At 42.8% G+C, this 144,179-nt stretch overlaps 3 protein-coding genes and 1 long non-coding RNA gene across 8 annotated transcripts; 3 read left to right on the top strand and 1 right to left on the bottom strand.

Moving 5' to 3' along the window:
- Positions 1-728: 728 nt before the first annotated feature.
- On the top strand, positions 729-20,983 carry b3gnt2b (UDP-GlcNAc:betaGal beta-1,3-N-acetylglucosaminyltransferase 2b). Of its 2 annotated transcripts, none has more exons than XM_086122281.1 (3): positions 729-974; positions 10,352-10,494; positions 16,043-20,983. In XM_086122281.1, exon 3 carries the CDS (start codon positions 16,058-16,060, stop codon positions 17,246-17,248), a length of 1,191 nt encoding a protein of 396 aa, XP_085978407.1. In that variant the 5' UTR covers positions 729-974; positions 10,352-10,494; positions 16,043-16,057; the 3' UTR covers positions 17,249-20,983. The 2 variants fall into 2 exon arrangements, with proteins under 2 accessions (XP_085978407.1, XP_085978406.1); XM_086122280.1 differs by having other exon boundaries at positions 729-996.
- Positions 20,984-23,952: 2,969 nt separating this feature from the next.
- Positions 23,953-129,335, top strand: ehbp1 (EH domain binding protein 1). 4 transcript variants are annotated; one of them, XM_086121883.1, is made up of 26 exons: positions 23,953-24,321; positions 25,451-25,901; positions 31,195-31,252; positions 31,417-31,512; positions 32,238-32,291; positions 49,570-49,751; positions 51,207-51,346; positions 52,169-52,291; positions 53,549-53,689; positions 54,054-54,309; positions 56,317-56,557; positions 72,547-72,725; positions 72,899-72,947; positions 78,383-79,081; positions 81,083-81,124; positions 81,442-81,591; positions 94,624-94,774; positions 97,214-97,429; positions 98,736-98,905; positions 101,920-102,058; positions 102,127-102,227; positions 103,832-103,955; positions 119,246-119,345; positions 119,933-120,006; positions 127,361-127,475; positions 128,587-129,335. In XM_086121883.1, the coding sequence occupies exons 2-26, from the start codon at positions 25,798-25,800 to the stop codon at positions 128,675-128,677; spliced, it is 3,795 nt and encodes a 1,264-aa protein (XP_085978009.1). In that variant the 5' UTR covers positions 23,953-24,321; positions 25,451-25,797; the 3' UTR covers positions 128,678-129,335. The 4 variants fall into 4 exon arrangements, with proteins under 4 accessions (XP_085978009.1, XP_085978010.1, XP_085978011.1 ...); XM_086121884.1 differs by lacking the exon at positions 52,169-52,291 and having other exon boundaries at positions 23,954-24,321; XM_086121885.1 differs by lacking the exon at positions 97,214-97,429 and having other exon boundaries at positions 23,954-24,321.
- On the bottom strand, positions 125,931-130,292 carry LOC147199037 (uncharacterized). The gene is made up of 2 exons (XR_015102026.1): positions 130,169-130,292; positions 125,931-127,455 (listed from the first exon to the last, which is right to left on the bottom strand). It is a non-coding gene; the product is annotated as an uncharacterized LOC147199037 (long non-coding RNA).
- A 1,325-nt stretch (positions 130,293-131,617) lies between these two features.
- On the top strand, positions 131,618-140,532 carry otx1 (orthodenticle homeobox 1). Its single transcript, XM_086122718.1, has 4 exons — positions 131,618-131,873; positions 134,693-134,893; positions 136,144-136,295; positions 139,604-140,532. Exons 2-4 carry the CDS (start codon positions 134,797-134,799, stop codon positions 140,378-140,380), a joined length of 1,026 nt encoding a protein of 341 aa, XP_085978844.1. The 5' UTR covers positions 131,618-131,873; positions 134,693-134,796; the 3' UTR covers positions 140,381-140,532.
- The last annotated feature ends 3,647 nt before the right edge of the window (positions 140,533-144,179 follow it).

Genomic DNA, 144,179 nt, shown 5'->3' with positions numbered 1-144,179 from the left:
CTGTCAGTATTCAAAAGCGAATAATGGATAGCTGCAACTGAACTGCAACTATCTGTTACTCCAGTTTGAGGTCTCTACAGTTTGATTTTGATGAGTCATAATGGATAGTTTCAATGGAACTGCAACTTTCTGTAACTCCAGTTTGACGTCTCTACAATTTGATTTTGATGAGTCATAATTCCAGTTCCAGGTGCCAAAACTTCATTTCACCTCGTTAAAACTTCATTTAATACAACTATGACTAAAATAGCTGATTTTGCACATTTCCTGTTTAAATATATGGACGAAAAGTGAAGAGCACCTCCCAATGACTCATAGCATCTTTTGTTCCTCACGCGACCACACACACATTTGACAACGCAGTCAGTTGTCGCGTGCCCTCATAAAAGAGACATTGCTCGTTTGTCATTATATTGCCAATTTGCATGTTTTATCACACATGCACTGCAGATGCTGACGCTCAACAGTCTGACTAATGTATTTAATGAATATTTGTGACATAATTACTAAAATGTTCATTGTGGATCGGTAGAATGTAATTGCGGGTATCTGAAATGTTCTGTTTGACGAGGCATAATTGAATTACAGATATTCGCAACACATATGCCGTCTCTTAAATGACCCGCCACAGAAGGGGGATTTACGGCATTTCCATTCACGTCATCGTGGCCGCGCCCCTGACCACGCCCATTCACGTCCCCGATCTCAAATCCGCCGAGCTTGGGGTGAGTCAGAAGGTTTGTTGAAGTAAGCAAGCAAGCAAGCAGCAGTCGTCTGCCTCGTCGCCACGCTGCCGCGGACTTATTCAACTTTCACGACTCTTTCCCCACTCCGGTTTTATTCTACCTTTTTTTGGGTTGTGTTTTTTTGGCAAGGAGCCCGAAGCGAGCAAGTGAGCGTTGAAGCCCCCGACCTCGAGGAGTTTGTGTTGGGCACCGGGGGAAAGCAGCAGCGTGAGGCAGCGCCCACGAAAAGTAAGCTAACCTACTGGGCAAGGTAATTGTCTCATACCTTCAACTACGTACCTTTTACGCACTTTTGGTTCCCAACAAACGACCGGTGGAGCGAGGAACCGAAAGTAGAAACGGCAGGAAGCATTTTTAAAAGTCCAACGTACTTACTAATAAAATGGGAACCTGGAAGATTGGTCAACAAATGTACCGGGAAAAAAAGTCTACAACGACTCAATGGAGTCACGGGGGAAACGGCGTGACCTAACGGATGATGTTTTCATATCGTTATAGTATTCCGATCGATGCATGGCAAAACAAGTCTCACTTTCACTTGAAGACAGCTGTTGATCAGCGGCTGATATCAAATAAATGAAGTAGAAAACTGTCAAAACGTTCTTAGTTTAACAAGTGGATAAAGTATCAATATCCAGATGATACGATAATGGAAAATATAGTGATGGGTGCCGGAGAAGTTTATTATTATTATTATTATTTTGTCAGAAATAAAAATAATCGTTTTGGGAAACAGTGTGTGGTATCGGCCACAGAAAATCTGGTAAAAAAACCCCCTTCAAATTAGAGTAAAACACTATTGATTATTTCTCAATATGTCTCCTTGACATTTAAATTTTGTCTAATATTCGAGGAAACCTTTCACATGGATTGGCAAACAAGTTAACATTAACAATACACTTATAACATGTATCGGCTAGAATTCTGAGGCGTTTTGCAAGTCGATGTCAAAATTACTCTAATATTTCAAACAGTGCCACTTGCCCTAAAAATCAGGTTTACAGTAGGGTAAATAGCGCAAATGGGACAATACCTTTGACGTGTAAAATACTCAGCCGTCCTGGAATAAAAAAAAGTTTAAATACATTTGTGATGCAAACGGATGGGATAAAATTGATAATGTGATGTATTGTCATATTACATACATGGCCGATATAACTGACCCTATTCAGAATAGACTTGAACTTGTTTTTTTCTGCATATTTTTTTTTCCTCTGGAGCATTGACACCTACACGGTGGGTGTGCAAAGTACAAGCCAAGTCAAGTATAACTTTATTGTCAAATGTGCTTTATGTGCAACATACAGCACAGATGACATTTCATAAAACAAGAGGAGCCGCTGCGGGTGTCCGTGCCGCCATCAAAAGAAAAGTTAACATAAAATGACAAATAATATAACACAACACATAAGACACAGACAATTAACCACTTTCCTCCATACTCTTTGTTGTCTGAAGCAGTGATAAGATGAAAGAGGAGCGAATCAATGTGTCCTTTTCACCAGTGGAACAAAGACGTCATGCTGCAATGTGCACATGTCTGCTACAAGCTAAGCTTGAAAGCAACAAGAAGCTGTAACATCCATTAACGAAAAAGAGAGATTGCCTCTCTTCTCCTGTCCCATGTAAATCCGCTTCAATTCCAAGCTGCGACTCCCAGCTCCACATACGCATTGGCGCTCTGCGCTGACGCTCCTTTCTTCTCATCATCGGCTCCTCAAGCCATGCATCCATCCAGCTGCAGACTGCTCATCAGTACCAACTTTTCCGCTGAACAAAGCGGGGTTGTGAAAATGCTGCCTATTTCAGGCACAAGACACAAGCGGCCCGGGGCTGTCCAGCAACGACAGTCAAATGGCGCCGACATTCCTCCCAATCAAAATCAGTGCTATTACACGCGTGCCGCCGAAAAGGCGCAACCACCAAGCACACATTCTTCTTCTTTGACGAATGTTGTGGCCAAAAATGCTGAAAACAGTCCACATCAGGTCCACACGACATAACAACAACACCATGTGACAAAGCAAAAGACAAAAACAACAAAAAACAAAAAGACCGCAAGGCTCTTGAAGAGCACTTGCTGACGGCTGCCTACTCGGGCGCCATCTTGGAAAAAAGGGGGGGAAATCATTATTTGTTAGCGGACACACTTCATGTCTGTTGGTGATAAGCAGTGTCCATTTTTAGCATTCCTACTGCAGCCGCATGTGACTCCATTAAATATTTTTTAAATCACATGAACAGTATGACACACTCGATCGCATCAGCAAGGCCACATTTGAAGAGGGGTGTGTGGAAAAAGCCATTTAGAGTAGCCATGAACCGCTTTCAACATCTTGATAATATTGGCACCACCACCCCCGTCTTTAACTTCAACTCAAAACCTGTGCTCTTCTCAAATCTAAAGTGACGCTCTGCCCCCATCTACAGGAAGCTGTTAGCCATTTCAGACCCGAAGCCCGAATTTCACAGGCAAGCTGTGTGAGACCACATCTCCGCATTGGGAAAAACGCACTTGACGAATATATTCATTGGTGGCAGTAAACATATGACTTCCGGTTGATAAGTGTCGCGGGGCAACGGCAGGCGGGTTTGCTGTTGCTTTAATTAAAGTGTCAAAACAATCCCAACTACAGTGCTAAATAGGCAAGTGAACTCCACCTTGAGAAATCACGTGATGTTTACCGAAATCTCTGCATGTCATAGGGCTATGAAACAGGTGTTCTGATTAACGTGGTCGAGTATGTAAGACGGGAGATCGAATTAGATCACATCACATGTCAACAGTTGACCAGAGATCTTCAGGCGGAATGATTTCCATTGGAATGACAAAAAAAGTGTCCAAGTAAACCCGGTTAGTTAATGATCAAATTAATTGACAACTGTTTGGATCACTGATTCATAGTTTGAGCCATTATCTTAATTATCCAAATCCTACTGTTCAGCCTCTCAGAAGTTAAGATTCTCAGATTTAAGTCTTCATCTACATCGTTACTTAGAATTAAAAGTCTTCATCCACGGAAATCCAAACACTACTGAGAGGGCCTGGTGCAAGAGACATGGAAGAGAGCCGACACTCCGGCTGGCAGAAAGTTCGACGTACTGACATCGGTGTCACGGAGTAATCCAAGTTTAAATACTGCTCGACATTAAGTGTACGTGACATAAAAAAAGGACCAAAGTATAGAAGAGGCACAGCAACTGCATTGCAACTGAAACTTTGAGGAACAAACAGTCACGAGTGCTATTTCCTTTAAAAAAAAAAAGACTTTTTTTCATATCAATGGGAAAAGAATATTTGATATGAATATTAGGAGCTACGAGAATTGTCAGCGGAAAAATTAAACTTGTGTCACAAGGCACCACCATTTTACCGTACATACGTCATCGTTTTCACCCTCTGAAGGACATGCTGCTCGTTAGATCCTTGTCCATTTTCCTCTTTAATAGTGTAAAGGACCCCCCCCCCCCCCCCACCTTGCTCCCCCCAGCACTCACCTAATGCATGTGGCCTCATAAAGTATTCATCAGCCTAACTCCAGACACTCAGAATTAGGCCCACTTCCAGGAAGGTGCAGACAAATAAAAGCCAGTAATAAATAATTTTCAGCAGGCCGCGCCGTTCTGGTTACAGTAGCTCTCATGTGATGTCATGTGAGTTGTATGTCTGAAGTTGATATATCGGGTGCGCTAGCTTGTATTTTAAGGTCACTGGGACGGAGATTCCCATGGGGTGTTGTTAATTTTAGTGACGTCCCATCACGACTGGACTATAAACTATTCCTGATGGCACCAAAACCTGGACTCTGTCTTTTAAAAAAAAAAAAATCCACATCAAAGTAGAAATTTACATGATACAGTGAACCTCTGCAATCCGAAAACCTGCAAGTAATTAATACTACGGCTTAATGATTTTTGGAAAAAAAATATTAAACGCAGATTTGAAACCGGGCAACCGGGTGGATGTGTTTGTCATTGGTATAGTTATGTTTTCCATTTCGGTGCCTTATGTGTTTAATTTCAGCGGATTTTCACGATGCATAACAAGGGAGGCCATTCCTTAACTGAAAATGAATTAAAATGTCACGGAAGCGGTGTTTTGAAGGCTGAAAACGGAAACCTCTGAATGTAGATGGTTTTTGAAATGCTGCTTTTTGCAATTTCCGCAAGTCATCCGAGAGTTCAATATTGGCAGACATGCGCGGTATGTCGTGAGATTCTAATCTAAACTTTTGTAATGTAATACTTTACTTTTACTTCCTGCATTGTCATATTATCCCCCATGCCCCCCCCCCCAAAAAAAACTACAACATAAAAAAACAAAAAACGTGGCAAACAACACACAGGTAATGCCGTTATAAATGTGCATTAGCTGCAGTTCTGCTGACATAACCGGACTCCAGGCAGCGATGAACACCAACTAAGTGCATCCCAATTCTCTAATGCAATAAAAAGAGACGCACCCTCAAATGGACGCCCCCCGCTTGTCTTTTGTCCCTGGATCGAAAAACAAATAGATTTGTGTCCACTATATTTTCATGTTGTGACACAGCAGCTCAGGCAGGCCACCTTCAAGTTGTGCGTCATAAGAAAGTGCCGCTTGCAATCTAACTTAATGAGGGATTTGTCATTAGCAAATGGAATTAGTTCCACACGGTGTGCTGAAACTTTCTTCAGGATGGATTTTTGGGGATTGGGGGGGGGGGGGGTCACGGATGGCAAGGAAAGCCCACAGTCAGCCTTCTGTTTCTTTGAAAACAGGATATGATGCTTGTGGTCTGTATTTAGCCCAAGTTATTGATGGTGGATGGCGCTTACATTCCAAATGTCAACAGATGGAGACTTTAGAAGTGGACGTTTTATTAAGAGACTCAATAAATAGAAATGAGAAGGCGTAGTTTCAACATCATGGAATTTTTTTTTTTTGTAATTTAGCATTTCACCATAAATTTGACTCAAACACCCACGAGTACGTGGAAGTCTTTATTTTCTGGTGTAACAGGGAAATTGCATTTTTTGCAGAAGCAAAGTGCACAGTAGCAGCTCACAAGAACATGAACATTAAACCATTTAATCATCTGTGTACATAATTTACCAGTAGGCAATGAGAGCTGCAGTGTAAACGGTAACTGTACGCACATAATAAACGGTGGCTGTCTGAGTATAAAACCTGTACAAATACAGTACTTGATACACAGACGTCATTGAGTCAAAGGAGTGAGAATAGTCATCAGCAACTGTACGAGGCAATATCCAAAAGTCGTTCATAGTTTGGAGTCTTCACGACACCATTCAGCCACTTGTTCAATCTGTACCCCTTGAGTTCATTTCATCATGCGCGGACATCGCTTTGGGGTCTTTTTTTTTTAATACTTCCAAACTATGTAAAGCATGTCACCCCGCCGAGAGTCTGACATATTTGAGAAATAATGAAGTAGTGATGTGTATTTTTGGCCACGTGCCCCCCACCCCCACCAAGGCGCAACCCAAACACGTGAGCACACAAGACGAAAATAGAGTCCTGCCCAGCAAATTGACAAAATGGACAAGTGTCCGCATCCGGGCAGCGCTTCCTGTCAACTCCTCATAGATCCGCAGATAAAACTTGATTGATCTCATCTGCCATTTCCACATGAAATCTAAATCTATTATAGGCTTAGCGCTAATGTTCTCCGGTCTTCCGCCCTCCTTCCTGTTGCCGTTCCCTGAGGATGCGACTTGTTTAGCTGCTCCAGAGTTCATAAGAAAATGGTGGGGGGAGCATATTGAACTATTTGCCCAGGAACTCATCAGACTGGTTTCGCCGCTAGTCCTTCACTTGTGTACAACTTGTAAAAAAATCCTTGGACAGAAAGTCCACATCTTGGGGACACAAAAAAAAAAAAATAGGTGGCGGGGGTGGACACACATGAAACATTAGACGAAGCAATGAAGGGAAAAGCCTCCAAATACACATTAGTCAACAGATAAAAATTATGTTAAAATTTAAAATGATATCAGAAATCACAAGTATTGGGGGGGGGGAAATATTAAGGGGAAATAACAAATATTGTGCCAAAAAAACCTCACACATTAAAGATAAAAAGTTTAAAAGGTATTCGATATTGTATTGAAAAATATCCAAATATAATGGTAAAAATATTGGGGGATAACCCAAAAATATAAGAGAAAAATTAAACACTTATTAGAAACAATAAATACATGAAAAATACATAAATTAAAATAAAGCTCCAAAAATATTTCGCTCAAAATACAAAAATATTTCAAAAGAAATTGACACACTTTGAAAAAGAAAGTATTAGTAAAAAAATAGACTGGATTTTTTTTTTTTTTAAATGGACCACGAGGAAAAAATATTTCATCAAAAAATGCAAAAATATTTTGAATACACAGACAATGGAAAATATCTTGGGTGGGGGCGGGGCATGTATAGAAAAAAATGCAACTGAAAAATGAATACTAGAAAAAAGATAAAAAGCTTAGGAAAAATATATTTAAAAATACCCAAAAATAAATATAAATAAAATACAGAAATAAAAGGAAAAAAATATTGAAGTATTAGATGAAAACTACAAAAATAGAAAAAAACCCATAAACATACCATGAAAAATAAACCTTATCAAAATTTTACTGAGAGCACAAATACAGAAATTAAGAAAAAATCATTTATTACTTCACAGATAACAGCACATGCAACTCAGGAAGGACATGATATCAACACAACTTCGGTGTAGGCTCGGCGACGTGCGTGAGTCGCGTCTCTGGGTCAAACCGTGAATATTTGTGCTACGGTGTTACCCGAGAGTTTGCGTGCACGCACGTTTTCTCGTTCGGATTCCAGTAAGTGCCTCGCACCATACATAGAGATGACCCCGGCCAAGTGGAGTCACGCCGACAAGTATTTGTTGATAATGAGAAATTCCGTTCTATTTAAAAACGCGGCGGGCGGTCGTGTCGGCAGCTGACGAAACGTTCAGGCGCTGGCTTTAGCCGCGTGCTTGAGGATTGATGTTTCTATTGAATGATCCCACACATTAAAATTCACGCCAAGTGGGAATACATCACACAGTACAAGTACCTCGGCCCATAAAGTACGCTTCCGTTTATATTGGAGACACTCTGAATATTTTTCATGTGTAACGAACTACAACAAGACCACTAACTGGTTGTTTTGCTTTAAGTTTCTTTGGCTTTATGAAAGCTCTTTCTCTTGGTTGACGAAGCAAACGCAAACAGCACCTGTTCAAGTCCACCTGTGTGTGTGTGTGTGAGAGACATCAAAAGTGTGAATAGTGTCATGGACTGACGGTATTTGGTGCTCCAGCGCCACTTGTCTATTTATGGCGCTGCTGGGCCCCACATTCAGCGCCATAGCATCCTCTTCGAGGCCTTTGATCCCACTTAATACCAGTTAATTGCTAGTTGTGCGGATGCGTGCGATAAATTGACACGAAAGGCATGTATGCGGCCCGGGTTTCTTCAGCGTTGACATTCTAGGGAGCTTCTGAGAATGTTGTCAAAACTAACGTACAGTGGGACCTTGACGTACATTTGCCCCAACTTCAAAGTTGTTTTTCAGTCGCCACCGAGTATTTGTTTAATGGGCACAAGCAAATGCGCAAATACAACATGTGAAATAAATACAAGGTGCACGGATTATAGAACAGACGTGAGTTTAGTTGGTGACTGAAGTGGGGGGTTCTGCATGAACACCTTAGTTAATCAGCAACCTTGTTTCCAATCACTGGGATTGGATTGGATTTGAGAAAGCTGAATTCCAAGCCCGATAAGCTTCCTTTGGTTGAGGAGCTCACATCAGCAAATTCTTTCCCATTCTTGCTTAATGTAAAACTTCAGCTGTAAAACAGTCTGGTCTCACCATTGACAATTTTTCTACTCTTCATAATGCACCACACAGGTCTGGACTGCTGGCAGGCCAGTCTTGTACTCTCACTCTTTCACCACAAAGGTGCATCGTACTAACACGTGCAGAATGCGGTTTGGCTTTGTTTTGGCACTCATTTCAATATGTTAGCTCTAATTTCACTTTCGAAGAGGCTCGTTGGACTTAGACATATTTAATTGTTTTACTTCCTCAATTGTGGATTTAGTGCAATGCTAAAGGTTAGGGTCACTGCTGGCTAACACTGGAGCTAGCTCGGCAGACGAGGAACTCCTTGACTTAGACACCTTTTACCTACAAGGTCTCTAGACCGAGACTGGTTGCACCAGTGCGACCAGCCTTTTAGAAGGGTGGGGGAGGAAGGTTTTAGTGACTCTCTCTACCTCTATGCCAAATGTTTAATATTTGCTCAAGTACACTTTTTGTGAACACAGTCTGACTCTGTTATACTTATATATTTTTTATTTATCTAAGATATCTTATTGATTGTTCCATATTTCAATGCTAATGTTCAATATTCTTGGGGGGGGGGGGGGTTCTTTGTTCTTGCAAAGGATATACTCTAAATTGCTCCATCACAATGTTTCCCAACTTTTACTGACTCAAGGCATGAGAAAAAAATATTACGGCGCAGACTTAGCAAAACAGTTCACAAAAAGTGGATGCACAGGTTAATTATGTAACTTCTGTCACCCAATGGAAGAGCATTTGATTGTTCTTGGTCTTGCGACAGGTGGTTAGCGGAGATAATTTAACAAAAACATTTTTTAATTGGACGGGTTTTTTTTTTTTTGTCCATCAAACTAACACTGGCTAATTTCCCGCGGAAATAATCTTTCACGGCACACTTTTGTGCCATGGCTTACTAGTTGGGAGTCACTGCGCTATCATAACAGCCGCTTAAAAGAACAACATTATTATCGCTAATCATGCTAGGACAAGTGAATCGTTCAAAAAAATAAGATAGTGTGACAAGCCTCGCTGAGTGCGCTCGCTAGTGAGACACTGTAACTGCGGATGATGACATATCAATATTACCAAAAAAAAAAAAAAAAGACTGGCAGCAATTTTGTTTAAAAAAAGGAGAGAACATATTAAACTGTGGCGTTGAATGCGATGCAGTGGCAAATTTGGGTACAACTAACTTATGTGCTCATGCACCTAAGAAAAACAATTGGGCACACCATTGCAACCAGCGCAAGAAATTAGCGAAGACGAGAGCCCTGATCTATCCAGTGGCATTTAGTCAGATCACTTTTCATGAACAAGCCGTTGTGCTCGAAATTTCCTCTTACGTACTTGTAATTGTGGCACAAATCTTGTGCCTCAAGATTAGTGTTTTCTTCCTCCTGAGTGATTTGGAATAAACCTCAGTCACTGCTACTTTCGTTGCACGGATCGTGAATTGACTTGGTGCCTTCCTAGCAATAACCTGAGCAACTCTAAGACGTCGACAGTCATTACAAGGTCTGATTGTATTCAAATGATAAAGTCTTTGAAATTGGGAGTGTGCACTGTTTCATTTAATGAAGGGAGGACGCTTGTGTTGAAGCCATCATCACTGTAATCACATCAAGAGGATGATGGGGAAAGTCATTTGAGCCTTCCAGTTCTACCGCTTCCTGTCTCTTTTTTTCCGGTCGACATGCGGCTGTTGACTCTGTCGTGGTTTTTTTTTTTCTTTCTTTTTTCCCCTGCACAGGTTCGAGCTCACTTGGCAACCACCCACTTTCCCCTCCGGTCCCTCCGTTGGCTGATCTGGTCCCACAGGGCGGAGATAAGTATGGGGTAAGCGAGCCGAGCCACGACGTTGCAACGAGACGAGGGCCCCGCTCAGCAGCACAGGTAAGACAGCACAATGCATCGTTCTTTACAAAGAGCGCGTGGGCGGGGCTTGAACAGCGAGCTTTAGATGTGTACAAATCACGTGTGCGCACAGATGAATCAGTGAAATGTATTTCAATGTGGCGGAACTTCCCAGGTCTGGTATTTTTAAATTTGGAATACCATGAAGTAAAACAATACTGGAAGGAATGTACGAGGAATGTTCATTGTGAAGGTTAAATTGTGAAATTTGAAAAAGTAAGATGACAAGTTTGATCGAGGCAATATGTGGGCCGTACTCCTGATCTTCAACCATCAAAAGTAGGACTGCACAGTGTGTCCAAAAAATATCTTATCGCAATCATGGCCTATGCAATACGCATACCACAAAGACGTGCAATCATTTTCTTCCAAAACAATGCGGAAAAAGATGTACCTCTCCCATTAGGTAATAAAAATTTCATTACTTTAGGTGCATGTTAAGTATCGCATTATCGAGCGCTACAATCAACATCCACATCGTATGTTTTGCGAATATCGTGGAGCGCTCATTAAAAGGTGCTATGACCAAAGAAAAAAAGAAACGCACCACCTTCCTCCTAACCGACTGCGCACATGAAACGACAACGGTTTTACTACCACTTCTGTTTTAAAAAAAAAAATTCTCCACAACTTCTGCTAAAAACCACAAAACGGGAAGCTTACAGATCTGATGTGACAAACTGTTAATCAAAACATGGCAAGTTGTCCACATGAGTCGAGGTTGCATGTCTCTATTTGCGCGCTCGTGTGTCCATGGAGCAATTTCAAGGGGCAACATATCGTAAGTAAAGCAACTTCAACAGTTCCGCAGGCGGCTAAAATGAATCGGACGGAAAGATCGAGCCAAGATCAGACTGGACCTCATTAAGTGATTGTTGATAAACGGAAACTTAGACATATTTTTTTTCCTTATTTACAATCAATCAGTTAGTCTTTAATATGACTTCATTTGGTTTATATTGTAATGTCATATGGAGCGATTTGTATTTTTCCCCGCATTCGTAAGCATTTTTACCTTGCCAAAAAAAGAGTTTGCAGGATTGCTCGTCACCGTAATTTTGCTGTTCATTCAGCATCCCTCTTCAAATATCTTTAATCTCCTATCGGTGATTAATAAAAATTAAATGCATAATAAGGCGAGACTCGTCTATAAACCCCATAAAGTAAATTTCCAAATTGTTCATATTTACAGGTACAATAAATCCATTACCCAATTATCTAATCAAACAAAAATGTTGAATGTACTGTATATGTACACATTTTTATAAAGCTAATACCTTTATTGAATAGAAAATTCAATTAAAAAAAAAGAGTATAATAAGGTCATAAATGTGTAACATTTTTATTCCTTTAAAAAATTCAATAGATTAATTTGGATTAAATTAGTTTGGAATAAAGTGATTATTAAATTAGGCGATTTGACATTTTATATGGACATTTATTTTCGTTTTATTTCTAAGTCCGCTCACCCATACTTGATCAAATTAAACAAATAAAAGCTTCCCTCTTTCCCCTGTTGTGTCGCCGTTCTATGTAAAAGGACCCCTTCCCCCCGCCGCGCTCAACGCCCTGCCTTCAGATGTACTATCAGCGCCGTAAAAAAAAAAAAAAAAAATTGTCGGCGCCTGTGTGAAAATGATAAACCGAGCGAGGTGCTTGACAGCCACCAATGTGACTAAACTGAAAGGTGAAGTCCGAGGAGTAAACTCCCGCACCTTCTTCTAAAGCCTAAGTGCAGTTATGCAGCCGCTGACAGGTAAATTGTGTTGAGCTTGACACTGCTGGAGATTAATGAGGCATTGAGAAGCTCCGCTCTTGTCAACATGTTGTTCAGCCGTCGTTTATCGGACTGTCTCCCTGCTCAGCTCTTCAATTCCCAGGAGTCGTGTGTGTGTGTGTGTGTGTGTGCGTGTGTGCGTGTGTGCGTGTGTGCGTGTGTGCGTGTGTGTGTGCGTGTGTGCGTGTGTGCGTGTGTGTGTGTGTGTGTGTGTGTGTGTGCGTGTGTGTCGGGAACACGAAGGTAATTATCCCGCAGGGAGGAGCCGTTCTGTCAAGAAAAAGGCATGTCTTGTGTTTGTTTTAGCGAATCTGGGCACACACGGTCTGTGCCAGTTGAGCGCTTCGAGACCTGTCGAGAACCAGTCAGCCAAAACGAAGCACGCAAGTCGTGGAGTGTACACTTTGAAAGGACGAGCAGAATTAGTTGCTTAGTTTGTCGAGGGAAACGAGGGATGAGAGTCATGCCGTACATTGAGAGAAGAGAGGAATAGAAGTCATTTAGTGCAGGGGTCCCCAACCGCCGGTCCGCAGACCGGTACCGGTCCGCAGGGCATTTGGTGCCGGGCCGCACAGAAAGAACTTGCCTTAATTCCGTTTTATTTATTTCGGAATACGAAAGATGTTTTATTTTGAAAAATTACCGGATTCTCCGTTACATCCGTCTGTGTCACGCATGACTCGCGTCAAACCACGCTTCTCCGTCACGCGACCGATTACGCAAAAAACAAAACGTTGGAGATTGCAAATGATGGCGCCCTTAAAAGTATGTTCGAGACAACTGGATTAAAGTTATGGCTGAGTACTCTGAGATCGCCACAATAGCACTGTTGCTATTTCCGACATCCTACCTGTGTGAGGCGGGGGGTTTCTGCAGCAACGGCGACTAAAATTACGAAGTAGACTGGACATAAACCACACACTTGAGGTGTCATTGTCTCCTATTACCCCAAGATGGGACCGTCTAGTTGCAGAAAATCAAGCTCGGGGCTGTGGTGCGTCGTCATTTACATGCACTTTGAATTTGCGTTGCATCGTATTTTGAAGGCATTAAAACGTAATTTCCGCGTCACAAACAGGAAAATAAATAAAACACACGCACAAAGTGGTGGTGGGCGAAATCAAAACAATGTGCTACACGCCATCGAAGTCTGCGGCGGGGCTGAAAGGTACGCATTTAAGTCGTTTAAGTGTAGAAGGTGGAAACGAGGAACAAGTCGCGCCGCGTTTAAGGTGGTGAAACCAAGAGCGTGAGTCGTCATTTTAAATGTTTCACTCGTAAACTCCAGCTGGAAGCTGATGTTTTGAGTTTCTGCTCCGCTGTGTTTACACATAAATGGAGAGGGTGGGAAAAGGAAGGTAAACAAGGATTTGTCAGACTGCAATCTTGTTGCTAGGAGTCCACCGGAGAGGAAGCAGCTTGTTATCCACTTTGATCAATCAGGTGGAGTTTCCTCGATCCCCTCTCCGTGCGCCAGTCGACTCCGCGTTATCGTGTGCAAACTCCAACGCTAATATGAGCTATGTCTCGGAGCAGCTGCCACACTATTAATTTCACTTTCAGGCAAACCTCCAGGGGGAAGATGATACGACTCGACCAATCGCTGCCAAAATACACGGAAAACTACGACCGGGTACACACAAAGATTATCGGGGTGTTTTTAAAAACGAATCGGGTCAATCGAGCCGATTTTGAAGCCATTTCACCGCGTGAACGTAATGTACGCGATCATAGAAACGCCCAAACTGTTGAAGGAAGCAGCGGTGAACAAAATGTCAATACTCAGTGTCGTTTTTTTTTTTTTAAGTGGGTTCCCCAGATGTCTGGAAGCATTTTCCTAAGCAACATCCGCCATCTTGCAATGCTCCTCTTCGGAAATACTTTGCAAGCATCAGCGCTTACCCGCCAAATGGGGCTTGAGAGTTCTGGAAAATCTCAACTCATCTCAACTGAATTTATAGAGCACGTGTCAAACGACCACAGTGCTGTTCATGGAGCAAAAAGGATTAATACAACAGCAAACAATTAATTAAGACATTGGAAAGCAGAAAAACGGTCCAAAAAAAAAAAAAAGTCAAGTCTCCTGCTGAGTCAAAAGCCAAAGAATAAAAATGAGATTTAAGACGTGTTTTAAAAATGGGCAGCAGGGGGGGATGATCACTTTTCCCAGAAAAATGCTGAATCTCGTCTTTGTTCCTTTTGCAAAACATGAGCCAGAATTTGGATTCTCGTTTGTTGTGACTGACTACACGATGCGTCGTCGTCGTCGCCCCCCCCCCCCCCCCCCCCCCGCTCTGGTTACACAATAACTTTCGAACGCCATGGCTGGTGAATCTTTAAAGGCGCTTCAATTGTTTTATTGTGTTTAGTTTGGACTGCATCCAGACCATTCAGGCTTTGTGCGCACCCGTTCTGACAGAGCACAAGCAAGCACAACTTCGCGAGCACGTCGCGGTATATTGCGATGCACCTACCGTCAATGACGACATCACGTTATTGATTGATTTGCGGTGGAATTTGCTCAGACTCCAAACACAATCGGTTGGTCATGAGCGAGAGACAAAAGCAGCCATGTTCTGGTGAGCTGAAAAATGAGTCAACGTATCATTGCTTTAGTTTATTTTAATTTATTTCAGCACTTTCATGTACGGTAGTACCACTACTTGTGAAATTAATTGGCTCTGGAAGAAATTTCTTAACGAGAAAGTAGAGACGGGATTTCCATGTAAATTCCCTAATCCGTTCCAAGGCCCCCAAAATTCAGACCTAAATGTTTTCTAAAGCATAAAAATGTGTCAAAATATGTAACAAATCCATGTTACAATTACATTACTGCACAATAAATGAGAGTTGTGCATCATGTGAAAAACAAAGAATTAGAGGCAAGAATAAAAATGATGCTCATTTAACTTTTAACTGCGTCCTCATTGTTTTTTGCCCTCTTTAGTTCATGTTCTCTCTCAGAAGTGGTTTTTGCCCGGGGTTTTGTCAAGAACTGATCCAAGGACGTTTGCTTTTGTCGGCTTTTAACAATCCTTCGAAAATGTCCAAGGCAAACATCAGCATAGTGAGCAATCGCCTGACTGGTGAACACTTTTTTTGTGGGTGATTCACATTTACGTAAAACTTATCGGAGCACCTCATGTCCCGAGGGGCGAATGATGAGGACGCCGCATAGACACACATCTATCTATCTATTTATTTATCAATCGACACATATGGTAGAGGTCCCTCTTAGCCGGAATATTTTGAAAATTGTGCCCGTAAAGCCGGTTTCACTTAGCAACACAAAATTGTTAGGCAAGTGAAATATGAGTTGATCCACAAAGTCACGAACCAGCGATTCCTCAAGAGACACAGGAAGTCTGCTGATTTGTTTGTTTGGCAATTGTCCAGACGTCTGTCAAAGATGAGCGTCTGCTGGAATACAATGAAAATGCTGCCCTTGAAACCAGATTGAATCACCAGCGTGATATTTGATTATGATTCCATTTGCTGACTCACAGAAAGCACGCCTGGCACTGGACTTGATAGTCTGCTATTTTGGTTGTGAAGCCATCTTTTGAAGGTAATTTTGGCAATTATCAGCGCTCCTTCAGACGAAGCTGTCCAACTGCGACGTTTTGAAAATTCATCCCAGTTAGTCCCCGTAGAAATCTGAAAGTTTCAATAAGCCGTAGCTAAAATGACAAAGAAACCGTTTTAGGGTCTTTTTCCAATTGTGAAAATTGGTGCGTTTGGTGTGTTCAGGTGCACGACGGCATCATGGCACTGCTGCGGTTGAGACTGAAGGTTCTGTTGACTGTGACGATGGTCAACGTCTTCATCTTCATCCTGATCTCCCGACACAACGGGCGGGGCAAGGGCTTCCAGGAGAAAGTGCGGGTCCCCTCCAAGCCCTTCTGGAATAAGATGACGCCCAGCTCGGGCTACTGGAACCGTCAGCAGCAGGTTCTGGACTTCTGGAACAACCCCATCCTCGGCAATCACAGCGGCGCCGACTTGCCCGGTTGGCTCAATGAAACCCATTTGTCTTTTGAACCTTGCCAGCCGGACACCGGGGTGACCACTCAGGTGAAAGATTACAACTCTCTACCTTTGCGATTCAAGGACTTTCTGCTCTACATGCACTGCCGCTATTACCCAGTTCTGGTAGACCAACCGGACATCTGCAAGGAGCCACCCTTCCTGCTGCTAGCTGTCAAGTCCCTGGCGCCGCATTTTGACAGGCGTCAGGCCATACGCCAGTCGTGGGGGAAGGCGGGGGTGGTCGCCAACCGGACTGTCGTGACGGTCTTCCTCCTGGGCCAGACCACATCGGGGGACCACTACCCGGACCTGTCGCCGATGCTAAGCTACGAGAGCGACCAACATCGGGACATCATCCAGTGGTACTACCGGGACTCCTTCTTTAACCTGACTATCAAGGAGGTTCTCTTTCTAGACTGGATACAGACACGTTGCGCCGGTGCCAACTTCGTTTTCAAGGGAGACGATGACGTCTTTGTCAACACCTATGCAATCCTGAGCTTCCTGGATGGGCTGTCGCCGTCCAAAGCTGCAGACCTCTTCGTGGGTGACGTCATCACCAATGCCGGGCCGCACCGGGACAAGAAGGTGAAGTACTTCATCCCGGAGAGCATGTACATCGGCTCGTACCCACCTTACGCCGGCGGCGGCGGCTACCTGTACTCGGCCAGCGTCGCCGCCCGCTTGCACGATACCTCCCGCCGGGTGGCGCTCTACCCCATCGACGACGTCTACACGGGCATGTGCCTGATGAAGGCGGGGCTGGTCCCCGACAAGCACAAGGGCTTTCGAACCTTCAACATCGAGGAGAAGTACCGCTCCAACCCATGCGCCTACAAGGGCCTGATGCTGGTCCACCCACGCACGCCGCAGGAGATGATCCAGATCTGGTCCTGGCTCAATCAGTCAGATCTCAACTGCCAGTAGGAAGCGCCCAACCCCCCTCGACGTCACACCCCACCCGAAGGTTTAGACCATTACTTTGAGAAGAAGAGGGGATGACGTTTAAATGTTGGCAGCTTGTCATCATGCTCACTTGGAACTTCAGCCCGGAAACGTTTCCTCCTTTGGGAGCGCCAGTGTTTTGTTTTTTTTTTTGGTCGTGATTTTACAGTCAGAGTACTCCCACAAATGGTAGATTGATTTTTAATGCACAGTTGTAGGGTTATCCATAACCTCATGTCCTAATTACAATTCAAAGCTAAATAACATGGTTGCGGGTTAGTGCTTTCCAAACAAAAAGTACATTTTAGTTTCTCACATCAGGCCTATCTAAATCTTACCACGTGACTTTTATCAATATATTGTGTTGTCCTCAATCATTTTTACACTTGAGGGCCCTCCGTATCGACAAGGGGCACCGTGTTTTTTTTTTTTTCCGCTTTGCTGTACAAAGAGCTTCAGCCAAAAGTGTGCCTTTCTTTGGCGCACGTAATTATATGGCTGTAACTATTTATAACGCTTTAACACTGTGTCCGCTCTCCACTGGGGGGGCCTCCAAAATGCTGTATTATAGAGGAATGTATACGTGAGAAATTAAACATGGGAACATAGTCAATGTGGACCGTTAACACAATGCTGTCAGTGTCCCCTTGCGAGAAGAGTTTCTGCGAAAATATGCGTATCAGAGATAGATTTAATCACTTATCGACCGGTGCCTTTCATATGGAGTCCAGCCACTCAACAAAGCAGTGTATATAATTTCATACCACAAAAGGATGATTACATTAGTTTTCGAGCAGTGTCTGGTGTTTACTGCTATTCCCTTTCTAGTAGCTGCTGTCCTGCCTCTGGTGCTACCTCAGGAGCTGGAAAATCCTCAGGTCATTCCTTATCCTTTGACGTTGAAGTTCAGTTTCAACAAAATTGGCACTTCAGAGACAAGACTAATTTAGCAACCTTTCACACTGAGACACAGCATCCTGCAAATTTAATGGCATCCGTGTCTGGTCACACCCGAGTCCCGGCTTTTCCGCTGTCCATTTTCTTACATCTGCCATCCTCTCCTTGATCCTACCTTGAAAGCTGGAAAATCTGCAGTATTCTCATTCCATATCCTTTTGCACAGATCTTGGAAGGGATCAAAAATCAATAACATAACAGTTTCCGAAATCATAATTTAAAGTTTGATGGGAGGGAAACAATCTCAAGCTGTCAAGTGTCAGAATGTTTAACAAAACAAAAAAACCCCAAACAAAAGTCCAATTGTTGTTGATAGTTTTCTGAAAAAGTTGAAATATGACATAGGCAACTCTGAAATGTGTGGCGCAACTTTGGTATACTAGTAGGACAACTACATGTTACCTGTGAGACAAAAATGCACTAGTTGACAATTTGTGTTAAGGGTGAAGCACTAAATGTTGCCTAGTAGAATTTGATCATGTCTGTAGTATGAATCAGAAGGCACACAATTAATCTTAATTGCCCCAAATGACCTTCTGACTCACCTAAACACTGTGTACAAATCAGATGCTAACCCTCCCAAATGTTGCTAATGCTAATCCTTTCCATTTTCGATCCCTGTAGTCACGTGAATCAATTCATGGGCTTGTCTTGGTTTTCAACCCTCAATCACACTACCGGTACTTACCAGTAGAACCCCCTTTAAGCCCCACACTATACGTTAGTATGTAGTTAATTCGGAATTAGAAGGACCTGTTGGATATACATGTTAGATTTTGGGCAGATGTCAGATTTCGGAGTGGAAGTGACTTGTCACAGATGCTAGCTGTTAAATATGCAGTTTATGTACAGCACCTAATACTGCGTAATAGTCCGAAATTGTCGCGCTTCTGAGATGGAAATTCCCGTTATTGCTAGTGCTAATTATTTTGATTTCCTATGTATGCGCGACCATAAATAATGATTTAAACACCCACACCTCTTGTTTTATGTGCTCACACTACTTGGAAAGATAAACCCATTAAAGATTCCTTGTGCGTAGTTATTTCAGAATAAAAAAGATTGATCCATAATGGAATTTTGGCAATTTTTAATTAAAAAATTGCCTTAATGCTTAGTTGCTGGATACACCCGGTGTCATCTATGCGCTTTATGTATGTAGCGGTAGCACTGTGTTAAAGTCCAAGATATTAACCTTGACAAGGTGTAAATCAAGTCCCGCCATCGTGAATGCTAATCCTTCTGATTTCCAATATCTGTGCTTGTATATATCCATATGAGTTTATACACGCACATTGGTTGTTGGTGTTCACACTACTTAAAAATAAAAACGATGAGATACGCTAGCGTGTTATTTCCGAATCTGAAGAAACAGACTTTTTCGGAATTTGGCTCAAGTTACAACTTTGAATTTTAAAAAATGGCTTGTTGCTCGGTGCACCAAATGTTGCATGAAAGTCTGTAGGTAATCATCCTCGGGTGGAAACCAAATCACAACATTGCTAATGCCTTCCCATTTCTAATATATGCGCGAGTGTAATTCATGAATTCACACGCGCATATCTCGGTGCTTCTTTTTAAACACACTACTTCATGTTTTTATTGTTAAGCGCTAGAATATACGTTGGGGTGTTGTTTTGGAATTGGAAGGTTGGATTTGACATACGGAAAGGTTGAGATTTGTACTGATTTCCGATAAAACTGCCTGGTGACTTATCGCTGACTTGTTAGAGACGCTAGGTGTCGATTAGCTTGACTTGTCCTCAGTATTACCAATATGAAAAATCAAAACATTTTAAAAAGCCGTTGATTGGCTGTGTCAAAGTGGGTCACGATTAAGGCACCACCTGCTGGTCAGGTTGGTCAATCTGAGCTGCTGTAAAGATGGGTTAGCCTGTTTTTTGTTTTCATTTAGTATCACCGTATTTATTTTCTTTCCAACATAGGACAATCACGGAACGAGTTGTTGGATTTCTATTCAAAATAACGGTGAATTAAGAACACCGTTGTGATTCTTTTTGTGCGTTGAGAGGACATTGTTTCCTGTCAAGATTACTTGAAATGTTTACGTTCAGTGATCGCTGCTCCTGTCAAACGTTTTAAAAATATATATATATATTAAGGCGCTTGCTGTTTCTTAGCTTGTTTTTTTTCTTGTTTTGTGACGTAAAAACACTGGTATTCGCAATTTGTTGTGTGAGGTTGAAGATTAAGAAATTGATATTCAGTATAATGCTGCATGTTCAAAGGGTACGCTATTTGCATGAATTAAATTTCATCTTTAGGGTGAAATTCCACCTGCCTTTTTGCTAGTGTACAGAAGGAACTATTTTAAAAGGAAAGCTGCACTCAGGTTAAAGACCAATGAATTTGTTCACCAAAAGATGACAGGTGTGCTTATATGAACTAGAAATGGGATACGATATGATATTGTAATACCGACCGACGATTGTGATATTGGTGTTTTTTAGGAGGAATCAAAAGGCAAATGAGACAGTAACGATACGACTATTTGCTTTATCAATACTGTAGCGATATCAATACGATATGGACCGATATCAGTATTTTGTCCTGCCTCTAGTTCCAAAGTTATCGCAGACCAAATCTGTGCCTGATGTTTGTGGTTTGGATGTGTCAAAGATGAAATGTGTGACTGCTTTTTATCGTTTAGATTCTTCCAGTAATTGTGTCATTTGTTTTTAAATACAGTATCCTGTTCTGTGTTTTTATTGCGCCATCAATAAACTGAAGACATCGGAAGATTCTGCCCTGCTTTTTTTTTAATACTTCATTTATGACTTAAGATAAAACCTCAGATTTTTTTCTTTTCACAAAAAATAAAATAGATTTTCGATTTTGCTTATGGACAAAGAATATGACTGACATTCAAAACAAGTTTTACTTTTTTCATTTTCTTTTTTTTGTTGATCGAATTTGCCTTCTATTTTCGATTGTAATCGCCCCCCCTGCCCCATAGAAAAAAGTGAATGACATTGACATTGAACACAATGGTTTTTGCTTTGACTGGGATTTGCTTTTGATTTTAGTCCCGTTCTCCATTTATTGAAACAAATTACATTTTTGCTGGAATTTCCTTCCTTTATCCTGAAACATTTTTTGTAAATTATGAGGATAAATTAAGTTCGAATTATGAGGGAGATAAACGCCAGTTTTCAAAAACAATCACGAAAACAGTAAAAAAAAAGACAACTGAACGTGCATCGTGTAGTACTCACCTCTAGCCGACAGAGGGTAGCAACAGATACGTTGCATTGTACATTTGATCCTGCTAAGTAGATTGAAAGGATTCTTTATAAAAATGTCATCTTGTTTACTAAAGTTTTGTGAGTTAACCTCACAAAATAGAGAGTGGTGGAGGGTGGGGGGGGGAAGTAGATGTGCTGCAGCATTTGGAAGGTGTGACTCAGAAAATCCCGATCTCCATTTTTTTCCAAGCACCGCAGCAGCATACAGGAAATCTTTCAGGACGCCGTGCTCCAAATAGCCTAAAAAGTCCACCTCACTGTGGCTCTAAAGTATTGGTACAAGTTTTTTTTAACTAAATAAATGAATCTCGCTCTCGCTCTCTCTCAGGTCTCCACTAAAAGCCCATGTCTCAAATGCACGGCCGCCACTGAAACACTCAGTTGGTGCCGTTTGGTGTTTTAAAAAAATATATATAAATAAATGAATAAATAAATAAGGGTTAATTTTGAAATGCTTAACTTGTATTTTTTAGAACAAAAGTGATGCCATTTGCACATTTTCCATCTATGCTCTCATCACAATATCTAATATAAGGAATTTACAGACCCAATAGCCACAGGAAAAGAACCATCTAGCAAATGTCATCTGTCCGTGAATCCTACTGTCCCGGCGGAAACATGGAAAATTCCTATCAGGCATTTGCCGTCACCATGAGTCAGCACAAGAGGAGGATATTTTTTTCATGGCCTTATTACTCAAGCAGCACTCCGGCCTTACAGTGCAGAAGTCCAGGGTTTGATTCCGGCTCCGGCCTTCCTTGCATGTTCTCCCCCATACCTGCGTGGGTTTTCTCCGGGTACTCCGGTTTCCTCGCACATTTCCCCCCAAAAAATGTAACACTCTAAATTGCCCTATATGTGATTGTGAGCGTGGATGGTTGTCCGTCGATGTATGTCCTGTGATTGGCCGGCAACCAGTTCAGGGTGTACCCTGCCTGTTGTCCTAAAACAGCTGGGATAGCCTCCAGCACGCCCGCGACTCGTGAGGATAAACAGATTAGAATTTGGATGTGGATAACTGCCCGCCTACAAAATTTTGCATCATATGTTAGCAAATACCATCCATGGGTTAACATAAGGGACTATAATTTTAGTGTTTGAATACAACCCTGACATAAATTTGAGAGTTATTGACCCCCAAGTAATTGCTTTGTGTGACGCACATTGAGTTACTTTGTGCAAGAAATGTGCTATGTAAATAAAACTGCCTTGCCTTGCCCAATGAGGGTTTATATTTGCCTAAAGATGCCACAAGATGGTGGCAGAGCATTAATTTTCTTTGAAATATTGCTATGGTCAAAATGAAGCATGACATTTTAACACCGTTCGTAGCACCAAGATGCTATGATATGGTGCCAAAGCAAGCTTGTTTGGACTAGTCCAAACCTCAAACAATTGAACTAGCAGTTCACAATCATGATGCATTCATTGCATTCGACCACGGCCATTTATTTCTTTCTTTTTGCGCGATGAGGATAATATCCCCATTTCCTGTTTTTCAGTTCATCTCTTGGCCTGCTTCCCGCCGCCTGCCCCTCACTTACAACAAGGAAGTTTGTCGAACTGTGTGCTATCGATTTCTGTGCTCGCTAATTTATTATTGCAGACGGAGCAGGAAATGAAAGGCTCATTAGCACAGAGCTTTGATACCACAATGCCCAGGGAGACTTCCTTGTGTCTGGATTCACCCTGAGTAGTAGTCTGTATGTTAAATGCAAGTCCCCCAACTGATCACTTTACACTGGATGCACCTATCTCATCTCTATTCAGTGAACTCCTGTTTATTTGAGGGGTATACCTTCCATACCCATCCAGGTTAAAATCACATTAAAACAATTTTTTTGTTTGTTTCATCCCTCCCTATCCCTAATAGGTTAAAGGCAAGCAACTAAATTTGGACTTGCCTGTACACTGTAAAAAACATGTATACATATTAAGAAAATTAAATTTTCATAAAAAAACGGCATTATATGACTTGCGTACAAAAAATAAAAAAAAACTCAATCCCACGTCCCACGTGCATTTAGTAACTTTTAATTATTTTATACATTTAAAAACAAGACGTTCTTCTTTTTCTGAAAACAACAAGTCCCAGAGTGCCTAGGGGAGCGTCAGCACGCTGGAAATGGTAGAAAAATGCCACCGACAAGAGATTCCCGGAGGCGTTTCTTCGTCTTTCAGACATCCATCAAGGCGGCGGGGAAGATGACGGTGAATCACGCTTGATGTAAAAGATAAGCCACGCCGGAAAACGAGTTGATCATCCCACAAAATAAAAGCTTAAGGTCCCTGTTAATGTAGAAATGTCAAGGTTAACTATCATAAAATAATTAATGTGGGGTTTTATATATATTTTCATGTGGTTAAAATATATGTTAGAGTATTAACAAGACGGATATTTGAGTTAATTGACCGGATGTAATCGATTTTGATTTTATTTTGTCAAAAGAATCTGCGAATGTTAGCTAACTTTTCGGGCGGTCAAAGTACTTCCAACTATCCCCACTTTACTTTGCCGTGTTTTCATGGGGGTTTAACTAAAATTAAATTACCTACCTCAAGGGACACAAGTTCTTACGAATGCAGGCTACGAGTCCTTGTGACTTCGCCGGAGCTCGTCTGAGCTAATGTGTCAAAGGCGGCCGAGCAACGGTTTCCATTCGCGCTCTGTTATGATGCTACAAGCTAACAGGCGAGCTGGCTAGTAGTAGTTGTAGGGGCATTGATGCTACGAACGAAGACGACCATTACGCTGATGATTCTTCCCAGACAGTTCACTGGGACTTCCCGTTACAGTTACCAGACAGTCAAGGCGTCGGTTATCACGACAAGGTGAGTGTCATCCGGGCTCTGTGGTTCCGAAAGTCACGTTAGCTCGTCGAGTTAGCGGTGAACGGACCGCGGCACCGACTATTCACTGGATTCAACAGCATATTTTTAAAAAATCCAATGCCAAACCGACTACTCTGGATTCAACAGCATCGGTGCCCCGAAAAATATCCCTTTTTACAAAACGTATTCGGTTGTTTTTGTAATCTTAGTATTATAACTGCAGGGTGGCTTTTAAGCGTGCCAGACTTGAACATCCCGTTTTATTTGTTTCACAGGCTGACGTAACCGTTTAATTGTACAACATTCTTAATTATTAACAACCTGTTTCGTCAACGACTCTCTTCATTAATATGCTGTAGGTGCTGGTTTGGGACGGTTTAGATCCTTTCCATTACGGCTGCACAATATATCGACAAAATATCCTCATCGCTATAATGGCACGTGCGATGTGCGTATCACAATGATGTTTAATAAATTTTATGTGGAATCGCATCACAATATTCAACTCACATAGCGCATATCACATTTTTCCCAATATTGTTCTTTCTACTGCGCGTAACCAGAATGTTGACGTAAATTGGAACGTTCCATTAACTACTGTCATAAAGCCGTAAATAATTGAATGAAAAAAACTTCCAAGTCATCATTATAGATTGAACCTCGGCAGATAAATATATGAGGTGTTGTTTCTTGCTGTCGTAGCACTGGAACCCCAATTGTCCCAATTTGGTAAATTTCATATTTTTTCTCCAATCTATACTATTGGTCAGTCCACTAATGCGGGTGTTATTTTGATATGTTATTGACATATCTTAACCATTAAAAATAACCTGCTCTGCGTGACGATGTAAAGTTAACGTTTGAACCAAAGTGCGGTTTTTGGGGCTCCTCCACTATTGTGGATCAAGGTGTTCGGGCGCCATCTCCAGACATTCCAAGAAAGAGCACAAAGATTTGTAGAACTGTTGCGTTTTTCACTGAAGAGTTTTAGTATTGTTTGACTGAAAGATTTGCAAGCAGGTGTATGGTTATCCCCAATTCAGTGGGAATTTGACCATACAAAAAAAATGCATCTTTTTGTTCCACCGTTTCATCCAACACTCGAGTGACTTTTGCCTCTGTTTTACAGGAGCCTACTGGGATGTCACAATAGCATCAAGAGCCAGCGGATTACTCATCATGCCGCTTAGAAATTGTGGAATGTTTTCCTTCGCAAGATAATGCACGTCGCACCGCGCTTGTGCCACAGAGATCCTGAGTCTTGACATTGGGATTCCTCCCTGCGCCACCATTCTTGGATGTCTTATCTTGTATGTGTCTTCCGCTGAGACGTTAACTATGAGTCCAGTGGCCGCCTCACCGCGGTAAACATTGACGTAAAGTGGTGCAAACAGGGAAAGAAGAAAAAAAACAAAGGAGGAGCCCCCACCCTCCAGCCCCCACATCCACCGCCCCGGGGGACGGGATAGCTCCAACATGGCTTCGGTTTGGAAGCGACTACAACGTGTTGGGAAGCACGCCTCCAAATTCCAGTTTGTGGCATCCTACCAAGAGCTGATGGTGGAATGCACCAAGAAATGGTGAGTGGCGGGGGTGCACGTGGTGGCCACAGTGCTGTCTATTAAGCTCCTTGAAATGTGTGCGTGTGTGTGTTGGAATGCAGAGTTAATTTCTCTCGCCCTATTAGACACACAGAGTTTGGTGTGCAGGCTTGTCGGCGGAGTTGCGGCTTGTAAAAAGGTTTTGTTTTTCCTTTGTTGTGACCGATGCGTTTGAGGAGCGTGATCTCCTCCAGGGAAGCCACTGACAATCGGCTGTGGACATCTCGAACTATGTTGGAATTACTGTTTGGTGATCATGTCTCACTTCTAGGTCTTTTGAAATAATTTCACTGTTTTTTTGTTTTTTTTTAATGATCTCTTCCTGGATCATCATAAATGAAATGATGACTGATAACAAAGCGGTCATTATCTGTAATGTAAAATGCTATGTTTAACATACATGACATGATCTTGGTAGCTAAGTGGAAGAGCGGTGGGCATGTCTGCTGCACATTTGAGATTCCAGGTTCAAATCTCTTTCTGTCAAAAACATGCATGTTAGCTTCATTCAAGGTCAGCTGTCAAGTAATTTTATAAAATCTCAAACGAAATATTTTTTTATGTCTCAAGTAATGAAACAAAAGACTTTAAATTACATTATAGCATGAAAAAAAGAATTACTATTTTGGTCTGTCACATGCAGTGTTCAGGAACGGCAGAGGGGACGCAACAATACGCACATGCTGGTCTCGACTTGGCTACAGGGTACAAACTATGAGCTGTTGGTGATTCTTTTATGTGATCGGTCATGAAAGGCATTGGTTGCCATACACCAATAACGATGATATTGCTCAGAAGTCCCCCTGTGACATGTAGAATGTTTGCACCTGTACAGAGATATCCCGAATTACAGTCTGTAAATACAAAAGGGGCTGTAAGTGTTCCGTTCTGCCAGGAGAAATGTTGCTCTTCCAGTACGATGGGCAGAAAAAGTGCGGAGAGATTGCAGAGATCCTTGGCCCGCAGGCACGCTTTGTTAAGCAGCTCGGTCGTAGGCGGGATCGACGCAGGCCCCAGCACACCGCCTGGACCTGGGACAGATGTGTCAGGGAATGGAATGAGGAGAATGTACCGGTACATGTCTTCCGAGAGCAGAGTGAAGGCTGGGTGGGCTGAGCTTTTGCAGCCAGCGGCACACTTTGTCCCCCTCCCGCCACACACACACAACGTGAGCTCAGCTTTTTGCTGCTATTTGACTGCTTTCGCTTTATTAATCCATTATCTAAAAGGGAAAGTTTCACGGATAATGTCATGATTTATGTTCATCTGTGGCTCCATGGGTGTGTTAGTGGTTGTGTGCTCGATTCAAAGTATGTTTATTGGAGTTGCAGCAGCGTCATTCATTATTGTAGTGGCGTAAACGTGTCATTGATTGATTGATCTATTGCCCATCAACACAATACAAAGATATTGAAAGGAAAAGATAATCTAAAGTTGTCTTTGTTCAAGGGCAATTTACATGTTTGAACGGATCAGGCAAAAGCAGGAAAACTTGGCTCGCCCTATCTCTTGTTCTCTCAAAATTACTTGTATCATGTCAATACAGTAGGCGGCCCGGTGATCCAGTGGTTAGCGCGCTGACCTCACAGTGCAGAGGTACTGGGTTCAGTTCCAGCTCCAGCTGCGGCCTCCCTGTGTGGAGTTTGCATGTTCTCCCCGGGCCTGCGTGGGTTTTCTCCGGGTACTCCGGTTTCCTCCCACATTCCAAAGACATGCCTGGAAGGCTGATTGAACCCGCTAAATTGTCCCTTGGTGTGAGTGTGAGTGTGGATGGTTGTTCCTCTCTGTGTGCCCTGCGATTGGCTGGAAACCGGTTCAGGGTGTCCCCCACCTATTACCCGAAGACGGCTGGAATCACCCCCCGCGACCCTTCTGAGGATAAGTGGACCGGAAAATGGATGGATGGAAATACAGTAGTAGGTTATTCATATATAGTCATGTATCCCAAAATCAAAACAAAACAAAAAAAACAGCAGCTTTAACAAAGCACAGATGGGATGCAACCATTAGTTAGACATCACCGAAATCCACCCGCCTCTACCCCAAAAACACAACAAAATGCATTCGCATTCTCGATAAATCGAAATTACAGTTTAACCCTGCCCCTCCCAAAAGTTTTCATTGTCGACAGATGTAAACAACTGACGCCAACATAGTTCCTTGGCACAAAGTTGCCATTAGATGGCGCCAAGGATGCATTCATATTCAACGTGCTTTGGTTTGAGCACTAAAATGGTCCAAACACATGAAACAGGAACTAAACCCAAGTCGTCAAAACGTTATTGTATTGTCACATTCATGTTTTTTGTTTCTGGAAATGTCAAGTTCAGAGAAATTTTAGGATGTAATTTGTGCTTGCCTTCACAATGACTCTGCTTCTTGAGTTCTCAATAATCTATCAGGTCATGTAGCATGAATCAATGACCTCAGTGCCTTCAACGAGGTGTCACCTTACCTCCCTTCTCACCGTGTCCTCCTCTTAAATGCCCTTCTGCTTACTATTTGGGTGTTTTTGAAATAAATAATCTGATGATGTCATGTCCTGCATCCTGGCAAGTCAAAACATGGACAGAACTGTCTACTCAAAAAAGAAAACCAAAATAATCCTGAATAAATCACGAATGAGCTCAGAGTTTCATGCCATGATTTGTTTTTAAAATATAAAATACTGCTTCGGCGTAGACAGTTTTATTGCCATTTATTACATATTTAAATATAATGAGTTTAGGTAATGCGCATGGTAAAAAACAACAGCAGCGGATGTCAAATCTTCTGAAAGTGACGGCAGCGTCTGAGAGTTGAGTCAGTGTTTTGAGTGTCAGCGAGAGTGCGCGTGTCAGGCTGTGACACGTTACTTGTGTTGAGCATGCGTTCCTCATGGCGGGCAGCCATCGCGCCGCTGCCAGACTGACCGTTTCCTGCCAGCTCGTCTGATGTCACTCCCCCTGACACGTTCCCGCTTTGTAAATTTGAAGACTTCACTTCACCACAATCAATGCTGCTTGAAAAACAAAAACAAAAAACAAATCCTGCTTTTGCTGCAGCTTTTAACTTTAGTTGTTTATTAAATTAGAACCGTCTATCCTCTTAAAATGAATGCCAATTGAAACCCTTAACTAATTCCTAACCTACTTCAGCCATAACTCATCACGCTAACTGTAAACCCTAACATTTACCTCCACCCATTTCTAATCCCAACCCTGAACCACACCCACACCCCGCACCCTTACCTTCCCATACACTAACCCTTAAATTTTACCGAGGTCCTGACTTTAAACTTAGCCCATCCAACACTTTCCGAACCACTAAACGCCAATGCTACCTCATCCCAATCCTGGCCCCCACTCCTAAACCCTAACCCCACTCACTAGATCGAACGCCTTCTTAACCTCCTCACCCTGACCCATTCATAAACCCCAACACTACACCCCTATCCACAGTATCTCATATATTTAATGTAATACTACAGCGTGCGGTGGCACAGTGGGTGACTGGTTAGCACTCCAGTCTCACAGTGCAGAAAGAAGTCCAGGGTTTGATTCCGGCTCCGTGCTTGTTTCCCCCGTGCTTGTGCTGGTTTTTCTCCAGGTACTCCCGTCTGCTCCCACATTCCAAAATCATGCATGGCAGGTTAATGGAACACTATAAATCGTCTCTCGGTGTGATTGTGAGCACAAATGGTTTTTCGTCTGTGTGTGCGCTGCGATTGACTGGCAATCGGTTCAGGGTATCCCCTGGTTGCTGCCCGAAGACAGCTGGGACCGATCCCAGCATGCTCCGCGACCCTTGTGAGAATAAGCGGATTAGAAAATGGATGGATGGACTACATTTTTTTTTCTTCCTAGCATGGTCCTCCAGACAGCTTACTAGAAATGTTTGTCCTCACTATATAACGGTACCCTTACAAATGTCCCCCTAAAACATTTCATTCTCCGTTGCCATTGCAGTCAGTGTGAACTGACCTTCACCGCTCCGCGCAGGGGAGACCTGTACATCCGTCATGCCAGTTCCCACCTTGTCATGTTGTTCACACAAACGCTCCCCTTGTCTCATAAAGGTTTTTGCCAGGATGTAGAGTGACCGCTCGTGCTAAAATAAATGGGAATACATCAAAGAGTCATGATGTGGGAATAAAAATATTCAAGTAAATATATTTTCTTAAAGCCATGCACCCACTATGACATCCCAGCCGAGATGGTGCAGCCTCTCTGTATTCCTAATGTTATGTATTTGCCATATTTTTATTTTTTGTTGGGTGGGGGGGGGGATTCAGAGGTCTAAATATATTAATTGATTGTAACCACTTTTGAGACCATCATTCACATTTCTGATGTTTTCAAAATGGCCGTCATTGACGTAGTGACTCATCAGTGTTTTGTCACTCTGTCGCCGACCTCCAATGAACTTGTTTGCGAGTGAAGTACTTCCTTCCACCCACCTCACAGGAAGGTCTGGGCTGCCACAACATCCTCATGCACCCCACTGAACCCTAATATGACTATACATGTTTTCTTGTAATGCCGAATCAATATGGAACAAGTATTAAATGTTTCACAATTTCTGCATGTATCAGCAAGTCTGTTACTTTACTGCGGAGCAACAAGACAAAGACAGCCTCTCTTCATTTATTAATGCAAGCAGTGATGTGCTTGTGTATTTGTGTGTGTTTCAAAATTTCCTCTTCGTGTGTGTATTTGTGGCTTATACTAATGTCAACGTTTTCCGGCATTTTATTCAGTATCCCACATTTGTACTTTTTGCTTTTTCAACAACTACAAATTAAGCATTAATACCCCCCACCCACTCAAATAATCTTATTTCCAAATGAACATGTATCCAAATAAATGTAATTCTTACTGTTGTCTTAATAGCCCTTTAAAGACGACTGCTTAAAAAAAAGGGGGTGGGTTGGAACTTTATGCTGTGTGAAATTTTGGAATTTTTGGGGATCTCTTTGGGGAAAGGGATTAAAATTTTCCGTTTTATCGGCGTATGAAGTTCTGAATTTTGTGGGAAATACCGTATGTTGAAAAATTGGAATTTTGCGGAATTTTAAAGTGAAAAAGTCACCATTTTGTGAAATAAGTTTTAAATTTGTTGCTTATGTATGATAGTTTCAATCTTTTTAGGATCTCCGTATTGAGGTGGTGAAAATTTTTCCAACTTCTTGTGTGAGAGAATATCAAATTTTGCAGTATCTCTGTGTAATAGGGTAATCACTGTGTCTCATTTCCCTCCCCCCCAATAAACTCTATCCTGTAACGTGTTTCAGGCAACCAGACAAACTGGTGGTGGTTTGGACGCGCAGGAGTCGACGGAAATCCTCCAAGGTTTGCACTTACCTTATATACAGTATTGCACGTTTCAATCTGAACCGCTTTGGGTTATTGCTTCTGTCCGCTAGAGGGCGTTCCAACATTGCAAATAGGACATGTCACGTTTTCCCCTCAATGATGATAAATCAATGCTGACTGTTATTTCTCTTGACTTGCAGTCTCACAGCTGGCAGCCTGGCATCAAAAACCCCTACCGAGGGGTTGTGGTGTGGCCCGTACCGGAGAACATTGAAATCACAGTCACTCTCTTTAAGGTACTTTTTAAACATTGTATTTTATTGTTTTTGTATTTTTGTGTCTCAAACGTAATACATTACCCTTACTGCTTGCCTAACTTGTTTGTGAGTAATTCGGCACTGTCCTCCACCTAAGATATGAGGACAATACGGTCAAGTGGAAAGGCTTTTACAGTCTGTGGGTGCGGCAACTTGGCGTGCGTGTGTGTGTTGTCCACCCTTGTAGTTGACAGTAAGCAATTTGATTGTTGATTGTTTACAGACCACAGTCAGAAAAGAATCCACTTAAGTGTTTACTGTACATGCCCATGCTTCCATCCATTTTGTGTAGTGGTCGTATTCGTTAGAGTGGCGGACTCTATCCTAGTTGAGTTTGAGCAAGACAAGGGGCTGATAAACAAGCCTTTGTGCTCGCTTTAGATAAATCAATAAATTAGGCATTCATAATTATGGGTTTAATTGAAACATTTCTATGATTTGTGCACTTGATGGGACTTGAACATGTATTCAACGTGCTTTTGAGAGGAGCCGCACGGAGTAGGAGGTGGGTTACACCCTGGACGAATACAATGAACTTTTTGTGTTGACAGATATAAATTCACATACAGTTGTATTGTGAGAAGCTGAACACACGTTGCTAATTTGAAAAACAAGCCACAACTGCATTTTAATTGTATTATTTTGCGGAAAATTCATTTTCTTGGTAATTAATGATAATCTAATAGTCCTCTGTACCATTGCAGGACCCTCATGCTGAGGAGTTTGAGGACAAAGAATGGACGTTTGTCATTGAGAATGTGAGTCATTTTTCATGTTTTTATTAGCTGAGTTGACACTGTCTTTTTTTTCCACGTTAACCAAGCTTATTCTTAAATCATACATGTTTGAAAACTTTTTTCCCATCAGACATGCAGATACCCCCATCGTGTGGTCACAAAGTGCTATTACACGTCAATTGCTGATGCAAGATTTCAATTGCTTTGGCACACAATGAACGGAGTGTCTTGTTAAATACATTTGTTCATGATCTGAGCGTCTTCTCCTCACAAGGAGTGGTCCCCAGCCTTTTTTGTGTCACGGACCAGTTGAGACAAATACATGCTATTTATGGACCATCCATCCATCGATCCATTTTCTGATCCGCTTATCCTCATAAGGGTCGCAGAGCATGCTGGAACCTATCCCAGCCATCTTCGGCCAGTAGAGCGGGGTACACCCCGAACTGGTTGCCAGCCAGTCGCAGGTTCGTGGTCCGGGTTTTTTACATTTAAAGCGCATTCATTTCAAAAAGTGTTATACTACTGTACTACAAATGTAGAACAAAATATAATAACACTACGAAATTGACCAATCGTGAATAATAGATACGCCTTACAATGTAAACATCATATTTAAGTTATAAACTCACATATGGCATTGGCATCATTGCTCCTTGCAAATGTGACTGATCCAAAGACGATACGAGTGATTGCTGCTTTCATTTTCTATACTTTTGTGACTGAATTCTATGATAGCCCTCACTCAAGACATGTTCCCAAGAATGTCAGCGGCAGATGAAGAATGCCAGGTGAGCTGGCGCTTTGACCCCCCCGTCACTTTCTTTGTGCACATCAAACAGACAACATAAGAAAGTGCTTGGGGGGGAAAGGGGGGGTGGGCTTCTCCCGTTTGATAGAAGGCAGACATGACAAGCAGGTCAGCCGCCGTTCTTCGGTCAGAGCGTGGGAGACGGGTAAGAGGATGAGAGCAAAGAGAGGCGGTGCGACTTCTTCTGGGCTGGTCTCTGCATACCGGACTAATGACCACTTTCACGACAGTACAGAAATTAGTCGCGTACCTTCACTGTGATGGAATGCGGCCCGACGGACACATTTTATCACACTAGTTGCTTTTTTTGAAATACTTATTGAAGTGTGTGAAGCATTTATGTTACTTCTGCCAAAGATGTTTCGTTAGGATTATTTACTACTGTGGTGACTTGACCAATGACTTTAATTTGCTAGTTAATTGAGGCAACCCAATGGGCTTTTGCATTGTGTGTTAGCTGGAAGCTTGTGGACCTTCGTCAGGCAAAGTTACGCACTTTAGGTTGAACACACAACATGGAATTCTTTTTTCTTTTTTTTAAATTCTGAAGTAGACAGTAAACCTCGACTGGTAGTTGTACTGAGCCTCTTTTTTGAAGAATTATTCACTATATCGGCCGAGCAGTGGCGTCTGAAACAACCCCCCGCGTCCTGCGTCATTCCAAAAACAAGCAAACAATTTGCTTCTGGAAGAGTCTAGAGCAGTGGCTCTTAACCTGGGTTCGGTGAATCAGGCTCAGGGGTTCGACAGAGCCTCTGCCATGTAGGTTAAGACACACCCGACTCAACATGTCAAATTAGTTATGACACGCCCGCTTGGCCATCACTGGCTGGTTCATTTTGTGCACAATTAAAAAACGTATACTTCATACTAAATGTATTTACTTTTTTCAGTTTTTAATAAATGCGTTTTATTTGATATTTTTATTTTTCACTAATGAAGGGTTCGGTACCTTTTACAAGGTTAAGAACCACTGGTCGAGAGTGTTCATAGGTGTGTATGTCAATGCTCCCTGTGATTGGCTGCTAACCAGTCCAGGGTTTGTATGTATGTATGTGTACGTGGAGATAGAAATACACATTTTAAAACATGCAAAGATCAAAGTCCGGAAGCCTCTTAATTAAAAAAATACTCTTTTTCTTCTGTCTGATGCAAAAGTGAGAAGCCCAATACATTTCAAAATAATGATTTAAAAATAACTAAAACTGATTTGGAACAAAACAAGTTGTAAATACAGGTCTAACTTATCAAAGTAATCTCTGTCCGCTATAGCGAAATTATTGCTTTTGACCCTTTTCTATTCACATAAGGCCTGTTTCGAGTTCAGAAGTGAATGCTCTTTACAATTTGACCACCAGGGTGTAGTCTCCCCATATAATTCGTCTAAAATGTGGCCTGCTTTCATGAGCTGTTCTCATCACTGAGCAGTTTGTTGGTCCACTCGCTTTGTTAAAACCTTGAGATACACGTATGGGCTGTGTATTTTATTATTATTTTTATTACGTGTGCTAGAATAATTTCAAATCAACTGTCTTCACACATCTATGTATGTGATGCCATTTGAAGCCAGGTACATGTGAGAGAATATGGTGCAAGGAGAGGTGAGCTCCCCTCAACCCCTCATCAGGCGACAGAGGAGAAAAACGAAGAATTACACCATTGTGCCCCAACGCCGGAGATGATGAAATTTAAGATCCCCACGCTCTGGCTTCGTCTTAATCTGGCGGTGGGGGTGGCCCAACCTCGCGTGAGGCTAATCCCTTCCCGTTGAATTATCGGCGCCGCTAAGATTGTATTTTGTCATTGAAAACGGCAGTGTCAAACGCCGCCTTTTTTTTTCTTCCACCCCTTTGCCTATTTGTTCCTCTGCCGAGGCCAGTCGCATAATCAAGTGAGGGCGAGCTGTAGGACGACAAGTCGGAAAGGTGGCGGCCCGTATAAGTGGCGGCGCGGCAGTATCTCTAAATTGCACGCTACCCTTGCCTTTCACCCCTTTTCAAATAGGTGCAGATTATCAAAAAGGTGGGCAAATTGCGAGTCCACAAAGATTGGACGGCTCTATTTTAAGGCATTGTGCTGATGGACATGCTCAAGCATCTGCATATCAACCAAGGGAAAAAAAAAGAGCGATTGCAATCTAACTTCACTTTGTGGATGGGGATTTGCGAAGCATATATTGAAGTCGTGTCTTTTACAAGTGAGACACACTCTCCTCCTCACCCCTGAGTCATACAAACCTTTTTGAAGCACAAGAATTGACCCCTGAGACACAAACATACAAATAAAATGCATCATTTATTGCTGTCGAAATGCTGTCCTCAGATAGCGGAGAAGTCTGAAAAAGATTGATATCGCAAAATAAAATGCCCAATAGTTAGTTACACATAAGTCCTTTAAAACTGCTGCTCAAAGGTCTTTCAAAATAACAATAAGTTATAGCAATTGTTATGTTTTGATTGCTCTTTGTTGGAGTCTGCTGTATGTGAATAGAAAAGATTGTTCTCTCCTTGGAGTCTTATTTTTAATATGTAAAAATGTGCTGCCATTGTCTCAGTGTCCCTGGATGCCGGGAAAGTTCTAAATGCCAAAAGATGACACCAAAGCACTACTTTTCTGTGGAATGGAAGCTACTCCCCTCATTTCAACATACAGTAGTTCGTTGGCACCAAGATGCCACACCCAAATGGCGCCAAAGCACTACATTTCTGTTCCGAGTCGTGTGGTGACTTGGGACCACTGTCTTACAGTTCTTTATTTGAATTGAATTCTGTCTCATTGACAGAATTTTGTGCCAATGTATGTATTGCTCGTACTGTTTCCTGGCGGAATTGAACCAATAAACACACGACGACCGCCATTTTCTGTCTGCTGCTACACTCCATCTCTCTTTGCCGTCCACATCGCGTCTTGCTTCCGACTTCATTTAAGCCATTTTCAAATCACACAGTCAACACTGTTAGTGCCCACTTGGTAACACACACACACACACACACACACACACACACACACACACACACACACACTGCATTGTATCTCCTCTCCTTCGTGCCAGGGGAAGCACATTACGTAGGCCAGTGGTTTGTGAGCGCCGAGCGGACCTCTGGGAGTGGAAAACACAATTATTTCAGCCCTCCGCTATTCACGCAAAGGTGACAAAAGCTGGTATGAAGTATGAAATCCCAAAAGTTTCCTCCTTTTTGCGCTGCGCCCGACAAATCGGGATTAATTTGCACTCGAGTGCCTCGTGCGCACACCGTCTCCAAAGTTTTCACCTTTCGCGTATTTTGCCCATTTCTTAAGTAGTTTGGGGGGCTCAAATGGCCTAGTTTATTTATTTGTTTGTTTGTTTGTTTGTTTTTGTTTTTTTCCCCCTGCTCATGTGTGCTCATTTTAAATAATGCATGTGCTGGAGTTCAAAGCATATCAATAATTGCGTGTGTGTGTGTGTCTCTTAATTTAATTAATCACCCTGAGGAGAGGCAACAGATGCTCCTGATTACCCCCCTCTTGGCGGACCTGGCCCCCCTGTGCCCCTTCCCTTGCAACGACACACACACACACACACACACACACACACACACACACACTTGCACTCGTGAAATTTTGTCACACAATCATTCAAAAGTCTGCATGTTGTCCAGACTCTTATTGGCCATCAGTGTGTGTGTGTGTGTGTGTGTGTGTGTGTGTGTGTGTGTGTGTGTGTGTGTGTGTGTGTGTGTGTGTGTGTGTGTGTGGAAGAGGGGGGGGTGCTGTCTACATGGGTTGTAGTAGATGGTGGCTGTAGAGGCCGGGTGGTCCCTCCTGTCGCCCTAATAGGCTTAGCGCACCCCTAATCCACACCGCACCACCTCCGTCACATGGCCGGTCTCCTGACTGGCTGGGCCACCACGAGGTGTGCGTGCGTCGGCACAAATGTTGTTCCTGCGTTGCTGTATTTGTCTTAGTTAGTCCGGCATTGTTGTCAACACAGAAAAAAACAAAAAACACTGAAAACATTGTGGTCAAGTTCATAGACACACACATACTTTTAAAGTCTTAAATGAGCCTGTTTTTAACTCGACTGCTAACCAAAGCAGCAGCACCTATCGAGGCCTGCGAAGAGATTGCATCAAGAAAAATAAAAAAAATGGAAAATGACTCCATCAATCAGTTTGACTTACCGATTTGAGGTCCAGGCATTGACAAACAGGATACATAATATAAAACAGAACAAATACTGTAGGTGGATGTAGATAAGTCATATATGTACATTTATTCAAGTGCATCATACAAAAGAGGCAGCTCTACTAATGTCTCCAGATCTGGGACTTGCATCGTGTAGTATTAAATCATGTGTTTACATGTCTCCATACTTGTAGCACAGTGGTACCTAACCTGAAATTTTGGGCACGCAAGTAGGAAATTTTGGGACGAACATTGTAAGACGACTTGTGGGAGTAAATATTCACTCCGCTCAGTTCAGCTATTTTGCTGAAAAATGGGCTGATGTGTAAGAGTAGAAGTTTGTCAGCAACTATAAATCTGGCAGATAAACCTCTAAGCCAGGGGTGTCGAACTCATTTTAGTCGCGGGCTAATTTGGAGTTACATCTTCCCTCGGAGGGCCATTATGACAGTGAAACCACAAAATTATTACTTGTACACAACAAATTAATAGATTACTAGTTTTGAAAACAGTCAAATGAATTCTAATAGTTTGTTAAATTATTGTTCAAGTGAGTGTAAACAGGATAACAAACTTATTGCAACAATCTCAACGTGATTTATTACATATGACAATTTGACATTTCGGTACAGATTTTAGCAAGTAGACACACATGATTTGCTTTCGCGGGCCACATAAAAGGACCTGGCGGGCCAGATTTGGCCCCTGGGCCTTGAGTTTGACACTTGTACTCTAGGCCAACATTATTATTATTATTTTTTAAAACATGCTGCGAAGTGTCGACTCTTTCACTGAAAAACAGATCACGTCAAGTTTTAAGGTTGCCATTAAAAAAAAATTGTGTATATACTTTTATGTTGGTCAATTTGCAAATTAAGCGAATTAAACCAGCTTGCCCTTGACAATGAAGGGCTTTGCTTCTGCTTTAGAAAAAAAAAGTTTTCTGTCTTGTGCCTCCCCTCCCTTCTATTTTGTCTCTCTTTGTTTTGTCTGCTTTACGCTTGTAAAGCATTCTGTGTGTATGTGCACGTCCGTACGTGTGGTCTCACGTCCTTGTCTCGCCGTAAGCCAACAGCACGCTGTGAGTGTGTTGGTTGTGTGATGTTCCTTACCTTGTTGCTTTTCTTTTTTGTTTGTGTTTGTGTGTGTGTGTATGTGTGTGTTTTGCTTTTCGAGTGCACCTCCCCGTCCCACCGGTCCAGGTTGTGACCTCGGCTTTCATCTTCTTAGTCTGAGGCTCCTGCATCCCGCTGCGCTCAGACTCCTGGCCAACACAGCGGCAGATGTCACCAGACACTGCGACACACACGCACACGCATCCGAGCGCGCGCACGCACAGTCTGATTTGTCTCATAAACACTCTGTTTCTCTTCCATTTATACACATCATGCGCGCTCCAAGCTTGTGCACAAACGGCATTCGATCTTAAAACACCGACAAACCCGTGAAAGTATCCATCCCACAGCAGTGGTGCGAATATAAGGAGGTCGGTAGTTTCTGTCGTAGTGCCGTGTTTTGTGTATGTTTGTGTGTGTGTGTGTGTGTCCACTCCACTATCGGTCATCTCTGTTACCCCGTGGTTGGTTTCGCCTCCTACGTTGACTTCTGGTGCCCAGTGTTGCATTCTGACTGCTGACTTTGTCCCATCAGGCGCCAAACGGACGATAGCAGCAGAGGAGTTATTGTCACCCTGTCTGTTATTTATTTTGCCTCTGCGCGTCTTAAGATGGCTGCCCGCGATGGAGACGAGCCCGTGTCGCCCGTAAAATATCGCAGCCGGCAAATCCCCATGTTTATCCACAAGCTTGACCCGCTTGGCTGGTGCGTGCATTGGTGGTGACGGTTGAGGCGAAAGAAGCCAAACAGATGAATGAGTTGTTTGGAATGTACATGTGCCATTGGATGCTTGAGTGCTGCGTAGAAAACAGGTTTTGGGGCGCCTATTGATGTTCGAGCACCACTGATGCATGCTTCTCCAGATATTCAAAATCGGTACCAGGTTTTTGGTTGTGGCAGTGGAAAAGTGTGTGTGTGTGTTTGTGCTTGAGCACTGCGTAGAAGTATAATACAGCCCTCAATGCATAAATTTGATCGGTTCCTAGTTTGTGGTGGAAAGTCATTGCACACATGCGTTCGTGCTTTAGCTACTTTGAAACCCAATTCCAATAAAGTTGGGATATAGTGTTGAACATAAATAATGATTTGAAAACCATGTTCAACCTATGTTCAATTGAATGCACTACAAACTTTGTTTTTAGAAAAAATAAAAATCATTAACTTTGAATTTTATGGCTGTGACACGCTCCAAAAAAGCTGGGACACGGTCATGTTTAACTGTCTCCCATCAACTTTTCCTTCCATAACATTCAATAAATGTTTGGGAACTGAGGATACTAATTGTTGAGGCGTTTGATTATAGGTGGAATTCTTTGCCATTCTTGCATGATGTACGGCTTTAGCTGTTCAACAGTCTCTGTATTTTACGCTTCATTATGCGCCAAACATTTGCAATGGGAGACGGGTCTGGACTGCAGGCACGCCAGTCTGGTACCCTCACTCTTTTTACTACGAAGCCACACTGTTGTAATGTGCAGGATGTGGTTTGGCATTTTCTTGCTGAAATAAACAGGGATGTCCATGAATAAGACATTGCTTGGATGGCAGCATATGTTTCTTCCAAACCAATAGCTGTGCAAAATTCTAGTTATGTGCTACTTTCTTTGACATTACCTCCCTGTGTGCATCTGCTCGAGCACCACAGAGAAGTCAGACGCAGGCGCAGCCATTGGGAGACAGAGGCGATTGTTCTGCCGAGTGGCAATGAATGAGGTCTTGTGACGTGCTCCGATGCCAGCGCTAAGCCGGCCACTGACAGTCAGCTTGCCCAGCCCCCTCTTGGGGGGGGGGGGCTGTCTCTGTTGGGGATAGAAATCTGTACACCCAGAGGTGACTGGGTCAGGAATTTGAGGTGACTGGCGCTCGAAGGCCTTTGGGTGTCGAAGAGTGGTTGTGGGGGGGGGGGGGGGGGGGACGTGGCGAAGGAAGGGCGCATTCCAGTCGTAAAAGAAATGCTTGTATTAGGCGTGCCACAAGTCATGCAAGCAACATATTCGTTAGGAACAAAGGAAACAAAACCATTTTGTTCAAAAACAGACTTTGAAAACATGCGAACACAGATGTTGAATTCAAGGCCTGGGGGCCTGGTACGGCGCACTTCAGCCCACATTTTGTGGCGACTAAAGACAATCAACTTATTTTTTTCTTCCAAACCAAATTCTTTTCATTTTTGCTGAAAATCTGAACAAAAATTGCAGCTTGTCAGTTTCACCATATCTCTTCACATAAATTCGACAACAGTCTCGAACAATAATATTCATCTATGGTTGTCACTATTCACCATGATTGCAGATTTTCAAAATCCTAATCCGTTAAAAAAACATTTTGATAATAAAGTTGTACTTGACTTGACATTCCGCCACTGTCGAGCAGCAACCTCATATGTTTAAATACGGGCAATTTCATTATTATTATGATTATTTTTACTTTCTTATTTGACAGATTGAGACAATTGGTCTATTGAACTACTGTTAGTATTGGCTCAGAAGTGTTGTAAACATTACATTTGCAATCAGTGGACGTTGGCATTTGCTTTATGAAAACAAACCATTGGTGAGTGGTTTTGATCTTTGCCGTCTTGAAATTCAGGGTTGGCGGTCTAAAAATGGCTTAAAAGCTAATAGACTTTCTTAGTGTGAAAAAACAAAACAAATCGTGTGGTTTTAAAAATGTGCTTTCATTGGCATTGGAACTTCAATTTGGAATTCAGGTTCGGTCTTCAGTTTTAACTCAGTCATGAAGTTATAATTATAGTAAACATTCATATGAAAACGGATCCAGGACATAAGTATAAAACAATTTACTGAAAACAGCGACTACAAACCATTTGAGAATCCCCGAGCTAAAGAAACACATTTGCACTGTCAATTTAGAGTCAACATTGAAGCAAGTTTTTGCAATTTTTTAAAGTCTGACTGGAAGACACTTGAAACACGTTACGGCTCTTCTTTTATGTACCACAAGCGTGTTAAGCTTTTGTCTGTACATAAACAAAACCGACGGAGCCCTTTTGTTCTTTTGGAACACAAAAAAAGTCAAAGAACAACCACGTACACACACTCACACACACACACACACACACACACGCGCACACCGAGGCGCACCGGCTCCTTATCCAATCCCTCGGCTAATTCCCCCTCGGCGGAAGGTGTTCATTGTTTCTCTTTCATTCTAATCTCTGCCTCTCCTTTTCTTAAAATCCATATTAGATTCTCTTTGACTGCTCAACAATCGGAGTCAGTGGAGCAGAGCATGGCCCCCGCTAATGCTCTTTGTCTCCGCAGATTTGTCACTTAGCATGGAGAGTACACCTTTGTCACAGAGCAGGGCCGCCGCAGAGGCAGACTCGCACTCGGGGCAATTGTTTCTTGTCACAGCCCATCTCCAAACCACCCTATTCCCTCCCCACACATACCCACACTTTACACAAATCAGCTTTGCTTTGGATTAGGGCCCTATCATACCGCCGCCACATCTCAAAAATGCTTTAAACAAACACACCCTTAAAGTGAGAAGCCAGTGGATATGCGGAGAGGCTTATTGCAGATTTACCAGGACGTTGTCATTAGATGCCGCTGTAATGAATTAGCAAAAAAAAAAAAATGTTTGAAGCCATGCTAATTGCGAGAATGAGATAAAATTGATGCGTAATCTTGAAATATCTGGATAAATAAGAATTTTATGTATAACACACACGCACACGTGTCACACGAGTGCGGGCATTGGCGATCTGCTGGCTTGATATCGGAGGTTCTGCTTCATGCAGGGGGAATAATCAATCCCAGATAGCAGTAGCTGAGGGTGTTAGCTCGGTGGCTCTAGATACAGGGTGGTTATATGTGTGGTAATGTTATTGCCGCTTTGTGCCTTGATGATGGCAAGCGATGGTGAAATGGGGGGAAAATGATGAGCAGGCACTTCATAGAACGGGAATGAACTCCCAGCTATAATCCCGTCGACCTTTCTCTCCCGTCCCCCGGTTTGCCACATCTCCCCGTCCTCTGTTCCCCCCCCCCCCCCTCATCTTTTTCTCCTTTCCCCTTCCCTTGATATCCACCTCTGTCTTTTAGCCTTCTCTCCTTCCCATTTCCTGACCACTCCTTCTCTCCTGAAGCCCCCCCGCCCCCGCCCAACGCACACCGCGCTCTCCACCCGGCAGAAGTGCCGAGCCAGGGCTTTTTTGCCGGCTGGTAATTTATTTTCCCATTAGCCCCCCGTCTGAAGAGTACGCTGCCGGTCTGAGCGCGTGTTGGGGGGCACACCAGGGGCCACCCAAAAAGAAAGACCCGGATAGCTGGAAAGAGGAGCGCACTCTGGACACGCCGATAAGACGAGGCAGGGGTGCGGCGTTCAGAGATGATGTGGCCGGGGTGGGAGACAGCAGATAGCAACTCTGGAAGCTTTTTTTTTTTTCTGTCTTGACATATGATGTACTCATTTTTCAACAAATAGATCATTTGATATCAAGTTCGGTTTACTCACCTACAGTAACAGAAATACACCAAATAATGACTCGCAAAATAGTCCCTTCCGACAACCCCGCAAAGTTTTTCTTTGTTCGCTACTCTGTGACTGACTGTGTGAAAGTGTTTGACACTGAATGATGAATTCGTCTTGCAAATTTCCCAGGTTCCCCCCAAACACGCTGGATGATTGCAGGTTAGTATTACTTAACCTGCAGTCACAAAAATATGCCAACCGCGTCAAAAAGTAGAGGCCCTGTCACACTTTTCCTCACAGCTTTTTTCCTGTGACATTTTGTGTGAAAAGTACAAACTCGGAATAAGGGCGTTGCAGATGACCCGCTAATTCCTAAATATGATAATCTGCATTTCATTTAAAAAAAAACAAAAAAAACAAGACCATCTAATTTCACATTGTTGCTCAAATATTTTCACGCTCTCTTTTTCATGACGGCATTCTGTGTGAAAAAGTCTGAGATGGTTTGTGTGAAAGGGGCTTCTCTCGTGATTCTTCTGCCCGATAAGCGCATCGTGTTGATATCTAGCTGGCATTGGGCAGCGCAGGAGACAAGTTAGTATCGCATACCTTGGTGTTTGGAGAAACAAGGTCATGAGAGAGCTCAGTGTCACTCTTTTCAGCCCCCCCCCCCTCAAAAAAAAAACACAGCTGCTGTAATCTGACATTTTTAAAGGAAGCCTAATCCTGCTCTTGTGGAGACTAATCACTCCTCCTGTGTGTCGTCCTCTCACCTTTCCTTCACTGTTTGTTTTTGCTTCTCACTTTTCTGTTGACTGACAGTATGAGGGAATGATTTTTGAGGGTTCGGATTATTTATTTGTTTGTTTTTTGGGTGGGGATGGGGTCAGCCCCGAGGCCAGTTTCTCTTTGGAAATTTACATTGAACTGTATGGTTATCATCAGTAGATCCACATGAACGTCTCAAGAAGCCAAATTTACCACTTTGTTTTGGAAAGGTCATTTTGGGGTCATTTTCAGGAATCCTTCGAAAATATACTTGTTTTTTTACGAGAACAATTGAATCCCAGAAGACTGTTTCCTTAAAGAGCATGAAATATGGTGCATGTGTTTTAATGAGTAGACCCCATGAAGTCATGCCCCAATGCTATGAAGTTTATTGCAGCCATTTGCAGGGGACATTAAGAGGCAAAGTTGTTTTACTGGAATATTTTGATAATTCAGGCCCAAAAGCCGTTTTCTTTTAGCAGTCTGAAATTTGGGAGGCGTTTCAGTCATGACTAAACTCCTCAAAAAGCCATGCCTGCAAAAACACAGTTTGCTATTTTGGATTGATGAAACAGTTTTCGGGGCCTTTTTGGCAATTTTTGGGCAGTACTTTGACCAACCTTACTTGGCAAAAAATTGCCCAAATGAGTCCCAACTGGAACAAGGTAGACCAAACAAGGTATTTTACGCAAAACGATCAAGCTTTATTTTGCCTACTGAGCACAGAGCCAAGCACCAAATGGAGGAGGATCTTTTGATGCATCACTCTGAAAATGGAGAAAAGCGAGAGCTCCTTCATCGCTGCATCAATCATAAGACCATTGTAATTGTAATTTTGGCATGCCTTTTTATGGCCATTGTTGCCTTTAATACATGCATACACACATCTGAGGCAAAAAAAAAAAGAGAAAATCCTTGGATATAATAATAGCGGATATAGATTGGTCTTAATCTGCGTGTGTACGTGGTCTATAGTTCCGCATTCATAGGTGGTATGTAAAGCTGGGGCGCTCTATCAGTTATCAGGGGAGTCGCAGAGGAATCACTCCATTGTGCTTGCGCTCAAAGAGAGATGTGAGTACGTTGGACATCTCTATTTCCAATAACTGTGACCTTGAGGGGGAGCGCAATGGCATCGTGCCCCCTCCCCAACACACCACCACCATCACCAACACAAGCAATTCCAATCTGCTGACTCCAGCCACAGGCAGCTGATTTAGGGTGTCGGGATGTGGGGGGCTAATCGGCACTCCCCCGAGGGTTATCCCGAAGACCAAATTGAGTTTATTGTTTGTTATATCTAAATGGCATGAATGCAAATGAAAGAGATGTTACATCGTTGTTATGTCTCAGTGGACGTTTCAACCTGCTTTCAAGTTTCGAGGGATGTAGCGGGGGGCGTTTAATCCACTACCACCTTGACAAACGGGACATTTTTCATAGCTTTCATGAATAGAAGTCAATTTTTAACGGAACATACCTAAATTTGTTGGAAGTGGTCTTAAAAAGTCTTGAACCATTCCGTTTTTGTTTCTAGATACAACAGAAATGGCCATAGATCAATGTGGCCCATTGCATAGTATATTTATCAATAAATAAGTGAATAAAATACAAAAATGAATACACTGGCAACTTGTTTTTCACAGACCAAACGTTTTCCTGCGCTTCCGTCAACAGTCTGAAACGCCGTGACCTCAGTTTGTCCTTTGCCAGTCGGCGCCCTGCTCAGGATTGTTTTTGTTTCCACAGCGGCGTCGAGGCTTAAGTCCGATAATAATCAGCTGGATGCGATTCATCACTTCCGGACAGCGTTGCGGCGTATCGCTTCGGCATCTTCTTCCTCAGCGATCTACTTGGCCGTGAAGCACTTTTAACTACACCGGGTGTTTTTACGGTTGTCTTCAATGAGAGACCCAAAACCTGGGTGATGATTTTCCCAGCAGGCAGTGTAACGTTGGAGCTCAAGGATCAACATGGGGCCATGTTTGTTCCTATTAGAAACAAATTGACTTTTGACTGTCTGTTAAAAAGCCATTAGATGATTGGTCTTCACAAAGACGTTCGCTCGTGTTTAGCACTCAGTCTAATTAATCCACAGCTCCAGACCAAAAGGGATCCGCTGCCCCTCCTTTTCCCACCCCCGCCCGTCCCATTGGCATTTTGGGGCAGAGGGGGTTCAGCGGGACCTCCTGGGCACTACCGCCGCCTAGACCCCTGCCCCCCACCAGGGGAGCATCTGTGGATCGATCCAGGGCCAGCTGGCATAAACCAGTCCTGCCCTTAATTTATGTATGTGCAATTTCGCTCAGTTTGAAATAATGTCCTCTTTTTGAATAAAGGGACAGAATTTAAAACGTTTTTTAAAAATTTGATTCTTTATTTTTCCCAAACAAATTAAGCAATTATTAAAATAATCAGTTGTTGCAGCCCAAGTGTAAAGCATAATGTGGGTGGGGGGGCGTAAAATTATTTCAAATAAGTAATGACTTATTTTTATATGGTCTCTCTCTCTGTCATGGATTTTCACCTGCAGGTGGGTCAGTAAAGTATTTTCCTCACTGTAATCTTCTTTTGTGCTTCATTTGCAAGGAGATGCCACCAGGGGGCAGCATGCAGCCACCACCCCTCACTCCTTTCCTCCCTCCCCGGTGTTTTTCTTTCATCATCGTCATCTTGTTGCACACTACAAGTATTGATACTTATTATTTATTCTCCAAAAGCATATTGATAGTCTTATCCTCTGCCATAAATGAAACTTACGCATTGTCGCCTCCCTTTCATCTTGCACATTGTTACTCTAATCCCCACCTTTCACCTTTTTATATTTGATTGACAAGCACCATCTGGGGGAAAAGAAGGCCATTTCCATTGTTTTGGCGCTCTGGTGCAAATCTCTCAAAATGTTTATGTCATTTGTTTTGCCGTTTCATTTGCATGTCCTTAAGTATTTCCCATTAGAACCCCTCCCTCACACCCTCGCTCTATTCGTTGCCATTGTCATCTTTAGCAAATCCCCTTCGTCTTAAGTGTTTGCCGCATTTAGCAAATTCATTCATAAAGTATCTACACGCGCTATTAGCTTAGTATAATAGCTTGGGTGTAATCTGCGGTGCGATAAGAGTTCTTTTTTTCTCTCTCCCACCCTCCCCTCCCTCTCAGCCCTCATGTTCATCTCCAGACGGGATGTTCTTTGGACACGTCGCTACGTCTCGAGCGACGAGGCTCAAATGTCAGCGTCAAAATGTCAAGTGGCCGATTTTCTTCTGTACTTTTCATTATTTTCCGCGGCAGGTGGGAAATGGAAGGCATGATGACTGTGGGTAGAGATGAAAAGATAGGCGGGAGATGTTTGAACGTAAAATTGAGGGGGAATAGTTATCGCCAATCTGGGCTTCTGATCGAAGCACTCTCAATTGATTGTTAAGGTGGACATATAATATTCCAGTGACTTTGTTTGTGTCCAAATAGTTGTCTCCTGAATGCCCGCACATGTGAAACTAAACAACCAAGTAATTTCGTGTTAGCTGGCTGTTTCTAAAAATCTGTCTGTGAGCGAGCCCTTCTGAATTTTGCCATTTTGTGATTAAAATATGAAATTTACATAATACTGCTCCCAGCCCCAGTTTCCCTGCCCAAGTCTTGACAGGTAGGCTGGATGAAGGTCCACCATTTTGAAGTGCAAATGCAAGGCCATTAGGTAAGCAGAGCGGCCATGTTAGCTCAGATTAGCATGAGCCAACGTTTTTATGAGCCTTAGCATCTGATAAATGGTAGGAGGAATGAAACAGATTTGCGCCAAAGAATCTCACACAAAGTATTTCCTACAGTCAGGTCCATAAATATTGGAACATTGACACAATCCTCTTTTTTTTTTTGTCTCTAAGCAACACCAATAATAAAAAGATGTGCTTCAATAGCAGACTTTCAGCTTTAATTTTAGGATGTTCACCTCCAAATCAGGTGAATGATGTGGAAGTTACAGAAGGCTAGTATATATACTGTATATATGCATTTTTTATCATGCAGACCACCAGGGGAGTCCCGCATGGCCGAAATGCCGTCAGACATGAAAGCTTTCTTCACATGATCACTTGCAGGAAGGCGACTTTCCTTTATGTCCTCCACAATTATTTTTTTTTTCCCCTCCATGAATGTCTGGAGTTTCCGTAACAGCCCTTCCTTGAGAGAGGCCGGTTTTTACATAATCCTTTTGAGTGAGCGGGAAGTCTGAGAGCGTCGATCCCTGCCAAATTCAATGGCAGCAAAAAAGAAAAGAGAAGAAGAATGTGCCTCTTTACTATGTTAAACAGATCTAGCCCAAGATGTAATGCTTTCTTCCTTGGATCACGTTAAAGCCCTTTGGCTGGTTGCTCACAATCTAAACATTAATTCATTGGATCCAGCTAAATGTTTCGGTTAGTTTCTACTTTGTGCTTTAACACCCGTTTGGTTGCAATCCGCCTAATGTCACGCACAATTTATCGCTTTGATTCATCACAATTGATTTTATTGATGAATTTGAGGTTGTTGTCTTTTTGACGTGCATTACTTTAACAACTAACAACTGAAGATATTTATTTATAATTTTTGTGGAAGTTGATGCTGGGGGGGAATTAATAAACAACCACAGCTGCATACAAAGTGCTGTGCATAAAGTAAAATTCTGATCTAAAACCAAAGCTAGTTAAAACAATACATTAATAACATAAAAACAGTCAACACAATAACACAGCAAAAGAATGATGAGTCACATGCTGAGTCGAAAGCCAAAGAATCAAAAATGTTTTAAGACAAGTTTTAAAGATGGACAGAGGGGCGGGCTTGCCGAATGTTTAACAGGAGGCCATTCCAAAGGGAAGGACGGGCAACGAAAAGAGAAATCTAAAAATAATCTGTCAATCTTCTACAAAGTACAATACTGTAGAATCCAATTTTTATCCCGAAAAAAATGTTAAAAACTGTTGGTGCATATCTCGAGACTGGAACCAATTAGTGGCATTTCAATTTATTTCAGTGTGGAAAGATGTTTTGAGTTAAGAGCATAGTCACGGAATGAATCAAATCATAAGTCAAGGTTCCAATGACTGCCAAAAGCGCGTTGCTGGCTTTGACGTCCGCTAGACTGGCTGAGCTGCAACTGTTTTTGTTTTCAGAATTTGGCTAGAGTGCAAAGCTGTTATATTGCTTGCCCCTTTCTGACACCCCCACAATATGCACAACATATTTCTTGTCTTTTGCCTCTTTTCACCAGCATGACCAGCCAGCATCTTTACCACTGAATTCCTCAGTCTTTGGGTGTGTGTGTGTGTGCGTGTGTGTGAATAAATCCCCCGAGGACCTTGGCGATAAGGCGCCAGATTCAGTTTTCTTCACAGAGTTAGATCTTCCCGAGATTTGTGTGTGTGTGAAGACGTCTGGGAAAATGTTACGGGATGCTATCATCGCGTTATCGAACCCCCGCGTTTGTGTATATGTATATGGGCTCTCCAATTCATGTCGTGCCAAAGCGCCGCTTTCGCTTTGTTTGTGCTTCGAGCTGACGAGAGAGGGGTCCTCCTCCAGGCTCCATTCACAGTGGCTACAAGATGGTGGTGATCTCCCACTGACAACTGTGTGCTGCTTTTCGATAGAAAAGTGCGAGCAAATAGTATATATATATATATTTTTTTATCCCTCTTCCATTTTGACCATGTTAATGTGGCAGCACTCTATGTAGCTATTTTGTGATACCGGGACAAGGGGTGTGAAGTTCAACACCAGACTTCCACTTTTCTTGTCCTGGTGTGTCAAAAGCAGTTGTCGCTGTCCCACTCAATACATGGAATTATCGAATTGCGGGTAACAACAGCCTATCTTTTAAAGGCACAGGCTGATCAACGCTGAGTCTTCCGTTCCAGCTGTGATGCACCAATTTTGAAAAGTTGTCTGTCTAAACTTGGCTGTTATACAATAGGATTGTAATTCCTGTACCATTTTTCCATGTCGTTCCTCGTACAGGAGTCTCCGTCTGGCCGACGTAAGGCCCTGGCAACGAGCAGCATCAACATGAAGCAGTACGCCAGCCCTATGCCTACACAGACGGACGTCAAACTCAAGTTCAAGCCGCTTTCCAAGAAGGTTGTGTCGGCCACGCTGCAGTTCTCCCTCTCCTGTATCTTCCTGCGGGAGGGCAAAGCCACGTGAGTCAACACCGTAGACTAGGGACGGGCAATTCATCAAGCTTAGCCATTTATTTGAGTTTATTTCAGGACGATTTTGATGTGTGGATTCAGTCATCCAGGTTGTTTTTTTTTTTTATCCGCAAAGGCTCAATGGAGGCAACTGAGTCTGACGATTTGTTGAAGATCGTTTCATATTCCAAAAGGCATGAACTGAAGAACATTTCTAAATTGTGAAGCGAGGAGTCTCCCTACTAACGTCGCTGGTGGGGCTGGTCACAATTTGGTTGTTGTTGTTGTTGTTGCTGCTTGGCAAGGCTGGTGAATGAATGACTGTTTAGCAGAACAGGTCATTCATAGAATGCAACCAATTACCATTTTATACCACTATTTTAAATAGTTCACGGTATCAAAATCACTGAAACGTTATACATGTATATAAATAAAAATAATAATGGCATTTCCATATTGCTTATGGAATGTCAGCTCCTGCTGACATTCATTCATTCATTCTCCGAACCACTTATCCTCACTAGGGTCACGGGCGCCCCGGAGGCTATCCCAGCAGTCTTTGGGCGCGAGGCAGGGTGCACCCTGAACTGCTCACCAGCCAATCGCAGGGCACACATAGACAAACAAACATTCACTGTCACAGACACACCTACGGACAATTTAGAGTCTCCACTTTACCTACCATTCATGTTTTGGGAGTGTGGGACAAAAATGCAAAACCAACCGATATATGTTTCAAATGAATACACTTAAGTTTGGCCCACACTGTCAATCACTTGCAGCCTAGCCTCTCTTCTTCGCTATCTCATATTCGTCTTTGAGAGGAGCAACTTTAATTTTAGGACACTCTCTCTCTCGTTAGTCCATTCTAATTTGATAACTTTCATTTAAAGGCACACACACACACACACACATTGGCAGGGGCCTTTGTTGTGTTGCGGACGGCGGGTCGATGGCGTGTAACCCTTGTTAACCCTTCGGGGAATGATGTCGACCACACACAAACAAACTCCATCACGGCGTTTCAAATGAAGCCCGGCACCCGGGAAGCGCCAAACACAAAGAACACAGACACACAGAGAGCGAGAGATTATGATGGCGCATTCGAGGGGGACGGCGTGAAATAATGTGCGGCGGGGGAGCAAGGACATGAAGGCCAAGATGAGACAAAAGGTTTGAAAACGTCAAGAAGTTAGGAAAGGACAGAGGTGGAGGCGGCGTTACATTAATCCTTTGAAACGGACGCCATCTTCCAGTCACATAAAAATTCAACACTGTAGTATTTCCATTTATTCATTGGTACGTCGGTGCATAATCCCCCCCCCACACTCCCCACATCTCGGCAGCGTGTTAATCTCTCAAGGTTATGTATAGCCTTGTGAGTGTTTTTTTTTTTTAAACATTACAAGCATGATATGCATTTGCATTGATGTGATCCCCCCCCCCCCCCCCCCCCCACTCCAGCGACGAGGACATGCAGAGCCTCGCCAGCCTGATGAGCATGAAGCAGGCCGACATTGGAAACCTGGATGACTTTGAGGAGGAGAACGAGGAGGACGAGGAGAACAGGGTCAACCAGGAAGAGAAGGCGGCCAAGATCACAGGTGAACAACTCGTCGCAGAATGTTTCACGTATGGCAGCAGTTGGCAAAATGGAAGAATTGCCGCATGGTGCGAACAGTCATCAGCCTCTTTTCCCCCACCAGTGCCTTCAAAAAAAATCTTCACTGTTTACAGAAGTGTCAACCATAATGTATTCACACTTTCTATTCAAATTCACACCGTGCGTACATCCATGTTATGGTGTAACGTATGTCCTCCCCTCCTTCCCGCTCAGCCTAATCCAACTTTTCTCCCGCCTCCTGTTCAGCTTCATGCTTTCTCTCTGCGCTCTTTTATTTCTGTTGTATGTGTGCGCATCGAGCGCCTACAGCCACGCTTCGCTTAGCGTGCGTCTCGCTAAGCAAAAGCCAAAACTCCCACCAACCAGTACGTACAAGCTTCCCCCGATGATGTTCTCATGAATGCAAAGGGTTCTCAAACATTTTGGGTCCAGGGGAGACATTTTTCCACCTTCATTATCCTATAAACTGTATTGAAACATTGATACAGTAAAAAAAAAAGCCCATTAAATTGTACTTCAAGTATTTCAAAATAAACAGTTTTAAAGTGTGAAATGTGAATGTGTTGTACATAAAAGTTAAACACAACTGAACTGTACTCTACAGTGGTTTCCAAATGGGGAAATTATCTTGCGGACCCCCGATGAATGGCTCTTGCACACCCCCCAGTTTGGGAGCCGCTTCATTACACTTAGCGCATCTTCGTCTAAACGTGATATATTTGCTGTTTCTTTGTGTGCTTTCCTCAACGTCTTCACTGCTCTTCTTCGTCCTTCTTTGTCGTGCGGCCCCGTTGGTCTGCAGAGATAATAAACCAGCTGAACGCCCTCAGCTGCTTACATGGCGACGATGACGATGATGACAGTTGCATCGGCGTTCCTAAGGGAGCGTGCAAGGCGGCCAATAAGCCTCTCGCTACCTCTCAAGGTCCAATTTCTCCCCAACTTTCTTCCAAATCATCGTGATTCCTTACGTGAAACCTCCAATTTATTTTACTTTGGCATATCACTATTTCTTCAACTTTTCACTTTTTTTTTTTGGTTCTTCCATGTCGTGTTGACTTTGGTGTTGTGAACATGTCAATTGAGTTTTCACTGTTACCTTTGTTTGTTTTTTTTAAATTATATTTCGTTTTTGTTTTGGTGTTCAGCTGCAGTTGGTAGTGAACCAAAACGGGAAAGCTTTGTCCAGGCAAGACTTACTAATGAATTCTAATCTATCGAGTGTCAAATGTCACCATTCTTCCAAATGTGATCATTTTCCCTCCCCTGTGTTTTGAAAGAGGAAATATAATACCCCCCCCCCCAAAGAAAAAACAAGCAAACCATCATTACCTGTACAGACAATGTTTAAATTAGATTATAACATTCCAAACTTTCATACAGCTGTAATATCTAGTTAATCTACTTTGCCCAATGAAGATGCATGACTGGCATATGCAGTAAATGGAGCGTGCAGATATGCCTTTTTTTTTGGCCAGCATCTGTGTTTGCTGTCTTCGATAGCCATTGTTTTTCAATTACACGGTACTTGGTTCCCTGATGAAAAGACAAACAGCCAGACTGCTCGCGCCTGTGGCACTTTCCGTCTTTGATGATACTTTCTACGCTCACAGAGCTAAAACTCTCGGGAGCTCAAGTTGAACTTGATCCGTAGACATTTATTTCCGGACTTGAAAACTTCTAGCTCCCACTCTTTGGTTCATAAAACTCTCTAACATGCTTCACGCACACTCTTGTCTCCCTAAAATGGGTCGCAAATGCCACCCGTCTCCTTATCAGCGAAGTCCACTTCACATAGCGACATTGCAAATACACAAAGACATGCCACTCTTTCGAGACCAGTCTCGGCATCTTCTTTTCACACCCCTGACTCGGCCCTCGTCTCCATGCAAATGAGCCACAGTGGTGAGGACGACGAAGATAAAGTGGTCAAGTGTCAGCGCCTTCGGCCTGCGTCTCCGTAGCAACTCCACGCTGCTTGTCTCCCACAGTAACCCCCCCCCCCCCCACTAATTGCACCAACGTTCCCAGAAAGGAGCTCAGTCAAGTTTAGCTGGCGCTTACTTGTGGTTCACTCCCAAGTGCAGGACTTTTCCACCTGTACGTGTCAAAATAATTTGGATGGCTCATTGTCCCACTCTTAAGTCATCTTGAATGACTGTTTTAATTTTGGCCGCCAAAGAGCTGATCAACAAGCTGAACTTCTTGGAAGACGAGGACCGCGAGACGCACCCGGCCATGCTTGCCAACCCTTTCGACGAACCCGAGGATCACCTGCCCGAAGCCAACCACCTCAACCCGTTCGGTGATCCAGATGAGGACGGTATGTGGTCCGAATTCTGTTGCGGGTATTGTACAGTGAAACTTCACTTTTCATGGGGATGAGGGACCAAGCCCCAATGCCAGTGAGAACATTTTGCGAATAACGGATACTACTCCAAAAGTTTTTTATATTATTGCTTATATTAATGTACTGGTATCTTGATTTATAGACTTTTGTTTAATTTTGATTTTTTTTTTCAGTCAACAAACTGTGATCCCCAAACTTTGTAATATCATTTCACACTAAACAATCCTCAAAACATTGTTTACCAGACATTGCATTCAAAATTAACCATGGCTCATGAATCATATGCTGCTTTACCAAGACATTATTGGCAATAAGTGACACCCTCCTCGTCAAACAGAACCTCCTGACCAGCAATCTGCGGGGCGGGTCAACGAATCTTTCTACAATGCCTCCAATCCATTCGACGAGGCCACAGAGGAGCCGCATGATGTGACGCAGAGGAACCCTTTCGAAGAGCCGGAACAAGGCAAAACCAGCCCTCATCCGGTGCCTGAGCCGCCGAAGGCTCGACCCAGGAAGGGGCTGCGACCGGTTGACATGAACAAGTACTTATATGCCCATGCTGGACAAAATGACGAGGAGGAACTTGATGAGTAAGTTATCTTGACTGATTGTTAAGTGGTTTGAAGCGACATATTTTTTATTTATTTATTTATTTTTGCTGTGTTTCGGTTTGGTTAAAAAAATCTCTCGCGTTTGTTTGGTCACGTGTAGCGTAAACTGGATCATCCGGACCATGACGCACATCAAACAAGCAGATGTAGACTTTATGCAAATGAAATCTGGTACATTTAAGTTCAATTCATGCCAGCTAAGTGTAAACAGACCTAAGATGCAACTATAGACATGGAACATACACACAGATCATTATCAAGGCCCCCCCCAAAAAATGACCAAAAGACACGGACCATAGGCATGGATTTTTTTTATTTTTATTTTTACGTACTGGCCAATAAAGATGATTTTGATTCTGACTACAGACACAGAGCAGATACAACCGAAAGACACATACCAAAGACACAAACTGTAGAAACTCACCATAGACATGGAATAAAGAAACCGCTTGAGGCCCGGGACCAAGGCATAGACCATCGTCAGAGACAAGCGATAAATGTTGTTGGTACATTATTGTCGAAGGTGCTGTCTCTTGGTGTCACATGTCCATCTGTGTGAGTGACTGGCGCTTTTTATATCATCTGGTAAGAAATTGCTTAAAATATCACATAAAAAACATGTAATCAAGCTAGGGCTGTCACAAACCAATCTTTTTAGAATCGATTATCCTATCGATTAATATATTGATTATTCGGGTAATCATCTTCAAACCCCTACCTCAACTCGGTTGTTTGATCCATGAATAAACCAACCCCTTTCCAAGGAGGACCGCTTCAATGCGTAAGTCGTTGAGTTGTGGTGCCAAATGCCTTCACAGTCTTGTGGTGAAGCGATATTGTCAAAAAGCCTGACGTGTTATTGATTGGCATGACTGTCCCCTTAAGCCTGAGGTCATTCTCTGCAGAATGGAAAGTTCAAGGGAGCCGTGTTGTGTTTTGACTGGAGCTCCTTCAGCCGCTCATGTTGCTCCACTGAGGCTTTTCTTTGCTTTGGCTTCCTCTGTCACTGCGACCGCTCCCGACCCTCTTTTGAGTCGGCCCCATCCAATTCTCCTGTTTATTTAGAGCCGCTTTGTCGCATGCTGAGTGAGTATCTCGGGGGGGCTTTCACTGCCACAAGCGTGCCTCTATATTGATAACATTCTGTGGTATGTGTGCGCGGGTGTGTGTGTCCTGTCTGTCAGTAATGCAGCTTGAGAAGTCAGGATATGAGCTGGCCCGAGTGCACCCGATTCTTCTATTAGCTCACCTGTCTTGTTCATTGTGTTGCAGCCAGTGAACACAACTGTGTTCATTTCATCAAACAACACAACCAGTAATGGATTAAAAACTCTTAATCTTTTTCAGAAAATATATTCTGTTTCCCACGCCCCCGAATTTAAAACAGTTCGCGGCTCTTTCAAAACGTTTGTGACACGATTTTCTCAAAATACGTCAAGAATCAAGAAATACAGCGCTCCTTTATATCTGTTAGCTAATCCGTTCTGAAATTAAACGGTTCTGTTTCATGCAATGACAATTATGGCTTTCATTAGTGATGACTGAGGGCAAGGCTACGGGCTTGTGACGAGGCAGGCGACTTCTGCCGCGACCATTACTATAACCACGAGCTCTACTCCTCCTCTACCACCAAGCACTCTTACTACTCCCAATTACCATTCCAACTACTCTTACCACTAATACTCCTCCTGGTACGAAACTAAGGCGCTGCAACAACGAACCATCTAATGATGACCTGCCACAGCTACTCGTGTGACTCTTAACCTCTGACCTTTGCATTAATCAGTATGCAAGAAATAGCTCCTGGTTTCAGTTGCTGACTACTGGTGTAGCGGATCATGCATATGGTGGATTCAGTTGACAGGTAGAAATAGCAACTAGGGGTTGGGATAGTAAGGAACTAGTTAATCAATCCCCAAGAATACAATACTTGCCAATCACCATAAAAGGAAAGAAAGTAATGTTGTGTTTATAATTGCCAACCAGGTCCAACCCATTCTACGAACCCAGGACGTGCCCAACGCAGAGCCCTGCTGCGCCGGACACGGGCAGCAGCCAGAAGAAGAGAGCTCCCACACCCGCTGGCTCATCGGGATCCAACTTTGGCACTGGTTCGCCTGCTCCCATGATCAGCTCCGGCCAGGATGGGGAGAAAAAAACCTTACCAGTTGGGCCCAGTCCTGTGGCGGCGGTAATCGGGAGAGAACTGGCCTCGTCATCCCCCAAGGTAAACTGTTAACAGTGTCTCTTCAAGACTTGAACTATAAGGACCCTGCACCTCTGCGCTGTGCGGCGCACGTGCTAACCAGTTGATCACCGTGCCGCCCTATGTGAATATTATTTTCATAGGGGGCTGGCTCCGATATTATAGGGAGAGATTCGTCTCAAAACGATTCACCAAAATATAGTCGGTGTTTCACATCCACAAATAAATCTTCTGGGTCAAAGCAAAGCAAGCTCTGAACGCATCCTCACACTATACTGCCGGATGTGGAGCTCCCATAACTTTGGCACTCCTTTTTCTTTTTGTGACACTCTGAGTAACCGAACGGAAATATGACAATATTTAAAAAATAAAAATAAAAAAAGGCATTCATTAAATTCATCATTAAAATACATTTTTACAGAAATTTTCCACCAATTAACTTGGCCTATCCGTCTATTTGTAATAAAACAAGTTTGCTGACCTCCATAATTATTGTCGAAATAGTTAAAAGAAAGTTATGGAAATTAACAAAACGTTCATTGGAATACTTAATATCTTGAGTTTGTGTGTATGCTTGTGTGTCCATACTCAGACGTCCTTACATTAGCTTTCTTTCTGCGCGCGCACACACACACACACACACACACACACACACACACACACACACACACACACACACACACACACACACGTGTGCGCGTATACTGAGCACCTCATTGAATGTTAGTTTATTGGAGTTGGCGGGGTTCTGATCCAGCGTGATTTTATTTATTTATTTATTTATTTATTTATTTATTTATTTATTGAAATTAGTCAAATGGAGGCTGGCTCTAATTAAATGGCTGATGGTCACACACACTCACAGCAGGAGTCAGACCACTGGTGGGGAATGATTGGCTGGGGGCTGGGAAGGGGTTCACTCTGCGTGTGTGTGTGTGTGTGTGTGTGTGTGTGTGTGTGTGTGTGTGTGTGTGTGTGTGTGTGTGTGTGTGTGTGTGTGTGTGTGTGTGCAAGGGGTTGAATAGGCCTATGTGGAGGCTTAAACACAGAGGGCTTAACTACAGCAGAGTGATCACAAGGGGGTGTTGACCCCCTATGCACATCCACTCACACATGCGATTGTACAGTTGCTTATATATATGCACACACACACACACACACACACACAGAGTGCCCTGCCACCACTGTGCACCTGGCTAGCTAACTGTTTTAGTGGCTGTCCATGTAATTATGGCACAGTGCCTTTATCATCCAGCCGCACTTGCCTGTGACTGGCGGTGGGGGCTGAGCCACTTTAATTACCCGAAGCCAGTGGCCTGTGGTGGGCCATACTTGGCCAAAAGATGCCCTTGCCTCCAGAGGGAGGGATGAAGGTAGGTGGGACTCCAGACAGTAGGAAGGATTGTGGGAGATGAAGAGCTTTTGTAAGGTTGGCGACGAAAGACTGTGCATCTTTATTGCCATCTTTATTTCCTTCACTAGGTGGCGCTGTCACTTGGAATATAATGAAACACTAGCATCGTTCTGTCTACAATGTTGGAGTGCTATCTTCATTCTGTTACTGATGTCGGAATCCAAGCATCATTTTGTCCACGATGTTGGAAGACGAGCGTCGTTCTGTCCATAAATTCAGAATACAGTTGACCCCCGCGTGAAAAGTATCCCTGTTGTCGGAATACGCACATCATTCTGAATACTACTATCTTGAATATCCGTAGAATACTGTTTTAAATTGCAAACTGGTCATATCTCTTAAGCCTTGGCCAAAAATGTCCGCTTCAAAGAAAAACATTGACTGAGTGGATTGTTGGAGATGGAGGAGAGTCGTCAAGACGGTGAAAAGAGAGAGAGGGTGTTCATACGGGCTAGTGTGAATGGGTTTCTCTTTCTTATTCTCGCTCGAGACACACAAACACACCACAGGCATGTGTTGGCGGCCAGATGACCTTTTTGAATGTATGAAGTCAGAGGGGATTAAGAGGAGACATTCTCGCTATGAGAGGCCCGAGACGAAGGCGACACATCGCATTGCGGACGTGTACAGCGTGCAGATTTTGTGTGTGTGTCTGTGTGTGTGTGTGGGGGGGGTGTAATACAGTCTAATATATGGGCCCGTGGCTCAGATGAGTTAACTTGTTATGGGGGCATCTATCACCTGCCCCCCAACCTTCAGGGCCCCTAAAATGCTTCAAATATCACAAGGATACACTCGCCTAAAAAAAAAAAATTCTGGCATGTTGAAGCTTGGACAGGACCTAGTTAAGTTATTTACAAAGTTATTTAAAAAAAAAAAAAAAAAAAAAAAAAAAACAATCCAAAGCATGAATGAGGACCGGTAAACATCATCTTAGGTGATCCCATCCTCCATATCATTGCTTTGGAAGCTCCCACTTCAACGGCAGATTGTGAACAATCGACGCATCCTCCCAGCATATGTTGTTCGCCCACTTTCTGTGTGCACACCTATTACACATACAAATGGGATTTACCGTGATGATTTGACAATACTGAATCTCACTGCAATGTATTTACTTGAACATGTGGTGAGCCATTTGTTGGCTTTATTCATGTTGAGGCCATGAAATTGACATTTGCAAATGCGGCAATTCAATCCATATATATTTCCATATTATCCATTGTAGATCTGTAGATTGCTAGATAATATTAATGACCATACTGCGGTATTTTCCATCATTAAAAACTCACCTAAATTTGCCCTTAAATTTGGCAGACACCTACGCGCCATCCCTAAATTTTGAAGCTTGTTCTAAATCCAAGCAAATTGAATTCGGGAGGGATCATGAATAGACTCACCCAAAAAGTTTGACTTGCCTTTGGAAATTGAGCCCCTGAAACCAGACATTTAGGAGGCATGTCTATCACAAGTGGACCCACAAAATTATCAAGATGCCATTCTGAGTTCTTCAAACAAACCTGAGGACTGGGCATTAAAAAAAATGTATAGATGTACTGATGAATTTCCTTGAAAGTTGGTTTGCTTGCATGAAATATTTTATGTTCTAATTGAGTTGACTTTTGACAGTACGAGTCAGGGTCGTCAAGTTTCATATCGTTGAGCTCGAAAGAAGTATTTGTAGGATTAATTCAAATGCACATTGAGAGTTCCTGTTGGGCGGTTTGTGATCTCTGTCTGGTCCGATTCAGTCCATCTCTTTTCCTTGGAGCTGATCCCCCAACACCCCCCCCCCCCCCCACACCTTCTCCTCTTTCCCAGTAATTCAGTGATCTCTTCCTCAGTCTTCTTCTCCATCTCAATTCCATAGTCAAAGCACTCGACACTTACATGCGCTGAAGTTAAGATTTTCATCCCGTTTCCGCTTGACAAACTTTTTATTTGCCACATTTTCATATAAGGAAAAAGTTTGGAGCTTATATCTGCGGGCCTAAAGTTTGAGCAAAATGCGTTCAGTTTCATGTTCGGAGTACAAAAGAATAAAGCCTCTTCAATTTTGAGTAGCTGACATTGAGTGGCAGTATAACTTTTAAGTTTAGGAAAATGAGCAAAGACGGGTTCTTTGGTGTACAAAAGTCTTTCAGAATAATCTTTATATATTATTTCAAGTATGTTGAAACACAAGGAATTTGTCTCTGGTTGTTGGGGTTACTCTATTTCGTACAATAGCAAAAAAAAAAAAAAAAAGGCAATGAGAGAAAATAGACACTTAGGAAATATGGTGTGCGAATGTACTGTAATAGAGAGTGGCGGAAAGAGAATCTTGATTATTCAAGAGTTTGATCAATATGACCGTGACTTATTAGTTTCCTTTTTCACAACAAATTATCAAGTACGAGCCATGAAATTGCTGCGTCGGAGCAAATTGTATAACTTCTGTTCAATTTCAAGTACAGATTTGGTGGACTTTTTTGTGCGTCTTGTAAAAATAAACAAGTCCACCAGTTGGTAAGACTTCTGTCAGTTGCCCATTTTTTCAAACTTCTCAACTTTGGGTTGTGATAGAGCCTTTGTTCAGGACACCCCAAAATGCGTAAATCTTAACACTCTGGCTCCTTATTTTACATTCTTTTTTTTTTTTTTTTTTTCTGAGGTAAGTTAGTTGATCGCAGTCTGCAGTTGAAGGGTTTCTTTGATTACATATGTTAATAGGAGGGTTGAAATTAAATGCTTTTTGTTCCTGTGCCGCAGTGGGGGGAGGAGGGGGAGGCACAGGCCGGAGCTCTCTTCACCACCCCTCCTTGACTTCCTCGCTACATCCAAATTGAAATTAGAATAAATTAACATGTTTTAATTGAGTTCGCCAAGGCTGTGATATTTCTTAATTAGCTTTCGCCAGGCCAAGCGGCAAGCGAGGACCGCCGAGCCTCGCCGAGGTGGGTACGACGAATGAGAGATGTTTGCTGAGGACAAAGGGGGAGCCCGAGAGACAACGACAGTCGTCGCTTGTCGTGCCCTCTCTGCCCTCGGTAAAGTCTCTTTTTTTTTTCTTTGGCGTAAGATAAAGTTATTTCATCTGTTCCAATAAGTTTGACTTGTCATTTAGTTTGATGTTACGAAGACCATTTCACCGAGGCCATTTGAACACGTATCCTAGAAAACCGAGTTCAATCATCGATTTGAAATTACCGGATTTTGCGCACTATAAGGCGTACGTAAAAACATTCAATTTTCTTATTTGGACCTTTTATATGGATCAATATTCAGATTTCTTGGCGTGGAGTATTTTAAATGTTCTGTAAAGAGCTTTGTTACATCTGCAGCGGTTGTGAAAACTCGATATAAATAAAGCTGTATTGTATTCCCTTTAGCGAAGCTCCAGCAAGTGGATGCATAACGCAACCACAGCCACTATTGAAATACTGTATTAACAAGAAGTCAAACGAGCAGTCCTGGGAAATGACCCCTTATTCGATTTTGTTATGCAAAGGGATAGCAAGTGTAATAGCAAAGCATTCTAGCCACGCGTCTGCTCCATAAACAAACACAGCGCAGCTCAGCCTCTGTCTAGTGTAAATGGCAGCAGCTGCAGAGGTCTGGCTACCTACTTTTAAGTTTTCCCCCGCCCCCTCACCCTCAAATCATTGCCACCATAACAGTAAATGAACCACACTTAGGAGTATCCCTATAAAACGTGCTAACAGCTAAAGCTAATTTAAATGTACAGCAGCAAGTCTACATTGCTTTCTGACTCTCCTCTGGCCTCCTCAATTGGTGTAAAAACCTCTTCATGTCTTCTCTTTACCTATGTGGACCCCTCCCCACCAACGTTTATGTGCGGATCCCTGAGTGGTCTGACATTGGATCTTGTGGGAGTGGAGGTTTCTTCCCAGGGTCAGATCACTGAGCTTCCTGTGTGTCCTTCCATGCCGGAGGGCAGCACTGTCATCGTGTCAGGCGCAAGGCCCACCGGACAATACTGCCCACTCACATGTCATCAGTCACGTGAACAAAGATTTCCTCAAGTAGTGGCTGTCCCGCTAATTGCTGCTGTGCCCAAATTAGTACCTGGTTATGTTATCCATTTAAGAGGAAAAAAAAATAAGTCCCTTAAATAAACGTCTTCAGGAAAATGCACGTGATGAAGAGTCCCCAACCACCCCCCTCACCCCCACCCCAATTGTCCACTTCAGTTTTAATCAACCGCATCATGTGTGTTGGTCCGAAAACGAAATCTGCTAATCTGTATCTATCTATATATAACTGTTTACTGTTTCAATACGTGTTGCAGAACACGCTATCTCTATCAAGGAGTCGATTGGCAAAATTCACAAGTATTTGATCCATAAATGTCCTGGTTCCATTAAAATGCAATTTACACATCCGTCTTCATCATGGTGTTCACATTTTAACATCCTTAGACCAATACGATACGTAATAATTGATCAACAGAACGTCACCATTCCGAAGCTTCAAACAGGAAGTGGCCACCGAGGTTAGAGTGTCTCGTCGTTTCATCACCAGGTTGCAAAAGAGAGACTAGAAGAGTCACAGATAGGCAAAGAAGTGACAGTCCCTAGAACTAACTGTTCATTCAGCCAACAAATGTTGACGTTGATCTAAAATGTGCAAAAAGTACAATTGAGTGAGTTATGTGAATATAAAAGTGGCGATTTTGAGAAGTTTGTGAATGTGTGCTTTGGGAAAGCCGCACGCATTAACATCATTAAGCCATTGTAATTCCTTAAATCGAAGATCAACTTTTTTATGGCTTTTCGGGCTCTTATTGCTCCTCAATTTTATACATGCTTGCCTTGAAAGGCAGCCGCCTGTACGCGCGTGTGTTGTGACATTTGTTTTTTTCGGTTTCTGTAATGCAGGTATCATTTTTTCCCCCCGCTGCCTCCTTCTCGTTTGCCGGGTGCACGTCAGGTTCACAAGTTAAGCGCTGCGCAAGAGCTCACTCTCAATACCCGCGTCGACGGCTGTATAAAAAAAAAAATAGGGCCTTCCGCAAAGCGCCTCTTGTAATCTGCCTGGGGTAAGTCCTCTTTAGTTTTATCTGCCAGGGATTACCTCACAAGCTGCGAGCGGGACCGGCGTACAGAGAAAACGATGAAGATGGAACCAAATGAAAACAAATCGCTGTGTAATCTCTGCCAGGGAGCGAGCGAGTCAGCCAGAGAGAGCGACTGGCTTTGGTCTTGAAGGGAAGTTTCCCGTGCCACTCATTTAAAGAGGGAATTTACTAATCCCTCCATGATTGATGTCTGCTATGAGAGGCTCTGTAGCAGACTAATAGGGCTTATGAGGATGGCCACAAAGTCCTTTGTGTGTGTTTGAGAATGAAGCAAACCTGCGTTGCTCCGTCCGGCGGGGTTTGAATGACACGGAGAAGGGGTAATATTATCTTAATCTGGATTTAACTCGGACCAGTCCTCCAGGTGTGTGGGTCTAAGGACCCCCTGGTTTAAAAAAAAAAAAAAAAAGAGACGGGAGATAAGTCTCCAAAACTCTTTAGACCCCCAAAAGGTCCAAGGCGACCCTCTCCTGCATCCCCTTCCATTGCACAATGGCTCCCAGTTAAGCAGGGTTCACGAATATTGATTTTTAACGTTTCAAGCAGGCTCCGCATACCAACAATCATCATTGTCGGATGTCTCTAGATTACCGTATTTTCACGATCATACGGCACACTTTGTATTTAACGTAAACACAAGATGCAATGTATTATTGGACGCAGGCACGGTAAAGCCTACGCTATATTAAAAAGTATGCGAGCATGCATGCACGCAAGCATACCTTTTTAAAAAGGCAGCAGGAGCAAAACTGAGTTCGGTTGTACTTGATTTTTTGATCAATCCTCATCCTCAAAACCATCAAAGTCCTAATCTGGATCTGAAATGAACAATGGGCAAGTTCACTATCAAACACGCCAAGTTCCCTCACATCATTGTCAGAGTCGATCTCGTTGCTGTGCGGCTCCTCAGAAATGATGCCGGCTTTTGCGAATGTTTGACCGACAATGCAAGCAGACACGTTAGCCCAAGCATCCACAATCCATTCACAAATTGTGGCGTAACTCGCCCGGCGCTGTGTTCGCCATTGCTCCCACGCTGCTGGCAAATTCACTTTGGCCATGTCTGTCCATCACCTTGGCAACTTCTCGCGGCTCGCTGTGCGTATCACTAGCGTGCGCGTCCCCTTCTCTACAGTGTGGTTCACCGGGATGTCGAAAATGAGCGGCACCTCGTCCATGTTGGCGATATGGTTGGACTGGATGTGTTTGTCGGCAATCTTTTGGTTGTCTTTTAAAATGCAAAATATGCTTGTCCCTCATCACTTGCCGTAGCCCAAGCGGGTATGCAGGAATGTGGGAATTAATTGAGGGAACAGTCATTAATGGAAGCCAAGTGAGGCGAATCGGCAGAATAAATGATTAAAGAAAGCGTCTTTATTTAATGTAACGCAGAACATTACACTTTTTAATGCAGTAGTAGCAAAAAATGGTCAGTAATCCGCCGGATGTTGCTGCACCATTGTCGTCCTTGCCCGGATGAATAGAGGGCGGCGTTTCATAAAACGAAAGCACCAAGGATTAGTTGATCTTGAATTCTCTTGCGGCTGCTCGATTCCCATGGTCCTTCGCGTAAGTGATAGCTTGCGGTTTAAACCGTGCTTCGAAAGCGTGTCTCTTTGCAGGTGCCATTTTCGGGATGTTGTTTTGCACAATGCATGTACTATATACTCTATACACCTACTGGGGGCGTGCCTTTAGCGTCCTCTTTCACGCCCACCCTTCCGACTTTCACATTTGCTTGCTCTCCTCAGTTACGTCTACCTTTCCTTTATGTAAGCAGTGTGTTGGCACAACTTCAGTCAGTCTAGCGTACCCCCTCATTGAAGTCACACAACAGCATTCACAGATTTAGGAATTTGGTCCATATACATGTACGAGGCGACCCACATTTTTAGGCACCCCGGACCAAATGTGAGCCTGTTTCTAGTTACAGTCAGCAAAGGCCCAGTTCTTGGATGTCTCCAACAGATTCGTCGAAGCTCTGGTGTGTGGTGCGTCAAGACTATTTTTCCTTGATGTACCACCCTCTACTTATGACATCTTTGAAGTTACCCTTTCCCCTCACATGCTACACTTTTAATTCAATTAATGCAAAGCAATATTTGAAAGGAACCTTAGAAGTACCTCATGAATTGTGTTCCATCTTCCTTAAATGTGCACTCTTGCGTGTGAAGAAAAGAGGAATGATAAGACTCTCTAATTGCCTCTTTAGAATTTTTTTTAAAAAAAGCGTCCTTTTGTCAATTACGATATTCAGACACTGTGTCATAGAAAGTACTGAGTGGTGTCTTTTCGGGCCATCGCCCACTTTTGATTTGGATTTGAGCCTTTTCGTGCGAGTACATTCACTTATGAAAAAAGTTTGACGACACATGAATGAAAACTTAATCAAACGTTGGGTTTGATCTCGGCAGCTGCGCAAAGCAATTACGTGGATTAAACCCTAATCAGTACAGACGTCGTAAATTAGACATGTATAGGAAACGAGGAACAGCTTGCCCATGACCAGTTGTGTGACAATCTTTTTTTGTTTTCCTGGAGTGTCAAATTTGTTGTGCTTTTATGTTTAGGTCCTTAAACATCCATCCATTTTCCCATTCGCTTATCCTCACAAGGGTCGCGGAGGCGTGCTGGAGCCTATCCCAGCAGTCTTCGGGCAGTAGGCGGGGGACACCTTGAACCGGTTGCCAACCAATCGCAGGGCACACAGAAACGAACAACCATCTGCACTCACACTCACACCTAGGGACAATTTGGAGTGTTCAATCAGCCTGCCATGCATGTACTTGGGATGTGGGAGGAAACCGGAATACCCGGAAAAAACCCACGCAGGCCAAGAGACAGGACGTTTAATTTCCTCACACTCTCGCCACGCTGCTACCCTACAAACAAATACGGTGCCGATCATGCTTTGGAAGCGTCCGCGTTTGGAGTCAATGATATTTTAGTTTTGACCCCCCCCCCCCCCCCTTCACTCCCCCCCACATCTAATGGACTTTAGTGGCACAGCAACAAACCAAATGTAGATCGTGTGTATGTGCGGGCTTGTGCGTGTGTGTGTGTCTGATCAGTAGTCAAAGAGGTGACTTTGTAATTATGTTCATTATAATTGGCCGCACTATCGGACTCTTCATCGTCTTGAAGCCCACGCCGCACTGGACAATGGTTGCCCTGTGTGAATGCGTGTGGTTGTGGAGGGGTTTTATACACACATACACACACAAACTCTTTTGCATGTCTTTACCTGAGTCCACGTAATTCCTAAAGTGGCCTCCTTAATGAGTTTTACCCACCCGCGCTCAGATTAATTGATAAACGGCGGTCTTATCGGCGTGGCCCATCTGTGAATCCATCCCGCGTCTTAATTTGTTTGTTGAAGACGTCCGTTAAAGGAGATTAATGGCTCTGTATAGATTTTTGAGAGATCACTCCTTCCGTCTTCCAAAGCTTCTTTGAGGATACGGAAGATCTTTGAACACTTTTTCCAGAGTGTGTGACTTTCTGGCTGAAAAATTGTTAGGTAAAATGTGAGTCGCATATTTTGTAAATTCAAGTTAATTATACTTTTACAATGAAAATAAAATCATCATCACCATTAGAAAATTACTTGAACCTAATCTTCGAAACTGGGAGATTCTGATCTGACAATTTCATTTTTAGAAAATAGTGCCACTTTTGGCCACATCTCACACCCAGATGCTCATGAACAAGCACTATGCCACGCCCCTTAAAGGAACACATCCAACATGTGGATAGATTGCACCGACAGTAATTACACTTTTTAAAACCAGTGAATTAATCTCCAATCTCTTTTATGTTTTGACATAATTCAGTGTTGTTTGTTGTTGTTTTTCGCGGGCTTGGACAATTTTGTGGTATTTCACTTCATATCAATGGCAGAAAAGATGGGTGAGATCGGTGATGGGAGAGAAGTTCACTTTGAAGGTAGCACGGCACGCGCATACGCTCGCCGTGCCCCCTTCCTCATTCCAGGCGTCGCGTAATCTTAGCTTTTGCATGTTAACCTGTGTTATTTTTCACGCTACGTTCTCTTGACTCTTCTGTTCCAGTCCCGCTCTTGTTCCATCCACTCCACATCTCCATTTACATCAGTGAACGTTTGAACTTTCTTTCACTGCCGCCTTCATCACCTCCTGCCTTAACTACTGCAAATTATTATGATTGTTATCATTATTATTATTATTATTATTATTGGAATCTGTCATTTGAAAGGGGGGGTGTAAGATGATGCGGAGTGATTTTTTTTCCCCCTCTCCTCCTTACTGGCTTTTATTTCTAATGAGAAGACATCAGGAGCGGAGTGAATCCCAATTAGACAAATGTAGCTTTTAGACAGAGTGTACAATTACATAATGGATCATATTGGGGGTTGGAGTTCAGCCAAGAAAATTGCTGGGCACACCGCCGAAGTGCAGCGGCCTTGTCTGCTTCCAAAAAATATGATTATCAAGTGTGCCATTGCACACGTTGGATGAAGCCATTCCAGTTAATGAATCAATCAAACTTTATTTGTTAGAGGCCTTGATATACATGACCATGTTACGCGGTGCTATTATTATTTTTTTAAACGGAGGCCGTAAAACTGAGAAGATGCATCACCGTTTGGAATGACTAAAAGGCCAGAACCAGAAGACATCAGAGGCCGCATGTCCTATGCATGTGTTATAGATTGACAGTGCATATATGTACAACACGTGTGCTGTCGTCGAGAGCAAATGTGTATGTGCCGGGCGGTTTTGTGTCTTTTGTTGCCGCAGGCTCTCTGTTGAGCGGATTACAAGTTTTTAAAGAGTCAGAGATTCAACACCTCCTCTAATCTGACACACCGATGCCGCTTTTAAGCGAGCGAGATTGGAAAGACACGCGGCTGTGGTGGCAGCGTTTCTTCTACTCCTCACTGCCATCATCATGGCGTTCTTACGTCAACGGGTTGAGGCCAATTGAGTTTACATTCCACTGTTAAAAGCCCCCAAATCACCCCTTCGAGCTTATCGGATAGTTTCGACATTCTCCCTGTCTTTTTGTACAATGTCAAGGGACTGTTTGCATTTGCAATTGGGCGCCCTGCGCTATTTAGAGTCATGCAAGTGCAAAAATACAAATTAAAAACAATGGAATTCTGAAGTGATTTCATCCTTTCGTCAAGGTCTCGTAAGGTTTGCAGACGAGGCCAGAAAGCTGAAGAAAGAGTAAAACTTCGGTTGTGTGAGATTTTCTGATGTGAATTTTTGTGTATTTTTTAGGCAGAAAAAGCTAAGACCTTCCCTTTTCTTCAATGCTCTTGCTGGACTCGAAACATAAATCCAAAGCAAAATTAGAGGCCGGCTTGCGGCTGCAAAAAGCCAAAGAAAAAGTCAAACCTTCCCTTCCTTGATGTCCGTTTAGGTTTTGCTTCAAGGGGATTTGATGCGATGCAAGACTTTTTGTCAGCACAAAAAGCCAAAGAAAAAGTCAAAGGCAAAGACCAGGTTAAAAAAAAAAGAAGCCTTTCCTTTATGCTCACTGAATGCATGTCTTAAAACTTGGGCTGAAGATAACTCCAATAATTTGCGAAAAAAATGTTGAACCAAAATCCTTGAATAATTTTTATTGCAGTTGCACACTTCACTCCATTTTGTTGCTGTGATGGTGGCAAGCCAGGCTCTAACGTAGAAGGCTTGGGCTCATTTCACACATAAAATGCAATGTGTACGCCCATTACCGTCAACATGTAACAGAGATTTATTGTTAAAAGTTTTTCGTCACGAAAAAATCAAACCTTTCCTTCCTCTGGTGCTGGCTGAGCCAAAGTCTGCAAAAATTGCAATAATCTCCGAAAGGAAACCGCCTTCCTAGGTTTCCTCCTATCTTGTCCTTCAGGTATTGTTGGGAGCTTAACCCCCGTTCCCCACCCCCACCATCTCTCTGGCCTACATTTTCTTCTCTCTCTGTCCCGTTTGGTGTATGTTGTTGACACGGCGGCGCGGGGAATAAAGGATTCTCTTGTCGGCCGCCTTGTATTTTCCCGCCCAGCCTGTTATGCTGCCGTTTAATAGCGGCAGAGGGGAGGTTATGTGGCGCTGATAGTCATGAAGCTTTTTCATCTTTTTTTTTTCTTCTTCTTTTTTTAATGCGGAATGTTTGCAGGCCGAGGCAATGCTCGCTGCTAATCCTACCCTGCAGCCCAGCTAGCTACATGGCTCTGTTTGTGTGTGTGTGTGTGTGTGTGTGTGTGTGTGTGTGTGTGTGTGTGTGTGTGTGTGTGTGTGTTTTGTATGACACACACATACACACATACACACACACACGGATAAAAGACACGTGCACAACTTCCTTCAGGCAAACTGTAAGTCAACATGCTTTTTGACTCCTAATGAAATGCGGCCTGTTCCTGTTAAATCAGATATGCTATTTCCTACTTTTGATGCATGTGAAAACACTTTATAGGGCCAACATGTAATGGAAACATCCGGAAATCCCATTTGAGAGAATCACATCAATGTCACGAGCCCCCTTTCCACACCGATCCAGTCTCACAGCTGTGCAGCAAGCGCAAACCACTCGAAAGTTGCTAAACGTAGCTCTCAGAATGAGTCTGTTTTTTTTTTTTTTTTTGGGCAAGTCAAGTAAGAATGATGTTGCAAAGAAACAATTGACGAAATACACTTCTTTATGATCTGAGAGTCATACAGCAAGAGAAAACTATTCCAAAAGGCAGGAAAACTAGCATTCAAACCATAATTGTTGTGTTTTAGACAAGCCAAGCAGTGATAACTTCATTCATAAAACATACGACAAACTAAATAAACATCATCATAGTCTTAGAGCCGTGCGACAAGTGCTAAGGGCGCAAAAAGTAGCTCTCAAAACCGCAAATCCCATTCATTCTTTTAAGACAAGCCAAAAAATTAGCGCTTGGTTGCAAAGAAGCTAATGACAAATCATCCGACATTCCGCAGACTAAACATCAACATGGTCTTGCAGCCTTACGGCAACTGCAAAAAGTAGCGTTCCAACCCGCATATCCCATTCATACTTTTAGACGAGCCAAAAAATAAGAGCTATTGCTCGCAAAGAAGCTAATAAGTAACCACTAACTACTCAGCAGCATCTTCTTACAGCCCCAAAATGCAGAAAAACCCTCGATCTTATTTTGGTTCTGGAACATATGACGGTTCACTGAGCAAAAGATTTCTTTAGACTCGATTTATATTTTGGACACAATGTTTCTGATATTTATGTTAATTTGGTGACTGAGCCTGCCCTGCTGGCTACTGTTATTCTTTTTTTTCCTTCTTCTTCTTGTTTTCCCACCAGCTGGTGTGTGTGTGTGTGTGTGTGTGTGTGTGTGTGTGTGTGTGTGTGTGTGTGTGTGTGTGTGTGTGTGTGTGTGTGTGTGTGTGTTTAAGTCTGCCGGTGTGTAAGTGTTTTCTGCCGGCATCGCGCGGGGGTGTGCGCCTGTGCGTCTAATTGCTTTAATAGCACCTGGTGTATAATCCCAGGTAATTAGAGTGCTCCAATTAGACGGCTACTTTTTCACCCTCACTTGAAAGAGGGGGACGGGGGAAGGCCTGGAGGTAGACTGCCACACACACACACACACACACACGCACACACACACCTACTTGGGTGTCTTGAAAGGCGCTTATAAATAAAATCTATTATTATTATTATTATTACGTACCTAGCCTACCTAATGATAGACATGCACACACACACACACAATAATGGCACGCACTCAATGCAGCTCACTCAACCGGTGATGTGCTTTTGTTGCATTACGTGCTGTTCTTCAGGGACGCATTTTCTGTAACTACATCCCTCTTCTAAGGACTTGATATTCATGTTATTATCTGCTTGTTATTATTATTATTTATTTGGGCTGACATTGTGTTGAAGGTACTGGTGGGGGGGAAAGGTTAAAGCCCTCTTTTAAAGATGAGCTGGAAAATGTCAAGTGCCCCCCCCTCAGGCTGTTGCCACTGTCTCCCTTGCACCCAGATACCCAAAGGGGCCTTGACTACTCACGCTCAAGATATCCAAACGCACACAAAAGAGTACAAACATCAGGAGTTGCTAATAGTGACGGCCTCCTGTCCTCCATCTTGTAGCGTTTGCAATTTGAACTCCAAAATGAAGGATTTTCATTCAAGCTACCGCTTGAATATGCCAAGAGAATTTATATCTGAAGTATTTGTTGTTATCACGTGTTTAAGTAATGAAAGTAATGATAATGCGTAACTTCGAGTTGTCTAATCCAAATACAGCGCGACACCTAAAAGCAATTAATAAACACAACAGCTAACAGTCAGAAGCAAGCAGAGAAAACTATTTGACCATAATTACGAAAGTTAATTCACGAAAAGAATGTACATTGACAACATTTAAACACATGAACAGAAGAATTTAAAAACATTTAAAACTAAAGTAAAGAAATGAAAGTATGACTAAGAATTACTAAAAGGAAAAACAATCGGTGATTGTCAAGATAATCAAGGCTGGCTTATTTGGGAGTTTTTTTTTAAAATGATTGATTGATTGATATGATTATGAAAATATTGTCAAGACAAATGCAAAGAAACTCTGGAGGCTTTTTTGTGACTGATTTATAATTTGTCTGAAGCACACACTGTATTCGCAGTCACACACACAGGCCAACAGAGGGAGTCGGGTAGCCACCACAAGTCGTTTTCTACTCAGCAGCTGTCCATTCCAAACTCTTTTCACCTCAAGTTGCTTTAGTGCATGTATAGCTTTGCGGAGAAAAAAGTCAGGGTGTGACGAAAATGCTTTTCCACCTCGATAAGACTTCAAGAGCAGGAGGTAATTAATAAGATGTTTACATTATGCATGCTTGCACACGTCTGTGTGAACAAACATCTATGACGCTGTGCTTAGAGCAACTAAATTGGAGGCGAGGCGTTGCAGAGTCTAAAGCATGAGCAGTGTGTTCAGATCATTATTCATGGCGATGACGTCATTGGGCCATACATGCAATGTTTTAAGTAACGTTTTTTGTTTTTTTTGTTGTTGTTGTTTTTTTTTTTGCCTTCTTAACTGTCATACATACGTAAAATCTCTTTCATAATTACTCAACTACAGATGGAGGCCGGTGTGTGCTATAGCGGGAGCTATTTATTTGGCAATGTTTTAAGTGCTGTTTTGGCATCCAGTCATACATCCACACACACGACATGTGTAAAATCCCATTTACCATGGTAAAACCTTAGAATAGTGTTTGTAATTGAGATGACAGCCAGTAATATTTGATTTATTTATCCAGCCTTGCATTATTTAAAAAGTGTGAATGCTTGTTTGACTTGTCGTGTCTCGCGTTTGGCTGGAGACCAGTCCGGGGTGTAGCCTGCCCCGCTCCTAAAGTTAGCTAGGATGGACGCTTGCTCAGCCCCGTTTGAGGACAAGCACGATTGAAAATGTATGCATCATAAAACCGTGCATTTGAGGAAGGTATTCATTTTTTTCTTCTTCTTTTTGGCTTGTTTCTCTTGTTTTCAGCCAAGCCCGATCCCAAGCCCGGTCTTGGGCGGGAAGCCCAACGCCAGCCAGTCGCTGCTGGCCTGGTGCCGCGAGGTGACGCGCAACTACCGCGGCGTGAAGATCACCAATTTCACCACGTCCTGGAGGAACGGCCTGGCCTTCTGCGCACTGCTGCATCACTTCAGGCCCGACGCCATGTAGGGACATGTTTCATTAAAAAATGTTTCATTTCACACTCGATTTAAAAATGTTTTATCATAACCCTTACGGGGACAACGGTTACTACAATGGACATCTTATCATGTTATCGGGTTACAGGGTGCATGAAAGGGTTAAACACGGTTACGCTCTCTCTCTCTCTCTTTTCCAGAGACTACAAGTCGCTCAATCCTCAGGATATTAAAGAAAACAACAAAAAGGTAAGAGGCGACCACCCACTGCCGCCTGGGCCCTTCACGTCGCTTAGCTCCCTCACCGCCACGTCCCTGATTGGCCTTATTTCTGCATCAGCCATTAATCCCGCAATACAATGCATGTGTGTTACGGTAGTTTTCATTAGAGCCCCCCCCCCCTGCTGTTGTAAATGGATGTGAAAACACGGTCATCTGACGCAGGCGGGATGGTGTCTTAAGACCATGGCCCGTGGAGAGGACATAAGTGGAGAGTGTTGATGCAAGGGGGGGGGGGGGGGGGGGAAGACACAACACAATTTATATTATATATATGCTTTTTAAAATATATACTGCTTTGGAAAATGGTATCATCTATACCTGGGAGGTGTTTCTTTTTCTTATGTTACCCTCAATTATAGTAAAAAAGTAGATACGGTGGTATTATGGCCACCGTCTTGACTGAAGAACAATGTAATTCACTCACACCCTGCAAAATGGCCACTATTGGAAGAAATACACAAGGCTCTGTACGAGCGCAAGGGCTTAAGGCCAATGGTTGACATTGGAACACTTAACCTTGAAAGCGATGACGGGCGGAAATGTTTGATGTTAAAATAACTTGTCACTTTGTGTGTTTGACTTTCTGAGATTCCGCTGCACCGTTTTCTTCCTCTTGCATCACGACACCCACGCGCATCCTGTATTTTCCTCCTCACCGTATCTCCACCTTCACATTTTGAATTGCAGACTCACTGGCATCTCCATGTACCCCTTGGCTCTTTTTGTATGTACATTCAACTTCTTTTTCTAAACACACAAATGCACACTTGCCCTATCCTACTACAACTACACGCGCACACGCACGCACGCAGCCGTCCCCTCTGCGGCCCCGGGGGCTACAGCGAGCGATACGTGTTTCCTTCCCGCAGTTTGATTTCCTTCTCCTCATATACACTCTGGCTGGGCGATAACCTCTGGTGGCCCTGTTAGGCATGAATGCTAGCCTGTTGACAAAAACCACAGCCAGAGAGCCAATCCCGTATCTGCACACTACCCCCCCCCCCCCCCCCCTCACCCTCGGCCACCCCTCCTCCTCGCTGCCGGTGCCTCCTCGTGTAGCCCCTAAGAAAATTGGCTAGATATAAGTAATGTGGGAATATGCCGTGGAAGGCGATAGGCGAAGAATAGCCACGCCGGTGTTGCTGTTGTGGTGTCCGAGCGCTTCGATGTCACCCAAGTGACCATCCTATATGGACCTTCATTACTTGTTGACTTGTGGGAGTATAAGATAGTGATGAAAGGAGCAACTTCTTGACTTCCATCTGTCTTCTATTCGATAGTCAAGTATCCTTTTCCTCACTTCTTGCTGGGTGTTTAGACCCATTCTATGCCTTTTTTTTTTTTTTGAATGACAACAACATGGCTCCATTTTCAAAGAAGAAACATATTGCCCGGGCCAACGTAGCTACTGTATATTATCGTAATACAAAGAAAACAAATGAGAAAAGAAATAATGGACGGAATTTAGATATTTGAATGGCAGTGGTCAATGAATGGGACTGTAAGATAGCCTCATTCATTGACTACACTCGTGCGTTGTGGCAATGGAGACTCTCCGCACTTTGCTTTTTAGCCACTATGTATGTAAATATCTGTATTTGTATAAAATATTCCCCAAAAATCTGGTTCAGTTTCGACTTCACCATTGTACTTAAATCATGGTCACGCACGACTAAGCTCTATCCGGTAAAAAGTACAAACATGAGCTGCCTTTCGCCCTTAGCCCAAGATACATCATCCATTTCTTCCATCATCCTAATCAATCAGTCAGTCATTTGGCCTCTCGCAGTACCAAACTCCACCAAGAAGGATTCCGCTTTTTGCCTTCTTTGACACATCCTTCATCTGTTTTTGCGACCTTTTTGAGCATCATTTTCTGTCACACCAATGAATCGCATTTGGCATGTTAGCGGTACCAGATTCTACCTCATGTGAATATTTTTTTTTTAGCTTCCTTTGACCCATTCGACATCTGTCTAGTGACGATTATTCAGCATCAGCCTCATTCGGCGAAGGTAAAAAGGAGGAACAAAGAAGAAAAAGAATGTCATGAAATGTTTTAAGAGTGGCCGGAGAGTTGTTGTTACTATTTGGGACGTATTGAATGCAAGCACACCTATCTGCTCCTTTTCACAGCTCGTTGATAGACGTGGGCCCCCCCTCACCCGCCTTCTTTCAGCATCCATCTGTGTGCAGTGATTGCAATGAGCTCAGACTGTGCTGAATTATGACAGATAAGGCCAATCAATATCGGGCTGGTTAGTCGGCCGGGGGGAGGGGGGGGGGGGGCAAAAGTAAATATTTAAGAAGAAAAGATGTGTTATCTGTGCATATGCCTCAATGATTGTCATGTTTTCGAGGGGGTTTCTACGTATTGGATCTTTTTGAGTGCGTGGAGAGAAGGCGACCGGGCCAAGGAGAAGTCATTTGGCGCGCCATCTGATAGCGTAGTACCAAGCGCTTTTAGGGGGAGAGGGGGGAAGAAGTGGGGGGAGTTGATGATTGACAGCCATAGATAGCTGTCAGTCACCAAAGAGGGAGGGTGCAGGGAACAGCGGCCCGGGGCAGGCGACGCTGACATTTAGTCCCGAAGCATTGTCAGCGGGTTAATAGAAAGTGAGCAAGTGGAGATAGTTGTCCTTTTTGCCCTCATTGGCATATGGAGAAAGCTTCATAACACGTTTGTATAAGTATGGCGGAGGAGCATTTACAAAATGGATGCCCTGAAAGGGCTCGAGGATGCCACAAATGCTGCTTAAACCCTGTCTAAATTGGAAAGTAGTACACAAATTGGCATCAGGTATGTCGAAGTCATGCATCTGGACTGGGAGATGAACTTTGTATATTTGGTTGATCTAAGTTTAGCCTGGGTTGTTAGTGGAGGTTATAGCACGTTTTTGCCGCACATGAGTAATATGCTTCCACTAGTCTAAAAATGGGATTCAGATTTTTACATTACTGCTTTCGCGGACTGAGAATTGAGCAGATGAATTCAGCCATCTCCAGAGGCTGACGCTTTACCCAGCTCCGTCAAAGTGCCCCGGGCTCGCATTGCCACGTGACTAACTGCATGCACAACTGCGCAATGGTTCAGAAGCCCTGCAAAGAATAACGCGTGACACAGAGGTCAAAAAGAGCGCGGTGTGCGTCAAAGGCTGAAACAAAAGCCCCCTTCGTCCTCACGCACCTCTCACATTCTCACTTTCCCCTCGCTTGCCGTCTCTCCTCCATTCTTTTTCAAAGTTGTCGCTCCTTTTCAGCGGCAATGGGAACAATGGCAGCACGCTTTGCTGCCTTCAATGCGTGTTTGAAACCCAATCAGGGCCACTGGTTCCCCCATATTCATTTTCTTTCTTTTCACCCTCTCCTCTCCTTTCACACCTTTTCACACCCACACAAACTAGTCTCTCTTCACACACTTTTGAGTTTAGATGTTGGACGGCCATTGTTCACCTCAACATCAGCAATGGTGCAATAGTGCAGGGGGGCGGGGGGACTGCCAACAAAAGATGTTATAATTGCTCGTAAATGGAGGAACGTCTGTGTTAAATGCACTTTAAGGCTCATTTATGACCTGCAGACATGCGTAGGAACTCAAATCAAAAGCTAACGGTTGGTATGCTTTCATATAGTGGCCTGCCTACAATCAGGCTAGAGCAGATTTCTTGTGAAATGTGATTAATTGTTAACAGTGTTTGTGTTAACATATAGCACAGCATTTTCCCCACCTCAGACAGTAATAAGGCCTCGGCTATTTTCTTCCACGTGAAGTTTGAGATGAACGCTTAAAATATTGTCAACATTTATTTCTGGGGTATTTTATTGAGACCGATCCACCCCCTGCTACAGCAGTGGGGTAATACTTTTGAGAGGTGCAGGAAAATTATCGGTGCAGCTAAAAGTGTTTGGGATTTTTTGGTTCCAGGAAGTTATCAGGAACTGAAAGCTCCTGGATCTTTAAGCTCGATATTTTAGCCAAGATGAAGTAATTTACCTGGGCCGAAGGAAGTCCCTGCTAGGAATGTAATATTTTCAGGAGATCCAGGAACCTTTGGGGCAGGGTTTGTAACACTCAACATATTTGACTCGAACCTTTTTGTTCCAGGAAGCACATTTACCAAGAATTTAAAGTTCCTGGACTTTGAGGCTATACATTCTGACCAATCTCAAGTAAATGATTTGGTCCGAAAAAACAAAGAAGATCCTGCTAGCGGGATTGTACTTTCAGGATGTCCATGAATCTTTGGGACGCTGTCTGCCCAGCTGAACATACCCGACCGACTTGGTACCTTTTACTTCCAAGAAGTACAAGTATCAATTACTTAAAGTTCCTGGAACTTTAGGCTGCACATTTAAACCAAACTAAAGTAATTTACTCTGGATCAAAGACCCTGTCAGGGTTTTATTATTTTCTAAGGGTCCAACGGCCAACCATTCCTCTAACCACGCGGCTGGATAGTTGGAGGAAGTAAACAAAAGTATATTTTTGGTGTGGTGTGAAGACAGGGGAAAAAGCTTTGATAGATTAGTCAACGAGACAAAGGCGGCCTGCAACAGGTTGGAATGAGATCAACACTATCAAGCAGGCCAGATACAAGCTGCGATAGGTGTGCGGCTGTGTTGGAATGGAGACGGTGTGTGCGTGTACGTGTGTGTGTGTGTGTGCGCGCGCACGCCGCTAATCTATTTATTTACCTGTCATTGGCTGCGATAATGGTTTTCATCCCTTCTCTCTGTGTCTCCGTCTATCTGCTAATGTGAGCGCGGGTGATTGGCTCTCGTATTTATGTGTGTGTTGTGCTTGATAATCAAACCTGTATTTTCTCATCGCACTCTAATCAGACCAATTACACGCGTGACGGAGAGCGTGGGCAGGCTGATTTGGTGGATAGATAAACACGCACACACACACACACACACACACAGTAGGATTAAGCGCTCTGTCTCAGGGTATCTCGGTCTCTTATCTAGGACAACCATCCCTGATGTGACCTGTCAGCAGTCCTGCAAAAAGGTGTCTCTCTTGCAATCCAGCATGGGCATCAAATACAACGTTGAACCCCCACTTTCCCTTTCTCAGACACTAAAGCCACTTTTCCACCAAGCGGTCCATTTTGATACAGTTTGGCTTTTGAATGATTCCCGATGAAATGGTTGCTATCAGTAGCCCGGGAGAGTGTCCTGAAACGGGGACTGAAAAGGGTCCTGAAAAGTGTACCTGACATAAACTGAGAATTTTCCTGGACTGAAAAAGGGTTATGCAATGGGTAGTAAAAATTTGTAGATAAGGTTCCTGACAAGTCCTTCAGTCTTGCCGTAACATGCCTTGTGATGATATTTTTTCCCCCCCTTAACATAACAGTTTGTTTCTCACTCGACAGTTTGGTTTTTTTGTCCACCAGGCGTATGACGTCTTTGCCAGCCTGGGTATCTCACGTCTTCTGGAGCCGTCGGACATGGTGCTCCTTGCCATCCCAGACAAGCTGACGGTGATGACCTACCTCTACCAAATCCGGGCGCACTTCTCAGGCGAGGAGCTCAATGTGGTGCAGATTGAGGCCAACAGCAGTCGCAGCACCTACAAGGTGGGCGACTTTGAGACCGACACCAACGCCTCCATCGGCCAGGACAAGTTCTATGCCGAACTCAATGACGTGCAGCCCCATCCCATTGATGGCACCAAATCCAACGGTTCCAAAGCCACAGAAGTCCCGGTGAAGGTTGAAATCATAGCGCCGCCAGCCAGCTCGCAAACAGCGCCTCTGACATCCTCGCCTCCTGTCCCGGCGGCCAACGTCACATCGTCAGGGTCCAACCTCCTGAAAGCTAAAACCTTGGACCTGTCCGACCTACCGCAGAAGTCGGATGATGCCGAAAGACTGCAGCAAAAGAGTCAGGCCGTGGGAGAACAGGGCTCCTCTGTCATCCAGACAGGGGGCCAGCCTTCCTCCCTCTCGCCCACTCATCAAAAACTGGGCTTCTCGTACAACAGGGACGCCGACCTCATCAAGAAGAAGAGGGCCAGCCTCCGTCACTCCGAATCGGAGCCTATGTCTGACACTGGCCCACCCATCAACCACACGGGGGCGCTACCCAAACAGGTAAACAAAGTTGCATGTGCACTTCCGGCCGTGAAGAAGACAGTCACACACAAATACTAAATCATAGAGCACCTTGGAAGATTTGTCCTCCAGATTTCGTCGGATTTGATTGCTACCAACTTGCGACCAACGCATAAGCACATTCATACACTAGCTGAAGGGGCTCAACGCATAGACCGTCTAATTGTTGACGGCTAGTTGCGAACATGCTCTCAAAACAGCCATATTGACACGTTGATTCACTGGCGTCCATGTCACTCACCAGGCCAGGCCCCGCCTTTTAAAGCCAGATACATTCAAAGTCGCTGATTCAACCTTGGATGGTGACTTAAATGAGAAGAAAAAGAATAGCTGCTCTTTGCGTGCATATATTGTGTTGGTATTATTGTTTAAGGATTCCAAATCAGTTTTTATCAATTCACTCGAGTAATCTGTGTCATAATGGTTAGATTAATCAATTCTTCTTGATCGTTTTCATTCTCAGTGAAATGTAAGAATGTCACCTTTACCTTCGGGTTCCTCCTCCAACGTTTGCCTTTTTATCCTGTCGCCTTCATCTTTTGCCTTGATTGAAACTTTGGTCGTCCTGTCTTGTCACAAGACATTGCGAGAGTGCGAGCATTAATTTCCCCCTACCTAAGCTTCTCATGGATGCCATTCTCCGAAATGACCCCCATACCGAAATTGTCCCGCTTGGCATTAGTCGTTATATTCGTCGTCGCCTGTCTTCTTCGAGACGCCGCGGGGCCGGCCCGCTAGAACCCCCCCGCCCCCCCTGCTTTGACATGTAATCATATTTTTCATTACATTTCTCATCCCCTGGCTTGATGGCAGTCGGTGCCGTGACCAGTCAGGCGTGGTGATGCTGTGCTTTTTTTTTTTTTTTTTGCTGCAAGCATACCTCATCCCGTTTCTCGCACGTGCACGTTTTAAATACTTTGCTACCGCCCCCTCCCCTCACAGATTAATACTTCCTGTTTACAAGTGGAAAGGTCACAGGACAGGCGGGGGTGAAACACACATTGACAGCTCTGACACCCCCATTTTATATCTGCACTTATCTCATCGTGAGAGGGATACTGCCAGGTTTGCCTGTTTGCCTAATACAGTAAACACGTTGCCCAAAGCCAACTATATACAATAAATTACATTTTGATTCACAACACACAGAGAAATGTTTCATGATTACATTTGTTACAGTTTTTGTGATTAAAGTCTACTGTTATATAGTATACACATATATATATATATATATATATATATATATATATATATATATATACAGTATATATAATTATGAGAAAATCATGGAAAAATGCATTTATTCCATTACAAAGGACCTCTTTTTATTGTGAGGTATACAAGCCAGACTCACCCACAATAAGTGAAAATCCACAACATCGAGATACTGTTAGATGTTTTTACCTGTCTCAGATCCTTTAAACCAAATGTGTTCAAACTATGGCCTGCGAACCATTTGCGGACCGCGATGCATTTTTTTCTAGTGGCCTGCAACATGTACTAAAAATGACTCTTGACACAGCACACAAAGCACCATGTCGAAAAATAGGTTCCACTAAATGGTTCACATAATGTACAGCTTTTGTAGATTTTCAAAGATGCAAATCAACTGTTTAAAATAAAAACACAATTTCTCTTCAAAATACTGGTGAATAAAGATAATTAAGTTTTAGAAGAAAAATATGGGTTCATCCACATTATGGTGTGTCAACGTCTGACGTATGAATATATGACATTAATCATCTATGAAACTCTTGTACAATATTATACATAGAGAGAAATACAGTATTTCATGGCTACATTACTATTGATGATTATAGTTTACACTTTATAGCTAAAAAAACAAAAATAAAAAAACATCTTAAATTCTATTCAAATGTTCTGTACGAAAAGGTTAAATAGAACTGAATTATACACACACAATGATTCTTTTGCACCAGTGTAGACAGAGAATTTAACATTTGGTTTCACTTTTTACAGGAACCGGCAGCTGCCCCTGTTTCAAGTCCTACTGTGGAGAAGGTAACCTGGCTGTAGCATAAACACCAGATCGATCTATCTATCAAGCTATTGATTACTCATTTGATTAATGGGCTGATTACATGATTGATGCCATTGTCATACATTTTCTGCACGAACAGTGCTGAAGAAAGTACCCAATGCCAGTATTATGCCCCAAATTAACCTACCGAGTTACCTTATATTGTCTTTAACCCAATTTCAATTTTTGTTCCAAAAATAATGTGTTCATCTCACAATGGGGAATGTTTTATTTATTTATCAGATTCATGTAATTTAGTATAACCTTGCTGTACATGGTGTCTTGATTCTTTGCGCAGAAAGCCTTATCCCGTCAGGAGGAGCTGAAGGAGCGAGCCCGGCTGCTCCTGGAGCAGGCCCGGCGGGACGCCGCCATGAAGGCCGGCAACAAGAGCGTCCCCAACACAGGTGTTGCTGCCACACCGGGCAGAGGCACCAATGTCTGCGATGTGAGTTTCACTCTTTCTTTCACTTTTATTCTGCTCTAGCCACACTTTTGATGCCTTGCATCTTTACACAGATTGATGCCTTGAATAAGCATTAATCTTATCTCTTAATCACATTTATTTTATCTCATGATATTTCCACATGTCTTGGGAATTACTGGGCGAACCTGAGATCTGCGGTATTATTATTTCATGCCATGTCATGTCGAAGTGTGTAATGGCATGACAAAAGAAAAAGTCTTTGGGGTTAAATTCCGTCAGTCCTTGAAAACTCAACTTCAAATATACTTTTAAAGGACAAGGATAAAATAAATTAATAAGAAGGTAAAATAGGAATATACCACAATAATTATTGAAAAAACAAAAACAAAAATCCGCAGTTCCTGCGGATTTTGGCCTCTCGGGGGCAGTGTGGTGACGTGCATTGATGGAGTACCCACTTAGAATGCGAACTGAAGAAAGTTGCAATTGAAAGCTATTAATATAACTAATTTTTCAAAGACTGGGAAGAATTTGTGCCATTGAATATTGTTACCTGTGTGTACGTGTTTCCACAGCGTTAGTGTGTGAATATTTATTTGAAGGAATAACAATCCAGAAGGCGATGCTAATTTTCATTCGCATTTGAATTGGTATATTGACAATTTCTGCTTCAACCAAGCCAAACTTCTAATACTTGCTATTCAATTTTGGTAATGGGTCCTTTGAGATGTTTTCGTAAATCCTGCTATGATAGAAATGTCTGCCCAATTTTGTGTCTAATGGTAAATCTGACAGCATGGGCTAATTTCTTTCACAGCAAAATCCTCACAGCAGCAGCCTGATTTAGCTAATTGCCTCATTTAGCTAGCCCCCTCTCAGAGGAGAGGAGAGAGGAGAAGCAGCAATAAAACAGGCAAAAATCTTTGACGCTAAGGGGTGAAAAGGAGTAAGAGACTAATTGCATAGCTGTGATTGAAAATAACATGTGTGTAACGAAGTCTTGATAGTGTAACGCCTGTTAAATTTTGGGCATGGGATCTTAAGACTTTTTCATGCATCCTGTTATGACAGACATGCCCACTCAATTTCCTGTCCATTAGTGAAACTCGTGTCAGAATTGAAATATCTTGTAAGATTGCAAAATGGGTCTACTGTAGTGGAACACTGGTGGAAAGTGCTTTCTTCACTACACCCTCTTGTCCAAAAATGTCCTCCAGAGCCAAGAGGGAGACCTCCTGCTCATTAACTTGTGCTCACACTCTCTTGACCGTGTCAAACGCTGTCATGTCAACTTCCTTCCTTCCCTTTAAACAGTCCTCTTGCTATTTGGTCATTCTATACCCACCGAATCGTCGTGACACACCAGGCTAGTATGTGTCCACTTTTCCCCTCAGCAAAAACACCTGTCGAGTTGAGGGGGAAAAGTACATTTGAGGGAGAAATTGCCAACACGCTCCACTGAACGTAATGCAATCCAGCAGGAGCTAGCAGAGGTTGGAATAAGACACCTATGTGCAATTCATAAGTACATCTCATGTCTTAACTTTAAAGGTTCAATCAAGTCCTTTTAAACGGTTCCAAAACGAAGCACCTTATTGTCCAGTGCTGTATTGTCTTTTCAATTAAATGCAAAACTGACATGAAACTTAAAAGATCTTAAACCAGTTGTTGGGTACGTAAGTCCATGGCTAAGAAGTGCACTGGTAACTGTTGGAGGAGCGTTAAACGCATGGAGGACACTTGCGCAGGAACTGCTGTCGAACACAGCTCATGGCCAGACATGACAAGAATTTTGTGTGTTTTAATGATTTGAGATACAGTATATTAAAACTATTTTTTAAAATTGAGAATTTCTGCAAGGCGGCACAGTGGACCATTGGATAGCACGTCCGCCTCACAGTGCAAAGCTGCAGGGTTCGATTCCGTCTCCGTCCTTCCTGTGTGGAATTTGCATGTTCTCCCCGTGCCCGTGCGGGTTTTCTCCGGGTACTCTGATTTCCTCCCACATTCCAAAAACATGCCTGGCGGGTTAATGGAACACTCTAAATTGTCCCTCGGTTTGATTGTGAACGTGAATGGTTGTTCGTCTATGTGTGCCCTGCAATATGCTGGCAACCGGTTCAGGGTGTCCCCCGCCTACTGCCCAAAGACTCCAGGGGTAGGCTGCAGCATGCCCGTGACTCTCATGAGGATAAACAGATTCGAAAATGGATTGCTGGACAGTTTCTTTCCGTCACATATTTTCAGCTATTGTGGATGGATATGAAACATATCGTATCCTCCTCGATAAATTGAATGCAGATTTTCAACTGTAAACTGGCCAGACTTGTAATTCAAGTCCAAATCAAATTGAGTTTCATGAATAATAAGCCAAAGTCAAGTTAAGTCTTGACTTTGGCTAAGTCAGTCCTGAAATTGGTGACCTCAAATTCTAACTCCACCTCTGGGAGTTACCATGGCAAAGGCACAGTGGTCATACGCTGAAGAGAGAGAACAGGCAATGACACTCATGTAAACGCCGGCTTTGGTAATGAAATATCTAAAAGGCAGCAGCTGCGAGTCCGTAAAGAGAAATGCTTGCCCTTGAATTTTCTCTACTGTAGGCATGCAAATACATGCACGTAATCCAGAGGAAACAAACAAGCAGCCCTTTCCAAGGACTTTCCAAGGTCTGCAGTGGGAGGAAAGCTAATTAATTCAAAGCCGCCTTTGCGGCACACCTTTGAGGAAGTAGAAGAAGAAGGTGCGGCGCCGTCCTGCCTCGTCTTCCGAGATGGCCGACCGTCTGTCTGACTTTCCAAGGACAGCCACTCTGCGCTAACCCCCCCCCCCCCCCTCCCACCCTCACATCCCCAGCAGCCATCCCACCACCCAAGCGCCTATTGAATTGTTTACACTTTTTTTAATAGAAAGAATTGATCAAAGGAAGGCGACGGGCCCCCGAGGCCAACGCGCTGATAATTGCCAGTGATTCCGATTAGATTACTCGATGTCTTCTTTTGATTAGCGTGAGTGTGCGTATGTGCATGTGTGTTATCAGCCCTGATTCGCCATCTTCCTTGCCGCTCGTCCAAGTAGCTGCTGCGCTGTTTAGCATGCATAAGGTAAAACTTAATTGAATTAATGCAGACTGGAAAGTGGCTAAGGAGAACGGGTTGACGGCGAGGGAGCGTCGTCTTGCGTCGGTTGCTAATGTCGCGTGAAGTGCCGTTTTAAAAAATGATTCATACTTCTTTTGCCATTTTTATCAATTTGATGATGATTGGAAATTTAATCTAAACAAGATTACCTTATTCGGCTCCCTGTGGTATGCCTCCGTACTAGGGCTGAACGACTTATTGTAATTTTGATCGAAATCGCAATTCGAGACAAGGCGATCACATGATCGACAAAATCTGTTGTATCAACTATCCCACACATGAAATCCTGTCCCCCTCTTCTCCCACCAAGTTTACAATCAACCGGCATGTGTCTCTGACAGGCAATGCGAACCAATCAGCGCCGAGCTGCTCCTCTCAAAATGCTAACTTGCTAAGATAACGCGCTGCATGTAATGTCATCATATTTGTAAACATTACCTGTCAGTATAGTGACTAATGCAAGGCAGCTTGATTTTGGGTAGGGGAGTCAAGAAATTCAGGAGATTGTTCAGCCCCACTGTGATATTTAAAAAAAAAAAAATCTGTGTCATCGGCTGCTAATGTTAGTTAAATGTCTGCTATGTTTCTGGAAACTTTTAGCATCGTGTCGGACCTTTTAAGGTCTCTGCCGCAGTCTTTTAAATTGGCTTCATGACTCGTGGAGGAGCTGAAAGGTGAACATAAAACATTTGACGTTTTCCCTCTTGAAGTGCTGCAAGCGATTGTGTCAAACATGAACACGAGGCATGTGAGCGAGTGTGTGCGTGCGCGGGTGTGTGTTACCGCTTTCTTCTTTTGACAGCCCGATCAGCTCTTGTGATGCAATGAAGCTGCATTACTCTTGCTCATTAACACACACTGGCACTCTCGCGCGGGCACACATTCACACACTCTTTGATCTCTCCTTTGGCCGATTCAGACACGACACATCTCCCCACACACTCCAACACACACGGTGCAAAGGAACTCCCAGGCCAACTATTTAGTTTCATTTGGGGCAGATGCTTCAAAAAGAAGAGACTGAGGGAAAGAGGAGGGTGAAGGATGTGGGGAAAAAAAGAGGGGAAGAAAAGGGTGGAGGGGCGCTTGGAGAAGAAAGGGTTAGCCGAGTTAAAAAGTGCAGATGAAGAAACCTTTATTTATCCCACAACGGAGAAATTTGCAATCTACAGCAGCAAAAAATGAAGAGGGGTGGGGGGGGGGGGGCGCGGAAAATTCCACAATTGCAGAATCGCGGAATCCTGCGGGGGACTAGCAAGTAGCATTCATGCTAACACCGTTGTAGTGTTGAAAAAAATTATCTTGATTGTCAGGACCAATGCTTTAAAAGTTCAAATTTAAAAGCAATGTAAAGTCGATTTTTATAGCGTCCCACCAACATACCGCAGGTCGGCGAATGGTTGATGGTCCGCAAATAATTGTCGAAACCGAGCCAGGACACAAAAAAGGCTGGGGACAACTGGCTTGGAGGTTTAAACTACTGCCACAGTGGCGCAAACAACACAGCCTCCTTGTGCTTGGGATCTGGTGAGGAAAAAGCCGAGGCGACGACTTCGGGAGGGAGGAGGGAAAGTTCTTGTTTTGGCCACAAAAGGAATGACGGGAAAAGCAGCAGAGTCAGGTTCAGAGTGCAGCCGATGGCGGGGGAGCCGCCAGGGTCAGCGCAGCGGAGACCCCGGCGTCCCCTCTGCAGCGAGGGTGGAGGCGTGTAAGCGAGGAGGGGGTCTCACGTCGGCAAAAATCAAACGGGACCCAATTATAGGAATCTCAACGAGTCAGTGAGCAGGGAAGTCTCTTACCTGGAAAACATGGAGGAATGTGTGTGTCCTCCACACACACACACACGCACACAGTGAACAAGTACACACACATCATCGTCATCACAGTGACAATTAACATGACTACGCCGCTGTGAAATTACTATTCTCGTCTGCTAATGAACAAGACGAACTCAAGCGAGACAAGACGCCATGGACAAAAAGTAACTGGACATGACGCAATTTGCATAACGAGCTCTCAAACTGTGGAGCGGCACAAAAAAAGTGCAAAATTAAAGTTGAACCCAAAACGGATCTCAAAAATAAATAAATAAAAGACAGAAGCAATTGGACAAATAAAGTGCTGCCTTGAAATACAAGTTTAATTCATTCCATGGTCACGCTTGTAACTCAAGACTTATTTTTCAAATCTTTTAGAATGGAAGTGCGATTTGACCTTTTCCGGCCCCTTTTTCACAGACATGTCAATTGAAGTCACACAGATCAGACAGCCGTTGCTCATACATGACAGGTCCACTAGCACTTGGGCTGTCACTATCGAATATGTTTAGAATCAATTATTTCATCAATTAATCAAATAGAATGTTTTGCATTTAAGTCTACAGTATTACAAAACAAATTTTTCCAGATTACTGTTTTTTTAACCAATTGTCATTGTTTATTTGGTATTGTTTCGTGATTTTAAAAAAACAGCTTAAAAGTGATTCACTTCCTCGTTGGATCATTATTTTCCAACGTAAAAAGCAGATGTTTGCAAATGTCTGATGTTGATCAAACAAAAGGTAATCTGTGATTTTATGAAGGATGAGGGAAGTCAGAGAATGATGTTGCTCCTGAGAGGCTGAAGTCAGAGGATTTTATGTTCAATGACTATTTTAAAAAATGATTAAAATCAATTTGATAAATCGATGAATTGTCACTTTAGCTTGAAACCTCTCCTGTCAGTCACAAGTTTCAATACTTTTTATTTATTTATTTATTTATTTTAGGGCAGTGTAAACTCAGGATGGAAATGGAGGTAGAGAGAATGAAAGTGTTTGTGAGAGCACACGGGAAGCAAAGCGAGAGGAGTGGACCTGTGTGACCTTACATGAAAGCAACAGTCACTGTGGGCTACAATTAGGGATGGCAGGAGGGAGAGCATAGGTCAACAGAACAGGCACACCCACCAGCGCGCACACACATTTTGTTTTGGAATGACAGCCACTGTATATTTGAACATAACTGTTACGAGTGATGCTACTTTATTCAGAGAGAGGAAGGATGTGATCCCGTATATCCGTATCCGTCAAAATGCTCGGATACTACAGTGCCGATATTTATTGTGCAAAGGAGGTTGCAATTCAAATATTAAAAAATAAATACATCAATAAAACTTAATTTGCAGAATAGAGTTCGTTACATGTAACGCATCGAGGCTCTCAGCTTGGTACTACACCGGTCAAAATCGGTTAAGTTAGTGCCTTTTTTGTCTTATACACTGAAACTCCTCTACAACAAAACCTACATGTGCGAAAATACCCCCTAGTGTGAAAAATGTATGTAAGCCATTCCCTGAAAGCCATGATTTCCTTGTAGAGGAGTTCTACTGCATTCTAATTTTAGAAATTACCATAAAAAGTCAATATTTGTGTTACTTCAAGGTGCATAACCGTTGACATGTTACCTGTGCGACGCACAAAGTTCACTGAGTGTTTATTTCCCCCTTGCTTCAAGGCAATTATCCCATCTGTTTAAAGGGCAAAGCCGTCCCATCTTGCTCACCTGTTACTGACGTTTATGTGCGCATCCTGTTCTACCCGTCCATCCGCACAAGTGTTCTTTGTCAAGCACTGACACACGAGCTTTTACACTTTGTAATTGATTGATGAATATGTTTTGTGCTTTTGTAGATGTACTTAATTTAGATATACAGCCTTTAGCAAACTTTTTCAGACTCTCTTTCTAAAGATGGAGTGGCAAAGATGAGCGATGACATCATTATCCGAATGTCTGAAAATATATCCCGGTCCAGTGGAGACCTTGGTTTAAAGTTACCGTCGGATGTTTGGCACAAAGGAAGGGAACAAAATGCTGCATATGAAAGTGCGTTTAACTATCTTAAAAACAAATGCTGGTATTGAAAATGAAAATTTCTCAAAGAAACAAAATATTGTATACAATGGATTCAAAATAATAGCAGTCTAAAACATTATTTAGGAAAGTGCAACGCCCATAGATTGTCTGCAGGTACACAAAATACGTCACCACTTCGCCTTGATTTCGGCTCATTTTGCAGGCTTTTGCCTATCGTAGACTAATATGTGCAAATAACTAACCACAGGGATTAATTTTGACCCAGGTTATGCATAAAACCGTGCGAATAATTCAATTTTGGTGGCATGTGACCTTTAATGCAATGGTTCGATTTGGATTGGATATGGTCAGAGAACAAAATGCAAGAAACTGCTTATTTATGACATCACTATCAACTTTTGTTTTTAGGAGCGTGCTACAGCCATAGTTCGTCATCTTTTTAGCAAGCAGTGCTACAGTAACACTTTGAACAGTCTGGCTAATTGTGTGATAAATGAACAGTAAAAACTGCAACATCAGCGTCACATTTGCCTCGCAACAGAATTGTCACAGCTCAAATTCAACACTGATGTGCCGTTGACAAACGCTCAAATGGACAGAAATTTCCTGACTCCATTTTCACAACAAAAAGGGGGTGAGAAAAAAAAGCGGGTGAGGGGGAGACGGAAAGGGGGAGCTTATCGTCCGCCTCCAGACGGAGTGCGCGGATCAATGGGCGCGCAAGGCGGAGCCCACGGCGATCAATGCATTTGATAAAGAATTAAAGAAGAGCCACTGTACTGTGCGCCTATCAATAGAGCCGACGGACGCCTTCATTAAAACGATAGCGGCTTTGTACATTAAATCTAGACCATGACAGGAAAACGTCATAAAAACAAATCTGGAATGTATTACATCAGCTCTCTATAACAGCTGGAAACCACCAGTAGCATCATTCATTGATTTCATGGAGACTTCATTTCAGTCGGGTCTCGAATGTAGTCCTTTTTGCTTTTAGTAACACTTGAAGTTCCGTTTTATCATTCCTGATGCTCGTAAAAGCTAAAAGTTAACCACTGTCGAGAAAATGCTTCCAGAGAAATGAAGCAGCAGCCCACCAAGCACCAAGTTTGATCCTTACCTACCTTTTCACACAAAATGCTGTCCCACCTATTACAGCTCTGATACTACCTCCATAGGCAGAAAATGTCTGCTTCGTCTTAGTCCCACTTTTGTGTCGTATTAACAGAACAATGTTGCATGGAAAGAAACTTGATACTTCCATTCAAAATTTAAAATTAACTCGGCAGACTATTAACTAACATTTTAAATAACAGTTTGTCATAGAAACTGAAGTTAACACTATATAATGTTGTTGGTCAACGCTACGATTACAAACATCTCGTTCGGCTCCCGGCACGGTCTCAAGTTCGTCTTCTTGGTTTCCTCTTTTATCACTGTCATATTCGCCTCAGCGTGCGTGTTACTATACCCAAAGGTCGGAAAAATACTGCGTCATTGGCTCTGTTCCTTTTCTGTGTCATTTATACAGAACATTATCACGCACAACCCATCTCAAAACTCTTTTGTATTCTTTGGCTTTTGTCTCAGCATGGCTCAGACTTGAGCTTAATTTTAGTGTCCTTGTGCTTTCTGCTGTCCTCATTATTAATTTATTGTTTTGGGGTTTTTTTGTTTATCATTGTGTATTTGATCTTTGCTCCATGTACAGGACTTTGTATAGAGCAGCGGTTGTTTTAAAGTGCTCCATAAATACAGTTGAGTTGAGGAAAAAAAAAAAGTCGGGAAAATGCTGACTTTGAAAGTCAATGAAAAATGAACCAACCGATGAATCAAGAGAACCCGGCATCTCATGATTTGCTCATCATTATGTTGTTGTAAACGGTGTGTAACGTCAGCTTGTGTGTGTGCGTGTGTGTGTGTGCGTGCGTGCGTGCGTGGTGCATGTGGTTGGGCGAGATAGAGACCTAAAGCACCTCTCGACCGTGAATTAGCCTGTCATGACAAATGTCTGGACCTGCATGACTGGCTGCCAGACTGGCTGGCTATCTGGGAGGTTGGCAACCCCCTTTTCCAGTTAGTGATTGTGTGTGGATGTGTGGCATCGCCGCGTGCCCACGCCAGCTCTCTGTACGTAGCCAGCAGTGCATGCCCTCCGCGCACAGAAAAAGAGCAACCAAGGCGACAAACGTTCTGCTGTTCAAAAAAAAAAAAATGGAAAGAGAGAAAACCTCCAGAGCAGAGAGGAGCCGTCGTCCAGACGCCAAGCCCACCGAGGAGCCCTCTTTCTTAGTCTCGCACTCAAGCGTTGAGCCCCTCTTCCCCCTGGAGCTGCCCAGCGGTCAACGACAGACGGGATTGTTCTCGCTGTTGCCATTTACAAAACGTCTCCTTTCTCCCTGTGTTTCTTTTCTTTTGTTAGCGCTTCCCGCCGACTACCGGGTTTTCTCATCCTTTTTTTCCGTTTTTGTTCAGCTTTTTTTCTTCTTGATCATATCAGTTGGAGCCCGGTTAGCTTTGTGCGGGAGGTTTGCATGTCCAAGTTGTATTTCAGTGTCTAAACGGCAAATAAAATGGCATTGTTTACTTTTTCCCATCGCTATTAAACAATAGTCTGAGCAAGCTAATTTCAACCGTCTACTGTCCACAAGAGGCGGTAGTCCAGTGGTTAGCGCTTCGACCTCACAGTGCAGAGGTACCGGGTTCAATTCCAGCTCCGGCCTTCCTGTGTGGAGTTTGCATGTTTTCCCCCAGCCTGCATGGGTTTTCTCCGGGTACTCCGGTTTCCTCCCATATTCCAAAAAACATCCCTGGCAGGCTGATTGAACAAAATTGTCCCTCGGTGTGAGTGTCCGTACGGATGGTTGTTCATCTCTGTGTGCCCTGCGATTGGGATAGGCTCCTGCACCCCCCGCGAACCTTCTGAGGATAAGCAGATCGGAAAATGGATGGATGCATGGATACTGTCCACAAGGTGGTGTTAGATCTCTACTTGATTGGCTCTCCATTGTGTGAGATCTATTTTCTGTTCTGCAGAACAATGCGTAGTCAATCACAACTTAGTAAGTGAATAGTTGGCTAAATTTCACTAATCTTGACGTTGTTTTTCCTGAGATGGTTTACCGGCAAACACTGTCACACTAATTAACACACCCGTTTAGAACATGATTATTGTCCCTATTTAGCGTCTTAGAGGCTGATGATTTGATACGAAAGTTCTTGTGTATTTTGGATTGAAGCAGTCGTTTTGGTATGAATTCTAAGGCTCAAGCTTTTACTCGGGAATTTGCCCAAATGAGGCCGAATCGGAAGCAGGTATCCCAGACAAAAATTGTAACATAAGTTGTAGACGATTTTTGCTTGTCTTTTAATATGGGTGGAACATGGCATCAAACTTTGATGATAATATTGGGAATTCAGGAAAAAGCTGTCATTCATGGCTGCTTTTTGGTTTTCATTGCTCACACTATCGGTGTTTAACCTCCACTTCTACCGACATTGCTCTAACTGACATTGGAGTGAGTGTGCTCCTACCTTTAGATACTCTATGTGTTTTTATGCCAAACACGTGTTAAAAGCGACATTGTCGTCATTGAATCACTGTTTTCTGCAGACGTCTCACCCGAGATAACATGTTGTCCTTTACAATATAGTGTCCCGATACGTGTTCTCTTATTTTCTAATCAGTGTCTTTATAGCTGACTGCGTTCGGGTGGCACTGGTCACATGCATTTTTTCCATAGAGTTAATCCTTGCCCCTGGACAGACACAGTCAATTTCCCCATCTTGTGTCCCCCCCGGAATTGCACACCAAAAAATAGAACATGGTGTTTTTCCCTATTGTGTTTGGGGCACACGCGCTATTGCTCATTGCTACCCTTAAACCTGCTGGTTGTGTCCGTATCTGCAATCATTTCATTGCCAGGAGGCCCGCCGCCCGTGACATTGCCGTTGATCATATTACACTCATAAAAGCCGCATGAAAAACATAGTCAAATGCAAGATAATTACAACAAGCAAAAGAGGGAAAGTCATTTTTGCAAGGGAATGCAAAAATGAGAAATAGAAAAGCCGAGTCATGTTTATTCATGAACCAATCATACCGCTGTTGCTTGGCTTTTGTCTCTGCTTCGAGAAGCTTTTTGCATACTAAATAAAGGTTCAGACTACTTTGTCTTCAATGGAAGGAACAAAACGGACAATAATGTAACACGTGCAACTATGAAATTGCCTTATTCAATTAAACAGAAGGGAACACTTGCTTATGAAATAGAGGACCTAATATTGAGCCTTGTGGAATGCCGCACTGCTATGATTTTCAGAATGCTTTTGTCAGTTATTGCTGCTTGGCTTGTAGTCTTCCTAAGACTAAGAAACACATAATATAGGCACCTTGCACTAATGTTTACTGTGCATATGTCACTTATTGTCGAAGACTTCGAAAACCTTTGTTAACATCAAGTCCATCCATCCCTCGGGTCGCAGGCCTTTTGGAGCCTATCCCAGCTGTCTTCTGGCAGTCAACCTCAAGTCCACATGCTTTTGTAGAGTTTAGGCTGGCAAAAAAAATATTCAACATATTGCAGTCGCATTAGCAGTTTTAGACAGGATTTTTGTCGATTTGTATTTTGTGTCAAGAAAAACACTTCGAAGGGCTCTAACAATGCAGTATATTTTTTTAATGAAAAATATATGGAAATAAATATTCACACTTAATATTTTAAAGTCAGTGGAGCCTTTCATGTTTGTCGCAAAATGTTTTTTGTTTACATTCAGTACTGTATTTGGTTATTAAATGTATGTCTTTTATTTTATTTAGCATTATTTGTTTCTTGTAATTTATTATCCTGGCAGCCGCCCTCCTCCACACTGTCAACTTTTTTTTTTTTTTACACCCATGATTATCTTCTCTCACTTTTAATTCTTTAGTCTTTCTTTCCCCCTATTTCCCTAATGTGTGTGTATCATTATCTCTTTAAAGGTCTGTTCCCATCTCCCTTCGGGGATCCCCTTGGGCACACACACACACACACACACACACACACACACACACTCTCTCACAGAGTGCATTAAAGTTGCCTGCCTTGACAATGCAGCACCATTGTCCCCGGCACCGACAATGGCTACAAACAAACAATTGACATAGAAATGGAGAGATGTAGCTCATTAGCGGGGTGCTGCTTGTTTTGTTAATGGATTAATGGAAGCCTCGCTTGAATAGGCGGGCACCTTAAAAAAAAAATAAGGGGGGGGGGGCCTTGCTTCAATATGGAGAAGCCTGATTAATAGGAAACCACAAGCAGGGAGAAGTTACTTATAGAGAGTTAAGTAACTTCAGGCAGGAACGGCGCCTACAGTGTGTGCGGAAAATGCGTCAAATGTATTGTGGTAAATGTGCTGTGTTTACCTTTGCACCACATTGTCGCCTTTTAAAAACAGACACCATGATGTGGGCGCTGGTGTGTGCTTGTCGGGATGGTCATTATTTACCTGCCATTTAAGTGTTTGCTCTCACAGCGTGCATGCGTGTGTGCACGTGTGTGCGTGTGCGTTTGTTATCAGTTAAATCAGATTGAACCGCCGCCGAAGATAGCATTCCTGACACGAGGCCGATGACGATGGCTCAATACTGTATATGTATTTATTGTGCGTGTTTGTGTAGGCTACAAGTGTTCATTTTGAGTAGGACTCCCAGTAAGACATGTTAAATGTTGTCCATTTTATCCATCCCATTGAGATCAATTTGGAATGATTTGTCAAAATTGTTGCCTTTGGGATACTTAATAAAATACTTAATGGCTTTCTTAAAACTTAAAAACGTGAACCTGCTGAAACGATTTATCGAGCTCAAGTTTCGAGAAGCTGAAATAAAAGAGTTGTTACGGAAGACTCGCGAGTCGCAAAATAATATTGAAATTAACAGCATTTTTTTTCAAATTGTAAAATTTTGATGACATTTCCCAGATCGATTTTAATCAACCAATTCGGAAAGCAGTGACAATGAACAATGAATGTCTGACATAATTTGATGAAAATGCTTTGCAAATGTTTTTGTGCAGGAGCGGGATGCCGAGCGGCGGCGTCAGCTGCGTGAGCGAGCCAGGCAGCTGATCGCAGAGGCTCGATCAGGAGTCAAGATGTCAGACATGAACCTGGACATGTCAATCGGCGGCACTTTGAAGGGCGGCAAGCCTCCTGGCCTGGCTGGAGGTTAGGACATGCAAGCGCACACACAAGCACGCTACTTGCTATGCTAACACTGTAAGCACACATTGCTATTATGCTCTCTCAAGGGGTTCTGCTAATCCTCAAAGAAAAACAACAAAATGTCATTTTGCGCTGACCATGGGTCTGGATCACCCGGTAATTGTTAATCAACACAACACACCGCGACGCCATTTTAGCCTCCCAATAGCCAAGCTGTCTAATAGCCGACCTATCGGATTTGTGAAGCTCTGCCATTGACACTCCCTGCTGCTTTTCCATTTTCCTACAAATGATGGGGTATTATGAAAATTAGCGTTATCAAAGCCTTTGCCGTCGTTGTTTGCGTCTGATATGTTAACGATAAACCCTCCGTTGTTCGGGCATGTTTATTATGCAAGATGATGGACAAGATGGGTGTTTCATCAAAAGTGTCATTAGGATCAAGGACAATGGCCACTGTTTTCACAGGTTAAGAAGTATTTTGAAGTTTTACACCACTGTTTGCCAACCAGGGGTATGCACGCACATTTCAGGGGGTATGTAGAAATATTTACCGTTAAATATAACAGAGGCGGGTTATTAATTTTGAGTCGCGGGGCGTGCTGGAGCCCATCCCAGCTGTCTTCAGGCAGTAGGAGGGGGACACCCTGAACCGATTGCCAGCCAATCGCAGGACACACAGAATGACGTGCTCCGTGCTCACAATCAAACCTAGGGACAAATTAGAGTGTTGAACCAGCCTGCCATGCATGTTTTTGGAATGTGGGAGGAAACCGGAGTACCCGGAGAAAACCCACGCAGGCATGACATGCAAACTCCGCACAGGAAGGCCAGAGCCGGCAGGATCGAACCCACGACCTCTGCACTGTGAGGTCGACGCGCTAACCACTGGACCACCGGGCCGCCCCTCCTCATTACCTTTTTTTATATTTGGTATGGTACCAGCAAATTGCTCATTTGGCAGAACGAGGCCATCCAGTAACCGAAGGGTCGAAAGGTTTGAATCGCAGCTGCGACTGTCCACTGACAAAGTGTCCTTGAGCAAAACATTTGGAACTTCTGGACCAATGTGTATATGCGCTCGTCTTTAGGAGGACTAAACATAAAAAAGGTGACTCAAATCAGGAGCAAGGCAAAGTACGTCCATGATTGAGATTGAATTAGTTGCACCTTCAGCGTCACCGAATCGCACTAATTGTTGATCTCATTAAAAATGGAGCCAGAGGGAGGATGAGGAAGAGGAGAAGTGCTGTGGGTGGCGTTACACAAGGCCTGCCGAGCAGAACGGTTTAATCCTAGCCTCTCTCTCTCTCTCTTTCTCTCTCTCTCACTCTGTCATTCTCCTTGAATGCAACTCAGCCTAGCCCCCTCCACCCTCTGTGTTTCTGCCTGCAAAGAAACTTTCCAACTCTAGCGCCTTTAATTAAGCCCCAGCCACTTGCAAGCACGCTGTGCGTCGCAGCTAGCAAATTAAGATGAGTAGAAAAGAAAAAACAAGTGGAAAATGCTGTTATTGTTTGTTTTTATGGTGAGTCATCAAACGTTGTTGTCATGCTCCACCCATATCCAATGCTGAAAACTCGTGATTTTTATTCTTCAGCGATAGCGATTTAAGTTGCGTAGGAATAATTTTCTTTATGGGATCCCTGGAAATGGGATGAAATGAGCCTAAAATGGTGGCTCCAAACACAAGTGGAAGACCCCCGTGTCTTAAGACTTCTTTGTCGGTTTACTAGTGATAGACATGCCTACCAAATTTCAAGTTTATAGGGCAACCCATATTTCGGGACTTAATTTTCTAAATATTAGGTGGGGGGTAAAAACGGTGTGTCAATTATTCCTGGAAATGGCTTTAATTATTCTACAATGGCCACTTCCGATCAACATGTCAAACTTCCTGTGTCTTCTCAGGCATGGGTCCTTGAGAATTTTTTTGTGACTACTAATGAAAGTTATGTAGACCAAATTTCATCTTTCTAAATTTGCTTTGAGGAGCTCAGTTTTAAAATTATTCTAGTTAAGGTTTATCTCTGAAGGACACCCCCCCCCCCCCCCCCCCACCTGAAATGGGCTGACCTAAGTGCCTTTTTGGCCATGGCCTCATGTGACTTTGATGGCTCTCCGTATGACAGACACGCCTACCAAACGTCAATTCGTGACAGGAATCTGGTTTCAGGGGCTGAATTTTCTAAATATTCAAGTAGACGTTTGTCTGTGAAGAAAGAGTACAAACCAAACCAGCAGATTTTGTCTTTTCAGGCTTGGCATCTTAAGACTTTTTTGTGGACCTGCTCATGAGAAACATTCCTACCAAATTTCACGTTGCTAACGGAAGCTGGCTTCAGGGGCTGAATTTTCTAAAACTAACAAACTTCCTTTCTTTCCTATTTAACCTTTTTTTTTCTTCTTCTTATCATGTCCCGCCTTACTAACAACTCACAGACATGTTGGATGATGGAGTAGAGGGTTGCCATGGCGATGATGGCCTTGATAGCAAAAAGGGTGAGGACATCGGTGTGGAGGGTGACTCTGTTGACAGCGCAGCCTCTACGTCTGCCCTGGCAGCCAACCCACTGGAGGCGCCTCTCCCAGCTCTATCCAGCTGCAGCCAGGGCCCTCTGGAGCTTACTAACCCCAGCTCTGAGCTAATATCCTCGGGTAAAGTCGCTGGCTGTTGTTGTGCTCCACGTTCGGCTGTCTGATGCTTCTTTTTCTGACTCACATATTAACTTTTCTTTCACATATTTAATTTTATTGAGGAAAAGCGCTAACCAGATAAAAAAAGAAAGAAAGAAAGAAAACCAAAACAAAATCTGCTGCCTCTTTTATGTTTTGGTCTTTACCTGTTGTGTGATTTGTGCGAGGAGGCTCCAAAAAGGACATAAAAACCATACACAGTCTTTAAAGAGCATTATCTTCGCTCCTTTGTTGTTGTGTTGCGCCGCTTCCTCATTGATGTCAGACACTTTAGTCGCCTTCGTATTCATGAAAGAACTTAATAATTAAAAAGTTGGAAATTAATGTGATGATCTGGCTGAGCGAAGGGAAAAACAACAACATAATTGGCTACAAATGATACGTTGAAAAAAAAACCTTGACTTTTAACTTGCATGCTTGCAGGAATGAGAAAAATACTGTTCTGAAGAAAACATACCAAAAACCCCCGAAGAAAATAATACAATAATAAGAACTACCAGGAGAATAGGAAAAATAGTGTAAGAATACTTTTAAAATACTATCTTAAAAAATCTTAAAGTAATTTGGCATCTTGGAATTCAGGACACTTTTCAAAGATTAAAAAGATCAAGTCAGCAGAAAGTAATACATAAAGTATTTATATAAATTATTCATTTTTCAAATTATTCAATATTTATTAAAACAGCTTGAGAATGTCAACAAGGTGAAATGTAGTCTGGTGTCACAAATGCATCACTTCGCGCATGGCACACGAAAAGCTCTCCCTGCTCCTCTTTCATGTTCCTCCACACAGCGCTGCAACCTGGCAGGACTGCTGTGCTTGCCACTCCTACCCTGCAAGTGGCATCCTGAAGGTGATGCAGCTGAGGAAAAAAAAAAAAATCACATGCACAGCAACAATCAATGAAAATGGTGTCTGGGCAAGTGACTTTACTCAACTGCAATTGGGGAGGCAGAACCTTTTGTGTAAATGTTATTCCAGGGTTATCGAGCCACCGACAATTAAAGTGGGCCAATATTTGGAATTTATTTATTTATTTGCATGAGCGTTTTGATGCTGTTTAATGACTGCTGTTTAGTGACTTGCAGTTGAATGCAATAGTGGTAGTCAAAACAACTGTTAAATCTAACACACTCCATAACGTTTGGAATCTTGTCTGGAGTACCAGTAACTCACTTTTGGTGAAAAAATGGCTTCTGTGAATGTGAAGAAACAGTTTATTGGCATTTCATTTCAAGTTTTGTATTTTCCTTGCATATGTTTCAGAGGGAAACGGCAAGCACATCGACCTGAAATTGAAAAAGCTGAGCGAGGTCAGACCGAGCGCCGCCACCGCCACCGGCCCTACATCCCCGTCTTCCTCTTCTTCCTCTCCTACACCCACCGCCACCTCTTCCTCCTCCACCTCCCCGATCAGCCCTGCGTACGGACTCGAGGTACGTAACTGCGGGACACTACGGGACATGTAACATCACGATATGACACTATGGGAGCAAATAGGACAGAGTGAGATGAGACACAGTCGGGGACAGTAGTTAACATAATGGAGACATTATTGGACATAAAAGGGGACAAAATAGAACCCTGTTGAACATGGAACTTAATGGGACTCTATGATGCAAACTAGGACATTGAGACAAAATAGCAACACTATTAGACAAAATAGGGGGACATTAATAGACGTATTAGGTGACACTATGGGACATGTGACTGGGGGCTACTATGGGACACCATTTGATATAATGGCGAACACTGGACAACAAAATAGGACACGGTGAGACACCATTGGGGACCCTGTTTAAGTGTAAAAATGGGACACAGTAGGACACATTGTGGGACACTGTTTGACAAAATAGGCCATAATAATGGACATTATGAATCAACACTGTGACGTTAATGGTCAAAATGGCACACTGTGTGACAGTAATCAACATAAAAGGGGACCCTATGGGATATTGGTCGGTACATTTGGATAGAATTTGAGTTTTGAGATAATAGGGCATGCTATGGGATACAATTAAACAAGGTAGGGAACACTATAGGCAAAAATGGGAATACGCGCACCTGTAAACTTCTTCAAAAGTGCCATCGATCAGATCCATTGATCCTAGCTTTCACTCTGCTGACAGTGTGTGACAGTTTGTGTGTCCACGCACGTGTGCGTCCTGTGTGTGGATGCTCACCTGCGCTGTAACATTAGTAGCGGAGGTTGCTATTGACTGTGACCTTCTGTAGTCTAAGTGTGTGTATCTTCTGATGTGAGTATTGAGTCGCACGTAGTCTTAACATCACTTTAATTGATTGATGGGAATGTCAAGTGGAATAAGATGAGTGTGTGTGTGTGTCTGTATGTGTGTCAGCTTGCGCTTATGGCGACACTTTGATCATTGATTCACATAAACACCCTCTTGTGTTCAAAGCCAAAAAAGGGCTTAGTCCTTTACGGCCACTGGAGTGACACGGCGTGTGTGCGTGCATGTCCCTACTTGAACCGTGGAGTTGAAGCGTCACACTTGTGCTACAAAATTGCGTGTGTAATGTCCACAAACTTTTGTAGCAGTTTGATTGAAGATCCTAGCAGGAAAACATTAAATTGTAGGTTTGCATCTAGCAATTAATTTCCTCTTCACAGCGATGCCTTAACATATGTTAAATTTGTTGCGTGACCCCCTATGTCAAATCATCTTTCCCCATTGAAATGAATGGAAATAAGGTTAATCCGTTTCAGACCCTCAAAACAACAAAACGTAAGCAAAAATGTAACATGTTTTGATTTAGAGAAATGGCACTCTACGGTAATGTAATTTATAAAGCCATACAGTAATTATATAATTAAATCGCATTTAAAGAATTACCGGCATGCTAACCTGGCAAGCACTGTGCCACCGTTTTTTTTTCTCCAAAATTTTAAAAACATATATTACATAGTTAATTTTGTTTTACCAACAATTATTAATACAACAGCCTTTTTTCCATTTTCTTTCACTGTTTTGTTCTTTTTATTGTAGCTGTATTTATTTTTAGTTATTTTAAATATGTGTAGTAATTAATATTTTTTGTATGTATATTTATTCCAGCAGTATTGCATTGATGCTAACGTGTAATTTTCAAATGTATTTTTTAAAATCTTTTTTCTTCTTACACTGCAAAAAAGATTTACATAAAGTATGGACATTAGTCGAATGCAATAAAACCATATTTCACCATCATGAATATATCACCAATATTCATGTTTTGTCTTTTTCAGGAGTGACTTTTTTCAAGCTTCGACTAAATATCATCATAGGCTTTTCCAATATGCTAATAATTTGATGTTAAAAAAAACAGAGGTACTTCATTGTAAGGTTTAAGTTTTTACAAAATGTTAAATTGGCATGTCTACATTGTAACTCATCACTAAATTTGCCTGGGCGTGACTGGTCGTGAGCTTTTCTTCGTCGCTTATCCGAGCAAACAGAACAAGAAGAGACTTAATTGCTGGCATTGTGAGCCAACAGTCAGAAGCAAAGTTAACGATTCCTGCTTTTGCGCACGCCGTTTGACTATCAGCCGCTCTCTCAAGCTGCGGAACATGTTTGCCCCTAATTGTCGATTTTATTACACTTTTGGCCGTCCTATTAGCGTTCGCAGTCGCTTTCTTTTTCCACTCGGCTTGGCTCATTTGAAAACACGCTAATAAAGCATTTTTCCTTTTTTTTTTTTCCAAGGGTTTGATAACGGGAGAAGCGAGCGTGCAGCTTTTTAACATGTGTTCACTTTGAAAACAATAGCCTTTCCACCCTTTTTTGCATAATTTGAATATATTTTCTGGCTTGGGGTTTTGTTGAAAGTCAAGTTAATTGCCTCCTTTTTGCGTCTCCCCCGAGTGTGTGGAGGGTGTGTGTGTTTGTCAGTGCGCGTTTGTCAACGTGGACGCAAACAAACAAAAGCAGCCGTGTTGCTAAGGTATCACGTTCTAGCAGACGCTGCGCAGTGCTCTGGCAGCAGGTGTATTTGCGCACATGTGTTTACATGTACACAAACGTGCGTTTTTGGAGGGTGTACTTTTTGCTCACAGTTGTACGATTGGGACAGATTGGTTTGTTGCATGCTAGTTCTTTTTTTTGGGGCGGGGTGCTTGGTTGTTTGTGGAGTAAGGTTGGTTGCATGGTTTTTGTTTGGCTAGTTGAGTCATATGCTTGGTTGGTTTGTTTGATTGATTATTTTTTTAGGGTAGTTGTGTTGATTTGTTTTTTCGGGTGTTGGTTGTGTTGAATCGTGTTTTGGGCTTGGTTGGTTCATTCAATCTTTGGTTGATTCGTTCATTAGTTTTGTGGTTGGATGGTTGGCTTATCTATCCATCCATCCATCCATTTTCTGTACCGCTTTCTCCTCACTTGGGTCGCGGAGTGACTTGCCTCGACACTGGTGGTCATCGAATGGTCTCGTCTTCATTTTGTGTCTTGTACAGAATAACGCAGAGCAGTTGCGCGCAGAGAGACTGCGGCGCGCCACCGAGAGGCTTCGCAGCCCTGTGGTCTTCAACAAGGACTCTGCAGTGAGGAAGACGCAGCTCAAGTCCTTCAGTCAGTACGTGGATAACAGACCAGGTGCGTCCATCTCCTCCATTAAAAGTCATTACCAGGACATTTTAAGAATGTCCTCTTTTTGACTGCAGAGTTGAGAAGGCAGAAGTCTGCTCCCGAGGACCCGAAGAAGTCCGAAGAGGACGACTGGGCACAGACGGAGATTGACATCTTCAGACCGTTTGAGGAAGAGGTTTGTGTCTTTGTAAAATGACCTTTTTTTTTTTTACCCCCACAAACACGGCCAACATTTGGTATACTTACTGACATCCAATATAAGATCTGTATCAAAAAACAAAATGCTTATTTTAAATATTGAGTATCACATTCTCCAATTGTAAGTCTACATCTAATTCTTTTTGTTCATACATTTTTTTTTTTAATATGAGTGAGTGACAGCACATATTAATGGACATTTTCCAAAAGGGTGGGTACCCTGAGCTGCTCTTTTGGCAGATAGGCACAAACAACAGTCAGGACCTGTCCGGTGATGTTTCATGAAGGGGTTCCCTCAATTATGTGATCTGAAATTATAATAATATAGTAGTTTGTACATTTTGTTGGTTTCCTTGACTTTGAGTGTACTGTATACACATTACACACACGCACACTCGCGCTCCTTTCGGCCTCTGTTTTAACTTGAGTGTGTGGTGTGTCCATCAGAGCGCTATAATTTCAATGCGTGTCTTTTACTGAGCGTCTCTCTCCCCTATCGGCGACCCCACATCCTCTGCACAGACGTGCGCACGCACACACGCGACCACACACACTCGCACGCACACAAACACACCCCGCCGCCTGGGCTCCAGGGTTAATGGGTGTTGAACCTTTCCATTATCCCGATCAGCCAAGAATTACCTGCTGAATGATGTTTGCATTAATATAATATATATGGTAATTTCCCTGCTCTTAATTACGGCCGGGCCTAGCGCGGCAAGAGGAGTGGGCTGATCATGTGTAAAATTGATTTGCCAAGGAGAAAAATATGGCGATAGAGCGAGAGGAAAGGGAGGCTGCGCTAGGGAGGAGGGCTACTGGGAATTGACACACAGAAGCGGGGAGGGAAAAGTGCTTGCCTGGGTGGAACAAGAAGGGGGGAGCGGAAACTAACTTTCGCATGAGTTCTTCCCATTAAGCAGAAAAAAAGAGCATCAGCAGTAAAATTTAGTTTGTTTTTTTTTAATATATGAATGAACATTCTTGTCACTGTCTGCGGAATAGCAAGCACAAACACATCTGGAATGGAGGCTGAGTAAGGTGTAAAGGAGTCATCACAATGTGTGTAGCTGTATATTGTATGGAAGGAGAATTTCTTGACAAAATGTTGCTAAGCCACACCCACCCTAAAGACAGACTAACCAATCACAGAGCAGAAGTCTGACACTTTGCCAGTGAGTGGCCTTCCATTGGATTCAAGTGGTGCCATTTTAAAAGCAAGCAGAATGAGAGTGTGCTTCTGCAATAAAAATGGAATTTATTTTAAATATTTTGACATATCTTAACAAGGGGGGCCAATAATTAAGACACTGTACATGTGTTGCTGGCCATTTGTGATCAATATCCGTTCTTTAAAGTGCGATAACTACCACAATGTCGTAAGTCTTAATGATCCTCAAGTTCCTGCTATCCCAATTTAAGAACCACTGCATGAGACAACTAAAAGAGTGAGCAACTTAAATGATCGGAGACGGGCATTCTTGTGTTTCAGCTTTTTTTTTGTTTCAGCGACACCCTCTGTCACTCATTCTCACTCAGCCTCTCTCACTTTCTCTGCCTGTCTGTCTTTCGGTCTCTCAGAAAGCGTTCAAAGACACGAGTCAGTATGTGGTGGGCGAGCTGTCGGCGCTAGAGAGCGAGCAGCGGCACATCGACGCCCGGGCGGCTCGCGTGGAGAAGAGGCTGCGCTATCTCATGGACACAGGTACCCCGAGCCCAATTACGCCGGAAAAAAAAAATGTTTTGCCAAATTGAACACACACGCACACACATACATATAGCAAGAGAGTCAGGAGTTTGCGTGAGAGGGAATCTTTGAAGCCCCCCCCCACCCCCTTCCCTGTGAGAGAGGGATGTGGGGGAGACCTCTCTGGGCTGGGGTGATAAGGGAGCCCTTCATGGGGGAAACGATAACTGGGTGTGATAGCGACCCAAAGTCTGCGCCGCCACCATTTGGTTTGGCTTGCCAGCCGGCCGGCCCTGCGCTCACTCTCCATTGAACAGTGCGCTCAACCGTGCGCACACACACACACACACACACACACACACACACACACACACACACACCCTCCTCGCCCAAATACATATCTGGCCTCGCTTGATATGCTGTGTAAGGGAAGACGGGGGTGAGTCAAAGGGAAGAAAAAAGGATGAGGGAGGAAGGAAGGTGTGTGGAAGGGGGGACACAAGCGTCGACACACTTTACGAATCTACGTATACACATCCACGCGTACCAAAGTGCGGTCCCTGCTTTTTTTTGGAGGGGGGGTGTGGAGGGGTTGTAAGATTTGTCTATGAGGTAACGACTTGTTAGGACGCAAGTCAAAAAAGGAAAAGAAAAGAGTGACCTTACTTGCTTGTGAAATTGGAGAAATACGAGACCCGTTTGTGCCACTGAACCATCTCACGGTTGGAAGGATTATGTGTAAAATGTTGGTCTTTACAAAAAGTGTTGCAAAAGTGTTAAAATGATTTTACTCCAGGGAATACAGACCAAGCCCTGTAGTGAATCGGGAAAATCTGTGAGTGCTGAACCCCCCCCCCCCTTCAAAAAAAAAGGTTTATACTATACCGGAATTACCCAGAGATGCCATAAAATGGCAGCATGCTTTGGCCTCAGCACAAAAATAGCAAATAGGTAAGTTTTTCTACAACCCTCGTGAGGATGAGCAGATTAGAAAATGGGTGAATGGATGAATATTCTTTTTGTGAAAATACCGAATTTAATGCAGTCCAGAATTTTCTTTAAATTTAAATACCACCTTTTGTGGCACAATTTTTATATTGATTGAAGCAAACCGTATGTACTGCATATTCAGTGACGATATTCATGAAATACTCCATCTCCCAATTGTGATAAAGTGGTCATCGTTTGTACCTTCACCTGCTGCTACATTTTAGCAACTAGCTGGAATCTTGTTGACTTAAAGGCGTCCTTAATGAGATGTCCACCCACCTCTTTTGAAAGACAATGGAGGCCATTAATGGTGCGAGAGAATTGACGTGGCGCTAAAACGCACAACTATTCCTGATGTAGGACAATAGGCCTCATCCATATTCGGCAGGTGTAGGCTTAGCAGCGAGCTAATGCTGCTACTAATGTGTGAAGGACAGCGCTCCCAGCGGTGCAAGAATAACAAGTTCATTAGTGCACAGGCAGCGGCGTCACAGGAATTCAAATTCGCCCCCCAACTGGACCCGCGCCCCTGCCTCCTGATTGGCCAACGGCCGACGCTCATTAGAGCCCCCGCAGTAATTAAGAGTTGTTAGAAAGTGAATTCTCCAACCGCAGATTAGGAAATTAAACTATTTACTGATTACATATTAATGGAGAACAACAATGGCGCTCGCCATAAGCTTGGAAGGCAACCAAGGAATAAATCTGTGTACTTAATTACCACAAACAATGGGCGCATGAAAATGGGAGTTTGACGCGTGCACACTCCCCCGCTGTAATGTGTGTGATATCAGAAGACACTTGACAATTCTTGTTCAATTATCTCTATTATTTAATGTTCTGTGAACTGCCGCTGAGTAAATAAATTAACCACCCCAATTACTTTGGAGGCATCTGGGGAGGACCGACGCCTAATAGAAAATGCCGCCCAATGCTGCATTATGCCCCAATTTGGGGGGGTGGGGGTCGGTTGAAGTAGGGGGGGGGGGGTTGTGTGTGTCTGTGGGTAGAGGAGGTGTGTGGGTGGTAGTGGTGTAACAGTATGCCAGAAATCAGCATTTGGTGTGTAGCTTGATTTTAAGGGCACACAATGATGGATGGGGTCCCCAAAAAACTGCGATCAAGCGGGAGAACACTGTATAATGATATAGGTTAAATATACTGACATGAGATCACTTAAAAACTATATTTTTAATGTATATATAATTATAATTAACATTTTCAAGGATATCAAGTTATTAAAAAAGGAATACATACATTTGAATCAAACGATTTTCTTCAAATCCCACTGGACCCTTGACCATTAACCTAGCGCAGTCGTAACGTCATAGATACAGCAAATATTTATATAGAAACACTTCAGGGCAACAAATGGAAAACAATCAAATGGAAAAAACACGCATTTCTCATTTTGTGACAAAGCGAGATTGTATCGTAACCACAAAACATTGTAGATTGAGAACAATATAAACCACATTGTAAAGCCTGTCGTAAATATGTGCTTTTGGTCTTGCTAACACGTAGTCACCTAGCATTTCAGTGCAATGGACCTACAGATGTGGCATGGCAGAGACACTTACACTATTTAAAACGCGCACACATATGTACTGTACATGCATATTATCTTTTTTTCCTTCCATTGACTGTCCAATCGGTAATGTGTGGGCGGTTTGGCTCCACGTGTAACGTACAGGAAGCTCTTCACGCAGGATACATTCTGCTCTAGTCTCTTGGCAGACACAAAAGCAGATTAAAGAAAGAAGAAGAAGAAAAAAAACCGAAGTCAATCTTATCGCCTGAGTGTGATTTTTTTAAGCATATGTTAATCTCCTCTCCTCCTCGCCGCTTGTTTATCTCTTATCAAACGTGGCACTAGGTGACGGCCAGCTTTGTGGCCACGCTATGAGTGCCATTATTGGGATAATTGCGGCCATTGTGGCAGGTGATACCGCCGTTTTCAAAACGGGACTTGTGGGTAAATAGGAGACATTTTCAAAAAGGGGATTTTGAGCGCAAAAGGCTACATGACACATTTCAATGCTTCTTCGTCCTCGCAGCTTAACCTTCAGTACGCCCATAAAAGCAAGGCGGAGGAACAATGCCGGCCGAGGTCACTAGCCCACATGACTGACTAAAACCACCGTATTCATGTAAAAGTGAAGTTTGTCCGGGCAGAAGTGAACTCTCATTATTTGCGTAGAATTTAGTTTCGCTCATGTTTGAGTCCAAAAAAAAAATGATTCCCATTCATTTACTTATACTGTACTTTCATTTTGGTCTTGGCAGTAGTGTTCACTCTTCCTGTATTACTTGTGTATGAATAAATAAAGTCACGGTATTCATGTAAATGTTAAGTTTGTCAGGGCTGTTGACTCTAGTTTAAAGTTGAAGTCTCTCCAATCACCACATGTCAATCAAGTCTTAGTTGCGCTGACAAATGGGTCTTTTATGGCCCCATGCTCTCATGTGACTAGGCCTTATAGGCTTTGTTCATATTTAAAAATGGCACCCCCCCCCCTCCACCCCCTATACATCTGGCGAAGAAGTGCGTGGCCCCCAGTAGCATTGATGAAAAAGTGTGTCCCCCCCTCCCACCCCCTCCAACATTGAAGCTGAGCACCCCTAGTGCAGACTATTGCATTTAGCATTAGCTCCATCTTATGTGTGAATATATATATATTTTTTTTAATGCAGGCGGGAAAGGCATTTTAAAATCTTACGGGCTGGTGCTGCGTCTTGGCAGTAGTGCACCATTATTTGTGGTGCATTTAGCTTCATCTCATATATACTATGAATGAATCAAACATGGATAATCAAAATGTTTAATTTATCAGGGCAGGAGTGCACTCTTATCATTTGCATAGCATTTTGCATCATCTTATTTATCAATGACATATACGATGGTATTAATATTTGTACATGTGATATTTGTCGGGACAGGAGTACACTCCCAAGTTACTTGTGTAGCATTTAGCTTGATGTCCTGCATGATACATTGAGTTCAAGTGATGTGTTACCAGCAGATTAGGAGAGATTATCCCTCACATGGATATCGAACGACCGTGTGTTGATATTCCTGATGATTCAAACTTGTCGGTCGTCCTAATCTGCCATGAACGTTGAGTTTGACTAAAGGTTCACGTCGGGGCGATGTCCACTCTTTCTCAAGTTTGCATCTCAACAATTTAAAAAAAAAAACAACAACAAAAAAGCACACAAACAGCTTTAAGTATATGAGCAGGGCCCACTTCTTTTCTGCTGATGAAGCTTAGCCGTAATCATTGTAACTTTGGGCAGATTACCAATGCGGCCGCCTTGTAAGCGCCGGCGGACTCGTCTTGACCTCCCCAGCGCAGGGCTTAAAGACACAAGAATGGCATTTTAGCAACTTTAATGGGATAACCGCTCTAATCTTCCACCGGCCGCACGAGGAAAAGTGCGATGGCCATAATACTCTGGTTGCTTGGCACGCTGCGGGATTTGTACGGCGCTCGTTGTTGCGGCTTTTTAATCAAGACTTTGCCTCTTTTGTCAGCGTTTCGTGTTTTTACTGTGACTTTACTTGAAAATTCAGCCTCCTTAGCTCGTATCCTTGGACACATTAAATTCGGTAGGCCTGTTTATCACGAGTAGACCCACAAAAAAGTCAAGAAGCCATGATGGAAAAGGCACAGTAAGTCTGCCATTTTGCTTTGTAAGAGCCATACACTTACCAGGGGTTCTTAAAACACTTACTGCATGCTGTTGAAATGTCTTGAAAAGTAAGCTCATAAAGACAGTATCTTTTAACAACCCAGAATTCAGTAGACATGTCTGTCATGGATAGACCCACAAAAAGGTTTCAACAGGCCATGCCTGAAAAGACACCGGAAATCTGACATTTTGCTTTGAAAGAGCCATTTTAGGGCATTTACCAGGACAAACGTATAGAAATATTTTGAAATTGAAGTCCCCAAATTCAGTATCCCTTAGCAAGGCAAAATTTGCTAGAGGTGTCTGTCGTTAGTAATGCCACCAAAAAAATTCTGAAGAAGCCATTCAACATGGGCCATTTCCGGGGACCCTTCAAAGACCAACTATCTAGTATTCCACTTGCTACAAAATTCAAATTACGTCTTCTAGACAGATGGGCGCTGCTCCAGTTGCGAAGAATTTCAGTTTTCGGCCTGACACTTCTAATCCGGCGCACCCCTGCAGTATGGGAATCCCCAACATAGAGGATTGGAGAAGAAAAGACCGCTCAGGATCAGTGCCTTAAAAACCCATTGCCTTTTGCTTGCCTTTGAGGGTGCAAAACAAAGGCTTTTTTTTTTTTGCTTTGTTTTGTGTGAAAATGTGTGTGTGTATGTGTGCATGTGTGTATGTGTGTGTGTGAGTGTGACTCCGGGGTTCAGCCGGGTCAGAACACAGATTAACCCCCCCCCCCAAACCCTCCCAACCCTTTTGCCTTTACTCCCGCTCATTCTGTTAATCCCGGCGGCCATTTGAATGTTGGAGCGGCACAACAATTTAATTAAGAGTCGGCGCAGGCAAACTCAGCGGTCCACCCAATGCGGTGACACCACACTCCCAGATGTGCACTATACCCCACCCTCCCCCCCTAAACATACCCCCACCCCCTTTTCTTGTGTTCTCCAGCTCCATGTCAACCTTTCATACATTCTTTAACAGTGGGGATGAAAGGGGGATTTTTAGGAAGATTAGGGAACGGGATCCTCTAGGCATTGTCTGACAATCCTCAGATAAAACGAGCGGGGTGGACAGAGTCAACGGGGGGGTTGGAGAGAGGGGCGCGTGAGGAGGTCGGGGGTGGGGGGGGGGGGGGGGTTAGTGGGAGTGTGCGGAGCCACTTGCCTGGGGACGTGTAAGTTACATTTTGTTGTGCGTGCTTTGTTTTCTCGCCGCTTTCTTCAATCTCTTTCCGTTGCGTGGCCTTGGCGTGCCAGCAAAAAAGGACGATTAACATTTTCTGTGTGTGTGTATGAGATGGGGGGTTGGGGGGGCGGGTGGGCTAGCCTTGGAGAGAGAATTGAGAGGTGGACAATGGCCGCTTATGATAATCTGCTCTTTATTGGAGCATCCCGCCAATGCTTTCATCAACCGCCTGTGTGCCCCCGGACCCCTTGCAACACACGTACGCATGCGCATAAGCATTACATCAAAGTTCCACACTTGTTCGCCTTGTTCTCAAGCTCCCACAGACAGCGGTTTCACGAGTAAGACACAAAATTTCGTGAAAAATGTGTTTATTTTAGTCGAGTATATTTATATGCTGTATTAGGGTGCATCTGATCAAGTTAGAACCACCTGTTTGCTTCAGAATGAAATTTAAACCTTGCCCTTTATTGTTTCTTATTATTTGGGAGGGGGTGGGGGTTTACATACCATACCATCCATACAGATATCCAAATTGGAGACATTTTATTTTGTATCTTTTTGTATTATGTTACTTACGAGTCAGACATTTTATTTTATTCATTGCTTTGTTACAGCCAAATCTGACGTTTGTATTTGTTCTATGGATACAACTTTTACCCAATTTTAAAGATTTTTTCAAAAATGTCATGTTTTATTTACACCCATTGATACAACAAAAGTTGTGGGGGGGGTTGTGACTTACAGCTACTGTAACCAAATCATAGACATTCGATTTTTATTATTTGTATTTCTGTTTTCTGCGATTGGCTGGTGTTCAGCGTGCACCCTGCCTCTTGCCCAAAAGACATCCGGAATAAGCAGCAACATGCCCATGACTCGTAAGAATAAGCGGTTAGGAGAAAGAATGAATGAATGGATGAATAGTTGTGTTGTGTTTCTTTATTTGCATTTACAAATATTTCAATACAGATTTTATTTTAATATTGTCACATATATCAAGCCAAATTGCATCTATTTTATCCATCCATCCATTATCCGAGTCGTTTATCCTTTATTTGATTTTTTTCCTCTTTTTACATTACATACAGACAACTGTTTTTGTTTTTTTTGTTCATTTTATCACAATATATTTTCCATTTAAGGCGGCGCCATTCTTAACCACCTGTTAGCTTTAGAATGTGTTGGAGACTTTTCTGGGGCACTTTATAAAATAGTTGGAGAATTACTAGTCCAATGCATGACTTAAAAAACAGTATTGATCCTTTATTATTATTATTATTATTATTCACTTAATTGTTTTTGTGTGTTGATTGGATTGTTAAGGAATGTAGTCCTACTACAGTGAGAGGGGCGAGCTCAGTTTTGTACCAAAGTACAAAATACGGTGAATAAATACTAGTCTTTAGATCTGGTCTAAAAGGGATAATTTTTTTCCTGCTGTATTTTTGTTTATTTCTACTGTAAAATGTGTGTGAAACGTTGAAAAATGTCGCAGAATTCGCGGGCCCGGCCGCTCAATTAACGGCGTCTTTCTCATGGTAACGGCGGCGGTGACGTTGGACAATGTGGGTTAATGACGGAGGTTTGGCCCTGGTAATTACGCCATTCACTTGCTAACACAGCTGCTGGCCAGCCAACAATAGCCCCCAACCAGACCCCCGTACACACTCATCCCCATTTCCCCATTGTAATCAGCACTCCGGGCTACAAATACCAACAGCTGTGTTTCCCAATACATTCCCATTTAAATATCTATTTCAACGTTTGTGTGTGTGTGTGTGTGTGTGTGTGTGCGTGCGTGCGTGCGTGCGTGCGTGTGTGTGTGTGCGCGTGTGTTTTGAGTTCATGTGGCGACACAAGCAATTTTAGCCACTTTAACGCTAAAACCTGAAAGTTGTTGACTTCAATGAATGGAATCCATTGCCAAGTTAAATCATGGGCGGAATGTCGACCTCTCAAATCAATCCATGAGATGTATGGGCAATGGTCGGAAGTAACAAAAAAACAAATACTTCGTTGCTGTACTCAATTTTGTTGGATTTTTATCCTCCATTCAGCATGGTTTGTGGCCATACAGATATAGAATAGTTTTTTTTTTAATTGTTTAATTGATTTTTTTTCTTTCTTTTACTGGATAAAGTTTTAACTAACATCACTTCATGTCGTCGTTTTGAATTTTATTTGTTTTTTTAATTCCAGTTTGTTTCCACAATCTGCTGATTGTAAAACTAAGAACATTGTGAGAAAATTATCCCGTGTCCAAAAATGGACAACTTTTTTTTATATCTTAGAGGGGAAAAAATCAATATATTTGCACTAACACAACTAAAATGGTTTATTAAAAAATAAGGAAACAACGTGGAAAAAATAGCCAGCATAAATCCCAGAAGCGTAAGTAATTTTTTTTCCGCTCTACATTCTTTGAGTATTTTTTTTTCCGGTTGACTTTTTACTTTTACTCCTGACAATTGAAAAACTTTCTACTGTACTCCACACTTTGTCAACCACTTGTTACTCAAGATTGGCGAGTATCGGTATCGGGCTGAAACTGGCCTTATTTCAAGGTATCGGGTATTCTCTTGAAAGATGCCGATACCGGCCACTCATACTGAAGGCAAAAAAATAAAATAAAATTAGACATCAAATAACCCTTTCTTGCCAATAGTTGATGCTGCACTGCGGCTGATAAACACACACACACACACACACACACACACACACACACACACACACACACACACACACACACACACATATACATACATTTAAAATGACTGATACTGTTTTACTTAAATTGAATATATAATTCGACTTTTTTGCCAGAGGACCTTTGCCACCTCTACTTATTCCTGAACACAGGAAGTAAAAGGAGGATGACTAATATTGTTAGCCAACCGTCACAGAGAAATTCATTAAGCATTTCACCATCAAACCCCCTCGTCCCCTCCCCCCAAATGTCACCAGGCGTGTAATATGACACCCCTCAAATTTGTTCTAACATCTACCCCTGGGGGGTCAAGCTTGCACCCCCCCCTCTTCACACACAGACACACACGCATACACTCACGCGCGCACACATACACATGTGGCTAATGGGGCAGGCGGAGCTACTTATGCTAAAAAAGCCTGTAGCTGTCCGTCAACGAATGGACGAGGAGGGCAGGGGTCCTCCTCAGGGTGTTATCGCTGCGACACAGTCAATCGCTCCCTCATTCACAAAAATACGCTAGCCTGAGACTGGAGCAAATTGGTGCTAAACTAAAGTAACAACAAGTTCAACTCAAGTTGCGAGCGTTGATGAACAGGCCCTTGCACCACCATTTCCCCTTTTACGATGATCAGCGAAACTAGTTTGGAAGCTAATTAATTTTTTTCTAGCTTTCCAGCCTGAGAACGGCTGCTTCAGATTGTCCTGTTCGGTTTCAGACATGGGTCCGAGAGACTTTTTCATGCGTCCTGTTACTATTATCACTTCATCAACCTGTCCATCAAAGTTATGTTGATAAGTGAAACTGATGTCAAGCTCTTATTTGTCTTGCGGCACTTAAACACAGAAGGTGCCCCGCCCTCTTCTGGGTCTGATACCACTTCCAAAGATTGACTCAGTCCCCCTCTTGTCAACACATCAACACAAACAAAAAAAAAGACCTGCAGTGTGTGGTGAAAGACGCTTAATAAACTCCGCGTGCTGTCCCTGCCCGAAACACGACACTGTGGGCCCGACACGTTGAGCCCACCTCTAAAACGTTTGCCCTAAGCCTGCGCCAATTAACGCTGCGGCCAGGGCAGCTAAAGTTGACAGTAGCATAAGTCAACTCTCCGCCAACCTAAACACCCACACCCCCGTTGTCTAAGCTCCCCCGGCGAGCTTCACACCTCACTGTGTGTGTAAATACGCGCACTCGGGGGAGCTAAAGTACCTGGCTTAGCCTCTGCTTAGCCCCGCCGAGCCACCGCTTATCAACAGGCGTCCCGTAACACCAACATTATGCCAGGTTGTGTGCGGGGATGTTTAAGCATGTTTTTAGGGCGAACCGCCGTCTGATACTTTGGGGGAAATGACAAAAATTTGCAAAGGGGTTGAGGAGACACCCTTGTGTCCGCCCCAGTTTGGATGCAGTGAGCCAAAAAAATGCAGTAAATCCTTGTTTATCAGTGGGGAGACATTCCAGGTGCGCCTGGTGAAAATCCACGGAAAAAAAACAACTTTTTTGGTTTGTTTTTGCCACTCCCAACACTTTTAAACACATTTAAAGTATCTAAATTAACTGGATTATCCACATGCTGGCTATCAAGTCAGAATTATTTTTTTTTTTTGTGACCCCTCCTCGCTCTCCCGTTTTTTTCCTCTGTGTGCATTCATAATTGACAATGAGGCACTCTAAGCAGCCATGCTAGCAGAATAACCGAGGGAAAAATGCATTTTCATGATGGAGGCATAGCTAGCTGGCTATCTGCATGTTGCAATTGTGCCCGATAACTGCTGGCGTGAACGAAGTAGCTCAAGTTCTTATGTTCTTGGGGTGGTTCGCGCACCTCCATTTGAACCACAACCCAACTGTCTCATTTGGGAAAACTGAAATGTCGATGAGCAGTATAACGCTTCCACTTCACAATTCACCATTACGCAGGTATCGGTCTCCTAATGTTTTAAGCACTAATCTTGCATGTATGTGTTTAGAAACAAATCTGTGAATTCATTTCACAGGGTTTTTGAAATAATTACATCACATTTAAATCTATTCGTTTAAATTTACCCTAAAACTGACACATAAAATCAAATGGAATTTAATATCAAAGCGTATCAGTTTGTCTCCCGAAATCCGTTTGCTTGATATCAACATACAAAGATGAACCGTGTAGAAGGGCTTATAGAAATCAGCATGGAAGTTACTTTAATGTCGTATCACACCCAAGGTGCGTGGCACTCAAATTTAAATTTGCTTCAAAAATCCGCAACAAGCAGTCATTTGATAACATTTGTGATTTAGCCGAGGTTCACTGTACATGAACTAAATCCCACGGTTAATGTTACCGTGCAAGAAGGATGGATGGTGGTGGGTGAGGTGGGGTCGTGGTTGGGAGGGATTACCGCACTGTTTTGCATCAGTTGCCTTCTGCTGGGTGGCCCCTGCTTGACAAAAAAAGAGGCAAAGAAGAGAGGAAAAGCATTTAAAGCGGCACATTGAAGAGGAGAGGAGGGCTCTTAATACCTTCAAAGCTCAGGAGAGGAGAGATCTGCCATTCACCAATTCAGCTGTTGATGTTTTCTGGCCTGCAACAATCGAGGAGGCTCCGGAGAATGACGACATTGCCTCCCCACCCCCTTTTTTTTTTTGTGTGTGTGCGTGTGTATTTTTGTGTGCTTTAAAATGATATGTGTGTGCGTGTCTGTCTGTGTTTTATATTATGGGCCTGGAAAAGAAAAAGCCTTGGCGATGAGCCTGGGAAAAAAAACGTTGACGTTAGGGAAGAAGATGAGGATGAGGAGGGCCAGATGACGGAGCTATTCATTGGCTGATAAGAGCTGATGGAGGGGTTAATAAGCTACACCACCGGGGTCATCGCCGCCTTTTTTGATGCCGTACAGGAGCAGAATGGAGGACTGCCGAGAACGAGTGTGTGCGTGTGCGCATGTGTGTGTCTCAAGTATCCCCGCGTTTGGAAGAGTGTTAGCGTCCCTCAAAAGTTCTCCTTCACCCCTCACTTACAGCACGTAGGCCGGGTGTCGCTTGCTGCTGGGACTGTAAACGGTACACCAAAGTTAAAATGTCGATTTCTGACCCCACACAAATTTTCTCAAATCCATTAATAGAATATGGAATATTTTAATGATTTATGTCCATGTATATTTATTTATGTTCAACGCAAATTGGCAAAGTTCCTTGAAGCACTTACAGGAAATAGTCCGGGTCTTGTCGACAGTGTGATTTCCATCTCTTAACCGTGTGCCAAAATGCTTCCATATTGTGGGCCCTAAAGGAGCTTTTAGAGGTTATTAGTTGTACGAGCCGGGTTTCCTCCTTTCCGCGCCCGGCAGCATTAGCATAAGCGGTAGCTGCAATTTTACTCACGCCTGTCGGATCACTGTCGCCGACAAAAGTAGTCACGCGACATGCATTTGGCGGAGGCTTGATGAAGAAATGTGTCTTAAATCTCGGTTTACATTTTTTTAAATGAACTTTAAAAAAAATAAAAATGAACTTTGGTCGCACTGTGGTCTTATATGGCTGCATCTGGACTGGCATTTCTCTCAGGGAGGGGGGGGGGGACACATTTGCATCTGAAATCTCAGTGGAAATTTTTCTTAGCGGAAAAGCTATTCCGAATGAAACCAATTGATTGGCCAGTTATGTGGGACGATTTATAACGTACGCTTCTATTTCCTTTCTCGTCGTAATGTACAGGAAACGTACGGCGCAATAAGTATTGGTGGAAATAATCCTATAATGGTCCATGTTGACATGAAAAAATCTTTTGGACTTCCGCATCATCTCGACATGTTTTCCCTCAGGTGGGTGTTATTCCCAGCGAGCATTCCCGCTGTTGTCCCGTGTTTGTTTGAGGAATCTCTTGTCATGTCATTGAATCTAAATAGAAAGCATCCCTCAAAGGGCCGAGCGAGCTGATGAATGGCGAAGGGTGTGTGTGTGGGGGCTAGCGTGGGGTCTCTTCTTCTCCTCCACCATACCTGCCCTTGTCCCGAAGCTAATAACCCAGGCTCCCTATATCAGCCACTCACCTTCATAATAAAAGCCAGCCTCCCGTGTAGCGCCAGATCACGTCGTTAATAGGATGATGCCTTTTGTGCTGAGATTATGAGCGGGGATAGCCTCTCCTCGCTTCTCTTTACACTCACACACCAAGCCACGGGCATCCTGCGGGGGGCTCCCCGTCGAGCCGAGGTGATCGTAAACGAGGCCTTTGTTCCCGGGGCTTGTACGCTAACGGGCCGGCTAATGAAAAAGCTTTTAGAGTGGGGGAGGTGTCGGCAGGTGAGCAAGGCCTTCTTCTCCGCGATATTAATTACCTGAAGTGCGGCCCAGCTCTTCATCTGCCTAATGTGGAGGTGTGTGTTGATAATGGCCCTCGTGACAATAATAATGAATCAGGTCATTGAAGGGCTGAAATAAAAACACCCAAGAGCGAAGTAGACGCAGGTTGTAAATCACCTCGCTCGGCTCACTAGTGCGCTTCTGATGGACGCTAATGCTAACGATGCTGTCGATTGCGCTTTTATGTCTTTTCTCGTCGTCGCCAATGCATTCTGAATGACTACATGCATCTGCACACTTTCTTTATTTACATTGCTGGCATTCATGTTTCTGCTAAAGGTTTTTTTAAAAAGACACACATTATGAAGTCCTGGAAATTAACTTCACAGGCAACCCGTTTTGTTTTTGTTGTTTGTTAACGACTTGATGTGTTGAATTGTGCGCGGTTTTTAAGTCTGTATCATCATTCAATGACAAAATTACACTGCCTCTGGCTGTCTTCTTTCTGTGTTGCCAAGATGTTTATCTTCAGCGCATTTTAGTATGGTTGGCTCTTTCTTTCGTGTTGAGTTTCCCAAGCTGTTAACAAGGTGTGCTAAAGCTAACCGGCTAGGCCAGCCTCCTCCTAACAGAGGCCGCTTGTTCCTGTCATTGAATCCACTCGCCAAAGTCAATCAGATAGTTGGCGTGTTGCCTTACGTGCATTTGCTTGTACCTTGTGTGTGTATTTGTGACAGCGCGTGATCGTATCTGTGTGCGCTTCTCGCCATCGTGGCCGCCATGTTAGCAGCGTTGAATGAGGCCATCAATTGGTCCCTTTTCTTGATCAAACGCGGCGTGTAAGTGCCTTGAGCTGAGATATAGTATGTAGGAAGGCTGAAAGCATGTCACAATGGCCCCCGCAGGAGCCGCCATGGATGCCCGGTGTCTGAGCGCCGACATGGAAGTCAATGAATGATGGGCTGCATCTCATGTCTCTAAGCCTTGGCATACTTTGCCTTTGAAATACCCTGAATGTCATTCTTTCATTCGAATGTGGTGACTTTTACCAAGGCAAAATTCTGACCAAAAAACTCTGTGTACTTGCATGGCAAACAGAAGCAAGCGAGACATGCGGCGCCCCCTGATATCGCATGTCCTGTCTGACCCTAGCATCATAGTACTAAATCTAGTAAATAAACATAGAGTATAATGAGAACAAACTCCTTAACATACAGTGCTGAAGAATAACAATGCGCCTTATAACTCGATGCATCTTAAATAGAGAGAGAGAGAGAACCGTACATATTGCGCCTAATAATACGGTGCGCTTGATGGTCCGTAAAACACGGTGATGTCATCAATAATCAATAAAAAAAAAACGAAGGTTTCATCCGACATCCTCAGATTGTCTCATTGTATCATCCAGCTTCCTCCTTTCCTCGCCTCCTCACTCATATAAAAAGCAGCTTCTGCTTGGCAGGCGTTTTGTGTGTGTGTGGTGGGGCGGGGGCCGGGGGGATATTTCTAATCCGCCGTGGTGTTCGTCTCACAGGCCGCCACAATGTCACAGGAGCTTAATATTTGCAGCGATTATTTGCTTGTTTTATTGGACTCGCGGGCGGCACACTGACCCGCCTTTATCCCGCTGCCGACGTCCATTTGAAAGTTGACTACAGTAATCCAGCGCGGTGCTAAATCCCGACGTGTGGCTTTCATCGCCTGCCATCCATAATGGAATGACATCACACCAACGACAATGTACACACATGGCTTTCTGACAAATATTGATAGCTTTTATATGACGGCCTCTATAATTAGTCATCATATTACACGCTATTTATTTATTGGCCGTATGCAACCTGCAGCTTGTGGGCCATATGCGGGCCACCAAAGCAATGGGGTAGAATATGCCAACCCTATAATTCAATAAAAATTCTCATCCATTGCAACCACCGTAAATTAAATACCTTGTCCAGTTGGACTTGTCACCTTTGAGTGCCCTTTAATGGCCCTTTTCCAATTTAATCTTCTTATTCATTGCCTTTTAATATATTATAATGTAGGGGGGGGACGGAACTTGGTGATGATACAATGAATAGTTTCAAAGTATTGTTTTTAAGAAATGGTTGAAAAGTTTTTTTTAATGTGTCAATAGTAGACATTTTTAGCTAATTATTTAATTTGTTTTGAGGATGTCAACCTGTGTTGTCTATTTTTCCCCCAATATTTATTGTCTCAGAACAATTGAACCAGATTTGAAAATGTACCTTTTTGTATTTACAGTATATGCAAGTTGTAAGTGAACTGTAAACTGAGACAGATGTGATTCGTTGCACATGTGCTCTTTTTCATCTGTATGAAAAAAATAAAAAGCTCGAAAAATAACTATTATAATAAGGTAACATTCTGTACCGTCCTCCCTGCTTTTGCATTTTTAACGTGTGTGCGTGTGTGTACGTGCAGGCAACAACAAGGAGGAGGAGGAGGCCATGATGCAGGAGTGGTTCATGCTGGTCAACAAGAAGAACGCCCTCATCAGGAGACAGAACCAACTCTCTCTGCTGTACGTTCAAGTCGCGTACTTACTCTCTCATTGATTGACATGAAATCAATAGAAATGTGCACATTATATGCGTCTGTTGCTCGTGTCTGCGCATGTATGTGTGTGTACTCAGCTGGTCCACACACGCGCGCGCACACGCACATTTGCACGGATGTCGAAGCGTGCGAGCGGCGAGATTGAAGTATTCCTAATCACATTATATCACGACCAAAGAGTTGGGGGGAGGAGGGCGTTTAAAGTGGCCAATTGACAGAAGGGCTTATTATGAGGCCTTTGTGGTCCCTCTTTGTGCGGGAAAGACGAGCGTCAAGGACAAATTCTATTAGGGCTCATTTTTTAATATGGCTGAAAGAGGAAAGAATTGAATTTGTGCCACACACACACACGCGCACGCACACACCTGCCGTGATGTCATTTCACACAGACAGACACACCGACGGCTGTGTGTATGCGTGCGCGGCACTAGATTAAAAGTGTGAGAAGGTTCCAGCAAGTGTGGCAATCGATGTTTATTTATGTGGGCGTCCTGCCGTAATGATTTAGTCATTAACATATTGATGAACTTTGCTCCTCCCTCCCGCCTGCAGGGAGAAGGAGCACGACCTGGAGAGACGCTTCGAACTACTCAACAGAGAGCTCAGAGCAATGCTGGCCATCGAAGGTAACGTGCGCGCACGCACACACGCACACACAGATGCATAGCCGGCGCTGGCGCGCTGCCTTCAGGCGCTGCTCGGAATGCACATTGACGCCAAAATGGTTCAGGATGTATCTTATCAAACAATATTGATACGTGGAATTCAGCAGTATAGTGAAGCCGTTTTTTAAAATGTAGTTGTAACATTCAGAAACTCATTCAAGCCTTCCTTTCGTGCCTGTTCTCACTCTGTCTCACCAAGTTCTCGAAACAAGAGACTAGCTTGCGTTTGTCACTCCCGGTTGAAGTTGATTATTATTTATTTTATAAACAGACACAAAACAATAGGAGAATTCATCAGTGTTTATTTGAACAAGAAAATTGTTCAATTTCATCTGCTATCTTAATGGGAACTATAGAAAGACTAATGGAAATGTACAAAAGTGTACATTATACAGTATACTGGTGCCTTGAGATACAAGTGACCCAATTTGGAAGTTTTTGAAGATACGAGACATCATTCGGCCAATTGTTTGGTTTGAAATTTGAGATTGATTTGAGATTTTAAAATAAATCCATAACTTCAGGGTCCCAAACGACCCCTAAATGGTGGCAGTTTGCCGCTAAAAATTGAGACACTACAAGTAAATTTTTCATCCATCATCGCTTGTGCAACCGGTAAATTTACAAATGTATTGATTTATTTTTTAATCTTAATTTTTGGGGGGTTGCCGCTCAGCACTTCAGCCCTTTTTATCAGAAATACAGTAAAAATCAGTGGAAATGTGAACATTTACACGAGTCTTTTTGCAGCGCGCACCCCAAATTTCGGGTTAGAGGCCACTGTGCTCCTAAAAAAAACCCCAACAACTTCGTCTCGAGCTCTGAACACCTTAAATTCTGCTAATAGCATCGGTGTTATAACCCTTTTAAGAAACGTCATATATTCCTTATCCTCTGCAAAGAACGACTGATATTACTGCGGCTTACTGAGGAGCTTTGATGTCTCCATATATAGCTGTCTAGATTATAATTCCCCCAGGTGGACACATCATGCACACAAGAAGGAGCAGCACAATGCCCATTGAATGGTAGCAGAAAATGTCACCCCCCCCCCCAAAAAACAGTTTTATGATGTCATAACTGTGTGTAGAGGGCTGATTTTATTAAAACATTTGAGGAAAGGCGAAAACAACAGTACACAACAATACTCACATTCCATCAGTAGTGTTTTCATGAAAAAGCTGGTGTGTGTGTGTCCGCGTTATATTGCGCACTTTGGTCATTCTGTGTTGTGTGTGTATGTGATGAGCTTGATGTTAATTGTGTGGATGTGGATTAGATTGCGGTCCTGCCAGGGATTTCACTGGCTGATACTTGATCAATGCTATCGCGTTTCCTCGGCCGTCGAGGCCCAACTAGCCGATGCTTGATTGCAGAACCACGCTGCACTTTTTATTATCCAAAGCGCGTTAAGCATCCCACCGCCATTGTGTCATATCAAAGTTGTCGGGAGCCAAGTGGAGCTGGGAGCGTCCAGGGGAAAGTTTAATCCCCTTCGACGTCGTCCTCTTTGGCAAAATGAACCTTTGGCCAATCAATGCTAATTGATTTTGCTATTCGACATTGACCACCCCGCCCCACCATAAGACCACCACTCCCCTCGACAGCCTCCATGCGACCATTGTCATTTCACTGATAAGCTACCTGCGCCATCATAAATCAATTGTAATTAGCACGAGAGCAGAGGGGGAGGGGGGACTATGGAGGGAGGGTGGGGCAGACATGCATAGTCGAGCGGGAGCGAGCGAGCACGCCACGCTGGCTTCCGTTTTAGTTATTTATCGTATCGAGCTGCTTTGTCGATGGTGTCACTCAAATGTGCGTGTGTGCGTGTGCGTGCTTTTGCGTGCGTCAGTGACTCTTATTTGGTGCTTGGTCAGGCCCATTGAGCGACGGCCAGGCGTGAGAGCGATTGTCGATTTGGTTGGCCAGTCCATCTCTCTCTCTCTCTCTCTCACACACACACACACACACACATCCAGACGGAGATAGACCTGTACAAACACATACACCCCTCTAAAATAATCTAAGAGTCATACACAATTTCGTATTGCGGCAAATAGCGGTCGCCAACATTTATTTACTTAATTGCAGAAGGCGGAGGCACATTTCTGAATAGAGTTGTGCCTTGTTTTATGGGTGTAATTTGCTAAACTAAAAACACTTGTAAATAAATAGTTTGTGCATCATGATAATTCAATGGGCATAGTGATGCTCATTCTGGTGCGAGTGCCTTGGCCAAAAGCGCACAGTAAGATGCATACAGTCATACTCCACATAGATGTGATGATACAGTAAGACCATCTCAACTAACTGGCAATAGATAGTTGCGAAGGATAAAGAATATATGCCTGCTAGAATTGTCGTATGGTCGTTTTACATATGTTTCTATTGCCTGCGATCAAGGTTTATAATTATGGCGACATTCATGCTTGGTTATTTTTTCACTAGCCTATGATATTTTGTATTGTACGTTCGGTATAAGCTAGCAATCGCTCGGTCTAAAAAAGGGCTGCGAGGGACTACAAGGAAGAAATTTGTGACAGGAACATAATGACTGAAATAATAAACAATACTGGACTCCGCACAAGATCATCTTTTAAACTAAGCTTTGGGGCATATAATAGGCTCCGTGCAAGACTGTTTACGGTGTTCAAACAGGCTCAGGACTAAACCGCTGAGGGTCCCGTTTATTTGTCTCAAGTGGATAGATAACTCATGCAAGACTGAGTTGAAAAACGGTGAGACTCCCACAACAATAAACACCGACACTCACAACATTGCTTAGTGACAAAATCAATCTGTAACGTCATTAGAAATGGAAGAAAAAGGTTGGCGTCTATTTGAGGGAGGTGTTTATCTGTGTTAATTGGGGCGTGCCGTCTAGTTGGTTGAGGGCCAATATTTGAGGAAATACGGTAAACACCAAGCAAATGCTTACGTGGTGAGCCGTATGACATGTTTGGGGAGGCGTGCAGATAGACATTTTGTTGTTGTTGAGAGTGTGTGCGCGCGCGCGTGTGTGTGTGTTTTTGCGCTTGTGTGTGTGTTGGTGGGATGCCAGACGGGGAAATGCCATCTGTATGCCACGCTCTCATCTCACCGCCACAAAATTGATCCACTATGGCCTCTTTATCTGCTTACACATTCACACCTCTGCTTCTGAATGTGTGTGCGTGCGTTTGTGTGTGCGTGCGTGTGCACGCTTGTGCGTGTCTGTGTGTTGTAAACCAGGCGCCCTCTCAGCATCTAAAAGGGATTTATGCATAGTCGGGTCCTGGAGTTTTTCCTGTTACGCTTTGATATGATAAGCTGTTTTTTTTTATATGTTTAAAATCAATATGTAATCCTATGCAGGAGCTTAACACACACACACACACACACACACACACACACTCACACTCACACAAAAACACACACGCACAGAGTTTGTAAATCTATTTGGGCTTTTGTAAGGCACGGGGGGGGCGGCGCCTTGGCCTCCATTGATTAGCTTGACTGTGGAATGCGATCATATCGGTGAGTTTTCATGATGTCGCCGACTCTTTCGGGACGGATGGAGTCATATTTATTTTGTGTGTCAGCGTGGCGAGTATATGCAGCAAGATTGTTCGCGTTGCTACGCAGCTAACGTTTAGCCAAGGACGGCTGCCGTGTTTTGTTCTCAGACGATTTGCTGCCCTTGCATCTTTCTTTTTCCCTTTTTGTTGCTGGTGCTCGACAAAAGCGCCAATAAAACCAGAAAACTAATTTAAATAAATTGTTTTAAAACTTGGGAAAAAACACCCCCCCCCCCCCCCAAAAAAAAAATCATGGTTCCAATGTACATACAAACAATCAAGTAACAGGCGTATTTTATGTTTGTACCTCTTCCGGGAAGAAGCTTCTGACTGGCGAAAATTAAATACTTGAGTTTTACCGCCACCTTTTTTTGTGCGGTCAGAGTTTTTATTGTGATGAAAAACGTTTTGTTTTGTTTTGTTTTGTTTTTTTAGTACCTACATGCTTCATAAACGTTTGCTTTTGTTTCTCCGTTTTTTTGAGTTTTGGTTTTCAAATAAGGATTTTTTGCGGCATATTTATCTAAAATGACGAAGCAGATTTTGGTGGGCCTTGGAATGCGTAAAAAAGTCTTTTTTTTTTTTCATGTCACAAAAGTGATTTCAATTGCACACATTTGGAAATACATGATTTGCATTTTTATGATCCTAAAATGTTCCTGGAATTTGCGGACACAGATTATGTTGTGGGGGGGAAAAAATGAATATTTTTGGCGGGGGTCACAATTTTTTTTTCTCGATTTAAAAACAAAGCAAACATTGTGGCGATTTATTATTTTCATTTCAATATTCCCCTTTTCTGCAAATTTACTTTAGCGCGTCTCTTCCGGAAAAACACTCCTCGCTTGTGATTGGCTGAAATGACAACTTTGAGTTGGCGTGCCACCTGTTGCTTTGCCGCGCACATTTCATCTTCACGCCACGGTCGGGTCACGTCAAAGCTGACAGCTTTTACGTCTGTCTCTTCTTTACCGCTGACACTTTTTTTTCCTCTTCCATTTGGATTTTAGCCAACATGTGCCAGGCGGGGAGACGCCAAAACGACGGAAAGAAAAAAAGCGAATTGTGTTGCTTCTTATGAAGCAAAGATCAACGTCTCCTTACTTGTTTGGAGCGCTCTTTTCTCACATGAATGCATTGGGGTGGGGGGGGGGCGGTTACATACAGGCCTGGGGGGGGGCGGGGGTTATAGGGATTGGACCAGCGCATTCTTGTGTGCCTTGTGCCGACTCACATGGTTACCAGCGCCGTGCTCGGCCAGACTTAATCTGAATATGCAGCCACCGTGCCAACAGTGGGCAAGGTTTCCCCCTATGTGGAACCTCTCCGTGAGGGGCGGGGTTAATGTGTGGGTGGGTGGGGGGGTTGCTGCATAACGTCTGCAGGGTGTTGTGTTCCTTGGCGGGTGTCTCCTTACCCAGCCTGCTCTGCTCTCAGCATCTCTCATCTCCTCTCTTTATTGTTTACCTTCCTAATGAGGGGGGCGGGACCGAGAGATGGTTGATTGACAGCACCATGCCCCCAACCCTGATCTCTCCCTCCCCAACACACACACACACTAAGCTGCACGCACCAACTTTTGGGCTGAGAGGAGCTCTGAAGATGATTTTCTTTTCCCAGCATTCCACTCTGTTCTTGTGGGAAGGTTGTTTTTTTTTTTTTTTTTTTTTTTTTTTTTTTTTGTGTGTGTTATTGTTTTAAACTTTCTGTACCACCGTGTTGTGAGGCAACTTTGTTGCTGAGGATTTGGGTATATTGGACACATCTAGCTGAGAATGGCGACCGAACACCTGTAAACTATTCCTCTTTCTACATGACTTTGTCTTTTTAAATATAGAGGGAAAAACTGCCCACAATTTGAGAAAACGTGCCCACGTGCGATGGACCTTTTTCATCATGTTGTGGCCTCACTGCTTTGGGATTACTGGGTCAAAGATGCATTGACCCAATGAGAACTGAGTATCACAGAACTATTTTTTTTCGACACGACGTACTCTTGATCTGTTCTTATTCTTTCTTTAAACATAAATTGTGCAGTGTAGGGGGTTCATTTGTCACCGTTTGGCATACTGGCTGTGAATTGTGCAGGAGAGCGGACACATTTGCACAAAATGGCTGTGGGGTTTACATTTCTCCCTTCAGAGTAAATTTGTGTGGTTTTTTTTGTTTTTTTTTTGGGGTGGGGGGGTGGCAAGCAAGAGGACAAATATTGGAACTGTGTTCATTTCGCTCAGTGCTCCGCTTCAAAGTGATGACATGGACCAATCAGGAGTCTGCTCAGACCTTTTTGGACACCCCCCCCCACACACACACACACACAGGCAATAATCAACACAACCCGTTTATTTTTAATCATGTTGGATACATGAATTGCTCAATCAATATGTCTTGAACTATAAATGGGAGGCGAGGTGCTGACGTTCAAGTTGTCTGCCAATGGGAATTTTTTGTGAGCCAATCAAATGTTTTAATTAGCGGCTCGAGTGATTAGAATGCCGTGGCGGGGCACGTGGTCTTTTCTGTGTGGCACCGGGGGCGGATGTGAGCCCCTGTGGACGCCCCACCCCCCGTCCTCCTCCTCCTCCTCCTCCTCCTGGGGCAAGCGGATGGGGATTTGGTTGGGGGTCCTACCTGAACCCCTGTGAGAGCCCGTGGGGGCCCTTCCTGTTCAGACTCTGGAGACCGGAGTCAGGAGGGATGATGGGGGTGGGGGGGGGGGGGTGCCCCCCCCCCACCTTTTTGTTTGGTCACTTGTTTACAAAAAGTGGCACATGATCAGCGTGTCGTTGGTGATGACTCAGTCATGTACATCAATTCGAGAAACTTCTTCCGTGCACTCCCATCACTTTTTGGCATTTGAAAAAGCCAAACCTTTTGAAAAAGAATTCTGTGCTCTGATGTTTTGAAGTAACCTGAAGACCATCCTTGAAATTATTGGCAATTAAATACAATTTGTGCCAAAAATAAATGCCCCCTTACATAAATGCTTCCCGTTTTCCCACGAGGGGAAAAAATAAAATGCAAAGAAAATACAAAGATAATGTGGAGAAAATTTCCCAAAAAAACACAAATATTACACACAGAAATTACAACTCAAAACTATCAGATGAAAAATGACAGTCCCTCAAAGTAGCAGCAACTCATTTCATTTTATCCCAAAATAAATTGACATCAATAAAAATGGCTCAATTTTCCACATCATGACGAAAACGTAACGAAGAATGCGTAAAGAGAAGATGGAAAAGTTCACCAGTAGAACATTGGACTGAAAGAAGAGTGCCATATTAGAATCAATCCTTCCACAGAATACTGAAGCACTCAATGGAAAAAAAAATACAAAAATGTTGGGGGGGTTTTTTTTCATTCGCAACTAAAGACAATTTGTGCTCTAATAAATTGAAAAGTAAACACCTCTCTTAAATAAATGCCTTCCTTTGCTGTGTTGGGGTGGGGGGTATTGAAAACATAAAAACAATATTGGATTGAAAAAAGTCACAAATTTTTAACCACATTTAAACTGTAGCCCTGCAAATGAGTAGTTGTCATTCCCTTTGACGTTTCAACATTTCACCCTCCTAGTTTCCCGTTGGTCAAACGTCCTCATGCAGTTAAACCCCAACTCATCCACTTTTCTTGATGTCCGAGCTTTTCGAGGCACCCCCCCAAATGTGACGTTTGAGGGAGAGGAAAAAAAAAACCGCTGCCTCTTGTTGACAGTTTGTCATTGTGGTTCGTGTTGCTTTTTGTGCCCTCAGACTGGCAGAAGACGGAAGCCCAGAAGCGTCGTGAACAGCTTCTGCTGGACGAGCTGGTCCTTCTGGTCAACAAACGGGATGCCCTGGTCCGGGACCTGGACGCCCAGGAGAAAGAGTAAGTCGCAGGCGCACGCTAGCCCTGCTCCGATACCAAATGCTAACATCATCATCATCAACCAGCAGCAGCATCTCCTAAGCGATGAAAAAAAAAAGTCATTCCCAGGGGAGGCCATTGGAAGTACCTTGACGACATGGCCCCTCTTTCCTGTCAAGACTCGAGAGATCAGTGTCTGTACTGGGGTGTTCTCACCTCTTTGTTTACAAAAGTGACGATTGATCAATACAGTAAACAAGTCCTCGAAATGATTTCTTGCTACTATAAGGAAGCGCAGTGCACATTATTTCCTCAAATAGTCTGTCCCTAACATCTTCAGGAAATTAGACCAAGGATAAATGCCTGCCTCAAATAAATGGCTCTTTTTCATGCCAGAAAAAGAAATCGCAATTCGGAAAAACAAAACGAAGCGTAATCTGTCATCGATGAACGAATAAACCTTTCTTCTGAGGGTGCAAAAGAGAGTCATTTATTTACAAGAGCCGTTGCGTTGATTGAAGGGAGGCATTTAGTTTTGTCTTCTACCGCTCATCTTAGGGACAGTCGCCATTTGAGGAATGTGGTCGTTGATGGGTCTTATCGTTGCCACACAGATTTGGAAGATGTCGCCGCTGTGCTAAATTTGCAGTTTGTTGTAAGCCAAACAGCAAAAATCGTGTTTATGATTTAAGAAAGCGTTATTGGGAGATGAGTCGATTCGGGTTGATTCAGTGGCATTACGATTCGATTCGAGACGGCTGAGTTCGAGAGGGTATGATGCAATCAGTGTCTTGTTGTCCTTCCTATAGCAGGTTTCGCCAACGAAAGATGATTCGATAAGTTTCTCGATGTATTTTAAAGTGGAATGATTGGATTTGGTTCAATTTGATGCATTCACATCTTTGAAATCCAAATCAAAATTGATTTTCCAATTCAAATCATTTTTTGTTGACCTGTTTTGTTTTTTTAATCCCTATGTTCTTTTGATTTTCCGTTTTTGACATTATTTTGATGCTTTTTATCTAATTTTGATCCTGTTTTGGGGGGGGGGGGGGGTGTTTTGGCATCAACCTGAATTTTTGCTGTTTTTTTTTGCCTTTTTTTTTTACGTTGCTCTTTGTGTCCATCACAGAGCCGAGGAGGAGGATGAGCACCTGGAGAGGACGCTGGAGCAAAACAAAGGTAAGATGGCCAAGAAAGAGGAGAAGTGCATCCTTCAGTGACAACACAACAACGTCAAGAGCAACACGAACAAAAGGATTGTACGCGTGGCGTCATGTCACCTTGTTTGGTGGGTTTACCATTTTCATGCTTTAAAAGCGGTACTTTTACGGGGATTTTTATGGGTATTGTGATGTAAACGGGAACGGTCCAGGTACAAAAATGTCTGATGTTTTGGTTTGATTTCTGATTTTGGACAGTGAGCAGGTGGAGTTTTTCAAAATCAAAAAAAGAGGTCAAAAAGGTGTTTGTATCTTTTATTTCATTCACTTTGCATCTTTTTACTGTAAAAAAAAAATCTTAAATTGTCCATTACTACTTGTTATTTTTTTTCTTTTGCTTGAATGCAGTTTACCAAAAAAGAAAACATTTTTTTCTCACGAAACTTTTCTGTATATTTTCCTCATAAAAGCTTGCAAGAATATGCTTTTTTCTCTCAAAGAGTCATGCAGTCAAAGTTAAAAGAAAGTCTTATTTATTGTCCTATAAGCTGCTTGTATGTAAAACTACTATCACTTTGTTTTCCTGTTTGAATTCCTATTTATTGAGGTTTGCTTCCACGTGTATCTTCTTCTATGAGCTCTCACATTTTTCACTTTTATTTATTCCACTGGCTTCAAGACCAACCTTCAATAAAGTCCTTGTACATTTCATACTCCACTTAGACTTGCTTCCAGACTTTTAAAATTGTTTTACTCAAGATTTTTACATGTTTTGTAAGAAAAAGGGTGGGTTTCTTGAAAACTTTTTTTTTTGTAAAATGGTGGTTGAAACATTTATATTAGTTGAATTCTGACAAACTGAAATAGTCGAACATAGCTTTATTCTTTTTAAGATGTATTTTTGTGTCATTGTTAAAAGTGGTCCACTGAACACAAGTATCAACTCAGTTTTTCCCCATGCTGTTTAATTCCCCAGCGAGTTAACTCGTCACTTTGATTCACTTTGATTGAGCATGCTGGTCATCGTCAATTGCACCATTCCAAATTTTACATGAAAAAAATAGAAAATCTAAAATCTTCGTGACTTCCACAGCTCCGGTGCTCCACAGCGGCACGCTGGCGGAAGCGTAGCTGGCGAGGAGGCGCTGCGTGGCGGCCTCGTCGCACTCTGATTCACCCCCTCCCTCCGTGTCTCTCGTAAGGAAGGCGAACAAATGAAGAGTGACAGCACACCTCTTCTTCCTCCTACTCCTCCTCGTTACTCTAACTTTCACAATATTAATCAGCCCCACTTGACTTTGTTTTATTACACTTGTCACATCAGGGATTAAAATTAATAGAATAGATGAATTAAAATGGGACAGTTGAGGGGGGAGGGCCCTTTTTGATTGTCGACTCGGATGACGCTGTCAAAATATTTTTGTTCCGTCTCCTAATTTATTGCACACTGGCACGATTATATAATTGAAATTATATTTTTAATATTTTGTAAAGTTTTGTATGAATTAATTAATTTCCACGCACATTTATCGAAGAATAAAGAATCCTTACCAGCCATTATTGAAATCTCAAAAAAAAAAAATCCTCTCGTACGAGTAAAAAGAATCCATATCAACACATCCATAGGCCCCACGTCCACGACCGCATCCACTGCACTGGTGCTGCTCCATCCTGCGGATGGATTTATGGAAGTATAGATGGATGAAGGAGGGATGGAGGGAGCAACTTTTCCCTCCTCCTTCTCCTGGCCGCCTTAATCCTGAGTTTTAGCGGCTCAGAAAGGAATTCAAGCACAATTTGGGATTAGACAAATAATCTTCGGGACCAAAAAAAAGAGATGCCTGATTGCTTGATACATGTAGTCGATGACTAGAAAAAAAGGAGCAATTTTAATTCCTTCTACTTTCTTTTTGCATCATTTCCACAAATAAAGGAGGCGTTCTCACGCTGTTTTTTTAATCAGGCAATTTAGGGGTGGGGGGGGGGGGGTCTTCGACAGAATTCCAAACTAATTTCAAAAACAACTTCCCTCCTGCTTCTATTATAAAATATTTCTATTTATTATGAATTGTGTGTGTGCGTTTGATTTGCGTTGAAGGTGCTCCCTTATTCAACTTTACGTCCTCAAATGTAATTCTAAATGGGGATTAGGACTCATTAATATTCATGAGGCTGGTGTATTTACGTGCACGTGAGTGTGTTAGTGTGTGTTCGTCGTTGTGTGTGTGTGTTTTAGATGTAAAAATATAAACTCCAAAACATTCATTTAATGTTTATTTCATTTTTAGACGGGAAAGACTCACTTCCAAAAGCCAGGCGTATGTTAGAGTTTAATGAAAATGAAAGAAAAAATCGTTTGACACCACATTGCACCTGCTTAATTATTTTATCGTTAAATTATTCCGTATTAACCAAAAGATCTATGCTTTCAATAAAACCGAGCATTTTTACTATTTTTAAATTAGTTTTTTTTCCTTTTTCATCAATAATATGTGCGGGAACTTTCGTAAAATAAAATAAAACTCTTAAATACTGAACAAGCATTTGGAAGTCAAATCCTTCCAAAAATGTAAAAACAACAAAAAAAAGACAATCGTGGAGAAAAACAGAAGACCTCCAAATGAAGAGAAACTGTCCGATTTTACCTCGTCTAAAGTTAAATAAAACTAAAGAACATTTTAAAACTATTTCTTGAACAATAAAGAACTGAAATCTTTTCATGTTTTTACATTTTTGTCAATCCTACAGTTTTATGTTTTTAAACGAAAACAAGCAGAGGAGGCCCTCAGAGGAAAGAAGGGAGAAAAACGAGAGGGGAAAAAAGAGAGAGAGGGTGAAATGGGCGTGTATCCCTGCGTTTTTCTGCTCTCTTATTGGTCGCTACGCCCATCTCTCATGCAAAAGCGATGCTCCCATTGGCTGTCGGAGGCGGGCCGGCAGGTGTCAGTGTTCTCTTAGAGGCACTGGGCTGTTGGAAGGCCTCCATTAGCTTCACCAAAGCTCCGCACACACACCACAACCGCAACCCACATACGAGACACTCCTCTGCCCCGGGACGAAGAAGGACCCGCCAACGCCGGAACCCCACCGGAGCCTCTTCCATAGCTTTTGTCAGCCGACATGTCGAGTGCTTTTCAAGCCGAAGGAGAGCGACTGTAGGCGGCTTGCGTCCTTTCCTGCTCCCGTTGCTGCTTTTGGATACTTTGAATTCATTTCATTTGTTGGGAAGGAGAAAGAAAGACAGCAGATACACAAGGTGACTGCGAGTTTTATGACTTTTTACGAACCTTTGGACAAAAATAGGTTTTAAAAAATCTCTTGTAAATGTAAATGTAAAAATTTTTCGTTCAACATTATCGTCATTAAAGTTCGGTTACGAGCTTTAAGCTAGTGGAAAAAAGGACAGCAAGAAAAAAATGTCATTTACACAACAAAAGTAGCACAGTACATTACAAAATGGCTTTAAACTCATCTTTAAAAAAAGAAAACATGTTTATTGTTGGGTCTCAGTGATCAGAATTGAAACGATTATCTAGCAAAAGCACACACAATTGGCTTTTTCTGTCTCTATTTTCATTGTATAACGTCATTTTCATAAATTCCTTTTCTGCACATTTTTCCCCAAATGCGGTTTAGTTAATTGTTCATCTCACGTTTTTCTTACTTCTTTATTATTGGTTCTCTGCTCATCTTAATTTTATTGATAAGCTTATACCAGGAAAAAAAAAACCAGTACCCAAGTTCATTTTCTGGTCATGTCATCCAAATGTGGCCTTGGTTCTGCATTTTGTTATTGCACACAAAATCGACCCTAACCCATTTTTTAAAAATACGTTTATTATTTAGTCGCCGTAAGCAAAAACGCCAAATACAGACCATTTTATGGCTTTTCGTTGAATTTCTTTTAAATCATAAATTAACATTTCCCCAATATTATTGCCAATGTAGTCAATGACGTGTCCCGGGCCTCCAGTTAAAAAACAAAACGACATAAACATTCTTATAAAAACTGTGCAAACATTATTTTAATGGACCCCCCCCCCCCGATATTTACGTGTAGGTGCAATGGATCATTTTGGAAAGATGAAAGTTTTTGGGTCACAACTTTTATTTTTGTGGTTAATTAAAGTGTGGAAGCTGAGTTGCTGCAAACGATAATGAGCGGTGGTTAATTGTTTTTGGAATTGTTTTCAATTGTTTGCTGGCTGATAAGAATGCTAAATTGGAATGGGGGACCGGCGGGGGGTGCCGTGGGGCGGGGGAGCCTCATTTGCACGCAGATGTTTTCTTGTCTGCTTTTGAGCGCAATACACGTCCGCCCTCGTCGAGAGAATTCAACGCAATTTTGATGGCAAACGATCCCAAGCAAGCAAAGTGACATTTTCTCATTGGCTGCCCCCCCATCCAAAAAAAAAAAAGCCAAATAGTTGGACTCTTTTTCTCCTCGAATCTCCTGAATTTCTTCCTCAAGCATTGAGCAAATAATGGATCACTATTTAATGATTTTTAAAATGGTCTCAAATATCATTCACTGATTTAATCAAATATTTATTTAGCGTCCTCCCCCCTGCCCCCAGGACTTGATAATTTTTTTTCAAAATAAACACTCGTGAGCTAGCACTGAATAGGTTCCCGTGACTGCCTTGATCGAATTAGAATCGATATAATTTCAAACACTGCTAAGAAAATAATGAGCTGTGGTTTCTCTTCACAACGTATGCAATGTTTTGCTCATGCAAACTTAAAAAAAACCCTCGAGCTTTTTATTCATGTGCATTTATTCCATTAAAGTTAACCCCCTAATTTTCAACTAAATATTAACCTCCATTTAAAAAGAATGCATAACATGTTTTTGCCCTTACTTTTGGATATTAAAAAAAATATTTAAAACTTGTGAAATGCAGTTAAACACTTTATAATAACGATTATTGACAGGAACTTTTCCCCCCCGAGTTTTAAGAGGAGCACTTGCACTTTTTGTTTTGCGAGTTTTGCCAGACAAACAAAAAAAGTATCATTTTTATTTGTTAGTTTTTTAGTGATTAATATTTAACCAGTTAAAAGTGTAGGCACTTAATTATAAATTTTACACACATTCTCACCGATAAAAGAGCTCCATGATACATTTAAATGTGATGTGCAAGATCGTTGTCAAACTCATGGCTCTGGGGCTGGAGCCAGCCCACCACCACATTTTATGCTGCCCACAAAAGCAAATTAAATGGCTTTCTTGCTAAATAGATTTGTTCTTTTTTGGGTATCTTTCCAAATTTCAAAATAAAAGACCCAAAAAAGAGATCATAGCCTCCTTTGTCTCTCCACGCTTCTCAAACGATTCAAGGCACTATTCAGATAATTAGGGACATCGTGGTCATGATCCCCATTCCCCAAATAAGTGGTTTTCAAACTCAAATCCCCAAATCAACACACACATACAGTATATATTTTCCGTCCTTCCACATTTCTCATCAGATTCAAACCACCCAAGTTCGAACTATTTGTATAATAATAATACGTTGACATAAACGTCAACAGAGTTTAGGGGGCATTTTTGGACCAATCCTATACTGCCATAATCACATTTTCAAAATAAAATTCCCAAAGAAGAGTTTATTTTTCACATTCAACTCCTACTTATTTTTTATTTTGATTGGTTCAAACCACCCAAACCTCTAAAGATTAAACTCCTTTTAAGGGATATCTTGTGAATTCTTACAAATCAGTTCCAAAATTTTCGAAGGAAAAATCATTTACCTCCTACTTGCAGGTTTATTGACTGATTCAAACCATTCCTACTTTTAAATATTGAACTTATTCTGGACATTTTGGGAACTATTCCCCCTCTGATGTTCCAGAATCAGGTTCCTAGGTGAAGACAGTTTTGACTTTATCTCCGTAATTTTTCTACATGTTTTGAGATTCCAACTTTATAAGAGTTAACTCCCGTCAGGACAACTTCCGACCCCAAAATGTGCCAATAGTCCGCCTGTAAAAATGTGACGATGCAGCCCGAATGACCCTCTGGAGGAAAGTTTGTGACCGTTTTTTTTTTCTTTTCCGTGGCGGCGCCGGTAGCGAGTCGCCTCGGGCCCTCGCGTCCCGCCAAGCTGCAGCATCCCCGGGGCCGAGCGGCGAGCCAGTGGGCCGAGCTGGGCGGCGCCACAGTGAGCGCCTGTAGCATGATGTCCTACCTCAAGCAGCCTCCCTACGCCGTCAACGGCCTGGGGCTGAGCGGAGCCGCCATGGACCTGCTGCACCCCTCCGTGGGCTACCCGGGTACGCACGCACACACGCACGCTCCTCGGTTTCCAGTTCCCCCGTGACGTCACGCACCGACTATTAAATATTAATTGGCTTTGGACTCGTGCGCGAACATGTACAGTTCTCTGCATATGGACTAACGCGTGTTACATACATGTACTCTCATGTAACTCGGGAGTTAAAGTGAAGCCTTGATCGCTTTTTTAAAAAAATTGATTCCTCAATTGTAAGTGCTAATTTGTTGACACTAAAACGATTTCGAGGCTTTCCGTTCATTTTGATTTGTAATAAATTCGACGTAGTGTCAATCAAATGAAAACACTTTTATAATGCAGAAACGAAATTGGTTTACTGAAGGCCCGGCACCAGGGAGCAATAAATTGTGAAATGGCGCAGTTGGCACAAGAATAGTGAATAGGTTGGGAAAAAAAGCTTCAAGATATCGTAATTAAGGTAGTGTGTGAGAGTTAATATTTTCCTTAAAATACTCCTGAACGAAAAACGGGACAAAACTACATGCTCTCACCATTAGAGACACAACTTGACAAACAATTACGAGTCCTAACACAAGTCATTTCATAGGTCTTCAATTGTCAGCGTCCTAGATTATTGATAATCAAGCCTAAAACACAATTTCTTGCCTTTTCTATTCATCTTTAGTGTCATAAAATCGTAAACATTCGTTATTTGTACACACGATTAAGGTTATCCCGTGTTTTTGCCTTTCAATAAGTATTTAAAATATATATTTTTTCAAAGTACAAAAGTTGTACTAATTCGCTTTTGTTCTTTGTTTCTCAGTGTACTGTATTATAAAGCAAACACACACATTCACTTGGGTTTTGCATTGATTTTTATTGTAACAATACATTGAATACTTTCAACGTTAGATAGATTATAAAGTTGTGTCCCTGAGCTTTATCTTAAAAAATACATAAAAATTGTTGCTGTAAAAATCGATGCACTGTATGTCCCCCACGTCAAAAAAAAATAAAAAAAATATCACACAATCGCACGAATAGTAAAAAGAAAAATGCCAACAGCTCTGGTTGATGTAAGTGCTTGACTAAAATATCAAAATGACATTTTACGGTGTGTATTATTAGTTGCAGTTTTAAAATTAAGTCCACTTGAAAGTTCTTCTCCGCTCACGCCTGTTAAAAAAGTTAGAATAAAAATAAAAAAAAAGAACAAACATACAAAAATGTGAGTTTTAACACTTCGGCTTCGTGGGGATCTTTACCTGTGCTATGCTGTATTGTTAGCGACACCCAGGAAGCAGCGTCGCGAACGGACGACGTTTACCCGATCTCAACTCGACGTCCTGGAGGCTCTGTTTGCCAAGACCCGCTACCCTGACATCTTCATGCGGGAGGAGGTGGCTCTCAAAATCAACCTGCCAGAGTCCCGCGTCCAGGTCGGCGCTTCCACCACACACGCACTCACTTTATTAAACACACGATTACACTTTTTTTTTTGAAGCCGGATAAATAATGACCAGATGCTATCAAGATGCTCGGAGCTAATGGGCTAATTCATTAGCCCAACAGGCGGGCTCTCTAAGTTGATTTACGAGCTCATTAATAACATTCAGTTGTCACTTCAAATCACTTTGAAGCAAATCGCATGTGTCGTCAATGACTTTAGTTTAAGTGTTCACACTTGACTTTTATCGGCCCAATTAGTGACGTTTTGAACTCGTGAGAAGAACCTAACTTGTGCGTCGCCATTTTAAGTCTGGAAAAAGGTACCATTATTTTAATAGAAAATGGCGTCACGTTCTTTTTCATCTAATTATACTCAGTAAGCTAATATTGAGAATTAACAGTCATTTATGACTCACATAAATATAAACCATTAATGATTTTCCAGAGACAACCTGTAAGGATTTATTTGATACATTGAACATATCAGTATTGTACCAGCACTGATGTAACTTCATAAAATTCATATAAATTAAGTTGGCTGCCATTAGTATTATTTGTTTAGGTTTATATGCATAAAATAGGAAGTAATGTGCTGTAGAAGATTTCTGATGGTAATTTTGTTGTCAAGGCTGAATCAAAGAACAGACTTAAACTTGCAGGTGCCTCACAGGTGGTTTAACCTCCTATTTCCTGTTGGAGAAAAAAACCAACCCACAATTAGATTTTTAAAATGTACATTTGATGAAAAAAAAGAATGGCCAATGAAAGTGTGCAAAATCAACAATAAGAAAAAGGTAATTTAATAAATGTTTTGTGATGTGGTTTAGGACAAAATGAAGCCTTGAGGTGCACGAAGAGCACCCAAATACAAGGAACCCCCTAAAAATATAAAATAAAAATGTACTGTATATTGTCCAACAAATTATTTATTTATTATTATTATGAAAGCTCACTAGGTGAGTAAGATATGTTGCATAACAGTGCTGTTTGTTTTTTTTCTGACTTCTCTCCAGAGAATAGTCTCATTGGTTGGCAGGGTTTAACACACAAATTGAAGCCGAGGTGTTTCGTTGGGTGGAGGGCCTGAAATACCTGTCGAAAAAACAAAACACATTTGATGGTGGGGGAAAAAAAGTACATAGCTGACAAAAAAAAAAAAAAAACGGTGAAAAAATTTTGTTCAAGTAATGAATATTCCCTAAATTCTTTCCAGAAGAATAAGTGTTTAAACCATGTAGGCTGCAGGCTTCTCTCCACAGTTTGATTGTTGAACTGTACATTGGATAAAAAAAGTAAATTGCCATTAAAAAAAAAATCATAAAACACAGCCAAATTGATAGAAGCAAAGTTTGATGTTTTTGAGGTTTCTGACTTAGTTCAGGTAAGCCTCTAAATGCCAGAGGAATAAAGAAGTGCTTATTTTAGAGGCATCACTTCGACTAGAGGAAGAAAGACAATGTACAGTAAATATTCCCAATATCTGCTTTTGCTATCTCATAATCATTGTTTGACAAGTTTATATTTTTTCATCAAAACAAAACAAAAAAAACCAAAGAAAAAAATATAAGGAATATCCTTCACCCGGAATAATAACCTATGCATTAACATTTTGACGACGATATTACGTGTTACCGGAACTTGCGTAAGCGGAAATTCCACTACCCGTAACCCGGATGAAGGTGTAATGCCGCGGGAGTTTAAATACACGCAACGCCCACCCGATGCGACGGAAAAGACACAACGCTGAAACAAGTTTTCACTCCGCGTTTTTCGATTATCAGATTCTAAACGACGACGTGTAAGTGAGTTTTTATTGCCGTGCGTTTTACTGTAATTGTGAATGATTTTAACTTTATTCACTTACGTCCTGGAGAACGCGGCACTAGCTTAAAAGCAGCACCCACTCGCCATGACCGAAGAAACGCGTTCGCTTCGCCGTTTTCATTCATCAGATTCGAAACGAAGACGTTTAAGCGACTTTTTATTGGCGTGCGTTGTACTGTAATTGCGAAAGATTTAAACTTTATTCACTTACGTCGTGTAGATCATCGCATCGAAACGTAGACGAACTGTAACGACTGGAGCGGAGCGAGTGAAATGCATCCGTTTGAGCGAGGCTGGACACAAAGTTAAAAAGATCCAGCAGACACTTGGAGTCGGAAAGACGCAAATCTACGAAACTTTAAAAAACAAGGCATCGATTAAACTCCTGATGACAAGCCACCGATCCAGCAAGGAAGCAATGCAAATGGCAACAAAAATCCGTCATTATGCACAAGAATTACCAGACATCGGTGATCAACGGGACAGTTACTTGCAACTAGCAAGAAAACTGTATGACACGCAGACAAACATTGTCATAAACCAAAGAATGCATCCAACAAAACAATCCAAAATAGACATTTTTTCCCAAGACAGAAAAAAAATAAACATTAAAAAACTACGTATTTTACTGTTGTGATTTTTTTGGGATACACCTGTATTGCAGTTTTTGTTAAATAAACAGTTTTTGGACAGTATATTTTTGTATTTTATTGATTGTCTTGTTACACGTGCATTTTGTCAACATACTTGCAGGTTCATAAAGGACATGTACCATGCTCATTTCCCAAATGAGGAATTTCTGTTATCAGGACAAATTGGACAGCGCAAACACGAGTCCGTACTAGAGAATATTTACTTGTATTGCAAATAATTTTGTGGGGCTCCGGTTGTCCGAGGTTCTCGGTTGAGAACCAATGTGAACACTGCTCAACAATGTTTCTGTTCTATTAAATTAGATACAGAAGTAAACTTTCCTAGATAATTCTTTTGCACTCCAAATATTCCCTTGCTTTTTTTTTCTGTAACAAATCAGGTTTTTATTATGACATAATTTGCAACAGCGTACTATATTTTGTAATATTTATTAAGGGCTGTGTTTATCAATGTGGATATATATTTTTGAAACATCACAGGTATAAATGACAACGCATGGCAAAATCTGTATTGCGGAAGCTTTTACACTGTAGGTCAACCTTAAAATAAAGAAAAGGTAAATCTCTCAAAAACCTGATGTTCCAGAAAAAAAGTGGACATTTTTGAAATATACACCCAAATTCTGTCTACGGACATAGGAACGATTGAAATTTGCTGTTGACCAGTGTTATTTGTGGGGTCCACAAATAACACTAACGTTAGTTAGTTCGGGGACCCCAGGTTGAGAACCACTGGTTCCAGAACGTTTCTAGTGAAGGAATCGCTCCTCAATTTCCCCACGCAGGAAGTGCGTTAAGGTGTTGTGTGTGTGTGTTTCCAGGTGTGGTTCAAGAACCGTCGGGCCAAGTGTCGTCAGCAGCAGCAGAGCGGCGGGGGTGCCAAGGCGCGGCCCCCCAAGAAGAAATCGTCCCCGGCCCGAGAGAGCACGGGTTCGGAGAGCAGCGGTCAGTTCACGCCGCCCGCCGTTTCCAGCACGGGTTCGTCCTCGTCCTCGTCGGCGGCGTCCAATCACGCGGCGGCGGCGGCGCTGAGCAGCAGCGCGGCTCCGTCCATCAGCACCGTGTCGTCCATATGGAGCCCCGCCATCTCCCCGGGTAATGCCCCCGCCCCGGCCGCTGCCCCCTCGGCCGCCCCGCTCCCCGAACCCGGCCCGCCTTCCAACGCCTCCTGCATGCAGCGCTCCATGTCGGGATCGGCCACCGCCGCCACCTCGTACCCGATCTCCTACAACCAGACGGCGGGCTACGGCCAGGGCTACCCGGCTCCTTCCGGCTCCTACTTTGGGGGCGTGGACTGCGGCTCCTACCTGGCACCCATGCACTCCCACCACCACCAGCTCAGCCCCATGGCCGCCTCATCCATGTCGGCCCACCCGCACCACCACATCGGCCAGTCCTCGGGACACCCCCACCACCACCACCCACACCATCACCATCACCCGCATCAGGCCTACGGAGGCTCCGGACTGGCCTTCAACTCGTCCGACTGCCTGGATTACAAAGAGCAGACGGCTGCCTCATCCTGGAAACTCAACTTCAACGCTTCAGACTGCTTGGACTATAAAGACCAGACCTCCTGGAGGTTCCAAGTCTTGTGATAGCCGAGTTTTATCCCCCCCCCCCAAAAAAAAGCAGCCGCAGCGCTTGGAGCCTGAGCGCTCGGGAGATGGAGCATTCGGGAGCTGGACCACTATTGACTCTGAAAATTCTTGGTCCAGAGCGCGTTTTGCTACGTTTGTAAGAAGGTGCGTTCGGGAGCCGGCGTGGTGGAGAACCCAAATGCTCGGGAGCCAAAGCATCCAGAAGCCAGAGCGCAGAACTCGATGAGCCGGAATGCTTCTGCTTCACGGTGCTCCGAGCTCCTGAATGTTCTTGAGCTGGAGCGCTCAGGAGCTGTCATACTAACAGGTTCAAGAATTCTGCATTGGGGCATTTTCCCCTTCAGACGTGGAACTCTGGGAGCTGGACTTGCTCCTCCTCCCGAGCGCTCTGGCTACTGAATGTTCTTGAGCAGTCACGCTCTGGGTTCAAGAATTCCGAGTTTGGAGCATGTTCTACTCCAGACATGGAATTCTTAAAGCTGTAGTCTTTTGAGCTCACGAATGCTCTGACTCCTGAACGTTCGTGAGCTGGGATTCAAAGAGACTGGGAGTCGGAGTGAAGAATTCTTCCAGCAGGAATGCTCCTCCTCCAGCGCACTCTGGCTCCTGAATGTTCATGAATCAAAGCATTTGGGAGTTGTTAAAGCTTGGAGCCACTCGAGAGTTGGGACGTGAAGAAGAAAAAAAGATGAGAAGGCAGTTTCTTTTTTTTTTGTGGAGATGACCAGAGCAACTGTGTGGAATATCAATCAAAAAGCTCTGTTAGCCCCCCTTTTTTTTGTTTTTATTTTTTAGAGATTTTTAGTCAGCGTCTGAGCTGAAAGCGTGTACATAAGTATTGGGTCAGTTCCAGTGACCGCGTTTAGATGTTTTTTTTTTTTTGCAACTCTTTACTACACACTTGTCCAGATGGAAGAAACTAGAGAGGGGGAAAAAATGTAAATGTTTCCAAAGAGATCAAATTGGCCCCTGAAAAAGTTCGTTTTACATATGATGCCTTTTGTTTTACTCTGAACAAAAAAAAAATGTTTTTGCAGGAAGAATTTTAAAGAAGATCAAAGGATTCCCCTTCACTTTCTCCTCATCTTTCTTTGGCTTCGGTGATGTTTGAACAACAGCAACAGTTTTGCTTTGACTTCATATCACTTTGGAAAGCAAACTGCAACCACTCTTCACTTGCTCAAAATGACTTGAGATGATGTTGAATGTATTTCCACCCCCTCACCCCAAAAAAAGGCGAGCGCACCCTCACTTCCATGTTCATCCAATAAAGATCCCTTCAGTCATGTTAATTTCTTCTCAATTTGAATCCATGAATGAATACAGTCAAATTATATTCAAATTAAAATCCTCTCCCTGCCTGCTTTTAGCGGGGGAAATGCATGTTGAAGTTTTCCTTGATCAGGTGGTGATTAAAATCCACGTTCGTCATCGTGCTTGGTATGTGGATTGCGCTCCTGCCAAAAATGTCGTGACTCAGCAATTTGGCGGCACGACATAGTGTAGTAAGGCGTTTTTAGCCCGAAAAAAACGACATAGTATAGTAAGGCGTTTTTGGCCCGGAAAAAACGACATAGTATAGTAAGGCGTTTTTGAGCCGAAAAAAGCGACATAGTATAGTAAGGCGTTTTTGAGTCGAAGAAAACGACATAGTATATAGTAAGGCGTTTTTGGCGCGAAAAAAAACGACCATGTATAGTAAGGCGTTTTTAGCCCGAAAAAACGATATAGTATAGTAAGGCGTTTTTGAGTCGAAGAAAACGACATAGTATATAGTAAGGCGTTTTTGGCCCGAAAAAAAACGACCATGTATAGTAAGGCCTTTTTAGCCCGAAAAAACGATATAGTATAGTAAGGCGTTTTTCGCCCAAAAAAAACGACCATGTATAGTAATGCGTTTTTAGCCCGAAAAAACGAGCATGTATAGTAAGGCATTTTTAGCCTGAAAAAAACCGACCATGTATAGTAAGGCGTTTTTAGCCCGAAAAAACGACCATGTATAGTAAGGCGTTTTTAGCCCGAAAAAACGACATAGTATAGTAAGGCGTTTTTGAGCCGAAAAAAAACGACAGTATAGTAAGGCGTTTTTGGCCTGAAAAAAACCGACCATGTATAGTAAGGCGTTTTTAGCCCGAAAAAACGACCAGGTATAGTAAGGCATTTTTGCCCGAAAAAAACGACCATGTATAGTAAGGCGTTTTTTGCCCGAAAAAACGACATAGTATAGTAAGGCGTTTTTGAGTCGAAGAAAACGACATAGTATATAGTAAGGCGTTTTTGGCCCAAAAAAAACGACATAGTATAGTAAGGCGTTTTTCGCCCAAAAAAAACGACCATGTATAGTAATGCGTTTTTAGCCCGAAAAAACGAGCATGTATAGTAAGGCATTTTTAGCCTGAAAAAAACCGACCATGTATAGTAAGGCGTTTTTAGCCCGAAAAAACGACCATGTATAGTAAGGCGTTTTTAGCCCGAAAAAACGACATAGTATATAAGGCGTTTTTGAGCCGAAAAAAAACGACAGTATAGTAAGGCGTTTTTGGCCCGAAAAAAAACGACATAGTATAGTAAGGCGTTTTTAGCCCGAAAAAAACGACATAGTATAGTAAGGCGTTTTTGAGCCGAAAAAAAACGACAGTATAGTAAGGCGTTTTTGGCCCGAAAAAAACGACATAGTATATAGTAAGGCGTTTTTGGCCCGAAAAAAATGACATAGTATAGTAAGGCGTTTTTGAGCCGAAAAAAACGACATAGTATAGTAAGGCGTTTTTGAGCCAAAAAAACGACATAGTATATATAGTAAGGCGTTTTTGGCCTGAAAAAAACGACAGTATATAGTAAGGCGTTTTTGGCCCGAAAAAAACGACATAGTATATAGTAAGGCGTTTTTGGCCCGAATAAAACGACATAGTATAGTAAGGCGTTTTTGAGCTGAAAAAAGCGACATAGTATAGTAAGGCGTTTTTGAGCCGAAAAACACGACATAGTATAGTAAGGCGTTTTTGAGCCGAAAAAAACGACATAGTATATATAGTAAGGCGTTTTTGGCCTGAAAAAAACGACATAGTATAGTAAGGCGTTTTTGAGTCGAAAAAAACGACATAGTATATAGTAAGGCGTTTTTGAGCCGAAAAACACGACATAGTATAGTAAGGCGTTTTTGAGCCGAAAAAAACGACATAGTATAGTAAGGCGTTTTTGAGCCGAAAAACACGACATAGTATAGTAAGGCGTTTTTGAGTCGAAAAAAACGACAGTATATAGTAAGGCGTTTTTGGCCCGAAAAAAACGACATAGTATATAGTAAGGCGTTTTTGGCCCGAATAAAACGACATAGTATAGTAAGGCGTTTTTGAGCTGAAAAAAGCGACATAGTATAGTAAGGCGTTTTTGAGCCGAAAAACACGACATAGTATAGTAAGGCGTTTTTGAGCCGAATAAAACGACATAGTATATATAGTAAGGCGTTTTTGGCCTGAAAAAAACGACATAGTATAGTAAGGCGTTTTTGAGTCGAAAAAAACGACATAGTATATAGTAAGGCGTTTTTGAGCCGAAAAAAACGACATAGTATAGTAAGGCGTTTTTGAGCTGAAAAAAGCGACATAGTATAGTAAGGCGTTTTTGAGCCGAAAAACACGACATAGTATAGTAAGGCGTTTTTGAGCCGAAAAAAACGACATAGTATAGTAAGGCGTTTTTGAGTCGAAAAAAACGACAGTATATAGTAAGGCGTTTTTGGCCCGAAAAAAAACGACATAGTATAGTAAGGCGTTTTTGAGTCGAAAAAAACGAC

The sequence above is a fragment of the Hippocampus guttulatus genome, chromosome 10 (assembly GCF_054856545.1).
Source record: "Hippocampus guttulatus isolate MCC_2025c chromosome 10, RoL_Hgut_1.0, whole genome shotgun sequence".
Classification (NCBI taxonomy): Eukaryota; Metazoa; Chordata; class Actinopteri; order Syngnathiformes; family Syngnathidae; genus Hippocampus; species Hippocampus guttulatus.
This window is presented reverse-complemented; position numbering and strand designations above follow the sequence as displayed.

What these genes read in the sequence shown, in the direction of transcription:
- b3gnt2b (XM_086122281.1), top strand. Translation starts at nt 16,058, where the DNA reads ATGGCACTGCTGCGGTTGAGACTGAAGGTTCTGTTGACTGTGACGATG.
- ehbp1 (XM_086121883.1), top strand. Translation starts at nt 25,798, where the DNA reads ATGGCTTCGGTTTGGAAGCGACTACAACGTGTTGGGAAGCACGCCTCC. An exon ending in CGGTGATCCAGATGAGGACG is followed by an intron (nt 53,690 to 54,053) that starts GTATGTGGTCCG and finishes CTCGTCAAACAG; the next exon opens with AACCTCCTGACCAGCAATCT. An exon ending in GCCCTGCGTACGGACTCGAG is followed by an intron (nt 98,906 to 101,919) that starts GTACGTAACTGC and finishes TGTCTTGTACAG; the next exon opens with AATAACGCAGAGCAGTTGCG.
- otx1 (XM_086122718.1), top strand. Translation starts at nt 134,797, where the DNA reads ATGATGTCCTACCTCAAGCAGCCTCCCTACGCCGTCAACGGCCTGGGG. An exon ending in CCCCTCCGTGGGCTACCCGG is followed by an intron (nt 134,894 to 136,143) that starts GTACGCACGCAC and finishes CTGTATTGTTAG; the next exon opens with CGACACCCAGGAAGCAGCGT. An exon ending in TGCCAGAGTCCCGCGTCCAG is followed by an intron (nt 136,296 to 139,603) that starts GTCGGCGCTTCC and finishes GTGTGTTTCCAG; the next exon opens with GTGTGGTTCAAGAACCGTCG.